We start from the raw sequence: 144,179 nt of genomic DNA, 5'->3' as shown, positions 1-144,179 counted from the left end.
AACACATGGTGTACAGTCATGATAGCTTGTTTGATATAGTTATATGCAATGAATCTTTCATTGATTGTTGTGCATGTTACTTAATACTCATTGATCGGTTTTAAATTTGCATGAAAGGAGTTACTACTAATATGAAAAAAATGATCACTTTTAATTTTAAATTGAGCTATCTAGTATGATATTAATCATCCTACCTCCCATACATTTCTTGGAACATCGACACATGGAAACCCTGTGTATCTAATGTAGGGTTAGCTGGTGTGTTTTACCTGCATATAATAGGTTAGTAACAGTGTTACGTCCCTTTATAAGTAGTCTGAAATTATGACAACTGCTGCCATTCTCATCCTGAGCGAATCGCATAAATAACATAAATATGAGATCAGTTGCATTTAATCAGGAGCAAATACAATAGGGATAACATTTGAAAAAAATACCTTTTATTTTTTGACATATCTCTAGAATGACATATCAGATGTTTTACAAATCAAACGGCGTTTTTATGTTCTCCAATTACAACAATTATGTATTTTTTTTCTGAAAATCGACCCATACAAACTCGAGATACGGTACACAATGACGCATTTACTTGCGTCTGACAACATAACCATTGAACACCATACCAGAAAATTATTTTCATGAATTAAATACTAGTATGCCAATTTGATATATGACTTTTTGTGCTTCTTTGTTACATATCTGTTTTTATAGTGATTAAGATTATAAAACAATGTTGACTGCTGAACCCTTATTTTTGACATCTTTACCTATTGTGCTTGTTTGTTTTTTTCACGCATCGTTGTCATTATAATGGAATTTGATGCGACTGTCATACAAGTGAGAGGTTTAACTAGCTATAAAACCAGGTTGAATCCACCATTTTCTTTATAAGAAAATGCCTGTACCAAGTCAGGAATATTACAGCTGTTATACATTCGTTTGAACAGTGTTTGAGCTTTTGATTTTGCAATTTGATTAGGGACTTTCCGACTTTCCGTTTTGAATTTTCCCCGGAGTTTAGTATTTTAGTGATTTTACTTTTTCAATCAAACTGTGTCTCTCAATACCTCTCTTGTATTCAGAAAATGGACACATATGACATCTTTATAGTAGGATTTGTATTTCAGATACATTTGCATGTTACTCAATTATTTTTGTTGGATTTACATTGAGATTTACAAACCAGATATCAATTATTTTATAAATGAAAAGTATAACCTTTACGAAAATTATTGTGTAAGGTTAGTGCAAAATCTTTGCTCAAAGATTGAATAGGACGTACAGTTTTCGGGCAGTTGCATGTTATGATTAGAAAGAAATTTTCAAAACCAAATGTTAAGGTATTGTGTTTTCCGGCAGGAGCTAAACAATCGATTGGTTGGTAGGTTGTTCATTACATAAGGTTCAGTTACAAATATTTGAAGCATGCTCAATTTTGCAAAATATACTTTTGTAAAGTGGAAGAAATGACTGATCATCCAGTAATATAATGTTTTAGGAATATTTATTCTGATACGACAAAAATAGGTATCAAACCAAAATGCAAGTTTCTCATATAACAATGTTTGGGGTAGCCATGAAAGGTAATAATCGAGCACATGGTATCCCATTAACAATATTTTGTTTAGGTTTATGATACATTATTAACTTGTAATTAGTTTTTGTTATTTCTAGAAATTTGAAATACTTTGATAATATTTTTATCAATATCTTCACACTTAGTGTATACAGCCGTACCACATTTCTTTTATTTTATAGCTCCCCTCTGACATTCCACCATTAATCGCAAGTTTTGGAACCTTTGGTTTAAGTTATTGTTTGGTTTTTGTGTTTGACCTGTGGAAGGGTAGGGAATGGGTTAGTGTTTCTTTGAAGTCCCTGTTTTTCGTTAAAATTTATGTTTTGATAATGTGTTGTGAATGCATTTATTTAGATTTATTCGGAATCTTGTGTTCATTGCTATTAATTTTAGTTTTTATCGTTCATTACTAACTAGTCAATGAGTGGGAGCTAGACAGTGCAATGCAATTTCAGATATGGAAGTTAGATCACGGGGCTGACAATTAAGTTAAGATATCCAATCGTAATACTAATTTATCGTAGGAAATGTAGAAAAATCCGTCCGTTCGGAACAAATCTTAACTTTAAAAAAGCAGTTTTATGCATATAGGCCCTGTTCTAATCTCTTTATTTCTTGCTTTTACAATGACAATCGATCAACGACAGGATTGTACATTGCAGTAACAATAAAATCATTCGGTATAAAACACTCTCCTTTTGAAATAACCGAAGTTAATCACCCGAAGATCTAACTAAAAAGTATCATTCATGCTGCACTAGCTATTGAATATTAACTTGTTTCACCTTAAAAAAAAAAGTCAAAGTCAAAATACAGGTGACTGAAGATAAATACACAACATAAACGATAGTAGTAACATCTGTTTTATGATTACAAACAGTGCATTAATCCAATCAATAAAAAGGACATTTCCCAAGTGATATTAGAATATATTTGATACCTTTATGTGTGAATTATTTTATAATTACAGTCGTTATGGAATAAATGTATGTGGACGGTTCCAGTACCAAATTAAGTTGAGATAACCATGAATAAAATTATAGATGGGATGTTAAGATAACGTCATCGTAAAATGATTCAATTCCTTAGAAAGGCAATTATGTGTCCAGTGAAATATTCAACAAAAGTGTTTAAAGTGTTGCGTGGAGGAAATGCCAGTATATTTGTACATAATTGGAGTAAAAGAAGAATAAAAACAACGTTGTTTATTTTATTCACAGTGATTTTATTGATATTGATGAATTCATATATCCAGCCTGTTCGATTCATATTTGTTCATCAAAGTATAAATAGTACGTGCCTTTTACCAGACATTGACCCTTTTGACAAATCAGTCATGCAGTATATATGGCATCCGAAGCCAATTGTTTGCGAACCGTCTCCGTCCATTGTTTATATTGACAAAATGGGGAAACTACAACTAAACAGAAGTGAAATTTCAAACAAAAATAATCATTTCGATTGTTTTTATCGTTTGATTAAGCGTTCCGGTGACAATGATGTAACACTATCACAGGAAGTCAAGTTTTTACGCCCTGTTTATATTCCGTCAGATTATGTAAATGTTAAATGTTTCGCTGATCAAAGACTTCTATATGACATTGTTCTACATAACGTTGACTTTAAAACAGTTCAAAAATATAAGGAAATATTAAATGAAAATGACAAATGCTTAAGTGTATTGATATTCGGTCTTGATTCAGTGTCGCGATTAGCTGCAGAGCGGAAACTGCCTAAAACTATGAACTTAATCAAAAAGCTCAATGGATATAATTTCAAAGGCTACACAAGTATTGCAGCAATCACATATCCAAACCTGATGGCATCACTAACCGGAAAAACTGCATACAGCAATGAACTACCTAAGTTAAACCCAAGGAAAGAGTTCACCGATAAATACCCTTTTGTATGGAAAAACTTTTCCCAAAAAGGATATGTTACCATGTTCAGTGAAGATTTTCCAGAAATAAGCATGTTTAATTACATGCAAAAGGGTTTCAAAGATTCCCCAGTAGATCATTACCTTAGGCCGTACTATATAGCAAGGAAAAAACTGCATCCAGTGCAATCGAATTTGGACCAAGTGTTTATGTTCCTGGAAGATAAGGATATTAAAATGAAAAAATATTCATCTCTTTGTTATAAAAGTCGTCCGAAGCATGCAATACATATAGATCACTATAAAAACTTTGTATCAACTTATAAAGGATATCGGAAATTTGGGTTGTCATGGCTAACAGAAATAGGACATGACTATATGAATTTCTTAGAACATGCTGACGATGATATAGAACAAATGATTCAAAATTTTTATAACGAAGGACTTTTCAAAAATACTATTTTTATTTTGTTTGGTGATCATGGTCCTAGGACGGACGAAATTCGAAATACAGCAATTGGGAGAATAGAAGAACGTATGCCTTTGTTGAGCATTATCATTCCTGAACAAATTAAGAATAGATACCCTCATATACATACAAATTTACAAGACAACGAAAATAAGTTAACGTCACCATTTGATTTGCATGAAACTTTCGTAGACATAATTAATGAAAAATTTACGTTGACCGAGAAAGTTATGACAAGACCGTATCCGAGAGGGATAAGTCTTCTAAGAAAGATACCTAAAGATAGGTCCTGCTCTGACGCCGCTATAGCAGAACATTTTTGTGCATGTTATACATCTCACAATGTATCAGTAAATTCTCGTATGATAGATATTGGAAAGTTTATTGTGAATTCAATTAACATAAAACTTGAACAATTTAAAGACAAATGCTCAACGTTATCCTTGTATCAAGTTAAAGAAGCACAGGAAATCAAAACTGGTTTAGAATACAGGGAAGATTTTAGTAGGAAGACTTTGTTGAATCTGTTTTATCAACCAGAGGTGGAATCCGAACAACGTTTCGTTGTGTTAATCGAGACTATCCCTGGTCATTCCTTATTTGAAGGTACAGTTAGTAGTAAAAACAATGAACTGACGCTTCTAGGTGACGTCAGTCGAACCAATAGATATAATAACCAATCACATTGTATATCATATAAAACTTTGAAACATTTATGTTACTGTAAAGATTTAACATTGTGAAATCAATGAAATATAATTTATACGGGATCAATTAACGCTTGGTTATCACCTTTTTTTACAATGTAGAGTTTTTATATTTCTGCTCATACAGTCATAACACAGAATAAAACTGTGTAAACATTGTTAGGTGTGCTTCTTGTGCTCACGGAAACTTATAACAGTCTTCATTGAGTAACTACAAGCATTCTGTTATATGGGATCTTGTTTGTATTTGATATGTTTAGCTCATCGATTATAACAATTTTTCTAATACCGTTATTGCCCATTTACCATATGTATTGGTTTAAATGTGTTTGATGGGTAATAGTCAGCAACTTTTTAAAAGTATTTTGTCAAATAGTTCTGGATTTGGTTTAATTTGTTTGTCTTTCAAGTAGTCAACTTTTCTCGTTAACTCATATAGATGTATAAATCAAGCAGAATAGTATCATGAAATTAACAACTATAGGTCACCGTTCGGCCTTCAACAATGAGCAATATCAGGCCCCGAAATGACAAATGTAAAACAATTCAAACGAGAAAACTAACGGCCTTATCTACATTGTATATACAAAGACTGAACGAAAAGCACACCTGGTACAATTTAATTCAATTGGTATTGTTAATGTTAACAATAAGTTTATCCGGATCGTACACATGTATATAAATTTTCGATTTTTTTGTAACAACATTGCCGTTAAAAATAGAATGTTATATGCAGTTTCAGTAAGATTTCTACCTTTTTTTTGTCTACAAATATAGTGAAACTTTAAAATGAAATATTTGAATCTGTGTAATTATTCTGCCAATAAAATATAAGTATTGTTAGCAAAATCCAAGTATTGATAATTGTATCGACTTATTACAAGATTTCGTTCATTGAAATCAAATCATTACTTCAAACACAAAATTAATAGAGCGAACAAGTTATGTAATGTGCTTTGTATAGTTATAAAAGGAACATCCGCGCCCCCAAAAAAGAAAAATAGAATCTCTTTTGTTGTAAATTATTCATTTGATTTTCTCTTTCGAAAAGGATATATCAAAATATAGAAATTGACAATTATTATTGTTAATATAAGATTTATTTAAATCGCGTTCGCTGCGTCACATTTCTTGAATATAAAGAAAACGTGTCATCAAGGTGAGAAATAGTTTTCTGCGTTTTTTTAAGTATCAGATTTTCAAATTTCCATAAGTAAATCACGGAGAAATTTTATTTTTTAATTCAAATCACCCTTTTCAATATACTAATGTCGTCAAATGATTTTATTTTACAGAAATCCTACAAGAAAATAGTCCAGCCTTTTACACCAACTTTCTGTTCCGTTTATATATAGTTTTAATCATTGACAGGAGAATGTAGTTCCACATTTAGTACAGATGTGTGATTATGTTAACACATCTTTTATGCATACAAGTTTTATTATATCTAGTCTCTGTAGGTAGCATTGACATTTTCTAAAAACAAATGACATTATTCATTTTATCGCATGGGAAATTACATTAAGTTGCTAAAAGGACATAACACTGTTTCGTGGATATAATACAACCATGTTATTCCACTATGCGACATATATATAACGATTCAAATCATGAATATTTTACGAAATTACGGACAGAAGATACGCATCAGTCTGGAGCAAATAAAATTCAATAGCTTGAATATTGATTAAAAAATTTAATAAAACTAAATGAAACGCAAAAGGATATTTAAGAGAAAATTTTAAAGAAAGTCTGAACAAGTGACAACTCTTCGACAGATCCATCAATTGGATCAACAGTGAAGGTGATCATGGTGATACACGTCTAAAACACACAATTATTGTATTCATAATACATATGTAACTGTAAATATCAGCACAACATTGTTAAATCTGCAAATTTGAGGGAGCATACATTTGTTCTTTCCAAGACTCTTCGACAACTTGGCTAGATGACTGAGTGGTCTAAAGCGATGGACATGCAGGTTTGTCTCGATATTGCAATAGCATGAGTTTGAATCCTGACGAGTGAAGTACAAAAATTTGCAAGTTATACATCACACAAGGTTTCTCAAAATTTGCATTATAAACTAGTTGTTTCTTTGTTTTCCTCTCATAGTTGATGTGTTTCCTTCGGTTTTGGTTTGTAACCTGGATTTGTTTTCTCTCAATCAATCGATTTATGAATGTTTGAACAGCGGTCCATTATATTAGTCATTACCCTATTAATGTCAGGTATGAATGGGTACAGATAATTGTAGAACTGGGCATGCCCAAAAAGACAAAGATCAGAATAATCGGGCATGCACATTTCAGCCAGTTTTATAAGTTCCGAGCACTATTAGAAAAATGATGCATTCATAGTATTACAAGATTTATTTTAGCAAACACGGCAAAATTATTGAAAGTCAAGTGCATAGTTTTACAACTTCTTGCATAATTATGCATGGCTTTAATTCAAGTGCACAGTTTTACAACTTCTTACATGATTATGCATGGCTTTAATTCAAGTGCACAGTTTTACTACTTCTTGCATGATTATGCATGGCTTTAATTCAAGTGCACAGTTTTACAACTTCTTACATGATTATGCATGGCTTTAATTCAAGTGCACAGTTTTACAACTGCTTGCATAATTATTCATGGCTTTAATTTAAGTGCACAGTTTACAACTTCTTGCATGATTATTCATGGTCACGATTATTCAAGGCTAAATTCAAGTGCACAGTTTTACAACTTTTTGCATGATTGTGCATGGCTTTAATGAACTGCTCGTTTGTACAATTTCCTGGAGAATTGTGCATAACGTACAGATCATATGAAAATTGTAAATCAATACATGCCCAGTTCAACAGACAATTGTAAAACTTGGCATGCTCAGTTCTACAAAATCATGTGACAAAACATACCTCATTAATGTCCGATTTTTGTCCATTTTCGTGTCTATCTTGAGAAATGGGGTATATAAAGAGAAATATTTGGACATGATATAAAGATAATTGCACATAAAATAAGCATTTTTGCACGTCATATAAAGGTGTTTGCACATTATATAATGCATGGTAAATGCACATCATATAATGAAAATGGTCATAACAAGACAGTTTCGGCGTTCCAAACGTCAAGTTGACGTCAGTCGAACCAATAGATATAATAACCAATCACACTGTATATCATATACAACTATGAAGCATATATGTTACTGTAAAGATTTAACTTTGTAAAATAAATGAAATACAAGTATAAGTAAATAAAGGAAACAGTAGTATACCGCTGCTCTATAGTCATAAATCGATTAAGCGAAAACAAATCCGTGTCACAAAAACTAAAACCGAGAGGAACACGGATTAACAAGAACATTGAACTTCTACAAAAACCAACGCCAACATACATAGAAACTTATTATTTGATCTGTCATATTCCTGGCTTGGTACAGGACATTTTTTTTAGAAAGAAAATACATCAGGCTTTATGACTAGCCCGGTTTCCCGGTTATATGGCAATGTTAAAAATATCGATAAAATGACTGCAGGACATGGCAGGAATAAAGTAGAAATAATACAGTTATACGAGATCAATAACCTTTTGGTTATCAGTTTATTTTTTACTATGTAGACTTTTCATATTTCGTGCTATATAAGACAGAACAAACCTGTAGACATACCTTGTTATATTGATGAAGTATTTTTGTAGGAAACGATAAAAGCATTGTCGGTTTCCGCTTTGTTGTAAGTACACATCGTCTTGGTATAGGTATAAATACTTGTTGTGTGATCACATTGCTAAGTGGTTAATTTTAATAATATCATTTTCAACTCAGAGGTACATACTGATTTCTTTTTATTTTAAACATATTTTATTCATTAAGATATGAAAAAGATTGAGCAAATAGGCATAGCCTTTAAAAGCTCTCTCCATATTACATGTATAAGGTATAACTCAATTATTAACTAAAATTGAGAAAGGAAATGGGGAATGTGTCAAAGCGACAACAACCCTATTATAGAGCATGCAGACAACAGCCTTTTAAACTGTGTTTAAAATAATATGATATAGTGGAACATGCATGTTACTCATGAGCACACATGTTCAAATATATGTTTACAGTGTTACTTACTAAATGTAAAGTATATTTAAGTATACAGGCTATTACTCATTATAAAGGTGCAATATGTATAACGTATTCAAGACCAAATTGGTGAATACTTAGAAATAAACACGCAGTTAATGATCTAACTGCTCTTATGTTGAAAAATAATAAACCAGTGGATTTAACAGTAATAACTTGGGTTAAGGTTCATACATTGTTTTGTTTATTGGATGTTTTGTTTAGGACTTTTGAATGTTTATGCTTTCGCATCTGTTCGATTTGTGATTTTCGGCTCCTTTCGCTATCCTTCAATCATACCCGATTAAAAAAATGCCAGGAACATTTGCTTTGATGTCGGAAACTTAAAACAGCCAACAATCAGTAACTACGAGCATTCTTTTTGGTACGGGTTTTGGTAGTTCTTGCCTTTTGAATTTTTTAGACGTATTGGTTATTATATGTTTTCTGATAGCTCCATCGCTACTTAAACCATGAATAACGGCAACAATAGTATACTGGTGTTCCAAAGTCATAAATCGATTGAGAGATACAAATCCGGGTTACAAACTAAACCCGAGGAAGCACATCAACTATAAGAGGAAAACTTAAATGCAACAAAAACAAAGGTCAATATACATAGAATCGAAGTTTTTGATAACAACTGCCATATTCTTGAATGTGTACAGGACATAACAAGAACAAATGGTGAGTTGAACCTAGTTTTATGGTTAGCCACATCTCCCGATTTTATGGCAATGTTAAAAAATATAATGGCTTCTTATGGGTTTTATAGGCATTTAACTAAGGAGTAAAGGGCCAAACATCTCGTCAAATAACATTTTAAGCGTCTTAAAGAGAAGAGTATACCGATACCGTTAATATATAAATAGATAAAAACAAAATTAGTTAACTTTGTTTTTTTATTTTTTTTTATCATTTATATGTTTAACACATATACTGAACAATGCCAACCATAATGGCAAGCCTAACTATAATGATCAGACTCAAGTACAATGGCTTGACCTTGATCACGTGGACGTGCAATGGTGGCTACCCTGTTGATAGCTAAGCACAAGTGCAATGGTGGTAATAATGAAGTGCGATTGATTACAAAAACTTAAATTTCCATCTTGTTTAATGTTCACACGTAGCTGTAGCAGTCAATTTCGTGTTAAGGAATACATTTTCTAAATAAATAAATCAGTTTACAGAAAAAAGTACAAGTCATTAATCTCCCCTTTTATACTATTTTTTTTTTATTTCAGTTAATTCATAATTTAAACTTTAGAAAAGGAGAATGTATTACCACATTTAATACATGATATATATTTTTTATATTTAAAGTACACAATTTTTACTATGTATAAGCTACATCGACATTATCCAAATATAAATGACACTTTTCATACAATCGCACGGGAAATTAAATAAAGGTTGAACCCCAACTCCGTATAGAAGGATAGTCTAGTCCTGTCTGCCAAGGTTGATTTTTAAATTTTAGTTTGTCCAAATTGATAATTAATTTTAAAGACTATTTGATATGTTTTGTACGTTTTCATAAAGATATTCTAAAAGTCTCAGACAAAACGGATAATCACAACAAAGACTTTAAAGTATTCCTAGTTATACTGGAACACATGTTTACCGAATATTAAACAAAAACTGCATTACAAAAAAGAAGCGATTTCAGATGCTTTTGAAAAAAAAGCTTACGCACGGCATGGAATTGGATTGTAAAACCACAGGTCATATGAAATTTTTCAACAAATCTATAAGTAGCATGAGTTATTTCATCAGCAAATAAACCCATCATACATATACAAAATTAAACTTGAAGATCATCGAAGAACTCTTAAACCAACACTACTATCAGTGGTAAAGGAATCAGAGTTATTGCCCATTGAACAGTTTGAAATATAGATATAAACTTTTTAAATACTGCTTGTACTAATGTTTTTGTTTTTATGTTATTCCTATAGACGAAAAGTACAGCATATATCATGCCAGCAAGCTAAGAAAATGTTGTTGATAAAACACTTCAGATGTTTACATTTAATAACAAAGTTCCTAATGTGAAATATGGTATCTTACTTCAAATGAAGATTTTGCAAAATCATGACTACTACTCAGACTTACGGCATCATTAAGCTAAAAATTCAAAATTTGTCCTTTTCTGTCATACCGTAGTATATGATAATTTTTTTAAACCAATGCATGCATATAAACATGTATATATTATAAACTTAGTTCTCTATGCAAATGTTTATCAATTATTACGAATCGATTGACTAAAATATACAAACAAACACAAATTATTCAATGATTGATAGTTGCAGAATCAGGATTTAGAGGGAAGACACAATGCAACGTAAGGATAAGGACTTGTAAAAAATCTATGCATTTGTCCAAATATGAAACCCCATAAGAAAGGACACAGAACTCTCGGTACAAAAATCTGCCTCTGAGAAACAATCAAAACCAATGACTGCTTATTGACTTCTTGGCTTAAATAACAAGTATGACCCTGGCAAATAATCAAGACAGAAAGGTAAGCACGTGTAGAATACGTAAGATTTTATTCCATGATGGAGATGTTTATTTGATGTTTTTAATTAATAAATAAGCTCATCATAGATATAAGAATTGAAATTTTTTATTTGCGCCAGACGTGCAAAAGACTCAATCAGTGTCGATCGAATAAAAAAAAGTTATGTTTTTCATGCGCTCGTTTTAGTTGATTAAGTATTGTTATAGTAGTTGTGTAAAAAGATATTTTAAAAACATTTTCTATAAAAATCAATTAAAACTGCTTTCATTCAACGTTTGCTTTGGTTTTTTTCATCACGATTTTTCCTTCGCACAGGTGCAATTCGATTTCCGACCTTCCAACGAAAGGATCATGTTAGACTAATACGGAGAAGCTGTTGGCGTCTTATAGTATGGAATGACAATAATTCAACTGTATTAAAGTTCAGGGAGAGTTATATAACATCAGGTTTTCTCTTAAAACAGTATGAATACAAATCTTTCATAATACATGTTAGGATTCATATATAACATATGTCACTCTAATTGGTCAAGTTGGAAGGATCATATGCCTTAAAAGTATGAAAATATTTCAACAGCATGTTACGGAACGTTAATTCCATCAAAACTTATCAAAACAAGGGAATATATCAGGATTCAACAAATTTTATTAAATTTCTAAATGTTAAAATTCCAAATAAGATGAATTAATGGACAATTTATAACATTTTCTTGAGAGAAAAAAAACCCATGAACAATATAGTAAAAGATTTATACATCGTATAATAAGAATTTAAGTGAGAGCGCAAATATTTAAAAGGACATGATTCCAGTCAAATAAAGGCAACAGTAGTATACAGCTGTTCAATGATTAAGCCCAAAAAATCCTGGTCAACAAACAAAAACGAGGGAAACTATAAGAGGAAAACAAACGTTACTTGAAATTTGGGTTTCAATTTTATGGCACTTAAAAAAACATTTGCGCTTCATCAAAAAAACCATTAATATCTGTTTGGTGTGTTTTAATTAATGAATTATGAAGTATGTCTTTTTTTGTTTAGTCTTTATAAGGTGCGCAAACGATGTCGTTCCTCCTGCAAGTATGTTATTCGCATTTCAAAATTTTGAAGAAAACGAATCGCAAAATAAACTTGTCATCTTTTCTAAATTTTGAGGGTATTAGCCAAAAAAAGTAGCCGCAACATTGACACTGTCATAAACAAGTTTATTTGTTTTTAAAAATGAAAACTTGTCTTATTTCGAACTCGTGCGATATTCTTATTTTTTTCTTCGTTGCTTACACCAAGTTGAAATACGAGCTTATACCAAATGTATACTATTGTTATTAAAGGAACACAGCTCAAATAAAACTTAAAAAGTATAGTAGAACATATATTCAGTATGGGCTTTGCTCATTGTTGAAGGCTGTACGTTGACCAAAGTTGTTAATTTCTGAGTCATTTACTCTTTTGTGTCGAGTTGTCTCATTGGCAATCATGCATATCTTCTTTTTTTTTTATATATATATATCCTAAATGTAAACTGTGAACATAGAAGGAGTGCTCTCAACATTTTCTTTTCTAACATTGGATGGTAATTTATGTTAAAAGCCCAAAACGAATATTACGTAATGGCAATCTAGGCGATAGCAATACATCGAAATGCCTCACGGTCATCCGCATTAAAAAGGAGTAGGTCATTGTATAGACAAAGGCGAATCTAGTAAAATTCAAATCTATAGATTGCACTGCAAATTCTTATTTGACCCGTTGTATCACTATGACAATAGATTTACTGTTCAAAGAAAATAACAATGGTTGTATTGATAACTTTTATCATAAATTATTTAATAAATCAAATTGTAAAGCAGTATAACAACGAAAAAGTACAATTCAAAAACAATTTAAGGGTATGTGTAAGTATGGAATTATACAGAACTCCATTGAAAATCGAAAACGGAAAGTCCTTTATCAAATGGCAAAATAAAAAAAAAAAGGTGAACATATCGAGCACATGCAAAACAACTGTTATATTCCTGACTTGGTACAGGCATTTCCTTATATAGAAAACGATTGAATAAACCTGTTTTGATAGCTAGGTTAACCTCTCAATTGTATGACTAGAATTCCATTATATTGACGACAATGAAATAGCTAAACAAACAGACAAAATAGATGTCATTTGGTCTCTTGTGGAGAGTTGTCTCATTGGCAATCATACCACATCATCTTTTTGTATATTAGGCATAAAATGTTAAAATGCAAAACATTGGGGTACAGCATTCAACCTTGTGTTATAATCACCCAGAAAAAAAAACACAAAAATAAAAACACAAAAAAAAATAACAAACAAAGTGTAATACTTTCAGATTATTACATGGCATTTTTCATATCGTATGTATTATCAGTCCTAGGTTCAATATCAGCCCAAGAGCCGCATGACATAATATGAACTTTTTATCATATGCTTCAAAAATGGAGAAAAATAACAGATTCATATATTGATCATTTTACGTGGTTCCCAAATAGAAGTTCAAAGAGAGAAAAGTTCACGGACGTCGGACCCCAAATTAAGTATATGAAATCTTTTTACCATGTGCCTCAATAGAGAAGAAAAACATTTTAATATGGACGAATCGACATAAAAAAAATCAACAATATATATTTTGATGTTGAGCTGAAGGTTTGGAAAGGTCAAATTTTTCAAAGTCACTTTCTTAACTTTTTAAAAATGTATTTATGTAATAGTTTGTTTGTTGTTTATTTTTTATTATTATTTTACACAATATACTTTTCAGTAATCAACTAATTGTTTTGTACACTACTTTGTAATGTTTTTCATTGAAAACGTAGCATTGAGGTGTATTTTCCGGAATATGTCGACCATGTGGTAACAATCGAATCATGTGATAAACTTCATATCCGCTTAGCACCAATTCGAAAAAGTATATGATAATGAGTGAATATCCTACGAATATAACTAAACACTACGTGTAACTATAGAAATTATTGTCTACAATGCGACTCTTGTCATGCCAACATAATATTTACATTTATTTATTAATGCCAAAACTGAACTTTCAATGAGTATATAGATGTTTCAACATCATGATCAAGCTCTCTGTACTAGTTGTATATTCGAGTTAAACTACTTCACGACCATAATCTTTCAGTGTATGTTTGAAAGGTCTGGTAAGTGGTTTTTTTTACGATAAAACTATTAATATGACAAAGGAATGTAAATTGATAAATATGAAACCATATTAAAGACTGTTGACGGTATTATTGAAAAACAATAACCTTTATAAGGACAAGTTTGTTAATATACTTATATGCATATTTAATATGATTTTAATATAGAATAAAAAGATTATCAGTTAAACAAGTTATATATCTGCAATCGAGGTAAAAGTATGCGGACACGTAGGACTACCATCATTTTAAAACTAGTAATTACTAAATCTGAATGTCAACGATTTTCTTCTTGTATAATCCATAATTTACATCACAGTTTGACTGAAGACGTACATTGTCAAAATAGTACGGTGACCGAGTTAAGAAAAGTCGCTTATTTAAGGAGTTTAATTGTCATTCGGACTATACGGCTATAAATCACAGTATTGGTAGTTCAAAGGTTTAACGTAACATTTTGACTTGTCGTCAAAAAATCGTACGGTGCAATTTTCGTAAAATGGGCTTTGAAGTACGTTAGTTTACTTGAACGAAAAATCGACTAAGAACAGTTTTGAGGTCAACATTGTAAAATAACATCCGTGATATGATTTCTGTTATTATATACATTGTTACACCTTATTCATGTTATTTTAACGATTTCAAATACGTATAGCAAAATTAATTCGTTATTAAAGAGTTTTTGTAAAAGTTTAACACTACGAATACTTTGCATTTAATAGAGTGCGTTCCAATTTAATTTCATAATTTTTTAACGCAAATTATAAAATAATTAACATTTATATGATATTTCATACATTTGTACCTTTATTAATCAATAATATCAAATTCATTTTTGTCTTAGAAGCACTATTTCAGCAATTCAAGCCGGACAAAATTCATAACGCTTATATGACGGAGCTATTCGAAGCTCATATACAGCCTCTTATAGATACATATACGCAATTGGGATGTGATGTATTACTTACATTTACATACTGGGATATGTTCCTTGAAGCAGTAGACATTTAGCTGTCAATTGTTACAGCAGAACGATAGGGAAATTGGTCTCTTCCTTGAGATCGTCATCTCAAATCTTCAATTTTCTGAGAACATTGGTTTCGATCACCCTTTATAGGTGGATACTTTGCTTTTTAGACAGATTCCTGGACATTTTAACAGTACTATGACATGGTAACAGAAAGGAGCGTTATAAAAGCCTCAAGGGGATTAGGTGGCACAGTAGGCATAACAAATCAAAAGTCTGCGATTGTTAGAAGGACCCTTACTAGACATTTCATAGAATGCATTAGTCGTGTTAAGCTGAAAAGGGATGGAATTACTGCAAATAATGTAAATTCACAAGACGAAACAAAGCCACCAGCAATGAAAAGAGACGAAGAACATGTTATTGCCATTGTGAACCATCTAAATGATCCATGACTGATCCCTTTGATGTGGAATCCCACCCTCAATGTCTTATCAATATCTCTTCTTAAATGCATGCTTCAATACATATTCGAGGTTCTTTGCTCACAGTTGTCGAGGAAGGCTTGAACATGTCTAAACATTTTGTCACTAGTGCTCTTTATTAAGATCACAGGGGTTTTTTATAGTTCAATATCAAAGTCAAACATAAACCTTAAATATAAATCGGGGGAAATACTTTCAGGTCGCATAAATCCATAACTTGTGATTAGACGTGCACTGATTTCGGCAAAATGTAGAGTTGATGTTATCATAGATCATGTGTTGACGCACCCATTCCATTATCCCCTTTTCAAAATGACGGCACCATGAGAAAATCATGCAAGTCGGATTTTGTGAAGCAATTCGAATCTTAAGTCTCTTGTGCACTTTCCCTACCTTCCTTTATACCATCACTCCCAACTTACATAAGAGAAAGTATGGCATTGGTTCAATTTATGAATGCTATAAGAAAGGTAAATCATTCGGCGACCTTGGAGCTTAATATTAAAATAAAATATGTCCCAATGAATTTCTATAGCACACATAGCAGCACATGTTTTGACCGCTACGACACGAACAACTCTATAAAGTCTGTCGAAAGGGAACGCCGCACATAGACTACAGCTTCCATCAAAGTGTATCAGATTAAAGAGCGCAGAAGTATTCCTGACTGGAAAAATTTGACAAATCCCATAAGATTCCACCTGATGTGAGCCTTACATAGTCAGAACGTTTGTTAATTCCGAAATTGTCAAAGTTATTTATACCAACACTGTTCATGGCTGTCGTAACTTGTTCAGCACTCAAGAGAAGGTCTATACCCAATGCCTTAAACTTTGACACGGAGTTTAGGGAAATGTGAAAGAGTGGAAGAACAATCATACGGACCTCTTATAAATGCAATTGTAATTGTTCTGTGTGTTCGCTTCTATAAAAATAGGACACATACAAGCGAGTTGTGGTTGCAGATGTGGAACATTAGCAGTGTAAATGATGGGCGGAGATTTTCACCCATTCAATAACTATGTGTCTGTCTTTCCCCAACAATTTGTAAACTATTGCCTGTTGCACATGCACTTACCGGATGCGACGCAACTGTGTCTCTGTTTGGAGTAGGTATACAAACTTTCTGTAAGACTTCGAAGGACACGCACGACTATTTTAGTTGTTTTTAGAGTTTCGGTAATATTGACAATGATGAAGCCCTTGTTTTGGCATGAAAGATAATTTCAAAGGTTTATGATCAGAACTATCTCTTTAAAACCACTCCATCATAATAATTATTTAAGTTTGCCACTAGTAAAGATGTAAGTTTAGTCAGATTACCTTCCTTCGAGACGGAACTGAAACAGTATGTTTTACGTACTTCGTTTCAAACTAAAAATTTGGACCGCATTACACATTGCTGAACCCCTATCCGGTCATCTTTAGAATACGGTTGGCGAGAGTAAAATGATGCATTACACCCCGTGTATTTTAAAGGGAATATTTCAGCAGAATTCTTGCAGGATCTTGTGTCTTCATTAAGAGGAAAATCTGCATGTGAAAGAGCGGCATGTGTTTGTTCACTACAAAACCTTACGTATCCGGAGCTTTGATCCTGTAAAGGGTCAGAATTATGTAGAAATTTCAAATCATGTTCCTTGACAATTAACCAGAAGATACAATTCTGTTGTGTGGATCTCTTTGATTGGAATGTTGAATTGTAACTACTTTCGAAGTATTTAGTGCTTTTTAGTTTTAATGAATTTCATGAATGATCTTATGCAAAATATGCTTTCATGACAGTAGGATGCAGGTAAAAATAATATTTATCATTTATTGATGAGGTTGAATGTCAGCCGGCAAGGTAACTACTGTAATTTTAATAGAATATGTGTTGGTCATGTGTAATAGAACAAATATTTGAAAAACTCCAATTTCCAGAATAAATCGATTTCTTATTAATTTTTTTTTTAACATTTTCGAGATAATTCATTGATAATTGATATAAGAAAATGTCTGTATCTAGAATTTAACCTAAATTGTTGTATATTTCTTCAAATTTTGAAAGTATCGAAGAAAAAAATAAAAACAGAATTTGATCTTTGACCTCATTTTATGCAAAACTGTTACCACATTTCTTTTTGACGACATCGATATTTCAATAATACTCATTTTTCCGAATCCAATGATATATAATATAGCCATATAGTATGTTTGACGATTAAATCTAAAAAATATTGGGTCTGGTCACCGTACTAAAATGCGCAATTGGTACTTTGCGTAATAAAACACAGAAAATTATTCATACTATATAAGAAGGTACATGCAATATAGATTTTGGAATCTGTATAGATACTAACTTATATTGTATAAATATTTATAAGAATTAAGTCAGTATTATGTTATATGTTATTTTCTTTGATTTGATTTACATGCACACTAGAACAACTGCTGCTATATGAAATGGAATATTTTCTAATTATTTCAGTTTTCTGAAATAGGTGTCTGTGAGCTAGTATAATAAAAAAAAATATATATTAAAAAGAAAACACATAATTAGTTTTATGTATAAACAATGTAAACTGTAACATGTTTGACCTGACATAAAATTTTCCTGTTTTCATAATTTAAATTTCAACAACAAAGTCATATTAAAAGCTAATAAGACGATGAAAATTAATTCCTTTGAAATGTTCAACAAAAGATACATATTCGTGGTATGATGAAAAGGCTAATTTTATTTAAGAAAAAACATATTTTAAAGTTTTCAAGTGTACCGTTGATTTATTTTGCAGTATTATAAAGATAAAATGCAATTGCAAACTAGGCAGAAAAGAAACAACAATTGCAGGGCAATATCTAATAACATACACGATATCAATTTGATTGCACAGATACGCATTTCTATAATATTAGTCTCTTCGGTGATTCTCGAGGAAAAATATTTGTAAATTCGAAACCTAAAACAAACTGTAAAGAATGTACAGAAAAAAAGTCGAATCCAGAAAAGGAATCAGACTTTTGCATGAGGAAAAGATATTCCTTTATCAACAAGGATTTCCAAAATTTTTCAAAACAGCAGAAATCAATTTGTATCATTATTGTCATGCCATAACCGAGACACTGGCTATGGGGTTGTGATACCCTCATGGACTTCTCACCTTACCAGAGAATATGTTCAAGTTATTGTAATTACATAAAGGGAGTAAGTTTGTACCAGATGTACATTTGACAATGTCTCATTAGTCATTCTCGAGGCCGAGATATTTCAAACAAATCCAAAATCTAACACAACCGTTTAAGAACAGATAATAACAAAAAACACCTTGAGCAAATCGAATCAAAACAAGGAATCAGACCTTTACATTAATTTCAGAAATTCCTTAATTTAGAATGATTTTCAAATGTTTTCCAGAACAACATTGTTTCATGCATTTACTGCGATACTGGCCTTTAGGCTGGTGATACCCGCGAGGAATAACAGTCCACCAGTGGAGGTTTTGCTGTAGTTGTTGTAGTAGTAAAAAAAAAGATACACATTTAAATGCATCAGATGCAAAATATGACAATTAATGTCTCTTAAGTGAAAAAGTCAAACATATGTAATGGTATCTAACAATTATAATCAGCAATAACGTTACCCGTTTTATTTTAATACCAGCTTTAAAGTTATTACACAATAAATATTATAATCAGAAACAGTGGTATATACACGATTTATCCAGAGCATATGTGTTCACCCCTCCAAAGGTTGTGTTCGTATTACTCAATCTTAACTCTTCTGAACATTATTTATTTAATTTGATCAGATTTCGGAAAATCTAAACACGGTTTAAAACTTGTTGTTTAAATAAGCTGATTTGACATGCCAGTTGGTCCTTTACAAATTAAACAAAAAAAAAGTTAGTTATTTGCATGACTAGAATATTATGGAGAGGTTAAATATAAGTCCAAAATATTCTACTACAATATGATGTATGGCTTCCAATATGCAATTCAAAAGTTGAATTAATCGCCCTTTTCTCAAATCTAAACTTCTGAAGTCATTCACTTAATCTTCTTGTTTTAAAGAAATTAATGTTGGCCAAGTACGTATTAGGGTCTGGATGGGGTTTATATAATAGACAACAAAATGGAGTATTTATGTTATGTAATAAATAGGAAAAATTGATAAAGAATAGAGGATAATTTATTGTAAAAGTATAAAGAAAATATGGGGAAAATAAAAGAAAAAGGTGGTACAATACAGAAATTATCTATCATGTATAGGTTACAAAATAAATTAATTGCAGATAAAATAATACTAAACTCAATTTCACAAGAATTTTACAGAATACATGAAGACCAATGCATTGGAAATTATAAAAATAAAACTAACAATGATTTTGACCCACTCCTTCCCCGTTTCTTATCTAGATACTCGCATATCGGATTGATCGTTTCGATTAAACCTTAAATCTGAAGTATATGTAATATTGACAACGAGTACACTTGATAGTATTATATAATCAATTCTAATTATGATCATTGATACAAACTACAAACACTGGGTAACGAAAGACGTATCTCGTCATGTGTTCAAATATACGGAAGATTTACTTGTCTTTTGGATACTTAACTGTATCGATCACACAACAGTATGACAAACAATCCCAAGTATCAATAAAAGTTAAACAAATATTAAGAATTCAATATGATAAAATGGTTGGTAAGATGTTCAAAAATTAAGAGATAATCTGTAAATTCCTATGTAAGCAAAAGTTTGAAACGACTTGGTAAGGAATGGGTCGTGCTTTGATAAATAAATGATATTGAAAACTTCATCTCTGTGTTCTATTTAATATATGGCTTACTAGTATTGGAACACCTTATAGGATTCATAAAACATTTATTAAGTCTTTGTTCCTTCTGAACAACTTCATATTATATAATTTTCCATAATCCGTGTGTAATTCAAAGGTGCAAAATACTTCATAAATTAGAGTACGGATATGTAGACGGAAGGAGTATCACAAGCATACGGAACAATCAAGGTCTGTTATGTATTAAATTAATTTTGAAGTTTTTTTAGTCAATTATTTTTAAAATAACGAATGCCAAAAACATCAATTTTGACTTTTGCTCTGTTAAAAAATGAATTAGACATTAGATGAAAGATAACTAGTGCTAGTCGTTTTTGGTTTATTTAACTGTCTTTTCATAAATACACTTGTTCATAATAATTTTTAGAGTTAACCATAATGCAAGTTGCAGTCCTCAGTAATCCGACGAATAACTGATAGTTCTTATTAAACACTTGATGATCGGGTGCTCTACGCTTGGGGTTTGTGTTGTTTATTCTTTAGTTTTCTATGTTGTGTCATGTGTACTATTGTTTTTCTGTTTGTCTTTTTCATTTATAGCCATGGCGTTGTCAGTTTGTTTTAGATTTATGAGTTTGACTGTCCCTTTGGTATCTTTCGTCCCTCTTTTATTCAAGCGAATTTAGAACCCTTTAAATTTCTACTTAAGAAAATGCCTATACCAAGTCAGGAATATGACAGTTGTTGTCCATTCGTTTGGTGTGCTTGAGCTTTTGAATTTGCCTTAGGGACTTTCCGTTTTGAATTTTCCTCAGAGTTCATTATTTTTGTGATTTTACTTTTCAGTAGTGATCATTCAAGGAAACTTAAACGATCTAATTATAATTATTTGCCACTAATATCAAAGTATTGTAGTTTTATGCTTTATGTAACGTTTATTTCATGTTATAATGCTAGGCTCCGCGTGTTGATACTGCGAGAAAGAAGAACTTCATTGATGATATATTGTACTGATATCTACTGAATGCTTAAAAAAGACATTTGTTATTTGATATTTGTCTAAAATTTAAATGAGAAAAGTTGTATCGATATTCTAAATAAAGGATACCAATGTACAATAAAAATGCTTGAAAGTACTGAACGGTAAAGATTGCTTCAATTTATCAGTGGGAAGTAATATTAAATATTGCATTGGTTGTTGTTGATTTAACAGCTAATCTGGACAAACTAAGGAAGATAATTCCTATTTTCAAAGATGAGGTAAACAATGACATAATTTGTATTTTCTAGAATAGATATTAGATTCCTTGCAAAAGTTATGTAATTTTCTTGACAAGTGTAACATCATTTTGTGCCTTAAATATCTAAGCATATATTACATCGATACATTTCTGGCAATGTTTATGGATATGATGTATTGAATGTTATCATCAATGCACTATATTTTGTGTATCAAAAAAGGTAGTGATAAGCCTTGGAACAATAAGATATTAAGTCAGTCCAATAAGGTTTGGATTGCATTGCATGCAATCTTTACCTAAAACGGAATCATAAGTCGCATTAGATGGACAGACAATATCATGATTGATAGATAATAACAACAGTCGATATAACACCACACAAAAATCTTCATCAAAATCTTCAGTACAGATGCATGATTTATGAGAAACCTTTCTTAAATTCTGCGTTCAGAAATATAGAAATTAGCAATCATTGACCATTGTTGGCTTTCTTTTGATGCCCCTTTTGGTAATGTACAGTACCTACTCACGTTTGCAAGTAATTTATAAGCATAAATATCATTGGCTTTCAAATTCTAGGGTTTGAGAGTTCTTGATTCAAGTATATTCAGAATAGAACTTTGGAGTCGACAAATTTATAAAGACTTTTTACTATTTTCAATCATTATTAAGTTACTATTAAGTTTAACAATGTTATCATGATACAGCGTCTGGTCAGTATATAAGTTCTCATAAGCCTAAAACACATATATTAACCGCTTATAGTAAGAATTATTCGAAATATTAAGGATTTTCTTTTCCAATGCATAGATAACCTTAGCCGTATTTGGCACAACGTTTTGGAATTTTGGGTCATCAATTCTCTTCAACTTTGTACTTGTTTTGGCTTTATAACTAATTTGATCTGAGCGTAACTGGTGAGTCTTATGTAGACGAAACGCGCTTCTGGCGTATTAAATTATAAGCCTGTTACCTTTGAAAACTATTTGCTGCGCTTAAGCTTACATTACGACCACAAGGACAAACTACTTTTAAAAAACGAGTTATGAGCAACGAGCTTACACAATTTTCTTTAGTGATTTAAAGTCAATAACAACATTATAGAATTGTAAGGTCAAGAGTTAGAAAGTAATGATGACAATGATCAGGGATGAACGTTTAACTTCCAGTTTTTCAAGACATCAACTTGATAATGCAACATGAATATGAATCATGTATGGAACAAGACCTACACCTTTGGTTAGTCTTTTGTGTGCTACTTCGTAAGGTACTAGTAGCAGGCGGTTACAGGAAGACATGTCACCTTACCCTGAACATTATCTTAAATCCGAGCAAATATTATTTGTTTTCATACCCTAATAGAGTGTGCGTAGAGGGAAAACGGCAAATATATATCCTATAGTCTTATGTATATCAGGATTATATATATTTACCGGAATTAAATCACGATCTACCGTCATCGATACGAAGACGAGACTACCGTTGTGATTTACAAATAAAAAAGATAAACCTTATTACTCAAGTCTAAAACTTTGATGAATTTACTTCATCTGGCATTCATTACAACAAGTAAAGGCACTTTCAGAAGTCAGTATTTAAATCAAAATCACACTTATTATCTTGACCACATTTGTATGACAGTGATGGTTTGTATCACCTACATTTCTACCTATGTAAACATTCCTGACTTTTAGATGTTAATTTTGAGTGTTTCCGATTAAAAGTTAATCATGAAAAGCGACCCGAACGCACGAAAAATTACAAAGTGTTATTTACATTTACTAGCACTGGGTCTATACGGCGGTGGACTATTAGTTCCAGTGGGTTTTATCGGCTAGGTAGTCAGTCATTTGATACTGATGATATATAATGACAAATTCTCCGTTTATAAATTTATATCATATTTAGCAACTTAGGTTTCAACTCACTCAGGTAAAGTTGTCCTTGGATATACACGGCTATGTCTTTGGATATATTGCTCCAAGTGTATGTATGCATACTTCCAACTGTTAGATTGATCACAACTTAGGAAGGTTAATCCATAACAGCGTTTCAGATGCAGTAACATTATAAAAAAAGTTATGTATATTGACCTGCAGATGATCGATACCGCTGTTTAAGAACTGCTTATATTATCAACACAGTAACCGGTGCTCCGGTACTAAAATGAAGTTACTAAAATGAAGTTTAACATACTTACAAAAATTCCTTGTCTATATTTTTATAGATCGTTTCGAAATTTGAGTTCTAACTTCTTCAGACAAAGTTGACCTTAGATGAATCTGCACTATACTTGCATACCCTTGTAGCTGCTCGTGTATATAAGTTATTATACTAACTTGTCTGATTTCCATATTTGAGAGTTTTAGTGTTCATGCTGAAGGTGCGAAATTTATAAAGTGTTATTTCCACTGGTGTTTGTCCGAAATGTTTACTATCGTGTGTATAAAAATTACCGATTCAGTATATGCGCGTCTTGCTTAGCCGTCTTGAGGCAAAAGAAAAACTGAAATTAGAATAAAAAAGGTATAAACATCCCGCGTATATATCCATTGTAAGATAAAACAAAAACCCAATCTCAACATCATAACTACCTACCTTATTGACAAAGCAAACACAAGTATAATGATCAGTTTAATGACAAATAGATAATAAATATCGTTATGTTTATGTTTCATATGGGGGAAGGGAAATTTGCAATATCATCTACTAGTATATAAATATGGAGTTAGCATAGTTTTTTCAATCATCTTAAAAACACTAAAAAATACCCAATTACTTGGTGTATAGAAAAATAAGATTTGGTGACATTATCAATGACTCAACTCTCAACTAGAGTCCGAATGACAAAGAACTTAACCACTGTAGGTCACTGCAGAACAATTCAAACTAAAACTTGATAAATGTACAAAAAAGGGAACAAAAACAAATATGACAAAAAACAACAAATGACAACCACTGAAAAACAGGCTCTTAGCACTTACAGATTTTATTGGTAAACTTTTAGAATAAGTTTATCTATATAGGATAGATAAGCCTCCCCGGATCGTATCTTAATTTCTGGGAAACAAAATCTCTGTAAAAAAGGGTATCCTATCCCATTTAAAATACGTTTTCCACAGGTTCAACCAAAATTCCAAAGCAAATCTTTTTATCTTAGAAGAATTTAGTAAAGGTTTGAAGTAATTTGTGTTAACGAAATTTTTGTCTGAATAATTTACCAGTAATAGGTTGCGTTCATTGAAATCTAAAACATCACTGCGTATACGGGCATAGCAAACAAGTTGTGATATATAAACTCCGAAGAGATGGTTAAAAAAGAACAACATCATTCAAAAAGGAAAATCAACAATAGGGAACAAAAAAGGTCCCTTTTCTCGTAAATTTTATTACAAACTTTAAACTAAATGAAAACTAATCTTTAGAAGCACATTTATAATTAATCTGTGTAAATCCCAATAAATTATCCTATTGCACACAACAATAAACAACGTATACAAACATGTAGCATGTTTTAAATATACGAATTGCACCCATGATATTAACGGTACCAAATTTACTTAACCAGATGGCCATTTAGACTGTCTCTTCTGTATTGTTAGAGATCAAAATATATCAAAGTTCAAGAACTACTACAAACGTTGGAAAGCTGATTAAACCAAACAGGACCAAAGTAACTGTATTTTTTTCAAAACTTAGTAAAAAGTAAAATCACAAAAATACTGAACTCCGAGGATAATTAAAAAAGGAAAGTCCCTAATCAAATGGCAAAATCAAATGATAAAACACATCAAACGAATGGAAACACATATATTAATATCTGTATTTTCACATACCTTTTCGCAGTGGATATACTTATACTTAAAAAAAGGGTATATTTAAAAAGAAAAATCAAGAGTCATCAATGAAGAAAAGGTTTGAGAGAAGGCGGCAACTTACACAATTAGAGAACGTGGGCTAAAATAATTAGTATTTCATGTTTAGCTCTTTCAGCCATGTCGGTTAAACTTAAACCTAACTAATTTAGTTGTATTGTGTGTTGACAATTCGTTTTTTTATATATATGTAATCGGCGGTGTACTTTATTTTGAACGGCGATGATTTAACTAACTACTCACTATGGACTTATGGGTAAACAGCGAGGATTTAGCTAATTACCTTACATAGACTTAGTATGTAGCACTTTTTGGTAAACAGCAGCGAAAATTTTACAAATGATCTACTATAGAATTCACCTACGGAAATATTTCAAATGATTAATATATCATTACCACGGTGCGAGTGCGGGATATGAAAACGAAATCAGAATAAGATAATGACGAAAATCAATCGTTTTCATTTCTAAATCTTTTAGAAAGCTTACTCAATATAGATTAATCTTTAGAAACATCGATATGATTGACTATTCATAAATCATGTAATGTAAACTACCTTAACTAGTTGCTATTTTTTCTACGGATTTATGTTTGGTAAAATTTATTTCACCATGAACACTAGCTACGATATGTCTAGAAACACAGCCTTGTTCGATTATCTATTCAAAGTTTTCGAATACACAGCTACATCTGTTTAGCTGTACGATATATTAAAATACACAGCCACTTCTTTTAAGATGTGCGAGGTGTATAAGTACACAACTTTTCTTTTTAGATGTTCGAGATGTTTAAATACACTACCACGTCAGTTTAGCTGTGCGAGGTTTTTACGTACATAGCTTTTCTTTGTATCCTTGCGAGATGTTTAAAATGACAACCACGTCAGTTTATCTGTGCGAGGGGTTTAAGTACATAGCTTTTTTCTTTTTAGATTTGCGAGCTGTTTAAATACAACCACGTCAGTTTAGCTGTACGAGGTGTTTAAGTTCAGATGTGCAATATTTATAAATACACTGGCACGTCTGTTTCGTTAAACACACTGCCACGTCTTAGGTCTATTTGAGTAAATGTGAATACGAAACCATGACTTTATGGGGACCCTCATCTCCAATTTATACTTTCAATGGGAAGTGAAATGATGGTAAACAAAGCAAGATGTTTCGTGCTATGTATACTGGCAAATGGCAAAATCAAAAGTTCAAACACATCAATAGAATTGAAAATTACTGTCATATTACTGACTTCTGACAGGAACTATCTTATGCAGAAAATGGAGAATTATACCTGGTTTTATAGCTAGCTAAACCACTCAATTAGTTGCATAACATATGCATTATATTGACAACAATGTGTGAGCATAACAACCAGACATAATAGGCAAAAATGTCCAAATTTGTGGTACAGCAGTCAACATTGCATTAATCCACCTCTACCACAATTTAAGTACTACGTACTAGTTTGTAAATTTGAAAACTTATGGTAATGAAAAAAGTCTTGACTTACATATTCAATTTACAGTACTAGAACTTTCTGCACGTCTTAATATTTTCGGTTCTCAATATGGCAGATACTTGTACAATGGGATATTTGTGTTCCCATTTTAATACATCCTATTTTTGATTAGCGTTATCTTTTGGGATCTGTTGTATCAGCTGTAATGATAAGCAGTAATAGTGTGTTTTCTACAATTTGTTTTTTCTATCTCTCGTTATCGTAACATGAATAAATCAACCATTATGGAGGAAAGACCTAGGAATCCCGGTGCTGGTGCCAAGTGCTCCGGTCGATGATTAAACCATTATTAATGTCCGTCTTCAGTTGTATCGCAATTAGAATACAATAGCCTGACAGTCATTTGACACTTACATTTAAGCTATTACAATGAATGACAAATAAGTCTTTTATACGATAATAGTTTAATGATCTTAATATTAACTAAAATTAAAGTATAATCCCGATTAGATTATCAATATGGCGGGAATACACGGTTGTATCGTAGCTATAGTTAATTCGGATTTGATTGATCGCTTTGTATTTATCTTAGTTTTAAAGAGATTGGTCATGGCATAACATTAAATAATCTCACATGATTGTATGCGGCTGTAAACTCAAGCTGTTTTATCATTTTTACAAAATACATACAAATTATATCTTTTGAGGATAATATGAAAGAAAAAACATGATAGAGTTGTAAGTATTGGTTTTTTTTACATTTTAAATTATTATTGTTGATATTATCATTATAAATTTTAAAATAAGACGATCTTAAAAATGTTTTTTAATTTCTATCTTAACTTTGATTTTATTTAGGCTAGATTTGTAATTTGTATAGTCGAGTTGATGCCATTGTGATTGCAAATGATCAGATTCAGATTCTTTATTTCTTATCAAAATTATCGCAATAGAACTAACTAGTGGACAGGGGACGGGCAGTAGGATAGTGTATAGTATCAAACTCAAGGACTGGTGGAGATTTTTTTGCAATCTATAGATCTAAGATTGTCCGGAAAATATGTGTCCTTATTTTTGAAAATACTTAATCAACAATTTTACAAACGATTGTATGAAAGACGAATTCTATAACAAAAATAACAATCATTTTTTTATTCATACATGGACATGTAAAGTTAAATGCAACATTTTTATTGACAGTTAAGAAGAGTTAAATTGCACTGAATGAAAAAGGAACTATCATATAAAAAGAAGATGTGATATGATTGCCAATGAGACAACTCTCCACAAGAGGTAAAATGACAGAGAAATTAACAACTTTAGGTCACCGTACGGCCTCCAACAATGAACAAAGCTCATACCACATAGTTAGCTATAAAAATCCCCGAAATGACAAATGTAAAACCATTCAAACGAGAAATCTAACGGCCTGATTTATGTTTAAACAAGAATGTGTCAATAGTACACGGATGCCCCACTGGCACTTTCATTTTGCAGGTTCATAGGAAACAGGTGTACTAATTTTCAAGTTGATTAGACTTCAACTTCATGAAAAACTACCATGACCAAAAACTTTAACCTGAAGCAGGACAGACGGACAGACGGACGGACAAAAGAACGGACGGACCAATAAAAAACTATAGGACATAATTAGTCATTCAATTACCAGATTGTCAATAGTTTCAAAATTATTATTCTGTTTACATTATATAATGGTATTTTAGTATTTTCGTTTTCTTTTTTTGTTGGGGAGAAGATTTTCAGGAATGGATTGCCCCTTCGCTCTATAGTTACATTGTAGCTATGGAATCGAAATATCTTTATTTTAAACTAGATAAACTTAACGTCGAATGTAAAGCTGGAGTGATCCTTAGTTGATATTTAATGTTTATGTTTATGTGAAAAAAATAGTATTCCTTGACATTATTTCCATCATTATACTTCCACTTGCCAGTTATTCCGACAGTACACTTTAGTGCATTTAATTGTTTTCATTCAAACCTCGAATACAAATGCACGTTTTACGTTCATATGATAGTTCTGCACCCTGTTCCAATATTTAATTGTTTACTCAGTACTTGGCGGGTGTTCATTACAGTATAATTTGTAAATACTTGACGACCGTAAAAATGACAAAGATTTGCTTAATGTATAAATATGGATGATTTAATGAATATTTAAAATGAATTATAATTCTGTTTATTTTAGTATTGTTATTTTATAGCTAGTGATTACTATTCTTGTCAGTTTCAATAGGAATACAAACACGTGGCGGTGAGTTTATATATTTTTTTTCTTAAAATGTAAAGTCAAATTATGTGGTGGTGTAATATTTGTACATGTATATTGAAAGAGGTTCACCCATTTTTATTTTTATTTGATTGAATACGAAATTGAAATAAATTGATGGAACTGTATGATAATAGATTGTTCATATGTGACAAAAGTGACAAGATAAAAGAGATAATTTCAATATAACTTTTAATAAATTCCATATCAGGAAAGTCGCCTCCCAAAACATCAATATAATAATAATAATAACTTTTAATAATGGTACAGCTACATTTCCAGGTTTCTGTATTTTAAATTAAATAAATTCCATCGTTTTATATGTCAATTCACTTCTTTATGTACAGAATTGTCAGAACATCAGAGAACAAGTTTAATATTAGTAGATATACATGAAATTTACGTACGAAGTGCTTTTATGGATAAAATCCTCTATAACTTCTTTCTCTCAACCCAATTCCATATTGAAAAAAACAATGCACATCATTTGGGCTTTTAAGTCTTAATTCTAGATTCATTGAGGAGTCTTTTGTAAACGACGGTCCAAATGTACAGCTGGCAACAATCTCATGGCTTTCCAAAGTCATATTTTTGGGCGGGCTATACGTATATAAGTCAGGAGACTGTAACTTATTGGTTATCGTTGCTGTATATCATATTAAATTTTGATTTTCGTTCATTGTTTATTTTCACATAACTCAGGCATTAGTTTTCTGGTTTAAATTGTTTTACATTTGTTATTTTGAGGCCTTTTAAAGCTGACTATGCGGTATGTGTTTTGCTCATTGTTGAAGGTCATACGGTGACGTATAGTTGTTAACTTCATTTGGTCTCTGGTGCAGAGTTTTCTCATTGGCAATTATACCAGATCTTATTTTCACATTTGGTAATTTTGAAGTTCTATGCTGATTTCTTTTCTCAGAACAAACCACATACATGCATCACAATGACATTATTTTTAAACTTAAAACATAGAATAAAATGACTCTTAAGTTTAACTAATAGTCATGTTTTATGATTGGTCATAATGTTGATACAAACAACATTATAACATGACGTACAACTAATAAAGTAGAAATGTAAAATCAAGTCATCTTCAGCAACTAATAGGTTCTACTTTTTTCTGGTTGTATATATATACACCATAAAACTTTCACATCATTGAACGAACAAACCGAAAAAGAGCGATTTCCAATCCGCGGTCCCCCCATGAGGATCACCCGATGAACATTTAATTTTTATTCTGGAAAACATTTAAAGTATATTGCTGGGTCTTCCAAGTGCTCCACGAAACCTCTTTCTAAATTATTAACATCTATTTTATCAGCAATCAAAGACGGGCTTCAAAGTTATTGTGAAACTGCCTATTCTAGAGGTGGCGTGAATCAGATGTGGATACTTAAAAATTCCAAAGATCTTTTAGAGTACATACAATCTAACTCTCTTTCATCTTGGAACAGTATTAAAACATTTGACTTTTCTACTCTTTACACAAGTATTCCACATTCCAAACTAAAAGACAAATTGAAAGAGTTGGTTTTACTTTGCTTCATAAAAAAGAATGGCCAACTTAGATACAAGTATCTTGTCTTAGTGAAGGATAAATCATACTTTGTAAAGAATCACTCTGATTCAAACAAAAAAGTCTCTGAAACCGATATTATCAAGATGCTTGATTTCTTGATTGACAACATATTTGTAAGATAAAGGATACTACAGATACAGTTAAGTCGGCTTCATATCTTGACTTACTTCTAGAAATTGACAATTAGGGTCGGTTGAAAACAAAACTTTACGACAAAAGAGATGATTTCAGCTTTCCAATTGTGAACTTTCAATTTCTAAGTAGCAACATTCCAGCAGCACCTGCATACGGGGTATATATCTCCCAATTGATACGATATTCCCGTGCTTGCATTTCCTATCATGATTTTCTTGATAGAGGGTTTCTGCTCACACGGAAGCTATTAAACCAAGAGTTCCAAATGGTGAAGTTGAAATCATCCCTTCGTAAATTTTACGGACGCCATCACGAGTTGGTTGACCGTTATGGAATAACCGTTTCACAAATGATATCGGATATGTTCCTTACGTCGTAACTACAATCCCCTTCCCTTTCATGAATGTAACCTACCGACTTAGACTATTTACCGGATTTGTAATCACATAAGCAACACGACGGGTGCCACATGTGGAGCAGGATCTGCTTACCCTTCCGGAGCACCTGAGATCACCCCTAGTTTTTGGTGGGGTTCGTGTTGTTTATTCTTTAGTTTTCTATGTTGTGTCATGTGTACTATTGTTTTTCTGTTTGTCTTTTTCATTTTTAGCCATGGCGTTGTCAGTTTGTTTTAGATTTATGAGTTTGACTGTCCCTTTGGTATCTTTCGTCCCTCTTTTAAAGCTGTTTTGTCTGATCTAAATTTGAACGATAATAACCATTTTCCCCCTTTCCGTTTCGGTCGATGCCACTGCTGGTGGACTTTTCGTAACCGAGGGTATCACCAGCCCAGTAGTCAGCACTTCGGTGTTGACATGAATATCCATAATATATGGTCATTTTCATATATTTCCTGTTTACAAAATTTAGAACTTTTCGAAAAACTTTGGGATTATCTATTTCCAGGCATAGATAACCTTAGCCGTATTTGGCACAACTTTTTGGAATTTTGGGTCCTCGAGGCTTTTAAACTTTGTGCTTGTTTGGCTTTATAACTATTTTGATTTGAGCGTCACTAATGAGTCTTATGTATATGTAGACGAAACGCGCGTCTGGCTTATTAAATTATAATCCTTGTACCTTTGATATCCATACTTGGTCTTACGTTTAAAAGACGATAATGGGACAATGTTTGGTTCTCGTGTTTTGTTTTTCTACATGTATCATACATTATCAGTGGCCTATATCGACTATTTATAGACTTTTTATTTAATAATGGTTTACTTATCTATTTCAAATTTATGTATTTTGTTTTGATGTTATATTTGTTATTCTCATAGGATTTTGTCTAAATAAATGCTTAGTCCGTTTCTGTGTGTGTTACATTTTAATGTTGTGTCGTTGTTATCCTCTTATATTTAATGCGTTTCCCTCAGTTTTAGTTTGTTACCCCGATTTCGTTTTTTTGTCCATGGATTTATGAGTTTGAACAACGGTATACTACTGTTGCCTTTATTTTCTTAGTATCGAAATATTAAAGTATGGAATAAAGCATCAAACGAAAGATTTAATTCTAACAACTAATATATTTTATTTTTTATTAATTTCCATACATGGAATCACGGATTGAAACATTTATTATATGGAATCAATTTGGTTATTATAAGTAATAACACATATAAACAGTGCCACTTATATTGCAACGGATGCGCATTTGGTCAATTCATGTCTCTTCTGTGATAATCGATACCAAAATATTTTGATATTAAAAATCTTGAAAGACTAAATGTAAAACCAAATCCGGATAAGGAATTATAGTCTTGTAAAATCCTAATTACTTCCTGGGCTTTATTTTGGAATTCATTAGACCGAATTTCTACAATTCTCAATAACGAAATCACAACTAAATTATAACCACAGTATTCCATTCCAAACAATATTATAATGAATAAAACAAATTACTGATGTTGCATGTATTTGATTTATAATTTCAAATTTGATTCGACCGATGAAACGAATTTATTGAAATTTGTTTCACTACAAGTAAGTACAATTATGCAAGGATGTAATTTTTTTTAGAATCTATATCCTTGTTCATATCGAATAAATAAGATTTGTAAAAAGATAAAAAAAAAAAAAAAAAAAAAAAAAAAAAAAAAAATCCTCTTTATTACATTGACGTGAGAAAAGGGTAAAAGGTCAAAACTGTTACGAATCCTTAATATTATTGAAAATGCATATGACAGTTAATGAGGCTTTATATGAATGATTTAAAGTACATAAATAATCATAAAAAATGTGATAGAGATAAGCTACGTTATTTTTTGAATTTATTCTAATCGGAAATATTCATTCGATCATTATATTCGTGATCACAGGGAGATAACCCTGAAAAATGAGATTTGAACTCTGAACGTAGTCGCAGTCATAGTAAGTTCATCCATTGACTTGTATAGTAACACAAAGGATTACTATACAAATCCTTGGACCTTCTAAACAAATCAAATAGCTCTTTTTGATTCACAGTTACTTGTACCACCACCCAACATAAGATTGTTAGTGTAAATATAACATGAAAAAGGCTTCACTCTCTAAGAACACCTAGTACGAAGGGCAAGTCATCCTCCAAATTATTAAGTTGTTTGGACACAATCATTTGGCGATAACAAAGTGTTATTAAACGCCTCTTCTTTTCAACATGTAAAGGTGTTTAACTTGTTAATAATCAATTTTAGACAGTAATATCAAAGTAAACAAGATATTGTATTTCATATTGGTTTCTGTGTTGAAAATGACAATGGTCTCCAGTGGTCCTTAAGTGATTGTAAACAAACAAACTTAGAACTCTAGTACGGGTAATTCTATTTAATTGAATTTTCGGTAGTATTATAATTTTGACGCTGTTGTACAATAATATCATTATACGTATTAAGCTTATTAGATTTATTTCAAGTGGCATGTTCTAAATTTAACCTCGGTTTTAATATCTGACATTGTCTTAAATATTTTCGAAAAGAATGGGAAAATTTCTTCAGAAAAAGAACCGTTCATTTATCTAACACGTTTTTTAGCACTGCTTTTCGCTATACTGTTATAGTAAATTAAACTTTAAAAAGGTGCGGTAAAATTTCCAATGACTGTAGTAAATTTTATTCATTGGTTAAATATCTGTACGTTAATTAAACCTAGTAGAATTACACCACAACCAACAAGCTAAAACTACACTATTTTTCCTATATATTTTTCCATTCATCAAATGTATGTATAGTCAGCGTTGTACATTTCCATTGAAGACAATCTTGACACATTTTTATCAAATTTTACATTTTTTTTAAATTGATCTGTCTTCTAACAAAATGAATTAATTGGAATCCGCCGATAAAAAATGACCGCCACAAAACAGTGCTGAAAGTGGCGTTAAACACCAGTCAATCAATCAATCAATCAAATCAACCTAAATCCAATCTTAAACAGGAATAAAGACATATGTCAAGTTATAAATGTCAAGTGACAGTAAATCGACAATACGATAAAATTTAATAAAAAACGACACCGAGGGGACAGTTCACAGTTTGGATTACAGGGTAATGTAATCTATGATGTCTTATGTTCAACTGAAGTTCTATGTCAAATCTTGAAGGTCATGTAGTCCTTTCAAGTTCTTATTGTGGATACTGTGTGGTCAACCATTGTTCAACATTGTGTTCCTTGGTATTCTTTCAGTCAGAACCTGTCTAATTATTGTATGATTGGTTGTATTGTTTATGGTAAGTTATCTTATCATTATTTTGTAAAAAAAAAACCACTATAAGAATAGAAATCTGAATCCACTGTCATCACAAATGAACCCTTATGAATTCCAACTGTGATGAAAAAGAAGCAAACCAAATTTGGTCGTTATTTTTCACAACTAAATCATTTCGAAGTCTTTTTAGTTGACTATATGCGGTATATGCTATGCTCATTGTTGAAGGCCGTAGGGTGACCTAGAGTTGTTAATTTCCGTTTCATTTGGTATCTTGTGAAGAGTTGTCATACCACATCTTCTTTATTTTGTTGCTAACTTTTACTGATTATTATCATCATTTATTCTATATTATATATTTTGCTGATTGATAAAATCTACATCAGGTACAGATAGATAAATCTAAGAATTATTATAAGTATTTCTATTAATATACAATGATACTTCTATAGAATCACGCTTAGTTGTGCGTGTAATCGTGGAAAGCTTATAGGATACCTAAATTCTTCATTTGACGACAAATTTCAGTCATTTATTTCAAATTTAAAATTTAAAAACGCATTAATAAATTCAACATGACAAGAAATCTATTAATAAATCGCACTTGACATTTTTCTCATAAAGGGATGATATGTTGTATAACAACACAGATCTTTATGATGTTCACTTAGAAAGTTTGTGGAGAGATTGACATATTTTTTATGTTAAGAACATTTATATACCAACATATGCATTCAATACGTGAGTCCTGGATTAAAACAGATACACTATGCTAACTTATAAGGTATTGTAATTTTTATTTGATACGATATTTCCTTTTGTAAGACAATTGAAAGCTTTGTTGATATTGGTTGCAGCATTACTTGCATTTATTCCACCTTTTAAGAATCTGCTTTCCTCTGCACACTCATGATCTGTTTGTTTTAAATATCGGAAGCTTTTTACTAACTCTGAATGACTTTGCACATTTTTTTCTCTCGATAATATCGAAGGAAGTAAGCAATAGACAAAATAGGCAAAAGAAACCAAGCGGGCATTCAAAGTAAAATATACTTAAAAAAATAATTATACTTTAAACACAATCATTAGTCTGATTGACTGTTTTTAGAGAAACATTGAGGATAGGGTGCATTGAAAACGCAGTCATGGATAAATACTGTTTAGCGGTGCCAGTGGTATCTACGAATCGGAATGAACCGGAAATTGCAAGTGGAATACAAGATTTATTTTTAATATATTCATCATTTATTTGAGCAATTGTGAAATCTACTCCGCTAAACAAATGAAATGTTTACCCCATTCCTACACCAACTTAACTGAAATTTAGTAAAAATATACCCCTGGCTGGCTTGATATCCAAACAATCCAATTGAAATGATGTTTAAAAAAATGGCGGATGAAACAATGGGTTCATGAGGCTTAAAACAATTAGTAGTAGTTGGAATTAATTTGTATAAAATTTGAGTTAATAAATAGGAAATAATTCTTGGGCGCGATGAGTATAATAATTGAAATAAGCAATGAAAAAAATATCATGATGACGAAAACTCAGATTTGTTGAATAACATCTGTCTATTCTGTCCCTGCGATTTTCACATAACATGATATATATATATAACGTAACTCGTTAATCTCGCACGTAGATCGTCATGAAAATAAAGGAATAATGCCACTGGACGTTATACAAACACAACAATCTACCTTTTGGAAATGAAGCATTTTGTGACTATTTACTTGTAATCAACTACAAAGGAAATGTTGATAAATAAAATTATTTTGTTTCTAAAAAGCTAGGTTAGCTTATAGTTATGTTATTACGGCACAGTTGTTGAATTAAAAAAAGAACGCCTTGAATGATCGGTGAGCTCTCCCCATATTGCATTTTGGTCTAGTTAGATAATGGAATATGATACAAAAACTGTTTGAATATTTATAAATGATTTTCTGTAAACTGCAGAAGTATTTGAGCAAATATGTGTATTATAAGAGTTGGTAAAAAGGTAAATTATATGGCAAGCCGTTTTACTATTTATTCGAATTTCAAGATATCTCCTATAATATATAAGATATCTCATATATATTATATAAGATATCTTTAATGTTATATCAGATATCTTTAATGTTATATAAGATATCTTTAATGTTATATAAGATATCTCATACAGTTTATATGATATCTTGTATACTTTTTAAGATATCTTCTTAAGTTTATAAGATATCTAATAAAGTATGTGAGATATCTTATAAACATTTTTTATATAAGATATCTTATATAGTTTATTAGATATCTCATATAGTTTATAAGATATCTTATATAGTTTATGAAATATCTTATAAAAACAATTATATAAGATATCTTATAAACTATATAAGATATCTTATAAACGGCATATTTGTCTCACCTATTGAGAAAGCGAGGCAATATATTCAGTCGGCGTTGTCTTCAGTCGGTTGGTAAAGGTGTGTAAGACATCAGTAACTTTTTCCAACACTTCTGGAATTGTACGGAATCATGACAGAAGCTTCCTCATTATCAAGGTATAGAAAACTAAAGCATCGAAATTATTTTTTGGGTATTCTTCTGCTAGATGTTCTTTATTTTGAAAAAGTCATTTGTAGATCGGTGTCGCTTTGTCTTTTTGTCTTTTTGTTAATTGTTGTTTTATGCTCCGTGTAAAATTAAAATCCTTTTATACGCTATAGTATTAAAGTCTACAGTTACACGTAAGAGAGGGCTGAGCGCTCACCGCGCAATATTCAGTATGCACATGTCCAAAGTAAAAGACCAGTGATTGTCTAAGGGTGGTAAGGGTTGAGCGCTCACAAAAATGTTAAACACTGCAACATATGTCATGTACCTTCCAAAGTCAGATGCCTTTAATTCAGTGCATGGTTGAGGTTGGTTGCTGTCTGCCATATTTGTTTTGCTTGAATTTGTTTGCAAAAGTCAAGCAGTTGTTTCTATTATGAATCAATTGACATTTTGTAATGCCGTCGCCGTATATTGTTTACTAGATGGTAAGGACTTTCTCATTATTGAAGGCGAAGATAACTCTTGTGTATTTATAACACTCGCATCGTTTGATATCTAGTATAAAGTAAAATCATAAGCAATCATACCATTTCTCCTTTTTATTGTGTACATTTTCTTTGACATGTGAACATTGTAAATTCAAATTAACATTTTGACATTACTGAATAGGTTTTTTTTCTAAGAGTTAAATTCAGTGACACGCAAAATATTCAAATGTTAAAAATGTCAAAGCAGAAACATCAAGCATATATATAAATCATTACGATTAACTTCGCGGCATTTCATAATATCAAAACCATAACAAAATTCACATGAACTATTTTTTAAGCTGTTTATGATCCATAAACTTTAATATCTATCTTTATTATGAATATAATTTTTTTATAATTAAATCGAAATTTTCTCTTACTTAATTTAACTTTAAATTACTTTCATCATGTAACCGCTATAGATGGATGATTATATTTATAATTTCCCACATATGAAATTTCCAAAAAAATCTGGTAATGACCAAATGAGTACAGTTACACGTAATACATTATAGTAATTTACTAGATCATTTTTGTCGTAAAATATGAATTAGAATTTTTATAGTATTTAATGTATAAATGATTGCCTATCGTCTTCTTAAAAGTAAAAAAAAAACCCGTAGAAAATAATTTCTATATTGCGTAATTTAAAATAGAGATAGAGTTTTATAATGGATACATCTGTTCTTGTATCGGGGTAAACTAAATTTCGGTTTACATGTTGAACAGGACACGATCACCTCTTTTCAAAGCACATGCAATACTTTAGGTACTTTGATACTACGATTCGTGTTCCCAAAAATGAGATACATGTATGTCGTTTCATGCATTTTGTCGTACTGCTGGTCATCTTACTTTTTCCTTAAACAATCTGGCTATACACATGTTCATAAAAAAATATTTGGCAATATTTGGTTTCGTAAAGTTTGTCGGCTTTTATGATATTTATGACAATAATTATTCTTAAATACATAGAAAAAAGGGATTTGTTTTAGAGCGACTGTTACCTTTTGTTAATTGGTTAATAAATCATTTTCAAATCCTATCGTTGGTATAAAACTGCAGTAATTATGACCTGCATTGGATGAAAAAAATCAGACTTTTATTTATGGGTGTATTCCTATCGCCAGACAGATGCAAGATATTAAACAGAAAGCAATGCCATAAGCTTACGTGATATTTCCTTTTATCGAACTCCTCTTTCTTGTGGAGTTTTATCCATCAGTGCTACGGAGGTTAAACAGTTTGTATCATTCATGATCTATAATTGATCGCTATACAAATATGTCAAATCTATGAAATATTTACAAAATATTTTCTACATACCACTATGATATTAACTTTAAATATAATTCGAGGACGATTAATTTCAATGACATCGCATATTACTATACATTAATTTAAAATTCAAAATGTAATACATTTAATTTCTACTTTATAAAGCATCAAACTGTTTTACTTTTAAATATATAAAGAATTTTATTTAAAATCCCATACAATTACATCAGGTCTTAATTACTTTATGTAATCACTGTCTAGTCGACAATTTTCGTGGAGGTTGGGGAAATACCAAAAAAATATATTTTACAATAAAAATCAAAAATGTTAACAAAACGCAACAATTCTTAAATGGCATTGTGATATGATAAAGGCTTTTACAACCCTATAAAACTACAAATAAAAAGAAACGTTAATATCTTATAATTACTAGACAAGAAAATCTAAGACAAACACTTTATTAAAGTATCACCACTTGTTACATATAAATTATACAACATAGTAAAACCCAACTTTACAACTAGAGTCACTCTTTAAAGAGTTATGAGAGACAATAAAACAATTATATCTATACTACTAGTTAAAGGAAGAGACAGATTTCATTTAGCCGCAACTCCTCTGAAACCATGGAAAGTCTGAAATATTTGTTATATGACGTAGTGTTTTGTGCTTCCTTACTATGTCATTGAAACAATCTTTTTTCCCCACAAATTACGCCATTTTTGTTTAAGAAAATATCGAAATTCAGAGACTGTTTTTGATCTGTGTCTTATGTATACGCTTTTCGCAGATTCTCAGTCGACGTAATGCCCGCGAAATAAAACTTTTTGTCTCAACACTTGCCCAATTGTACCGCGCTTTTGCGGGAATCTTCTAGTATGATACAAACGCAAGTCTAGTATCAAACGTATAAAATAAATTATCGCTTTAATAAAATTTCGTTGTAGATTTTTTGAAGTATAAACTATAATAATTATTATAATTATCATTTATAAATAGAAAAATCATTTTGTCATTATCAGACTTGTGCCTATAATTCTCAGCGACAATAATAGCATATTCTTATACATTAATTTAAAATCAAAATATAATAAATTTAATTTCTACTTTATAAAGAATCAAACTGTTCTACTTTTAAATATATTAAGAACTTTATTTAAAATCCAATACATCTACATCAGGTCTTAAATTAATCACTCGTCTGTCTAGTCTTATTGGATGATTTTCGTGGAGGTTGGGGAAATACAAAAAATTATAATTTACTATGAAAATCAAAAATGTTTACAAAATGCGACAATTCTTAAAAGGCATTGTGATAAAGGTGATATATGGATGACACGTCGGAGATAATTGTGCATAAGATAATATCAGATTATTACATGGCGTTTTTCATATCGCATGTATTATCAGCCCTAGGTTCAATATCAGCCCAAGAGCCGCATGGCTCGAGAGATGATATTGACCGAGGGCTGATAATACATGCAATATGAAAAATGACATGTTATGATTTTTTTATCATATGCTTCAATAATGGAGAAAAATAACAGATACATATATTGATCCTTTTACGTGGTTCCCAAATAGAAGTTCAAAGAGTGAAACGTTCACGGACGTCGGACCCCAAATTTAGTACATTCGATATGAAATCTTTCTATCATATCCATCAACAGAGAAGAAACATATTTTAATATGGACGAATCGACAAAAATATACATAATGAACACTGTTTTTTTTAAATAACTTTCTAAATTATGTTTGAAACTTTTAAAAATGCATTTGTTTAATAATTTGTTCGATAGATTTTTTTTCTTTTTTTTTATTATTATTTTACACAATATACTTTCCAGTATCCAAATAATTGTTTTGTACACTACTTTGTAATGTTTTTCATAGAAAACGTAGCATTGAGGTGTAATTTCCGGAATTTGCCGAGTATCACCGGAATGCCATGCGATAACGTTACGGAAAGGCATGTGATAACAATTGAAGCCCGTTACGCACCAATTCGAAAAAATATGGAATTAACGTTAATTTAATGCTATTATCATACAGTAAAAATCACATGTTATTTAGTCTAAGTATATGATAATCGCTTTTAAAACCCTATAAAACTTCAAATAAAAAGAAACGTTAAAATCTTATAATTACAAGACAAGACAAACACTTTATTAAAATATCACCACTTGTTACATATAAAATATAAAACACAACTTTACAACAAGAGTCACTCTTTAAAGAGTTATGAGAGACAATAAAACAATTATATCTATACTACTTGTAAAAGGAAGAGACAGATTTCATTGAGCCGCAACTCCTCTGAAACCATGGAAAGTCTGAAATATTTGTGATATGACGCATACATGTAGTGTTTTGTACTTCCTTAATTTGTCTTTGAAACACTTTTTTTCCCCACAGAAAACGCCAATTTTTTGGAATATAACCTTATTCGGAGAGCGTTATCGATCCGAGTCTTATACGCTTTCGCAGATTCTCAGTCGACGTAATGCCTGCGAAATAAAACTCTTTGTTTCATTGCATATTTTTGTAGTATAAATTATCATATTATGTTCATTTGTAAATAGAAATATCATTTTGTCATTATTGAACTTGTGTCTATATGATTCTCATCAACAGTAATAGCATAATTAAGTTCACATAACGAATATCTGCATATACAGGACAGTTAAACAAGACATGCTTTTCATATTCAACGTCATTGGTACATTTAAAACATACGCTATTTTCTATATCAATATTTTCGAAACAACCAGGGGCCGTGTCAATGAAAGTATCATAGGATATGTCCTAAGATAGGTCTTAGGACATTATTTAGGATGGTCTTAGGACGTGTCTGAGACATGTCTTAGGGTGTAAAACAAAGCTGTCTTAGGACAGTCCTAACTACGATGGTCCTAGGACCATCCTAACACATATATATTTAATTAAAAAAAAATATATAGAGATTTCTATGACATAGATTTTATATGGAAAACAATTAACGCAAAATAAAAGTTAAAGATTTAACGTAATACTAATAAATACGTTATTTAAAAGTATGATGGAATATATAAATGATTTTAATACGAAAACAAAATGAAATAGTCACAAAACTTTGTTAAATGCGATATCCGTGCTGCAATTTTAGTACGCAAACTAGTTTTGTCCTTAGGTCCACTCGATTTCATTACATGTATCGAATGAGGATTAGTTAAAAAAAAAAGTAATTTTTTTCCCATATTTAAATTTTTATTGCACCGTTTTGGTAAGTTTTTTGTGTGTTTATTAATTTAATTCTTATAACAGTTTGATAGTTTAATATTGTATAAGTATTTTTAGTATTGAGTTTATGCCATATCTGCTGTTTTTATTACGTTTTAGGACATTGTAACCTTTAGGACTATCCTAAGACACATATTTGTATGTCTTAACTTTAGGACCAAATTTAGGACATATCTTATTTTAGGAGACTTTCGTTAACCTGACTTAGGACTAAGACGTGTCCTAAGACCATCCTAAGACATGTCCTAGTCCTAGGACAGCTTCGTTGACACGGCCCCAGATTCATTTCGATGGGCGCTACACCAAAATTGTATTTTACTTTAAAAACGCTTGTTGTATTTACCATGAATCAATTTAATTCTAAAACCATATAATTACGGTAATATCAAGCTTTTCGTTTACCGACCGTGCGAGGGATGTAAGTCCAGTAGAGTTTGTTTAACACTTCCATCCTTACCTTTTCGTTTCCATTTCTTTACATGGTTCATGATGTGACGCGTTGTCTTAGAACGCCTGTGCAGTCATGAATTCTACCTTTACTTGGGAAATAAAATATGGAGAAAGCCTTCCGAGTGTTGTCTGTCAATTAAATTTACGGATTCTCATGAAACGAACGGTTATGTAATTGTTCAGATATAGTAACGTTGCAATGACAATTATATATTTTATTCCTGAAGTGTTTGAAGAAATAATAATTTAGAATTAGGTTGTTTTCTATATTTACGAACTTTAATACAACAATAATATTTTGTCCGATTCGTAATGTACGATACATCTAGATATATGATAATAAAAAATATATCTTTGTCAATTTTCAGCTAATATGGGTAAGAAATACTTTTTGAACTTACACCATTTTTAAACTTACACTTTTATAAACTGTGTAAACTTATATTCAAATGAATGACAAAATTGTCTTTTATCTAATTTAAAGTCAATTACAGATAAACTTTAAATCTAAACCATTAAGATGAGATCTTTGGAAATTGACAAATTAAACTCTGAAATATATCCTAAATTTAGAAATACTGAAGTCATACTTAATAATCTTCTTTTGTTCTCAAAAGAAAAAAGGCCAGTTAAAAAAGCATATTTCGAATTAATTACTACTTTGTGGAAAGTATTATTATGATGTAAACATTAATACATTGATTATTAAAGACATATCTTTAACTTCGTGCATCTTGCCAATGGCACTAATTGTCAAGGCGTGTCTCCATTCTTCATGTGGCATCGCGTTGTCAAATTTACACTATTTTTTTTTTTTAGTATTGCCATACATCGTCAAAAACATATTAACCGTGATTATTGTAAAGTGTGTACTTGTCAGAACTAAATACGAATCTAGCTTAACTGATATACTTGTTATGTAATATACTAAGATATTATTAATTGAAATTATTAAAATGGGGGTGGGGCAGCAACAAAAGACCATGAGTGATTTTTTGTGGGCGAGTAAATACCATAAAAATTGTATTTTCTACATTTTAATCATTTCTTATGATTTTTTTATTGGCCATTGATATCGTCTGTCTCATTTGTAACTACAACAAAAATAGTGACCCCTTCCGGATTTGCTTCCACCCTTTTCCCACCAGATTCTCTTCAATTTTTAACACGTTTCATAACGATCTTGGAACGATTTTTGAAAGTTTGTAGCAAAGCGTCAAAAAGAAAAAGAGTCATTTGTTCAAAACAAATCTGTGACCGATGTCGGAAGCTCAGATATCCGTTGTAATAAATTGTCTGAAAGTTTCAATAATAAATCCAGTAACTTGTATTGTGCCGACCGTGCGAGGGCTAAAAAGCCAGTCAAGGTCGTTAAATACTTCCATCGTCGTTGTTGGAGGAGTTATGAAAACCAGATTTCACAGACGAAAAAAAATGCTCCTTAAAGTCGAAGGAACAATAAGTTACCATTTGATATATAATTTATACGGGTAGTGCTTATTTTTAATAATATCAAATAACGTCAAGAGACATGTATACATGCAAACTAAAAGGTTTGTCCATTGGCCGACTTTATGTAATTTTATGTAGGAAAAAGGCAGGGATAAAACTTTTGAATAAGCTTATACTGAAATATTTGTTTGATAGATGGCCAGATTGGACACCCGTATGATTAAATCAACTAAGTTAAAATCATAAATTGAATTTATACCTATTTAAGGAATCTGATTTTCAGTACACAGTGAAAATCAATTTAATTAATCATGGTAATTTAAAGATCGATCTTTACAAATACATTAAGTACGAATCCACCCACCCTTGACTTCTGATACACAAATATAGCTTTTTATTTGTCAGAACTGGAAGGAAATTAACATGTCAATTTATCTGAGATAAATCAAAGAACATAGTTTTGATAGCATGTTTTATCGTTAAAATCGTTAAAATATTTACCACTGGGAGTAGCTTCTTAAAAAAAGTAAGTGTTTCATTTAAAATTAATAGATTCGTTACCTTTTTTTTAATTTAAAACATGGCTTTTATTATTTAAGAAACAAGAAATTTGATATTTCTTACTTTTTACGCCAGTGAAAGTATACTATATATTTATAAAATGTAATGTAAATATTTTTTTTAACTCTATAAACACTTTATTTAATCGTGATTACGGGTTTTATCATCCTTCAACGAGTATGTAATTTATTGTGCATACATGTATAGAGTAAAATATAACTCTCGTACAAGTTATATGGATTTTTCAAATTAGGATTGAATAAAATAGATGCGAAGATAAAAATGATTTTATAAAACGAAACTGAACTAATATTGAACTTGCTCTTAATATTTAAATGTTTCTACGTATTTGTCTATCCAAAAAATCATTGCCATTGTCAAACAACAACTACAAATGTCTATAAAATGTGTTAATTTCACAGTACAATAGAATTTTCCTGGTTCGATTTTGACATTCAATCTGGATCAACTATTTTGTTTCAAATGTCGGGAACTATTGTTTTAAAGCCATTTCAGTATGCTTGAGTTTTTTTAACAGGAGAGACGTGCAATAATTAACAGTATCATGTTTAAATAAATAATCGGACAATTTATCTAATATCTTACATGTTATAATAAACAGACTGTGATTGGTACATTTTCTTTTATTATTTGACTGACTTTACAGAGACTGTGAAATACCGTCTACGAGACAGCAACTCAATAATTTACGATTCAGACTTCTATATCTTGTAACTGTTCACCAGTAATGAACAAAATAATAGTATACAATGACGGGTATTTGAAAATATACACAATCGGGAATATCCATTTCCTGATATGAATAACTCGATTAAAACAGTTAAAACGTATATGCGAAAAAGTCACAACTATATTTATCAAAATGCTATTTTAACGAATTGATAAAACAATTATATAGAAAAAAATCTCTTGAAATACAATAATATTATACCTTCATTAAAAAAATTCATAAAGGTTACTGCAACTGAATTGTCAAATTAGGTATTCAGATGCTTTTCGGGTAATGATCCTTCCTGATCAAGCTTCTGGCTACTGTTTAGTCGCAACCTAATAATTGATTTACAAAGCAGTATTTTATCTTTTTTGTTTCCTTGGTGTTTTTTTATTAATAAAACAAGATTTGGAAGCATAGCGCATCCAGCTAGATTGAATCTGCATCTAAGTTTAACGTCTTAGATTATCTCAATCTAGATAATTACCATTGTCCATAATCAATAAAGGAGGTCAACGAAAATGTTTCAACGTTGAAATGATAAATTGTGTTGTCATTTATTATTCTTTAATCAAAGTCAATTATATCTAAAGTATCTGTCATTAACATAATTATGTTTATTTATAACTGAATTTCAAAGGCCTTGACGAAAGTATAAAAAAATAAGAATCATATATATGATACTGGCAAGTTCATGTGATACTGGCAAAATCATGTGATACTGGCAAGATTATTTGTACTGGCAAGATCATGTGATACTGGCAAGATCGTGTGATACTGGCAAGATCACATGATACTGGCAAGATCGTGTGATACTGGCAAGATCGTGGGATACTGGCAAGATCATGTGATAATGGCAAGATCATGTGATACTGGCATATTATGTGATACTGGTAAGATTATGTGATACTGACAATATTATGTGATACTGGCAAGATCATGTGATACTGGCAAGATCATGTGATACTGGTAAGATAATGAGATACTGGAATATCATGTGATACTGGAATATCATGTGATATTGGAATATCATGTGATACTGGAATATCATGTGATATTGGAATATCATGTGATACTGGAATATCATGTGATACTGACAAGATCGTATGATTGGATAGATCACGTGTTTTACTACTGATATAATGTATTTCAAATTTTTTCCCCCGTTTTTGGTGGGGTTCGTGTTTCACAGCCTTTACTCTATAATTTCTATGTTGTTTTTTTGTATATTATTGTGTCTTTTTTATCGTTTATCGTTTTTTTTAGGCATTGTCTCTTGTTACAGTAATTCTCCTTTAGCTTGCAATCTTAAGGTGAAGTAATTAAAAAATTATGTTCTAGACACAAATGCCGCGCTCTCAATGCGTTCTCGGTAATACAGGAACTTATATGATATAACATACACTAGGTCCCAGACATTACCAAATCGTCATAGTCTTCAATATGTCTCCTGGACACTGGAAATTCTAAACAATCTTATTTATGTGTTTTGCACCTAATTGTTTTTCCATTAGGTGTGTTAATTTTTAAATAGTTTAAGGATTATTCTTTCTAATATGTTGATTTATACGATTAAATATTGCATGTTGTTTAGTACAATGGACCAATGTAACGTAACTGTCGTGAAATGTAATTAATATGGTATCGTATATAGGTAGGTACTCGTAATCCAGAACAAAGCTGAAATCACTCCAACAATGCATGTATTTGTTTACAAACAATTATTGAGTCATAAATAAATAATCGTTTTCAATCACTCCTACTGTGTTAAATTAATTGATTTTTGTTACATTGTAGATTAACTTGTCTCTGTGAAAAACAATAAGAGCAATACACAGAACAATAAACAGAGATGGTGTTCGGTAGAAGAGAAGCCGCTGGTGAGACATTTTATATATTATACTTTAAATAAAAATAGTTATAGATTAAAAATGTAAAAATAGTCACATATTAAAGAATTTGCCAATATACATGATATTAATAAAGTTTAAGGTAAGTGAGGTACATAGACAGAAACTATTAAACACATTGACGCGAAGAGATGAGTTATTAAAATAATGCACGGTCTTCAACAAAAGATAAACATTATCTATATAGTTTGATAATTTCAAAATCGCATGGACAGTTCACTTCTACAAGTAAACACCAATAAGGTTACATGCTCATTAGACATATTTGACCATTGGGGTTTTGTCTCGCTTTCGAGACACAGGCGTGCTGTTTCTGGCGTCGTCGGTTTACGTGTGACTAGACTATAGGTCATACAGATGACTGGACATATCTCTGTGAGAATATTGTATTGTGGTATTCAATCCCGCAAATGCGAAACGTTTCTTTTAAGTCAACCATTGGATAATTGTATAAACTGGAAAACCTAACTTTTCTTAAGTAGTTAATTCCTAATGCAATTGTTAGTCATGATACTTTTTGAACTTTTTGATTTGTTTTTATATAAACCAAAGATATTCTGTTGATAATCTAGAGATGATCGTATTAGAGTTATTTCATACAAATTATTGATCATCATTAACGTTATTCTTTAACATTACGTAAACCCTATCCTGTGTCATCTGTGGGAATCAAAGGGTATAATCCTTTAATAATAAACTTATCTAAGAGTCAATGTTTTTGATCATTTCAATGGGGAAACGCAAAGGAAAGACATTAGAAACGGGCAAGAAATTGGAATTATGTTTTTTAATGAAAACTAGAGAAGAATAAAACACCGATTAGGCACGTTTGCATGCAACTTAATTTCTGGATTAACCTTCACCAGGAATGATGATGAAAGTCAAAAGTTACCCGTATGTGGCAGTCAAATAACATTACTTACAAGATTATTTATCTATCGAAAAAATCAAAGCATATCAAGCGGTTTTAATTGATACGTGCATAGATTAAAAAAATATCAATTTCACTGAGTTTAAAAATTCATTTCACGCTATTGGGTCACAGATTTATCATGTGGTTTTCATATTTTATTTGTTTAAGCAAGTTAATAGAGAAACTATAATTATTCAGAAAAAAAACCCAATAGTTTTCGAGGATAAGAAGTGAAAGTTTTGATAGCTACCTGCTAAAATATTTTATTATTCTTTAAAAGGCACGCCATTTGGGTTAACGTTTTATAATTTGGTTTTCATAATTTATTTGTTTAAGCAAGATGATAGAGAGACTATAATTATTCAGAAAATACAAACAATAATTTTAGTGGTTATATTGTGTAAGGTGAAAGTTTGCATAGCTACCGCCTAAACAAAATATTTATTCCAGAAAAAGCACGGAAAAGATGGGACAAACTGAGACGTTTTGTACAAACTGGTGCTTATCTAGACGATTGGAGTGCGCCACAATCGTTAATGACAGTTGCTAATGCTATTAAACGAATGAACTCTAGAGAAAAGACAATGTTATCTGTTGGATTCGAAACATCACGAAGTAATAAAGTTTTAGATACTCCACGGAGCTGTGAATCATCAGAAAATAAAATCATAGAACGTTTACAACAAGAATTAACAAAAAGGGACATAACTCTTTCATCCAAGTCAGTATCACGACCTGTTCTTATGTCTTCACATTTAAAGCACAGACCATTGCATACTTCAGAATTCATACGCGAGACTACTGGTTCTGAGTTTGAGTATGACGAAGGCGAAGGTAAGTTTTGAAAATGTATTAGATATTTCGACTGACTGTAACAATGCAAAAATCTGTTACATGTATTGTAAAACCCACCAATATTGGTAAACTTGAGTTAAAATATATATTTCATACAATTAAAATAATATGCGTTTCATGCTAGAAAATTTTACTTGTTTGCTAAGATTTTACCAATTTGTTTTATGCATATACACTTATTTATTCATGCATCTGATTTATGCCTAGTGCCAAGAAAAAACGGAACCAATTAAATGAGAGGAAACGAATACAATCTAATATCCTTTCTTATCAAATATTTAATGATGTTATTACATGTTTGACAAACTGTATCCGTTAGCTGGTGTCATCATTCGACAATTTCATTTCAAATACCAACGAGTTCGTTTAAATTTTGATTAAGCTTTTCTAATCGTTTCATTTCCCCATGTATGAATGATGATAACAAAAAAATAAATGAACGTGTGGTTTAAACTTATGTCTATCATATAATATGTTTCAGAAATAAAGTTAGCAGATTTGAAGTCAGCGTCAGTGAAGAGAGAAAAAAGACGATTAGTCAAAACAGAAGACATTTATTATGCTGCCTGCTCTTTATGTAGGGTGTCACCAGTATCAAACTTTCTAAAACAGTGTTCAACGTTCACAGCAGATCTGAAAAATAGTTTCCTGTCCGCTAGAGATGTTAAAGCACTATCTATATCATTAGTTGTAAGTAATTAAATAGCCTTTGTTGGGGTTCGTTTTACTCAGTTTTTAGTTTTCTATGATGTGTTTTGTAATCTGGTGTTTGTCTGCTAGTCTGTCTGTCTGTCTGTTTGTCTTTCTTTTTTTAGTTAAATGAAAATAATTAACAGTACTTTATTTTCATGAGCAAACCATTTCTAAGAGAAGGATTGTATATTCGATACATCCTGCTCAATCAAGGACTCCGCTTATTGGAAAGGTAGAACTTCTGAAGTAGTGAAATCATGGTCAGATTTTATACATGTACCATGTTTGACAATGAAACTTACATAAGAAGTAGCTATATAAGTACAGTACAATGCACCTTGTAAATAGTTATCATAGGTACCAAGCTTATAATTTGATACTCCGTGTAAATAGTTATCATAGGTACCAGGCTTATAATTTGATACGCCAGACGCGCGTTTCGTCTACATAAGACTCAACAGTGACGCTCAGATCAAAATATATCTAAAACCAAACAGGTATAAAGTTGAAGAGCATTGATGACCAAAAATTTCAAAACGTTATGCCAAATACGACTAAGGTAATCTATGCCTGGAATATAAGCAGGAAATTTATAAAAATGACCATATCATTGACAAGTTTTGACTACTGGGCTGGTGATACCCTCGGGGTCAAAACGTCCACCAGCAGTGTCATCGACCAAGTGGTATGAATATTTATCAAAGGTACCAGGCTTATAATTTAATACGCCAGACGCGTAACTTGAACCAATGACGATTACGTGAAATGCATTGTATTATTTTTTTCATATAAGATATATTGCAAAAATGAATAAATTTTTCATCACTGTATAGAACAATCATAAATCATGGATATCCTAGTATGTAAAAGAGAAGAAGTAGACAAGTATACAAACAGTCCAATATGTGTTTTATTACATTGTAGCGAGATAACAGAATCTGTTCATTAGATTTGTCAGGAAATGAAATAGGTGCTATTGGTGTTATGTATGACGCTGAGATATGTGTTTTATTACATTGTAGCGAGATAACAGAATCTGTTCGTTAGATTTGTCAGGAAATGAAATAGGTGCTATTGGTGTTATGTATGACGCTGAGATATGTGTTTTATTACATTGTAGCGAGATAACAGAATCTGTTCATTAGATTTGTCAGGAAATGAAATAGGTGCTATTGGTGTTATGTATGACGCTGAGATATGTGTTTTATTACATTGTAGCGAGATAACAGAATCTGTTCATTAGATGTATCAGGAAATGAAATAGGTGCTATTGGTGTTATGTATGACGCTGAGATATGTGTTTTATTACATTGTAGCGAGATAACAGAATCTGTTCATTAGATGTATCAGGAAATGAAATAGGTGCTATTGGTGTTATGTATGACGCTGAGATATGTGTTTTATTACATTGTAGCGAGATAACAGAATCTGTTCATTAGATGTATCAGGAAATGAAATAGGTGCTATTGGTGTTATGTATGACGCTGAGATATGTGTTTTATTACATTGTAGCGAGATAACAGAATCTGTTCATTAGATGTATCAGGAAATGAAATAGGTGCTATTGGTGTTATGTATGACGCTGAGATATGTGTTTTATTACATTGTAGCGAGATAACAGAATCTGTTCATTAGATTTGTCAGGAAATGAAATAGGTGCTATTGGTGTTATGTATGTCGCTGAGATGATGGTCGAGAATAGCACTATTGTAGAACTGGTGAGTTAACTTTTATATTTGAAATAAGTTGAGATGTACTGTTTAATAAAATAAAAAGCTGTCAATGAAGTTTGAAATAATATAACTTTTCAATAACGGTTGAATTTATTTGTGAAACCATGGAAGTATTAATTGATATAGTTTTCCTTCCATGCTGAAACTGACACGAAACGTTCAGATACAAATAAAATATTGTTTATAATTTGGTACGTTAATTAGGTTTTTCTTATAGTGTAAATGAACTAAAATTGCCGTATTAAGAATATATAAATTGCACCATGTATGTTTTCTATATTGTATTAATTGCACCAATGAACGTCATCAAATAGACCCACATTAACCTTTTTACACAGTGATGAATTCAGTGGAGGCGTAGAGTGCGCCCACTCTTTCCCGAAAAATATGGGTTTTTTTGGCAAAAAATTCTTCAGTCAAAGCATACTAGCACAATATATAAATAAGACCATGTGGTAATATAATAAGTTCTCTTTCAATTTTAAGGAAATTTACAACTTTCTTGGGCCTTTCAAAACCCAGCCTTTATTTGTCAAATCTTAATGGTTTTCTAAGTGTAAGTTTGTTTTTGAAAAAAAATCCTCATCCATCTCATTCATGATATCAGCAGAATATTCCACGCTAATCCTGTGAATCCCGGTCATATAGCCAGGTAACTAACATTGTGGTATATTTATTTTGAATTTGATGATTCTATGAACAGAAATAGAGTATAATGTTGCTGATTTTGAATAGTTGTCATTTAACGTATTCACTAAAAATACAATTATAATTGATTATTTGTTTATGTTAAATTACTTAAATTCGTTCCTAAATTTTACAAGTTTGTTTTAAAAGAAACAATACACATAACATAACTTTTGTATAGGCCTGTAAAATATACTCATAAATAATGAAATTCCCTTTGACCAAGAATATATTTACAAACGAAATTTTACCATAAACACATCAATTGTTTTATTGATGAAATATTTAAGCACAGTTATTTACAAAAAGGGGTAACGGTATGATAAAAGAAACGTTTTCGTTTTGCCATTTCAATGTGTTCAATTATGCCATATTTACACAACTCTCATCTTGAAAGCAAAAACCAACAACAAAAAACACAACATAATAAGCATTCTGTATGTGCTTGTCCTAAGTCAGGAGCCTGTAATCCAGTGGTTGTCCTAAGTCAGGAGCCTGTAATCCAGTTGTTGTCCTAAGTCAGGGGCCTGTAATCCAGTGGTTGTCCTAAGTCAGGAGTCTGTAATCCAGTGGTTGTCCTAAGTCAGGAGCCTGTAATCCAGTGGTTGTCTAAGTCAGGGGCCTGTAATCCAGTGGTTGTTCTAAGTCGGGAGCCTGTAATCCAGTGGTTGTCCTAAGTCAGGATCCTGTAATCCAGTGGTTGTCCTAAGTCAGGAGCCTGTAATCCAGTGGTTGTCTAAGTCAGGGGCCTGTAATCCAGTGGTTGTTCTAAGTCGGGAGCCTGTAATCCAGTGGTTGTCCTAAGTCAGGATCTTGTAATCCAGTGGTTGTCCTAAGTCAGGATCCTGTAATCCAGTGGTTGTCCTAAGTCAGGAGCCTGTAATCCAGTGGTTGTCCTAAGTCAGGAGCCTGTAATCCAGTGGTTGTCCTAAGTCAGGAGCCTGTAATCCAGTGGTTGTCCTAAGTCAGGAGCCTGTAATCCAGTGGTTGTTCTAAGTCGGGACCCTGTAATCCAGTGGTTGTCCTAAGTCAGGACCATGTAATCCAGTGGTTGTCCTAAGTCAGGATCCTGTAATCCAGTGGTTGTCCTAAGTCAGGAGCCTGTAATCCAGTGGTTGTTCTAAGTCAGGATCCTGTAATCCAGTGGTTGTCCTAAGTCAGAATCCTGTAATCCAGTGGTTGTCCTAAGTCAGGAGCCCTGTAATCCAGTGGTTGTCCTAAGTCAGGAGCCTGTAATCCAGTGGTTGTCCTAAGTCAGGAGCCTGTAATCCAGTGGTTGTCGTTTGTTGCTGTATGTCTTATTTTTTTTTCGTTCATTATTTTGTATATGAATTAAACCGTTATTTTTCATGTTTGAATTGTTGTTGTCGTTTCGGAGACTTTTATAGCTGACTATGCGGTATAGGTTTATATAATTTCTGTGTCATTTCGTCCCTAGTGGAAAGTTGCCGAATTGGCAATTAATCCACATCATCTTATTTATTTATCGGGTTAGAACCATGGGAACGAACATTTTATATTAAAATTTATTTTTCTTGAAAACAATTCTAAACATTATTTTTTCTGAATCATTTTTTTTTTAAAATAAAAATATGATGACACTGGATGTCTGTTAATCATACATTGACAAGTCAGTCGCATATTCAGGACATGTAATAGTGTTTGGGTAAGTTTCTAGTTCAAACACAAGAGGCGAGCACGCTAACACACCTGACAACCAGGCGTTTTTTTTTATAAACACATTATATTGCGGCAAGTCAAACGTCTTGGTTGTTCACCTATGTACACCTGTAAAAAGGAAAAACAGACATTACCAACTGGTCCGAGATCACAATTGTCGCCCCTTGATTTTTGATAGTCCCTAGTGTTGATATATAGTCCCTAGTGTTGACAGTGGGTTACTTGCCATTAATTTTTATACCCCTTCCAAATTTATTTCTCCATGTTTAATGCCTCAAATTGCAAGTAGGGAGGTGAAACTACACTGTAAAAAAATTTGGGTCCAGAATTTTAAAGGAAAGTAGTGATTTGGTCCAACTGAAAAAGGTTGAAAATTAGCACTTCGGAAGCTGTCAAAAGATTTCAAGACGCCCTAAACATAAAATTGTCCATATTTTGAGTTAGAGACGATGAAGTTTTCTATAATTTTGATATAATTTGTCCCAAAAGTAGTACAACACACTGTAAAAGTTTCTTTGAGAAAGCGCAGGTGGGATTTTTTTTTATTTTCATTTATGTTCTAAAAGAAATGCACTACGAAATAATTGTGTTCTCGGACCAACTGCTTGATAATTATGTAAAAATAAATTAACTGCTACAATGTATAGTATGGGCATTTACACAATGTTGTTTGTGCATTTCCACAATGTTATTTGGGCAGTTCCCCAATAAGTGAATGACACAAACTAATTTTTCTCTTTTATGAATGAACCTCTATTACTGATGATTTAACTTTGAGCACTCATTTTAATTAAAATTTCATACAGTATATAATTTTTCATAACAAATATCTGCCAATGAACAACAACAAGGAGTCTCCTCTTTCATGTTTAAATCTCAGGTGAGGGAAAGAACAGTTAACGTATAAGTAACATTGTATACTATTTACATTCAAAAGTAATTTATGTCTTTTCCCCTTTATATGTGGATTAAAGTTTAATAAGTGTCACATTAGGTGAAAAGTTAACGGGTAGTTGAATTAAATAGATTCACCATTATAATACTTGCTCACCCGTGAGACCTCCCACCCCCGTCAACGAGTACATATTGAAATCATAAATGGGTAAAGTTATACGACCTGTGATAATGTATATCATGAGGAAAATCCAAATTTGTAAATAAATTTGTTTTTCAATTTTAAATATCTTTTATGAATAGCGTATTAATAAAGATGTAAAGTCATGATGAATATCTGTTACATTCGCTCTGATAATTTACCTGAAAAATCGAGATAGTCAATAATTAGTAATTAAAGAACTTTATTTTTTATCGTCATCAATTGCAATATTTAGTGGTTAAAGAGTTTTCTTTTTTATCGTCATCAATATTCATATTCTACAGGTAATAATTTTCTCTTTAAATATAAAGATAAGGAGATGCGGTTTGATTGCCGATGACAGCTGTCCACTAAAGTTCTAATAAAATGGATGTAAGCAATTATAGGCTAGCGTTCGAATATGAGAAAACCCCATAACGTAAAGTCAGCTGTAGAAATGAACATGAACAAATTAAAACAATTCAAATGGGAAAACTAACGGCCTTTAATATCTATAACAATATTATTACGAAAAACAAAAATGATAGACATGAACCAACGACAACCAATGAATTACAGGCTCTAGACTTAGAACAGATACATGAAGAATGTGACGATTTTAAACATGTTTATAATCGTTCAACCCTCCCTATGACTTGTTATATTATAATAATGCTAGAGCGGACGCTTATACCTTCCGGATATCACCCTTACCAACTTCGTTTTTGTTTTAGTTATTTATGTTAAATGCTGATGTTTATATATTTGTTTCTTTTGGTCAGAATGAGTGTTGTCTTTTTATCTTAGACTTATTATTTTGATCGACCTATTGGTATATTCTAATTTTCCCGATCGCGAGTCTTACTGTTTACAAATTATTTACTTGTATTTTCATTTGTTAATTCTATGACAAGAAGGTGTACACATTGTTACATGGCATAATTTCCATATCAACCCTTGATATCACGCAAGACCTACATTTCGACAGATGAACGTCTGTTGAAAGCGTTCAAAGTGAGATATAGAGTAAGCTGAATGACAGCATGTTATCTTATAAAAGATCCCTTTTTTATCCGTCCATGATAAACAAATTTTCAAATGAACTTTTGAATTCTTCATTATGAAATGTTGTGTTCGTGACATCTGCTAACACTGTGGTTGATTTGTTATTTGATTGAATGTTGCTTGCACCTACTGTCTAAAGGCAAGTATTTCAAAACAGTTGGCAAGATATGAGACTGGAGTGAAAGGCTGAAAATTTGAACACACATTTGATGATGTCAGCAATTTTGCCTAGCAATATACCACCTTCAGACCCTTAAATAATTGCTGCAAATGTTATTGAACGTGAAAGGAACGTTTCGCTAATCCTACATTTTTTTGTGTGTTAACATGTAGTTCTGTCAGGCTTTATCACTATTTTTCTTTACATTGTGACCTTGATGCTGTTATGTAGACCAGCAAGTCTATATTTTTATATCAAATATACTGTTTCTTAAATGAGGTAATATACATTGATTATTGAAATAATTAACACGGTGAACGGAAATAAAAATGGCATTCGATGATTAATTTTATTTGTAATCAATATATTCTTTAATAATCGCATGAATTAGGTGTTGTTTGTAAACCGATAAAAATCTTAGAACACTATTATTGATTTTTATACTTTTGTCTTTTAACAGCAGACACAACTAAAATTAAAGCTTTTGGAATCCGATTATAAACCTGCTTTGCAATGGGTTACCTATCGTTTTGCACTTCAGTTAAAGTTAAGTCATTAAAGTTAAGGCATATGCTACCTAAAATTGATAAAAACAGTTGAAAATGTTTTATATACTTATTTTTTGTTTTTCTGTAATTGGTTCACATTTCAAAGCGGTATAATATTGTCACTTTAATTATTCATCCCTTATTTTATTGATTTTGTATTTATATTGTATCATAGATCAAATTTATTCGATTAGTGTATGTCCACTTGTGTTAATATGTCGTTTGATTGAGTTTAGCCATTTCAATTGATATTTTATAGTGTGTCTTTCTATGTTCAGATAAGGGTGAATGTTTGGTACCGTTAAAACCTTTAAACCCCTCAATTGTTTGCACCTGTACTAAGTCAGAAAATTTGATATTCAGTAGTTGTCGTTTACTGATGTGGTTCATAAGTGTGTCTCGTTTCTTGTTTTTATTTTATATAGATTAGACCGTTGGTTTTCCCGTTTGAATGGTTTTACACTAGTAATATTTGGGCACCCTTTATAGCTTGCTTTTCGGTGTGTGTCAAGGCTCCGTGTCGAAGACTGTACCTAGACCTATAATGGTTTACTTTTATAAATTGTGACTTGAATTGATGGTTGTCTCATTGGCACTTATACCATATCTTTTTTTGTCTGTAAAATGGCTTTAGACCAACAGCGCTGGACTATACATCTTCAGCGCCGATATTTATATCTACAGCACTACACTTACATAATTTTATCAAGTTCTGAACTTTGCATCTCTAGTGCTCAAACGTTAGATCAACAGCTGGAATAGACATCTCCAGTGCTTGGCGTCAAATCAACAGTGATAGACTTGCCCTATATCAGCGTTTAAGTTTGAAAAACACAATTCTTTATTTGTATGAGATCAACAGGGTCATGTAGATATTGAGCAAAACATTTCGCGCAAATAAGGACTAGAAGCACATTAGCTATGCAGTAAACGAGTTTATGACTCCTCCGAGACTTTTTTTCTTAAAAGTCCCATCTTTTTTTGTTTGTTTTTGTATATGAAGTGCTTGTAAAGGTCTCTGTCGGTCATGAATAAATAAGTTTATTGTTTTTCGCGAAGAAATGTACTGTTTGAGAAAGAAAGACATCAGTTCTGTTTGACAAATGTAATTGTCTCCAACATTATTATTTTTAATTTAGGTTATTATGGTTTCAATTAACCTGCAAATTCTATTCGTACAAATATATTTTTGATCAATTTAATTTCCTGTTGTAAATTACAATTTACTGTTTTCATTAGGTTTGGTTTCTCGGATATCAATGTGGAGAAGATTCTATGCATGCAACATTAATTGTCCTCTAGAACAACATTCGTGTTGAAAAGGACTTCTTTTGTTTTAACATATAATCATGTAGTTCGAAAATTTGATGTATAATTTAATTCATTTATACATCACCAATGTAATTGTTCTTTTTTTATTTTTAGAATTTGAGTGGTACTATACCAGGGAAAGACGGACTAGAGGCTTTAGCCGATTTAATTAAAAACAACAAAACTCTACGAGTATTACGTCTTGAAGGTAAATAATTGTGTCACTTTATTATCATTATATGAATGTTAAAGAACAGAAACAAGAGGCTATAAAGAGCCGATATCGCTTACTTTAAGCTTAGTCGATGTGCACATCCAACATTGTAGATGAGAATGGAGAATAGAATTCATGACAAAAACCTCTGTTTTTGTTAATCTTATAATTCTGATCATTTTGTTTGTTTTGTTTCTGTGTTTTGTTTTAGTATTTTGAGCCAATTAGAGCGTCATGTAATCATGTATACGTAACTGATACCCTGTGCACTAATGAAGAAGTGCTGTCGCAAATTCTGCTCAAAATTATTTTTTTAACCGGCTCGGTGAACATGTTGATTAAATTGAACAGTGTAACTTTAAAATGCATAACGACAAAAGGAGATGAACCACGATGAAATACTCCAAAAACAATACCCAAGTACAGATAAAATCATTAAAGACTTAACCTTAAATGCTTTTAATTACTTTTATTAGCAAGTCATTCGTGAATTTATTTCAGATAATAAAATAGAACACACAGAGATGGAACACATCATAAGTATAATAGAAGTAAGTACGTATCAATAATTTATAATACATATCTTATAAGCTAACAACAAATATAATTTGAACATGACTCAAACTCCTTACTAGCATACAAGAAAAGCATACTGCTCATTGGTCGAGTTGTTGTCTCTTTGACACATTCCCCGTTTCCATTGTAAGTTATATACATTTACACAATTTAAAAAGATGTTTTAGATGGATTATTTTGGCAGCGGGTATAACAATTTTGACGCTTAGAAGCATGTTTTTCATTTAACACATCACTGGGTTGATACTGTTGCTGGTGGACTGTCAGCCTACAATGAAATCATCAGTTCTTTAACTGTGTTAATACTTGTACATCTGTAATTGGCTTTCAAATATTTGGTTGTAAATAGTTATCAAAGGTACCAGGATTATAATTTAGTACGTAGCGTTCCTTTATACAGACGGTGTTTTCAATTTTTACACAAAACTAGACAGCTGCAGACGAACTATATTTACAGATAAAACAAAAAGCATTTTATTTTCATAAACAAATGCTAATTTATTTGGTTTATTATTATATGTAGATTGCTCATTGGTTCATTGTTTAATTCAGAATGTACCTACATTAGAAGAAATACACCTCGGGCATAACTCGTTAGGATTTGAAGGAGGAAATATGTTGGCTAAATTAATTTGTAAGTATGAAAAACAGTAGAGTTTGGTATACGTCAATGAGACGGCAACCCAACGACAAAAGTAACATAAGAAAGATATATATAGGTCGATATAAACGGTAAAAAACATAGAGAGGTGTCTAAGCAATTGGTTAAGCCCTACATCGCCCGAATTCTAAGAAAATGTTAGCCTGACATTGAAAGATAGTATCGAAAAAACGAAAAATAACATCAACTTAATTATACATGTACATAGATAAACAGTAATTTATAAATGATTATAAAGATGTTGGGCACAATGACTGGCATTAATGGAACAGCAAACAAACAACACCGGTAAACTACTGTTGTCTTTTTCTTTTATAAGAAATATTAAAAGAGATACCTTTTGTCTCTCTTTGTATGTGTTAATTCATAACTTTGTGTTTTATTCAATGCTACAGTAATCCTTTGTTTTGATAACTTCATTACAAACACAAATGTATGAATAAAATGAGGTGATATGTAAAGAGACACCAATCTAATGACACAATGAACAACAAAGATTGTAGTTACATTCTGCAATAGGATAAATGATTAATATTACATCGAAGAAATATAAGTCAACATAATCATGTGTGAACGCAAAGGCCACCAAACACCCTTATGCGTTCTCCTACATCGAACAACCATTCTTTGTTCAATTTCAACAAATGTAAGCTTTAATTATAATAATACTCAAATTATGTATTCAAAATCATTATATTTTGTTTCAGCTACAAACACAACGTTAAGAGTATTAGATTTACAGTGGAATCAGATTCGAAAAGACACAGCTAAATCAATATGCAAAGCTCTTGCGGTAGGTTGACATTTTCCTTTAATTGAATTATAGGTCATCTTATCAGCACTCCTTTGATGATAACTTAAAGCCGTTCATACAAGTATTGAATTATTTAAGCACTTCCATAATTAGAATATGAAAATTCTTTTTTTTTGAAGACTTTTCTGAAATATGCAACAAGTATGGGTACTTTTTTACCTAAAAATTTCAAAATCTCAGCTGTATGATCAAAACAACTAATTTTGTATTGGTAATTTTCTTAGCTGGCTTTAATATCATACGTTTGGTAGATTCTGTTATGGAGCAAACACCAATGTGACAGCAATTCTACGACATAAATAACCAAAGATAACTAGAACATTTCTAGAATATATTTTGTGGTTTTACTCTTTGACTTGCACATTTTTTTATGTTGTAACTTTTATAAATTTTTTCATTCTGCTCATAACAAAACGAAACACTAAGTAATGATTTGAGATTTTCAAAATTTAAGTTCATGCAATACTGAGAAAGGTTTAGTTTTACTTGCCTTTTAATGTATTTGTTCATCAACCTAAGTACCTTTCCGTCTTATTACTGTATTGACATTTTTATACTCTCTCAGGACAACAACACGTTATGGGGTTTGAATTTGTCGTGGAATGGTTTAGGGAAAGAAGGATGCATAGAGCTAGCACAATCTCTAAAGAAAAATACAAACTTAGCGGACCTGAACGTTTCCAGTAACCGAATTGATATGACGTCTTTACGTTTTCTACTTCATGGATTAGTTCAAAATAAAGGAATCCGATATTTCCAGGTTTGTATGGCTATGTAATATATAATTTCTAGAAATATGTGTAAAAATTCGAAAAATTCATTTGGAAAATAAGTAAAACGTCAAATGACAATGCATTGGACTAAAGGGTAATAAAAATCATTATATAAAAGCAAATAAGTTAATAGAGATTTCAAAGTTAATTTGAGTTACTCTCGTGCCTTTTGGTACGACAGATATTGCTCAGTGGTACATTAATACGAATCACTTTTACAAAATGGGCTATTCATTCGAATGTATTGCATGTGCAGCATTTTTGTTTTCTATTAAAAAAATGGATAATATTTTTTTTATATTTAAACATTTCAGATGGGAAGAAATCCTATAACGACAGAAGGCGCTAAAGCTGTTATAAAAGCAATCCAGATGTCTAAACACTCACGACTAGAAAGTATTCAGTTGGAGGTATGTAGACCTATTGGTGACCTTCTGCTGTTGTCTGTTCTGTGGTCGGGTTGTTGTCTCTTTTACACATTCCCCATTTCCATTCTCAATTTAATCTGTATTAATCTGTCAAAACAATATATGTATCTTTTAACATGTACCAGTTCAACTACTGTAAATTCAGAAATTTTTGCGAGCATTTATTTTTGCGATTTTGACATAACCAATCAAAATTCAAGAAAAATTACATATATTGCTATTTAGAGAAAATCTCAAAATATATATGTATCCGATATCATAATTCGAATTGTTTGTATTACGGTACCCATCGGGTCGTAACAACCTCACAATGATATCCAAATTTACCGTATTCAATAAAAAATACACATATATATATATATATCTATATATCAAACTTGTCAACTTTTTAATATGTACATATTCTGAATAAATAAAGTGTAACTGTTAAAACAAAACATCTTTCAACTGCTTACCAAATTGTATAATTCTCCTTTTATATTTATAAAGGATATATCCATTGACGACCAGTTCCTGGAATTGATGAAGGAGCTTAAGGAATCAAAATCTATACGGGTAACTCACGGGGAAAGAATTGCTGGTGGTAATGCTGTAACAGAGAAGGATCATGACCCTCATGATTTGAACCGATTCGATCCAGTTATGGTGCTAGTGGAATACATGCGCATTGACAATTTAAGATTAATAGATTTTTTTCAATATCTGGATTCGAATAGTCGGGAAAAATTGAGTAAAAGCAATTTCCGGGATGGAGTAGCGGTATGTTGACTAGAATTTTGGTCCTAATATCATCGATTTTCTTAACTTTCTTTGTTTTTTATTAAATGTTCTAAATATAGGAAACTATTCAACAAAAGAAAATGTTCGACATCAACATTTGATCATAATATTGAGAATGATATAATTCATTTTATTGGGAAAGGTATGCATTACATTTTATTGGGAATGATATATACGTTACATATAAAAGGTAGTGCTTTTTACGTTGCATGTATTTTAGGAATGATATAAACGTAACATTTTATTTAACGAATGTTTTTTTGTCTATAAAAAAAAATAACATAAAAAATGTGAAGCACACTAATAACACGCGTAGCTGTTTTTTTAAAGTGTGTTTCATATTGTTGAGGTTGTATATTGACATTTACCTTACATAGTATTGAGAATGATATATATATGTTGCAAATATTTTATTTAAGGAATGATAAACACGTTATATATTATTGGGAATTATAATATTTAAGTAACATTTAACTAGGAATGATGTACATGCTACACGTTGTTGTGAAGGATATTTACATAACATATTATTGAGATTTTCTATACGTTACATAATAATGAGCTTGATATATACTCATATTTTATTTAAGTGACATTTAACTAGGAATGATGTACATGCTACACGTTGTTGGGAATGATATTTACATAACATATTATTGAGATTTTCTATACGTTACATAATAATGAGCTTGATATATACTCATATTTTATTTAAGTGACATTTAACTAGGAATGATGTACATGCTACACGTTGTTGGGAATGATATTTACATAACATATTATTGAGATTTTCTATACGTTACATAATAATGAGCTTGATATATACTCATATTTTATTTACAATGATAAACATTAATTGTTATTGAGGAGAACATACCATTTCATATTATAGGGAAAATATACGTGACATATTTTTGAGAATTTTGTTTAAGTTACAATTTCTGCATTCATTATTAATTTTAACAGTTATGTGGTAGTAAAACATAGAACATTATTTGACCTAAAATGTTTACTATTGATATTTTAATTTTTAGACTTTAGGGATCCCACTGACGGAACATCATTTGGATCTTGTTATGCAAAAGATAGATCTAAAGAAAGACGGATATGTTGATCTTGAGTAAGTAGTCGACTAAAATTAGGATAACATTTTTTTTTCAAATTTAAAATAAGTTGTGTCGCCTACCAAATAAAGTAAACAATCTCAGTCTTCGTTTTTTGTCTGACGGTAAAGTGAACTTTACTGAGATTGCAAAAAACGACAATTTATATACATGAAATAAATCGTTGGGTAAAACTGTATGTATGCATGGCTATGAAAGGAAAATTGTGGACAATTTCATCAGTTCTTTTTTTTTCTCATTCATTTGTATTATCTATACTACTGATGTGAGATGCAGTTGAGATAGATAATACACAGACACGGCACACAATGTCCGATCAAAATAATTTAAAGGGAAGTTATCCTATATATGAAATACTGTCTTCAAAATTAATAATTTTCCCACAAGAAGTAATGACTGGACATCAAGCCAGATAAAATGTTTCTTTTAGATCTTCCGTAAGTATACATAGTACAATAAATAAGAAGTCTATAAATTATTTATCATGATCTTAAAAACTTTTTATGTAATCTTACTTTCTAGAAGCATTCTATCTTTCTTTTCCCCCCGACTCGTATATATTTATATTAGCGTTATACATCGTTAGCATCGTATTGTATGTATTGCATTCCATATTCTATAACATCCATGTTAATTAACTAAGTGGAATAAATGTATTTAACATCAGTTAGATATAACCTTGGAAGTACAATATAACACTTCTATGATATAACATATCTTCTTTAGTATTTTGCATGATTGGTTGGTTTATTGACATAAACCACTCATTCCTGTTTGTTTGTAGAAGTAGTATGAAAATACTTTTATTGGGGTCTGGATAGATTTTATATATAAGAGAAAATGGGACAAAAAAAAAAAAGAGTAGAGAAAAAATGGTTTTAGAAAGAAAGAGTAGAAAGTAAAAATTTGTCTGCAATATGAAGAACAGAGAATATTGGACCAAACTTTTAAATATAGAGAAAATGACATAAGCAATTAGAAATTACTTAAATTCCAAGATCCAGACCCTATTATACTGGTATAATCACGAAGAATTAAGGAAGAGGAATAGAAAAAAAAACGCAAAAAAAATATATACGTTTTGCATATAAATAATTGCTATGATTTTGCTGACTTTGACTTTTTAGGGAGTTCATGACGGTCCATAGAGAAGTGTCCAGACAAATTACGCAACGTACAACTAGAGCAAAATCGAAGAAAAAAGAAGATGAAGGCCTTGTAGGTCTAAGAAAAATTCTTCGAGAAATCATCGAAAAACGCAATAAAACAAACAAGGAAAAGGCGAGTACCAAGCTTGCCGATAAGGCTGCTGATAATGCATCACGTGATAAAGTTGTTTCAAAAAATAAAACGTTTGCTATATCAAAACCTAAATTTGCAGACATCACTGGTCGTAAGGGATGAGCACAAGAACTAATTTTCACTGCTTCCTTTTCACTATTGCATGTGCTGTTTACATTTTGCTTTTCATTTAGTGCAATATAATAATGTTCGTTATAGTTCAAGATTCAGGGGTAGAAGAAGTCTTGTATACACAATGATTTATATTTTACTGTTATTATTTATTAACTGTTATGTTACTGTTCATTTAGATAAAAATAAAAGTGAAATATCTTATTTTGTCAAGAGAACTTTAGTGAATATAATATGCAAAGTAAGTGTATGGCTAAAGTGACGTTATTGTATTGTAAGTATCTCAAAAACTTGGTATTTGGAATGACTTAATTAACATACAAATATTTATACAGAGAAGCATGTTTAATCTGTAGCACACATCTTTTATACATATGCATGTCAAGAAACAATCTGTTCAATCTCACCAATTCTTCTGTATAATACACTCCAATACCATTTATAACTTAACTCTTCTTTAGATTGTGGTAACGGGATATGTTTCTCCTCTTTCACAATATGAGAACTACAATAAAGAACAACAGTTTTAGTAGCCTTATATATTTCACTTCGTTTTAGTTATACATGATTGTTTTGAAAAAAACACAAAATATTAAGCGCACAGCATCTAAGATAAGTTAATTCATCTTAAAACTGTTGTATCTTAAATAGCTATCTTATGTACACACTTGTTTTCAAACATTATAAGCCTTTTCTGAAGTATGAATAACAATTTGCAAGAGCGTGCATGTAGACATACCAACTGGTATCTACAAACATATGTATACCAAAACATAAACATAGCCCTATGGAACATAAAGGTACGTTTAGTACAGGTCTATACAACATATAAGTCGTTATTGCATTGAATAAATGTACAAGGGTAGTTCCATACAGTAAGTTTAGAGATTCACAATTATTAAGCTGAGAGAGATATAACAGGAACACATATGCAGGTTACAGGCGTTGCTTTACACAAGTTTTTCATTACAAAATCTGATAGCTTTTATAAAAAAATAACCACTAAGCTTATTTATAGAATTACTATACACGATTCGTAGCAACTTATTGCCATTCCCACAGAGTGGGTTTCCACCAAATTTACTGTAGTTTATAGTAATCTAATGTATCAAAACATGCTATTCCTGGATGTGCTGTCCATAACATTACAGTAGTTTACCCCAATCAAATTTTCTTCGAAAGGATCAAAAGTTAAAACCACTTAACTGAGTCCCGTAAATTGTTTTGGCGATATATTAAAAGCTAGAAGTTCAAATTTAATGTTGTCACCAGTTTGTGTCAAAATACTATACTCCTTTGATTGGAATCTGTATTCCCAAAACACAGTGTTTATGCATAACAAGGATTGTAATTTGTTGTAATTGATTGTAATTGTAGGCCCAAGCAAAATTTGAAAAATGAAATCAACATTGGGTAATTAATGATTTATACATTTTATGCACACGCACATTTGTCACGGTTTTACATACGATTTAAGATATGTGTATCAGGCGTTGGTTTTGGCGCTGCTACCGATTTGATAATTATGAATTACACATTATGAAATGTTTATGTGCAAAGTGCACTAACCATGATAACCGATAAAGTAAGGAAATGTTAAATAAAAGTTTAATTTACTAAAAGAAATCTGTTTATAAGACCAGAGTATTGTTTTATTTTTAAATCAGTGCTAAAACATCTCATTGTATGTTCCTTATTCATGTCCGGTTTTGCCATTTGCATGTCGTGATTCACTGACATGTCACTGCATGAACTACTTGAAATATTTGAAGAAAAAAAATTTTTTTGCATCCCAAAGTGCCAAAGATATGTATGTTCTCGTTATATGAATGCATGATTTAGTAGTTTGCAATAACTTTACGACCTATTTGTTTAAATATACGAGCATGTGTACCGATAAGGTACCACGAAGAACGACAAAATGTTTTGCAGTATTTTACGGATCAACAGTAGTAATATCAGTATATTTACAATTTACATTTTTGTTTCAAACTAATGAAATAAAACTAAATTTTCACATATTCTACCCCAGTAAGTTGAAAATGTCAATAGTTTGGATGTGAAAATCGTTGTCAAAACTAAGTTAGTTCAGTAAGATGCATGGTGTCATGTTTAATACAGCATGTCTTGCTAAAAGGAGATTTTTGATACAATACGAATTCAATGGTGTTTATGTGACGTTGGAGTGATACAAGTAATCCTCATGCTGCCAGCTCTTTCAATAGTTTCTGTTAAGAGTATTCGTAATTTAAATGCCAATTTAAAACTAATCGTTTAGTTCAGACACATGTCTACACAATCGAAAGCATTTTGTTGACTTTTAGATGTATTAACTTTTGTGGTGTTTGATTTAACTTTTAACACTTAACACAAACGAGTTTTTCACTGTTTTGAATTATCACGCTAAAACATAAACCCTTCGAATGAGCAAGAAATAAGAACTGACTGGTGTTCATTTACCATGAGAAATTGTAAGTACTACTTAATATTCAAACCTTTTGGATATGTGTTTTTACCAAAAACAATGTATGACGACATACTCCCTTTTGATATTTCAATTTAGGTAGATAAATTTGAAATTAAAATTCAAATTCTGCCATAAAGTATTTCTTTTTCAAAATTCGTCCCTTATTTCCATTTTTATCTCCTCAGTCCCGCCAATATCCGTTTACTGTATCAATTATTTCATTTAATGAACTACAGCGAGTTTTCTAGGATAATGTGGTGTTGTTTAGTTGCTCGTATATTTTCTGTAAACCAAGTTGTCTTTACTTATTTAACGTATGATAATGATCGAATCATCAAAAAGTATAAACATTTTTGTAGTATTATATACACTGACAACAAACCCTTATTAAAATTGTGCATCTGTCATGAAATTCATTGAGCATTTTCTTTTTTTCCCACTACTACGGAACTTACTTATTTTTAAGCAAAATTAAGAACAACTGGTACCAGGTTTGTGTAATTAACTCTCTTTCATTTAAACTTTCAACCAGATCTCTGAACCTGTAGGTTGCACACATAATTAAGTTGTGCGCCGGCTTTTTATGCCCCATCTACGATAGTAGAGGGTCATTATGTTTTCTGGTCTGTGCGTCCGTTCGTTCGTCCGTCCGTCTGTCCCGCTTCCGTTTAAAGTTTTTGGTCAAGGTAGTTTTTTGACGAAGTTGAATTCCAATCAACTTGACACTTAGTTCACATGTTCCTTATGATATGATCTTTCTTGTTTTAATGCCAAATTAAAGTTTTTAATGAGTGTCTTCCTCGAAGGCCAACATTTGATATGTTACCTATTCCTTGAATGCCAACACAAATATTTCAATAGATGTTTATATAATAACAATAGGCGTTTTTATGACTATTTAAATGTTTTTATAAATATTAAACTGTTAAACATAATTAGCTATTAACTTGATAAAATTGCAATATTTTATCACTTTTTGATAGACAACTAGTAGATTTTAGGGTTAAAATTATTATGTTTTTTAAAGAAATAAAGAAATTCAAACATTTCTAATTCATTCTATCTAAAACAAAAGATATTTTTGTAATGGAGATTTGTATAAACTGTCATTATAGAAATATTAAAGAAATTTTAGTTAAATGCAAATGAATTATCTCAAACTACAAAAAAAAGATATAACAGATTAATGTTATTCCATATCTTCTTAAATATTTTATCAGTTAATATGAACTAATGAAATTTTTTGTATTAAACAATTAATTCAACTTTATGAAAGTATGAAAATATCATCCACAACTCTACAAAGTTTTAAGAAAATCCATATAATGATATATTAGGGTAACAAGAATATCGATTTGTTGCGAACATAACAAACACCTTAGAATTCATTATGATATACAAAATTTCAAGAAATTCCTTCGAGTCATATGCATGATATGGGAGCATATTACAGCACTCTCAACTATAGAAATATTGAAAAGAAATATCAAAGTCTAAAGAGTCTATTGTAGAATTTGTGCAAACTGGAATTCCTAACACTATGCACATGTTGACTTTGTGATGTAATACTTTTCAATTAATCATTTAAGAGAATACATATTTGTTCAAGCAGTAACAGCAAACAAATTACTTTCAACAACTTGACAAACATGAACTAGATTTAGCTAAATTTACCTATCTTTTTAATTATTATGATTGTTTCGATAGGTATGCACTTTTGTTGGGATACATACTTACACCTATTTCTATTCCTCTAATGCCAACATAATTATAAGATAGTGCGAGTGGGGCATCCGTGTACTGGGGACACATTCTTGTTTTTTTTTATGTTTGAGGAAGTTTCAATCTTTTTTCAGACTTAATAATTTCAATAGGGGTAAGAAGGAGTGTACCATTTTTGTTATTTACTCCCTTGGCAGTAATCAGCCAAGATACCTGATATTTCACGGATAGGATGCATATATGTTGAAGTTGTGCACCTTTTATTATATGATTGTTTGATTAAATTCTCCTAATTTTCCAAACTTGGATACTTGATCATTTATAACAAAATTTAGAAAATAAACTGTCCTATTTATAACTTCAATCCTCCCACAGGTTTCAACATCGATCCGTGCATGAACGTTCAAAGAAAGACTGCACACATATTGCAATTGCTTACCTGTCTTATATCAAAACTAACTACAGCTTTAAAATCCCTCAAATAGTATACAAAGGTCCTACACATTTTGTGGTTGTGTATCGGCTATTTGGGAAATATTTGAGAATTAGTTCACATGTTTTCCTGACTTGAGAACTAAAATTTCTCGAAGAGTTACACTGTATTGTAGAACAGCAAAACTTTATTGCTGTGTAATCAAACGTGCCATCAATAAGTACACGGCATGGGTTCTATCCTTAAACAGATTTTAAAAGCACTGTGAAATATAAATAAAAGCATGTAAATAACCTTTATATTCAAAAATATCAAATGAATAAAGGCGACAGTAGTTTATCGATGGTCAAATACTAGTAGCGTTAATTGATTATTAGAACATCAACAGTACCAATTTATCTGCATCAGATGCGCATTCCGGTAATTAATGACTTCTCATTGTTCGAGGCTAAACTATTTGAAAAGTCAAAACTTATCAAACTCCCAAATGGAATAAAACCGGTTGCAACGACAGTATAGGCTTATAATAGTTCGACTCAAAATTATGACCTCGAAAGTTATGGCAGTAGTTAAAAGTTCAAAGAAAGATAACTTCGTGTTATATTTGTTACAACAACACAAGACTTAGTATCATATGTAACGGATTTTAAGAAAAGGATAATAATAATCAATGTGTTATCTGAAGTATATTCCTTTACATAACAAGAATGTTTTCACTGAATCATTTCCATATACGTATTTAGTTATTTAGTTCCGCATTTGAAGATCAATAAAAGTATAAAGATATGTAATAACAGCAGTAACGATTTTCACACACGAAAATGTAGGATGTCAAAAACACCATGAAGGGAAACGGAGTATGTAGTCAGGAAGATTATTTTGAAGTTTAACATATTATAATTAAAAACTAGATTTTTAATGTCATGAGCCAAAACAATATGCTTCACAAAATGTTATAGCCTACTTAAATTAAGTATAAAGCGTTTCATCATAAACGCCTAACAATCTTATTATATTTTTGTAATTAAAAACTAGTAATAAGATCGAACTCCAGGTCAACACAAATTTCTATATTATACCAAATGTTTAGATTCAGTTCTTTGAGAAAGAATATCAGCTACGGTAGGGGAATTCACAACGTACATTTTTCAAGCTAAAGTTCATGCAAAATATACAAATTTTGCAAGGATTATAAATGGAAAGAAATGTGTGCTATGAAAAAGAAACTGAACAAGATAATAAAAACACTTTTTTAAGAGAATATAGTTCTTGTGTGGCTTAATTGTAATCTATTTCCATTTACATGATATGATCTATAAATCTCATCCTTGTGTCACATTGATTATTCATGTAAACATGTAGACCAAACATTTGCAACTATTGACACTGAAAAATTAATATAGACGCCCGGTCGACATTATTTTTTACTTGATCGATAAGAACATACCTATAATTAAGATGACTTTGTTTTGTACCTATAACCACCGTAAGACAAACTTTCATATAAAAATCAACAACGGTAATGATATGTTGTCTTAATAGAATAATCCAGCCTCCTTTTTTGTAGATATTAAGCTAATATTTGGTTGATAACCGTATAATGATTAGTTACTGGGATTTTTTTGTTTCATTCTTATAATTGAAAATAATTGATGAGTAGTAAACATCGATATAAACGCAACACAAAAACGACACACACATATACCATATAAATACGTATAGATGTCAACACACGTTTAAGAATTTTTGGACCTCAATGCTCTTGAAATTCGTTCTTTATCTGGCCTTTTTTATTTTTTATTCGAGCATCAATGAATTAGACGAAACGCGCGTATGGTGCAAATACTAAACTTCTATCCTGGTATCTACGATAAGTTTTTTTGAAAAAATAGACAGATGCACGTGTCAATATTGTTTGCTTAAACCTCTTAAATTTAATGTGGTGTGCATTGATTTGCTTAGACTATCAAAAGTATTCCAGCAATGAAATATTTGTTTGAATGACAAAAAAGACAACATTAAGATATTACAGAAGACAACTTCTAATGAGGTTCCTGTCTTCGAACAGACAAAATTAATAATGTGTTGATGATAAACTAGTATTTTCAGATCTTAACATTTTTTCAGTCTGAATCATTGGGCTTACCAAAAGTGTTTAAGGGACATACTATGAATTTTAATAGTACATGAGTAGCAAATTATATGCTTTAAACGTTAATATGACTGGCAACAAAAACATAATACAAACAAAGCAATGATAAACTATATTATCAATTATAGAAAAAGATTGTTTTTTAACCTAACCCATTCGTCTCCGAGAGAATCACCAGCTTACTTCATTAGTTTTAAGTTGGCTGTTGAATTGATCGATACCCTCAGGTCTAGTTTCCCCAAATGATAGGTTCCATAAACCGTATATGTAACAATCTTTCATGCTTTTTAATTTCGTTTATCTTATTATTTGGCCTTACAACTACTTTGGTTCGAGCGCCAGTGTTTACTTGTGTATACGAAATGGACAAACCGAGTTATAAGCCTGGTAATTTTGATGAATTTAAAGTTATTAGCTATGTAGAGTTTTGATTAGGTAACAATTGACATTAGATATCATTAACTGTTGCTGTTGTTATGAAGTGTATTGAAACTGTAATATAGATATAGACTGAAAGTGTCAATTTTTCTATTTATTTAAATGTGCGTTTTAATGTCGGCGCTTAAATCAAAGCAATATTTTGTAGATAAGTAAACGTCACAGCAAATATCTTCTGTTGGAACTATACATAAGTCGGTGCATGTATTTGTATGTCTAGTAATTGCTTGTATATTTATCCGTCATTCCGTATTTCTTTTCGCCTCTGTTAGACAACAATGCACAAAAAACTGTCGTCAAGATTGTCATGGCTTCAATCAGAGATTGTTAGTTATTTTACAACACTCATCTTACAAATGAATACAAATGTACGCCAAACTTAACTTGACTTCTACACAAGGGAGTCTGGTAATTTTAAATAGTACAGTTTAAGCAAATTGTACATCTGATGTGAAAGCCACTTCATTTTTGTCAAAATCTTAAATTTTACAATAGTCATTAAGTTTTTTTTATTTCAATGTCTTCAATGAAGGGGAATGATTTAATATATTTGAGCATCACTGATAAGTCACATGTAGACGAAACGCGCGTCTGGCGTACTAAATTATAATCTTGGTTCCTTTGATAACTATTGGATACAGCTTGGTAATGTTGGATGATAGGGTGTTTGCAATTTCAACATCTGCATTACAGACGGTGCGATGCCTGTTTGCTTTTAGTTGGAAAATTTACTTATTTTCGTAGCTTTCGGAGCTTCTATGATTTTAATGAAAGATCAGTTATCACACATGTTATCGGAAGTTTTTGCAGGCCAAAATACTGGTCCAGACATAGTATATGTTCGGTTTACATATTTGTAGACTTTAAATACTATAATTGTTCATTGCATATTGTCTGTATTCAAGGAAGTTATAATTATGACATGTCTCTCCTTATATTACTGTCATAGTTGAATTCAAACATTCTAATTTAAAGATATATAATGAAGGAATTTCTTTTTTTAGGCGAAGAGAAAGCTTTCCCTTGCAGCTGCAAATAGAATGTTGAACAGTCCTCGACGATTTTCAGTCGCAGTAACTCAACGTATCGAGGCAGATTCGAGTAATGTGAACTCAAGACCAACATCGTCTGTTTCAACCAGGGTTCATACACCTATCAGAGAAACTTCGAGGGACATATCTACGCCGTTAAGGAGTGCAAATTCAAGACGACCAACAACTTCAAGAAGGGGTTCTAATTATAGACCCGTTTTAAATGTGACCAAGAGACCATCGTCATCACTAAACAAAAATGTAACATTTTCGGAACGACACACTTCAGCAAATATGCCTAAAGAAGTTCCTGTTGCATAGTGAAAAATAAAACGCACTACTGTAAATTGCATAATATATTGAATATCAAAGAAAGTAATGTTTATAATAAAATGGTGTACATGTACATATCCAAAAAAAAAAAGAGCCTTTTTATCTTTTGTTTAGATTACAGATATTGCTACAATGAGAAAACATTTTAGAGACAAGCTTATTCCATGCAATGACCACGTAAGAATATAAGAAGACAGAAAATAGCATTGAAACAAGGCCACTTCATTTTCAATAGCAAATTATTTTTTATAATAATTCTGAAAAAGGCATCTTAACCTTCTTCTATGAATTACCTAATTCAAGTATGCTGAATCAATAAGATTTAGCATGCTCATGATCCTGGCGACAAAACAAAAAGTTTGGAAAGCCAAATAAAAAATATTTTAAAGCACAATAGGAGTTGGTTCAACTGTCTCATAATTTTCGCCCTGAAATATGAAACATTTAACTGTCATAATGTTATGAATATTTTATCAATACATATATTTACCTGATTAAGTGTTTTTGAAGAAGATTTTCATGAATGTCCTTGATGTACTTGTGACGACATAAATATGCGTCAATTTTGTATAAATCTGATTTTAAGTAGTTTTCTGAAAAATGAAGCGTGGCGCCACCCCTTACCCACAAATATTTTTCAAATCATATTCTTTACTTGTCATTCAATATTTTAATGGGAAAGTGCAGCGTCACGTCTGAAATTATAAAACAATTTGAAAAGGTGACAACATTCTAGAAAATTGATAAGAATGAAATATATTCCTGTTTCAGGCTAATATATGAAAAAGATGGATATATAATATAATATTTCTTATCAAACTTTCAAAAATTATACATTAGGCAAAACATACACATATCATATACTCCAACAAAAAAGCCTAAAAAACTCTTTATCCGGCCGTATAAAATGGTTACTGGCTGTACTCCTTTATTAGAATCGATATAAATAAAACAAATTTACTGTCAGAAGTCATTTGGCATAGGAGGTTTTCAACTGTTAGAACAGTCACAGGAGTTATTTGAAAATTGAGACGTACATATATGAACTGTTAAAAAAAACCATACAATGTTATCTTGAGGACAGATTAACTATCAGAACCGGAATCGATCCATTGATGGGTAAACTATATGGGACTTAAAGTCATGCGCACGGCACGTACACGATTGAGTTTAGTTGTCACACCACAAATGCACCTTGTCAAGTCAAGAACTTCGTCAGTAGAATGAGCTAATAATACAGCAAAATGTGTTATTTTGGAAGTGTCCTGTTTTATTTTAGGTTTTTTTTAGCATGAAAATGGACGAAAGAAGTTTTGAAAATCAATCGTTTTAATAGAAGAATAAAAAAAAAATTGCATGATCGAATAAGAAATTCAAACAAATGCTGAAGAAGACAATTATCAAAGTAAGAGTGAAAAAAATCTAATGTCCATTATTTATAGATACTCAATTTGACGATTCTGAATTTAAGGATGGACAAATTTATGAGAAAAAACCCAATGCTTTTGAAAAATGTGCTCTTTGACATCAAATAAGTTACAACATATACAACTTTATGCCAAATATTCTGAACAAAGTTTCTTGGGGAAATCTAATTTGACAACATGCAAAATAACCAAGTTTCAGATATTCATAAGATAAGACTCCGTTTTACTTCTAGTAGTTTTAAATACAAATTATTTCTTGAATACGAGGCTCGTAAAAAACTAATCCCCTCACAAATAAATGTTGTTCCGTAGATGATTTGACTCAAATCAAACTAGTTACCATTCATGGTCGTTATAGAGCATTTATATCGTACGATTAATATGACCATTACATAGGAACATCATGTAGTGACATCAATTGATGTTTATTTTACTATCCATTTTTTCAAAATGCTTTGTAGATAATTTTTTCTTTGTTTCCTTTAAAATATGAAACACGTGAAGAAAATAAAAGCTAGCATGTTTATATTTCATATCTAAACGGTTGGCAGTAAGATGAATCAAGGACAGACATGTTTCGAATAGGCATAGCATGCACAGTGTTATAAACATCCAGTGCCAATTAAACGAGATCCTTTAACTCCTGATGGCTATTTGTTCCTTGTAGTCAGTGTACGGTTGTTTTTATAGCATTGGTTTGATTTTTTTCTTAAATTTGTCCACCCTAAAATTCAGAATCTTCTAATTGAATATCTATAGATATACACGAACTTTCGATTTTTATGCCCCATTTATTATGCCCCATTTATGGACATTATGTTTTAAATGAAAATATATGAAATTGACAGTTACTTACCATACACATAATTGTTTGTAACTAGAGATAATAAAACGGAAGCAGAAACCCGACCAAAGTAAGATGGTATCGATTACATTATAAATTAATAGTATTGAATATAATAGAGCTATTGTGTATTTCCTCTATAAATAGCATTTGATCTATATACCCAATAATACAAACTTTGTGTAGTAAATAATCCGATATTTATTTGATTATCTGTATCCTATGTGTTGTACCAAATGTATTATTCAGCAAATCATCTTATTATCTATCGGGGAAACTTACATACAAGAGGTAGGTAGTGCCATTCCAATAATATTTACTATTTTGGACATTGTTTTTTTACATTCTTATATTTATTTGATACAGAAATACATTGATGACACAATGCTTGGAAACACATTTTAATCTTTTAAGCAAGTAATTTACGATTGTGCAAGAGAGAATTTGACACGAATACGAACACTAGTAACCCTCCGCCATCTATCAAGCGAAGCCCAAAACATCGAGTATATGTATTGGCTTGTTTTGACTGAATTGGTGTTGGTGGCATGACACGGGTTATGTTCTTCTCATATATGTTATGATGGTATGATACTAAACCCCTAACGGGAAGGATTGTGCCTGATGTTCATATGATGAAATCATAATCTTTTAGTCAGTTTAATTGAAGTCTGGAGCTGGCATGTCAGTTAACTGCTAGTAGTCTGTTGTTATTTATGTATTATTGTCATTTTGTTTATTTTCTTTGGTTACATCTTCTGACATCAGACTCGGACTTCTCTTGAACTGAATTTTAATGTGCGTATTGTTATGCGTTTACTTTTCTACATTGGTTAGAGGTATAGGGGGAGGGTTGAGATCTCACAAACATGTTTAACCCCGCCGCATTTTTGCGCCTGTCCCACGTCAGGAGCCTCTAGCCTTTGTTAGTCTTGTATTATTTTAATTTTAGTTTCTTGTGTACAATTTGGAAATTAGTATGGCGTTCATTATCACTGGACTAGTATATATTTGTTTGGGGGCCAGCTGAGGGACGCCTCCGGGTGCGGGAATTTCTCGCTACATTGAAGACCTGTTGGTGACCCTCTGCTGTTGTTTTTTATTTGGTCGGGTTGTTGTCTCTTTGACACATTCCCCATTTCCATTCTCAATTTTATCCTTATAGTTTTATTGTCCTTATTTTTGTTGCTCTACGTGAGAATCTATTTTACCATTATCAAGCATGTTGTTAGCGGGTCATTTCGCGGCTTCGGAGTCATTTATTAAAAATAACTGCGAAACTCCTTCAGTGAAAATAAACAAAATGTAATCACTAATTGTAAAAGGATGTTTATTTTGAAGCACAAAGCACATTCATGATAATAGTAGTTGCTTATCCTGTACACGGTTCTTTTGAGTCAACTCTACAATGTCTTCGTTGGCAATGCCAATTACTCTATTCTGTAGACTACATTTCCGCTTATGGTATTATCAAACAAAACGTTTCCTGGATTAATCGTCTTTCTTTTACATTATTGTATGCACTTTTTGTTATTCCAATTATCGTGGTACAAGTGGTGGCTGAGATCAAATAAAACATCTACTCCACCGCATTGAAATGTGCCTGTCTTCAGGTTTGACATTTTTAGTCCAGCTCTGACCTCAGTGACTAATTTTCAGATTTTTTTTTGTCACTGAGTCCAGGACTGGACTAGGACATTGTAAATGATTTTGTTTAACTTTTTATTATTTTTTTCTCTCCTTTAAAGGTAGCGATTTATAGCTGGATTTTTCGTATATTTTGTCTATTGTTGAGAACTGTATGTTCTCACTGTAGATGTCCTCTGTTTAAATGCTGATAAGTTGGTGTCTAATTAACATTTATATCCCTCTACTTATTTAACTGTGGGTCTTGGTTTGTAACTTAACTGTACCAATAAGGTTTTAAAATTTTATTCGCTGCGTGTTCTTCTGCTTTATCGCATTTTTGTATTTACAAACGTATTCTTTAAAGATCTTTCACATGCAGCGTTTCTGATGATGATCTGCCTTCCATTCTCTATACTTGATCGGACTTTGACCTCTAGAGTCTAAACGACTTTTACTCGACTTTAAGATATCGCATGTGTCTATTTAATGATAAATGATCCCACAAGAGAATTTTATTTAATATCCTTTTATTTTGATATTAATTATATTGATTTCCGTTCCAATAACTCAAGTTGTATTTTTTTTTCCTTTTCATAATACAATTGTTTATAATTGCTACAATCTTTCAATAATTCTGTCGAGTAATGAGAAATATGAGAAAGCCGGCAAGGGAAGTCTACTTCTAAGTAACGCTATATATGTCATTTATTGATATAGACAAGAGCTACAGAATAACCTATAAATTATGTATCCAAACTATAATTATGTAAGGGGTTTTGTATTAATCAATACTTATATAATACCTATGATGATTCTTTTCTTCCCTTTAAAGTAGCCAGAACTTGCATGGATGACCGTGTAACATTTATCGATGAATTGACTAGATATAAAAAGATATGATATGAGTACCAATGAGACAAATCTCCACCCAAGTCACAATTTATAGAAGTAAACGGTCTTCAACACGGACTCTTGGCTCACACAAAACAGCAACTACATGAATAAAGGGCCCAAAAAAATACTAGACTAAGTGAAAAACAATCAAACGGGATGACCATTTAGAATTCTCTGGTCTCTTCACTTATTATTAGTACATGTATGAAATAAAACGTTACTTCTCATTTCAGGTAAAGACTTGACTTAATTGATGTTCATAATTAATATAATTAATTTAATATCATTGCCCTCTAGATGTCTTTTAGTTGCTGTATCATTGATTATAACTTTATATATTATTCCCCATATATGTTATTCCCCATATGTATACCGATTATACTGCGGCTGGACGTTTAGCAAACAACAATCAATCACCCAGGCTTAACAGGTACGAAGCTCTAGGAAATATTGGCAAATGTTCAAAAAGATTCAGTTTTCTACCATTTTTTGAAACAAAGAGTTGAATATGTAACTCAGTAAACACATCACCGGAATTCTCTGAAACCGGTGTTCCGTCGGTTCAGACAGCACACACTTATTTAGATCCGCCAGTTATGAGAGTTGTTGTGGTCCTGCATGGTTTCCAGCAAAAGTTTTTCACGGATTTGATGTTTTGTTTAGGCTGTCTGGTTTATAGTTTAGCTCATGGTTACAATGCATATCAAACATTTGTTTTGAATCATACAAGTGTGGACACAGATGAGTGTGGATAGTATGTTTGGATGTTTGACAGTGTTTTATGATAAATGTAGTTCTATGATTTTCCTATATGTGTTGTTAACTGTGTTGCACGATGACAACCAACCGGAGCATTAGGAGTATTGTTTATTTTATATTTAGTTTAGTTTTTATGTTCAAGACAGGCATGAAAGAGACACTAATTGCATTAGTTACCAAATGATTATGATAGAATATGTTCCACATCTTTGATTTTGGATACATTTTATAGTAAGGAGAGCAACACATAATAGGTTCAATTTTTCGTGATTTTTTTAAATTGGGAGTTGCCATCAGAGATATGATATCTGAGAACATGATATAAGGAGCCTGTAATTCAGTGGTTGTCGTTTGTTTTTGAATCATATAATCATAGTGCAAATTGTCCCAATCGTGTAAAACCTATATATATGGAAATAATTGATTGAAAAAAAATCAGCAATTACCGGACCATGAAATTTTCAATGACACCACCTTATTTATGGTCTTTGTGGTTCTAATCACCACTTAGCCGCATAAGATTCCCAGAACTCCGCAACACAACACAACAAATTTTTTTTCAATTTATTTTATTTTACAATAATTTTTTCATAATTTATTTATATATTTCTAAAACCTATAAATAAGTTATGCGCCTTAAATATGTTTGGATTGTTTGACTGATTATTGATTGCTTATCATACAGTTGTTAATATTTGATGTAATTTTATGACGAGAATATCTAATTCGTAGGCATCGCAAAATTGGTCTATCGGTATGACTGATTGTTAATACGGACGAACACTGTACATAATGAGGACACTTGATTATAACATTTCTTTATTACAAAAAGAATGTTTGTTTTTTTCTACACTGGCTAGAGGTATTAGGGGGGGGGGTATATAAAAAAAAATTGTTTAACCCCGGCGCATTTTTGCGCCAGTTCCAAGTCTAGAGCCTCTGACCTTTGTTAGTCTTGCATGATTTTTAATGTTAGTTTCTTGTGTATATTTTGGAGTTTAGTATGACGTCCATTATCACTGAACTAGTATACATATTTGTTTAGATGCTAGCTGAAGCACACCCCCGGGAGCGGGAGTTTCCCGCTGCATTGAAGACCATTTGGTGACTTTCGGCTGTTGTCTGCTCTTTGGTAGGGTTGTTGTATCTTTGACACATTCCCCATTTCCATTCTCAATTTTATGAACATCTTACATTTCTGTAATCAGTATTACTTAGTATATTATCTATCTAATTATGACATTCCCTGCAGTCATTTTTCATACTCATAATCACATTACGTTTAAAAATTTTGTTTATGGAAACCTGGGGTTAATTCACCACCATATGAACTATTCAAGCTACTGCATCTTCCCCTCGCAACATTCGTGAAACGTTGTCGTCTGATACTCTTAAAAGTGTATACAGTGTTATTCAAACACCAAACGCTGTCATGGGAAGGTTGGGCTCAAGCAAACATGTCTAACCTCGCCACATTCTGTATGTTTGTGCCTGTCCCAAGTCAGGAGCCTGTAATTCAGTGGTTGTCTACATAAATAAGGCCGTTATAGTTTCCTCGTTTGAATTGTTTTACATTGTAATTTCGGGACATTTTGTCTCATTGGCAATCATACTACATCTTTTTTTTTTATACCAATAGTAATTGTTTGTTAAATATATTCAATAGTATTATGACTTTTCACATCTTATGTGGCGAGTTACTCCATGGATTTGGGGTAACTCGCCACCATATTTCGAATTGTTCCGTTAGCCTGTTGGTCTTGAGTGACAGTTATTTCAAAGCATATTTAAACAATAAATATCCCCGATATCCAAATTACATTGTATATCTATAACAGAAAATTAAAATAAGGAATATGTGGTACCCATTCGTGACATAGAATCAGAACACGCACAGCATACACAAACATAAAAGCAAAGAAAAACGCGTATAAATTATTGCCGTTTTTTTCCATTTCAAAGTCACATTGAGGCCTTCAATACTGATCGATAAAAACTCTCGTCTCACTTCAAGTTTTAGATGGCCACTATGCGCATTCCACCAATTGCAAGAGAGACTTACACTGACCCTTTTAAATTTTTAAAAGAGTTGAAAATATTAGCTGACAGGAAACTAATGTGACTTTTAACTATGATCACGCTCTTCGCACGTTATCTTCTTCGAATTAAATTTCGCGGAATAAATTGTGACGTAAAATATTTGTGACGTAAAATTATCTCCATCTGAGATGAAAAAGGTACAAGATTATACCGATTTACGCATATTGTGATGACTATCTGATCCGTTGACCAGTTTAATATGTAAGTTTATTGATACTTCCATAAATATAATATAGGTATGATTTTCAATGAGACAACAATCAACCAGAGTTCAAATCAAGTGGATTTTAGCAATCATAGGCGACCATAAGGCCTTCAACAATGAACAAACACAACATCGTATAATTAAAATTGAGAAAGGAAATGGGGAATGTGTCAAAGCGTCAACAACCCGACCATAGAGCAGACAACAGCCGAAGGCCACCAATGGATCTTCAATGTAGCGAGAAAATCCCGCACCCAGAGGCGTCCTTCAGCTGGCATCTTAAAAAATATGTATACTAGTACAGTGATAAATTAATTGACGTCATACTAAACTCCGAATAATACACAAGAAACTAAAATTAAAAATCATACAAGACTAACAAAGGCCAAAGGCTCCTGACTTGGGACAGGCGCAAAATTGCAGCGGGGTTAAACATGTTTATGGGATCTACCCTCCCCCTTTACCTCTAGCCAATGTAGAAAAGTAAACGCATAACAATACGCACATTAACCCTTTTGCTGCCGGAGGGACACATATGTCCAAACCGGCAGTGCCGGAGGGACACATATGTCCATGGATAAATTTATGCAAGCTTCTTATCAATGCTGTATCTCTTTCAATTAAAATACGGAAGAATAAACAGGGTTATGTTTTTCTCCAATTGGTCCCAAATGTAGTGGTCATTTTGTCGTGACGTCATATATCGAATGACGTCGTTGTTTGGCATGTTACGTCACAGACGTTGAGCTGTCGTATTTTCCGGCATATGAAATGCAACCTTGAAAAACGGTCGGCAGCAAGAGGGTTAAAATCAGGTCAAGAGAAGTCCGAGTCTGATGTCAGAAGATGTAACAAAAGAAAATAAATAAAATGACAATAATACATAAATAACTAGCAGTTAACTGACATGCCAGCTCCAAACCTCAATTAAACTGATTGAAAGATTATGTTTTCATCATATGAATATCAGGCACAATCCCTCCCGTTAGGGGTTTAGTATCATACTATCATAAAATATATGAGAAGAACATAACCCGTGCCATGCCAACAATTGCTTTTTTTTTTAAATGATTGTGTTCAGTTCCGATGCAAAGACCCTATAAGTGAACCAATATTAAAGCCAAAATATGCTATCTTTAATGACCTGACAACTGTATCGTAACTATATATATCCCTTCTTAATAAGTCTGTCTAAAGGCCTTGTAAGCTGCCGAGGCGAACACCGACATTCCTATGCTTTGCAAAGAATATTACCACAAAAGGCTGGATGTGAAACACCTGAAGGTACAAGATGTCTGCACGTCGAGTTATATTTAAAAAGCATCTCCCTACACCGATGACAAAATTCAGCAAACGTCCTGACCAGCCTGTGATATCGAAAACCCCGGTGTAAGCCCCCCCCCCCAGCAATACATAAATTTCTCTCGCCAAAATCTAATACGCTGCCACACACACGTGCGAATCGTACAAATTGAGATATACAAACACCTTAAGATGGTGACAAGGGAACGTCACCATCTAAAAATGGACAATTAACGATAGGAAACGAAAAACCATCCCCTTCACCACAAACTTCTGCACCAGGCTTCCCGTTAATGACACAGACACCAAGACCGAGGAAAGGGCAGCGGTCATTGCCAGTATTAGCTTTATTTAAAGTAAGTTCAACAGGATAAATTTCTTTAGTATACATACCGAAGTCGCCACCACCGAGAGCCAATACATCATCCAAATATCTAAAAACATTACTAAACCCTTGTATCTAATGTTGTCTCGATGGGTTTTTGCCAATTTTAGTCATAAATTGTATAACTCATAACAATACAAAAACAGGTCCGCAATAAGTGGTGCACAGTTAGCCGTCCCCATTGGAATTCCAATAACCTGACTAAATACGGAATCTCCAAAGCGAACAAAAAATCAAGCGCATATACAGAATCAAGGCATGTCCAATTGACACAGTTTTCCTGTTCACTGCCACCAAAAAATGACCCAAAAGAGCTTGAACATATGCACTCGCATTCTGACTTTTCAAATGCCCAACCAACCAGGGATGTGAATCTTTTCTCAAAAAGAATATGAGGCAAAGTGGTATATAGGGTAGAAAAACCAAAACTCTGAACAGACTCAAAATCACCAATATATGCATGCAATTTATCAAGTACTTCCAGCGAGTTTTTGACACTCCAAAAGTAATTAATTCCACCATTTTCAAAAGCCTTATTTGAACAATTTATTATCAGGTTTTTTATTGTGTACTAGTAAGTAGAATAGACAATTTAGTAGTGGAACAATGGCTTGAAGATGAAATAAATCTATATTTGTAAGGTTTTTTGTGTAGCTTCGGAAGCCAGTACACAGCTGGGACCCTCACTGCATCTGGATCAGCCTGCAAAGAAGTAGTTAAAAGTTTGTGTTTGTTACAGACGACGTTTTCTGAAAATGAAGTGGGTTGGAATGTTGGTGAATTCGTGATTTCCTTTTGCAGAATCTCAATATAAAACTTTCGTCAAACAATAATGACACTATTAGCAGCTCTACCAGCCGGGACAAAAACAAACTCCTATTTGTCTATATATTTAAAGGCTCCGATGTTAAACTGTGAATGCATTCAAGAGAGAAAACTAACGGCCTGTTTTATAAGAAAACAAATATGAATACCAACGACAACCAATAACTACTATACATGTTCCTGAATTGGGAAAGGCACACAATATGTTTGTGAACGCTCTCAACCCCCCTTTCTTCCTAACGTGGGACAGTGGTGTAACATCACAACATAAGAACAAGCTGTAAAATCATTTGTAAAATGGGTTTACTCAATAGATTGATACAAGGCACAAAACAAATAACATAAAAACAAAAGTAAAAAAAACAACACCCAGACCCCCCCCCCCCCCCACACACACACACAAACATAAAGGGTACTTGCACAGTTACTAAAAGATAGTTTAACTCGCTAATTTAACCAGTCAGTTAAAAGAGTTTTTCAAAAAAGTTCCAGGAATATGAAAGTACGAATAAGGAAAGAAATATAAATCAATTGCTTTAAAAAGCAATTGTAAACGGTCTTTCCTCCTTTGAAACATGATTGATTGATGTGTGTGTGTGTAAGTTTGTTTGTTTGTTTGTTTGTTTGTTTGTTTGTTTGTTTCTTTCTTTCTGTAAAGGGTCCATATTATTGTTACCCATGCCAAGAAATCTTAGCTAAAAATTACGGTAGACCTCCTACGGCACTCATTAGTAGCTAAAGATTTGATTTCATTCCACAAATTAATTTATGACCTTTATGTACGTGTCGCTTAGAACACGGTCATATACCAAATGGTCAATATTAATCATCCATGTAATTTGCTCTATGGGATATTTGCAGAATTTCAACGGAGGCAATTTCTTGGCATGGTTTAGGAGGACTTGCGCTTTATTGGTACATAAACAGACAGACTGACAGGAGAATTGTGTTCCTAACAGTTAATTAGCAACTCATTTTAACGAAGACTAGACTGTCCGTTCATCATCTTAACAATTACAGCCATCTTTATATAAAACTATCTAAAATTTTGTGGTTAAATAAGCATTAAAATAAGATCGAAATTTGAATTGCTCGTTGAAAATTAAACATTGCAGATGAAATATGAAATAAATAGAGTGAAACATCTGATATCGTGATTTAAAGCTTCACAACAAATTAGATACAAATGTTACCAGTAAAGTCAGTAAACAAAACGTGTACTGCACCAATGGAGCGTTCTAGTCAATACATTTACTTTGAAGTTTGTGCGGGATATACAGAAATATAGTGGATCGATCAATAGTTGATTTTTGTTTTCGAAGGGTAAGTTTTTAGGGTAATATTTAATAGTTATCCCACAAGGACGCGGTGTGTCAGTGTAAGATCACCCCGATGGCCGGAGGCCAGAGGTTGGTCTAACACTGACACACTAAGTCCGATTGGGATAACTATTTTACATCCCACTGTTTTAGATTAGGCGAAACACCATTTACAATTCATAAAATCTAGTTTAGAACGCCACACAACCATTATAATATACTTTTTATATTACTATATGATGTATACCCTTTATGACCCCCGAATACGATGAGTAGATATCAAATAATGTCAACTCGCCCCACTTGCCAATCGGCCCACACTATCGCCCACTCTTATTTACCGACTCGTCCCACTTTGAAAAAGTATAAAATCAAATTGAACAATCAGTCTGACAACTCACTTATTAACGAAAAAGGTGAAAACCCCACTGAATAAAGGTCTACCAATGCACCCCTCTTATAAAGATCTTGCTTTATTTAAGTATGTTCAATTACTGTTAGTTCGTATCCAGTCGTCCTGGTGTAGTAGTATGTGTCGTGGCTTGATATGATAAAGGTCTTGAGATCGAATCCCAGAATATACACTGGATTTTTTCTACGTGAATGTTGATATCATAGATAATCTTTTCTGTATAATTAATTATAAGTTTTATAGTGGATTTGACATTCCCGCCTAAATGTTACAGAACAAAGAAAAGCATGCATAACAAAGAAACTCAAACTGGGGTGTCAGATCTGGTAGGGGTGATCCGGCTCAGATCACCCCTGTTAGAACAAAGGAGCTGTGATGTAAAGTATACATTTAACTTCTTTTTAGGTGGGGACGTTGAACAGACAACATGTAGAGAGACGGAATGCGCACAATGTAAAAAAAAATTCTTTTGTCATTGTAGGAAATTGACATTTTGATCACAGTTCACCAGCAGTGCATGCGCTTTGGATTTAATTGATCCGGTGTAACTTTAAAACACATTTAATGATTATTTTCTTATAATGTACATTTTTCAGTTTGTAACACGGATAAGTATTTCAATCTAGGAGCGGACATTTTATTGTAGGATTTCACTGAGATTTACGGACCTAGCAAGCGATTTTTACGGCATTGCCATTTCTTTTCTCTAGGAACATTCTTGAGAACATTTTGCACCACGTTGTTTTATGAACTTTTAGTACATGTATGCCCTGCTGACTGTAAATTTTGGGGTCGATTGGACTTGTAGTTTTAGAGTATAACTGATAACAAGCATGTGGATTTTTTTTCAGAAGAGATGTAAGAACAATATTAAAAACAAATTGTTCAGAGAACCATTGATGGTCTTTCCACCAGTAAAGATCTTTTTTATATGAAAATATAAAAATCGGTTTTAAATGTCAATTTTAGCGTCAAATGACAGCTTATTGAACGCTGATTCCAAAAATATATGGTTTCTATACAAAAAGATATAAATAAGGAGGAACATTTTTTACTTCCGGTTTAAAAAGCTGTTACTTCCGGTATGTTTTGATAGTTTACTTGACACTGATTCCAAAAATAGATGGTTCTATATACTTTTAGATTAAATTATTACACAAAAATTGCTATTTCCGGTTTACAAAAGGTCACTTCCGGTTGGCTTTTTCAAGGTCACATTGCTTGCAACCTTTTGCAAAAAGTCCCATGGCTTTATCATGTATACATAAAAGGAAAGAGCAAAGGTCAAAATCTAGACATTAAATTTACTATGACCTTGAGCTCAATTTCAAGTTCATCAACCAAGGATCCAAATCAAAAGACTCTAGGCCTCTACTTTATATTGTTAATGAGTTATATTACCATACAACTAATATTAGATATAAAAGGGCTGAAAACTCGCATTAAATGTTACGTACTCTTTTAAGTAAAATTGATGTGTTAAGAAATGTCGCAACTAACAATTGTCCGAAAATAATTTGTCGATATCTTGTATGATTTCTGAAAATAAGAGATAACAAGCCAAAATAAAAAAAAAAATTGAACATGATCTTACCTTTGACCTTGACCTCATTTTCATTTTTTTGAACCAAGGACCTCAAAACCCTAGGCCCCTATCACTTATGGTTTTCCAGTTACAAATTTATTTCACTTATTTCAATACAAAAGGGGAAATAACTCTCATATGGGGTCTTCATAAAGCTTCGGTAAAAATAAAACCTAACATCCTGAGGATAAAACGAGCAATTGAGAAAAATAAATTTGTCGCTTTCTTTTACGGTTGTGGAGGAGATCTGATAACAAGAAAAACAGTGTTTGGGGGGATAACTCTTACAAAGAAAAGTGTTCGGTTAAACAGGGTCAGTTTTAAAAGCGTATAGACTGTATGATATCATATACAAAAAAACTAAGCGACATCTTTTGAAACATTTTTAAACCGCAAGAAAAAAATTAGGCGGAAGAAAAAAAAAATAATCAGAAGAAATTCAATAGGTCTTTCCACACGGAAAGGTGGAAAGACCTAATTAAAGGATAAATTATAATAACCCACCTTTAATATCTTTTGGTAACTTATATTTTAAGTGATAGAAACAAAATCAATGTTTGGGAGGAAATCAATTGAAAATCAATGTTTGCATATATGTGTGACTAGCCAATTAAGCTACTTCCAGGCTTATGATGGCATTTTGTCTAAATTTTGATTTTTTGCACATAGAACATGTACAGACAAAACACTCTGTAATGTTATTTTGACCTTTTTGTTTTAATAACAATGTAACGAATCTTTTACAATAATGACATAATGGGACTACTAGCTGTAAGTTCAGAAATTATTGTGACGTTTTTATTATTGTGAAAAATGGGACAGGTTTATAATCGCAATAATTTAAACTCGGATTTTTGCATTTTTTTTATAGTAGTTTTTATTCCGATAAAAATATGTCAACACCTCTATTTCCCCTATCATTTCTTTGAATAACAGTCCCTTTTACATACCTCTTTAAAAGTAATAATTTGAGCTTAAATGGTCCGGGACCCCCTATTTTTTCGATCAATTTGATTCAATCTCTTTAAAGATTAAAATAACAAAAAATACGGCACTTCTCAGTGATAGAAACTTCGAATAGGCCCGAGCCTCCTTAATCTAATTTAAGAGCAGATTTTTATAGCACGATCCTTTGAGAAACTTTATATATTGGTCAGTTGTATTATAGATGACAATGAAGTAACAAGTTGTCTTATTGAATTTGAAGTAACAAGTTAAATTGGAAATTATAATTGTGAACCTATATATTTATATTATACATATACTGTTATGTGAATATCTATAAGATTAAAAATGAGAACATTAAATAGACTTAGTTGTGAGCTTACATAAACGTTACAAAATAGCTGGTTCCCTATGCCAACAGGCCATATTGATTACGATCCCGGATACATCATCCGAAATAATAGGTACAAAACGTACTAAATAAAGACCCGTTACATTAGTATTTTAATACAAATTTCGAATAAATTAAATTTAATAAAGTACAAACAGTTTTTAATTCTCTTTCATAAAGAGTAATTTAAAACTTGTTGTAATAAGGTTAGCCAAGGCTCTATGTTGAAGGCTGTTCTTTGACCTATAATGGTTTACTTTTATAAATTGTTACTGGGATGGAGAGTTGTCTCATAGGCACTCATACCACATCTTCCTATATCTATTAGACTAATAGCATGGAATTTGTAATAAAACGCTTTTTTAACCTGGATTTATGATGCATGTGTTCTTATATATAGTTTATTTAAGACCCCATTACGAAAATCTATAGAGAATAGAATTTTGATTTTATTATCAATTTTATATGTAGTTTCAAATATTGTTTTCACTTTTCAAATGATGACTTAAAACTTCTTAAAAAATTAAGTAGGATGTGTCTGGGATTTTTTTCTGTTCCTAGTACTGACGAATACACTTTATTTCTTTAAATCCTATTATATGAAGCTTGTATTCGTATGGAACCTGCAATATTTAACAGTTGTTGACACATTTATGTCAACACAAGCGTTGAAAATAAGATATAAGGAGAGAAGGAGTCTCGACTTTATAAAAATAAAAAGGTGTAGTAAAATTGCCAATTAATTTAAATAATTCTCAGATTGCAGAGACGAACGGCCCCCAAATGACAAATGTCAAACAATGGAATGCTAACGAGAAAAATAATGACATGATTCCTGTAAAAAAACTATAAACGAAAAAAAAAGATATACAAATGTACTGCAATATACGACAACCATTGAATTAGAAACTCCTGACTATGGACAGCCTAATATACAGATATGACCAGGTTAACATGTTTGCTTGGGCCAAAACCCATACCGAACATGCAACAGTGGTGTAACATGCAGTACAACGTAATAACAAATGAACAGTTAAAAATGCGTGTTTCTCACAATGACGTTTAACTTCCATAAGCCTTGAAATGTCGTGGCGGGTGACTCATAGAATACTGTCGTCAACACTCTAACAAAACAATGTACATGTTTTCTTAGGTGTAACGGGAGTCAACAGCAAAGATATTAATTCTAATAAAACAATGTACATGTTTTCTGTTATATAGATACCATGGATAAGCGTTGATTCTTGAAAATGAGCCCGCAGTTCCTTACTGCAAATATCCGGGCTCATGGTTTCTTTTTCAAAAATCAACGCTTATCCATTATATCTACAAATGTATACCACTTAATTTGTACTGTTGTTTGGAGGTAAGTTATCTCACTGGCAATCATCCAACATCTCCTTATTTTGATATATAACCATGTGTATCTAAGTTGAAACAAATGCAGAGTAAAAGCGTTTTAACGAAGTAATTGATATAATTTCAGATCATGGATTTAGCAAAAGGCCTTGCAACAAGTGGCGTGAAGATAGCATCTGAATTTTGGAAACCACAACGCACACTTCATGTTTCAAATACACCACCATGTTTCCGAGAACCGGGTATCCTTAAAGGATATAGATTAACCAACCAAAGCTGGTTTTACTATGCAAAGAGCATTTTTTATATCCACAACGAAACGTTCAATATATGGACACACTTGATTGCCTTTTTTATTTTGTGGTCAACTCTTGCAAGATATGCATTTATTTATGACTTTTGGACAGATAAGCGATCTTGGCCAATACTTGTATTTTGTATATGCTGCCTTGTGTCAACTGGTGTAAGTACTATAGCTCACATATGGCATTCCAAATCTCCAAATATTCACTATACCGTGTTTTTATTTGACTACGTCGGAGCATCATTGTACGGATTTGGATCCGGAATTCTTGCCTTGTATACGTTCTCCGACGACAAAACATACGAAAATGTTGAAGCACCTACGTTTATTTTGATTTGGTTTTATGCCTGGTTCGATTGTCTCACCATGTGCGCTACCAAAGTGTTTTTGGACGAAAACTCATTGAAAAGAAAATGCTCTGTCGTAGGAGTTTTCATTTTGTATGGATTTGTGGTAACTATTCCTGTAGGACATCGCTACTGGACATGTTATTACGATATCAACTGTAGTCTTACATCACTCAATTACATTTCTGTACTTTACCTTATGTTTGTACTACAGGGATTCACCTTTGGAAGTCATTTACCGGAGCTTATTTTGCCGGGTGCTTTCGATATTCTCGGGCAAAGTCATCAGTGGTTTCACGTAGTTTCTACTGCGACACAAGTACTTCAAATACACACCGCTCATTTCGAAATAACACATCGAAAATCGAATCACGGAAACCCAGACCTAAATTTTTTGATACTTGCAACACTTTTATTAGCCATATGTCAGATTATATCATTATTGGTTATCCGAAGGTTCCTTCCAACTAAAGATAAAAGAGAGTAATATGATAGTCTTCTCTGTCGCCTTCTATGATACATTGTTTTTTTAATATCGTCAATTTCAATTCACTCTACCATAAAAACGAATGAAGCATATTAAACTAGCGCACAGTCCATGCACTTATATTTAACACTTAGCTTTGCGTTCTTGTTATTAACTATGCATTAAATTATTTATTTGTTTCTTATGTAATCGGTCATAACGACCATTTTATACGTTAAGCAAAAAGATGGAACGACATGAAATAAAATTAGTATTTACACAGACATGCAATACAGTTAGTTTTATATAAAACTTAATATCCTGAATAAAACATGTTCTCAATCTGATTGAAAAACAGATCCTATGGCCTAAGCAAACAGTTACCTGTATTCCAATCAGATCAAATGTTAACCGAATTGTCTATTTCCTGGCCTGTTGGTTTTATTTGTTTAATCAACGTGTAGCCTGTTGGAGTTCAGTCTTACTTGTCTCTGAATTTTCTTTGTGACGTCACGAAAAAAGGCGACCATGTCTGATGACATTTCATTGAAAGAACACATGTACATCGTTTTGCAAATCATTTGAAAAGAAGGTTAAATTAATATGATGGTCTGTAATCGTCTAAAAATGCGTATAAACACATATTTTACCACCAAATCTCGTGTATTACGACATTTCTCGACTCTCGAAGTTTGATTCTAAATATTTAAAAGCTCGACGAGTCTTGCGTTTTAAATTTGTAATTTGAACTGTTTCTGGTGTCGAAAAATATTATCTAGTTCGATGAAGTGGTAGAAAATAAAATAGCAAATACTGAATACCGAATTTTTATATAAATGCGAGATACTTTATCTCCTTTTTGTACATTTTGTTTACGCCTTTTTTTTTTTGGTGATGCAGCATTAAGCAATCACCAATGCATACTTTTTGTTTACATGTCATAGACATGATAAAATCACAACTTTGAATGCCCCTTGAAAACATTTGGATGTTCAAGTCTTATATGTCGATATCTACGGTGTCGATAAACACACTCCTAACATGGCACTCTCTACTCGGTAAAGATGACAATTTGAGACAATGAAATATGACATATCAAGCCGAACAACTACTTGCTGAATTGTAATCAATGTATGTTCCTTTGTATTTAAACGAAGCAAGCATATGGTTACTGCTCCATATCACTGTACTAAAAACATTTTTTCCCGATTTTACAGCGTTGGCATGGTACTTAGTTAATAACTGTGTAGACAGGTCAAATATGGTTCCATGTGTATAATATTGTATTTGTGAATCCATCGGATGTGAACTGATATACATTTTAAACTTTCAACATTATGGACATTAGGTTTAACTTGATGTTAATAGGCTCGAGCTTAGATCGGAATTTGGTGTTTTTGTCTAATATGAGTAATGTTGTGGCTCCGTCGCATCCTCAAATTAACTGTCATTTCATTTGCGCTTTATTGTTCATTGATTGTCATTGGTTAATGTATGTCATATCAATTTGTTTATCATTTTAACATAAATAAGAATGTTTGATTCTAAATTTGAAACATTTGGCTTTATTTCATACTGGTTTTGTGTTGCTCATTGTTGAATGACCTTTAGTTGTTTACATCTTCGTACATGTAGCCTGTCTGATGGTAAGTTGGGATTTTCAGAAATCGTACAACATATCTCTTATTCAAACAGTTATAAATTACGACTTCTAAACAGATGTTAAAAAACCTATTGTATATGTTACAGAAGACAACTGTAGCAGATGGACATTTGGAACATACTCTTCTTACCAACATGTTCCGTTATTCGTAGGAAATATAACTCATACCACAATGCTTACGAAAATGTTAAGAAAGTATTATGTATCTTCAGTTTTATTATTCAAGTAACATATACACATATACTGATTACATATGTTTACAATATTTTCTCGGGATTCATTCTGCTCTGTCATCAACTCAGATATGTGTTATTTTACCATTGGAGTACTTCTTTACTGTGCTCAACCTCAAGTTATAATTATCCTCGTGTTTATAAAATGGTAGAGGATATATATCTTACACGCATGTTAATGTTGCCTTGTCTGAATTTATACAAAAAAAGAAAACTTTAGATAGTCAATTATTTAATGCACTACATGTAATATCAAAACATAAGAGTTAAAAAAGAGAAATGCCTCTTTTTATAAAGTACACGAAGAACGTTAACATTAGCTATTGGTATGTTTACATGCAATGATATATAAGTTTTCGTGTATCAAAAGTATTAACTTTTTAGTTATGTACAATTTTTCGAAACAAATATCTTTAACAATATAAATTTATATGTTTTTTGAAAAATATGGATACTTAATGTAACACATATAAAACATCCCAAAGTGTAATCATCAATCTAGACTGGTTATTTGTCTTACATCTATTCATCGCGATCATGTTTCCCATAAGTTGAAAACAGTAAAATCGCAAAAATACTGAACTCCGAGGAAAATTCAAAACAGAGTCCCTAATCAAGTGACAAAATCAAATGATAAAACACATCAAACGGATGGACAACAACTGTCATATTCCTCACTTGATACAGGCATTTTCAAATGTAGAAAATGGTGGATTATATCTGGTTTTATAGCGCTAAACCGCTCATTTATATGACAGTTGCATCAGTTAAGGGGGAGATTAAGGCATCCGTCATTCAAATCTCATAAACAGATGAATAAGGCAAACGAAGGTTACAATTAAACAAAAACTAAATGAAACACACCAAATTCAAAACAGGAGTGAGATTATCTGCGTAGACAATGTCCATGTCTTCTGTTATACATCCATTATTCACTGTATGCAAATCCACATCCAGTCAGAATGACGGGACCGGGAAGAGTATACAATCGGTAAAATTACAGATTATACGATTATGCTGGTTTCTAAATATACAAGACTTAAAACTAAGAAGTATATATACAAAAATAATGAACTCCGATGAAAAGTTCCTAATCAAATAGCAAAATCAAATGATAAACCACAACAAACGAACGCCTGATGATACGCAACCATTTTGCACCGTTCAACAAATTTGTGATAGTGACCGTAAATTTTATCTTCGATTTCAGTTCTCCCTCCACAAAACTTTGTGTTAGAGCAGTTTTTGTTAATGGAGCATACCCCTGATAATAAAGTCCGAATTGTGTAAACATAACAGTCCTCCTTCCACAAAACTTTGTAAGAGCAGTTTGTGTTACAGGAGCACACCCCTGATAATAAAGTCCGTATTGTGTAAACATAACGAGCGTAACATATCACTTGAGGTCTAGTAATGTCGCAAGACAAGGCAGATGGTATGCTACTACAGATATATGGAAAGTTGCAATATGCACGTATGTCATAGCTTCTAGTGTGAAGTCCATTTGTGTCAACATCGAGAAAAAAACATCAAGGAATGAACCAGTTCTTCTAGTTTTCTAGTTTTGGTAGCATCGATCCTTTATCAGATAGTTCACAGGGATATATGAGATACAATCATTTACTGAAACATGGGTTATTGATTGATATAGGACAGTCATCATCAACACCTCTTAAAATATGAGTAGAGAACTTTGCAATATGTAAACAAAGTTTTTGAGTGAAAATTGTTTCTGATTCATGGTAGTCCAAGAAACAAATCGGTCGGTACGGGTGCACAATAAGCACATATTGAAATAACGGTTATTAGAAATATCAAACCAATAAAACTCCACAAATTTGTTGTCGATAACTATTCCTGGATTTTGATGATATCATCATCATCGATGTATTTGATTTTGGATTTCGTGCGGTTCACAAAGAATGATTTGTTAACCTTAAGAAGGTATTGTATCATTCAATCGCGCAAATAGAATATAGTAGTGTATAAATCTAATGAATTGATATAAAAGCAAAATTTAAAATGTTGTACATGTAGTACAGTTAATAACCAGTTTATATATCTTAGAGGCATTTGTTTTTTGATTATATGAAAAAAATACAATTTGAATATGTAAAGAGAATGCTGTTCGCAAGACAGCAAACAATCTGAATACACAGTAGACCCAAGCAAATATTTGTATTTTTGTTGTTGTCATATTCCATATATTTCAGTTGTACCCAATGGCGATCCATCTTGTCAGACGTAACCTACAAAAGAGCAATAACACAAGGTTACAAGACTAGATATATTTGAAAAAAGTATTTATTTTTGTCATTAAGTCAGCATGTTTTGAAAAGAGCCCAAATAGACAAGTCGAAAATCAAACATTGAAGATTAATTAAGAACTGATGTTGAGAAATCCAATTTCGTATCTCAAAAGATTTGTCCCATTCTGATAATAAGATATCTAGATATTTTCAAAGATGAAAAGTGAAGTGAAAGGGATAAACAATAATCAAAACTCTCAATGTTCACATGGAAGTGGAAAACAACTAAGGATAATGCAAACCATGTGACCAATGAAGATACCAGAAAATCTCTTACTCGTTAAAAAATAATGTACTGATTGGGCGCACTTCACAATCAGTTATTGCATAAACTGATAAAATGGCAAGTTAAAAACTAAAATAATTACTAGTATTTGATCGTCAATTGAATAGCAGCATAGCCTGAGGGTTTAATGTTGTTGCAAAATTAAATCATCAAAGAGCCTGAATCGCTCCTCTGGAAAACATAATGTCATAATGATATTTCCGTAAAATCGACTAAAAAGTTATTTCAAAATCTTATAGTTTTAAAGTTAATAGTATTTTTTTTAATACACTTCATAGTGCGTGTCGTAACATTTAAAGTTGCAATGTCAAGGGTTTATAGGAATATACTAGAATTTTAAGCGCCTGTGATATACAAGCAAAGGGTTTAGTTAGCTATAAAACCAGGTACAATCAAACATTTTCTACATAAGAAAATGCCTGTGCCAAGTCAGATATGACAGTTGTTGTCCATCCGTTTGATGTGTTTTATCATTTGATTTTGACACTTGATTAGGGACTCTCTGTTTTGAATTTTCCTCGGAGTTCAGTATTTTTGTTATTTACCTCTTTTTTTTTATAGAAAACACTGGAGATTAAAATGGACTTTTTAATGGTGTTGGTCGCTAGGAAATTTATAGAATAATTGAAAAAGTAAGTTTACATATTTCAACATCAAGTCCAAATGTTTGCCTACGAATATGTCGAATTTGTTATTTCTTAAATTACCAGTAATTCATCCAAGCAAGCTATAACATAGTCATCCCAAGATTCTGCCACAAATTGTCTTCTGGGGTTTAAATTAATTGGTGAAGTGATATCAAATGAAAACAATCTGGAAAATATGTACGAACGACGGACGACAACTAATAGCAAAGTTCATTGGACAGATAAGATAAATTGAATCACCTTATCAAACAATTAGAATGGCTTACATTTTACAAACTGCTGCGAGAAGCATTGTGTTACATGAGGGGGGATAGGACCTTTATCGGGACTCCGGGATCGAGTGTTTTTAAGCTCGGGATTTCGGGATTTACTTCTTCGGGATCCGGGAATTCATTTTTTCAAAATTCGGGATCCGGGATTTAACTTTATTTAAATTCGGGACCTTGGGATTTCGTGTTTTTAAGCCCGGGATTTCGGGATCAGGACCCCTCCTACCCCCCCTCTTACATACTGCTGGTAAGAAGGATGCTTGGTACAAGTCGCCGAAAATTCAAAAGTCTGGAAAGAGAGATAAAATTTTCATCGTAATTTCAGCTAAATCTATGCATTAACCATTACAGGATGACAATGTAAGGCAAAAGTCTGTAAAGAGTTAAAATTGTCATCGTTATTTCAGCTAAATCTATGCATTAACCATTACAGGATGGCAATGTTTTGTAAAGAAAACCCTCTGTGAAAAAGCTAGCAGACGTTTCTATTACATATTGATTTTTAAGCTATGTTTCTCTCATACATACAATTGATATTACTGGTAAGTTAAAAGTAACAAGACATCTTAACTTACAGTTTATATAAAAAAAACATAACATACCCGCATAAAAGGCAAAAAGGTGCACACATTTAAAAAAAAACCTGGTATCGTATACTTCTTAAACTGTACAACTGATGATGTATCTTATTAAAAGTACTATAACATGTAATATCACCACGATCACAGATATTAAAAGTAAAAATTCAGTCGGCTAATTAAGATATGTACAATGATGTAAACCATTGTGGTGACGTCAGCCTATTCATTTACAGTGGATTCTTTTTCTAGAATCAACGCTTCCTAAATCCGTCGCTGAAATGGACTCACCAGATCATATTCTATTGTTTCCTTTGTGTGCCTAATATCATTTAGTTTGAATTGACTAATTTCCTGATTTCTGTTCACTAATGGAATTATTTTTAAAAACTCACCTTTATTTTTTGTAATTTCTATATGCCTTCACTGGGAATCGAACCCGTTCATAAATTGTGAAACTTGTTACTGACATTAACATATCGACGAAACCTCTGGGCTACCAATCGGTTACGATTTAAGAGTATATTTTATATATATAAATGAATATATGATATACATCGGTACAACGGACACACATGGCTTTTACCTTTATATATACATAATAGGTAATCGTATAGTATGAGTTGGTAGCCACGAGGTTTCGTAGTTACGATAAATGAGTTAAAGCTAAGATCTTGTCTGTTTAGGTTCGAATCCCTGAATTCTCTTTGTTGTTCCAATAGTCTAGATTTCCAGTTTTTGTTCTTGTTTTGAATGTTATTGTGGATAATTTGTGTAAAAAAAAGCGTTTTGGTCGTTTCTTATCGGATAATGGTTGGCTATTCCATATGTTTCAAACAAAACAAAACTGGATTGCATAATATTGGTCCATTTTTGTTTTATAAATTTATATTATATGATTTCATCTGTTTTACTACATAATTTTACAAATTTTAATTCGCAAATTCCTATGCTAGAAAATCGTGATATGTCTTGAATTAGGCTTTTTGCTAGAAATTTCGGAAACATACTTATTATATGCACTATATATAATGTTTTTTGTCGGGTTGTTGTCCCTTTGACACATTCGCCATTTCCATTAAGATCAATTCAAATAGAAATAAGTTCGAATATGCCTTAGTCTTATTTTGTAAAAACAGATAACATTCGGATGCCTGATGATATGAAGATCTTTCAGGCCAGACTTGCTGTGTTATAATATATTAGTATTTTTTAAACCATTTAATTGTGATATCTTATTTATTGTAATAGTTCGTCTGACACGATTACATGGTTATTTCAACTCACTTACAATACCTTCTAATTAAGAATAGGCGTTAATTTTCAAAAGATATTATCACAATAGTTTAAGTGATAGATACAATGGATAAGCGTTGATTCATGAAAAACAACCAATTCGCCCTGCGGGCTAATGGTTTCTTTTTCAAGAATCAACGCTTATCCATTGTATCTATATCACGTAATATACCCATTGGTGGCCTTGATCTGTTTTCTGTTGTACTTTGGTGGGATGCTTTGTGTCTTTGTGGCAAGTTCACCTGTTCCATCTTCTACTACGTTTCAAACAGTTTATACTACTTTTTTCATTATAATTGCCAATAACCTTCCTTGAGGCATGTTTATGCAATAAGGACGGGTATGGTTAAAGATTTGTCCTTGTGTTATATTTTCGCTTGAGTGTGAGTACTTTATATCCTTTCGTTGAAATAGATACAACTGAAAATCACTGCATTCTAGCTACTGGTACGCATTACGTATCATTACATTTTAAAGAAAGCGGCTAAGAACAAAGGACATTAAGTGGCACACGTTCATTACCGAGTAACTTTTTAATGTGCAGTTAGATATGGCCAGTGTGTTCAATTCAACAGTAAATATTCCCTGCAGCTACTCAATGCACAGCTATCTGAAAAATTACTTAAAAGACCTGCAAACATGTTGTCTAAATTGAAGATGTCATGGAAACTTTAGATTGCGAAATTGTCATTAGAAGAATATGCCGCATATCTTCTCCAACTAATGTACGTTAACAGTAGAGCCTGGACAGATTTAAGGGGTACTGTAACGACATAATACTGGGAATTTAACAATTGGAAAACCGAAGTAGCATTCGTATAAAATTTATTTAGATTATGAAAAAACTTTTCTACCTCCTCTTTCATCTTGGATACCACATCGGAAAAGAAAGGCAAAAATCTGTGGTGCACTAAAAAGACCTTGTCATTTCTTTGTGGAACACTTGTTGGATATTTGCGGAAACATTAGAAGATCCGATATGATATGCTATAGAAATTAGCATAAAAATGCATGGCTCCTAGCGTCAAAACATATGATGTACAAATATGTCTTGTCATGACAAATTGGAATATACATGGTTTAAGAATAGGGACCTCAGAAGGTTGAGTATTCCACAATCTGAGACGAGCGTTGTATCATTATCCCAAATGACAACACCTTGCATCTACACAGTACATACTTACCATCCGAAAATATCTGCATTTACTGAAAACACATGGTCTTAAGTTGAAGATGACATCGAAACTTTAGATACAAGACACACGACAACGTAGTTTTGACTACTGGGCTGGCGATACCCTCGGGGAAAACGGGCGTCCTTGTTAAGATCAAGAAATTGTCATTAAAAAACATTTTCAAACTGATATATCTAAACGACTGAGTCTGGACACTTCAGGGGTACAGTAATTACATATGAATGGAAAGTTGACAGTAGGAAAACTGAAGTGGTATTTATAACTAATTGATTTAGTTTATATAAATACATTTCCATTTCAGACGGAAACTTTTCTAAAAATTTAGTTATTACTTAATGACGGACGTCTTTTAAATGATTACTGGTTCAGTGGACTAAATCATGACTCCTTAAATCTGTGATGCACATAAAAAAAGCTTGTATAGGTGAAGAATATATTGTTTATGGTTGGGGTTCTGAGAAGGTCGCATGATATTCAACAACTTGAGATATGAGGATTTAAACATGAGCTGGAAAAACAACACCTATGGCGAACTATAGCGCTTGGTAAATTATATGTATATACAACTGTAAGAGTTCGGTTCTGAAACGGTTTTGAGAAATTTTACACTCAACATATGAAGACAGGGCATAGCCCTCGGGTACAATACTTATAATGCAATTGAACGGTATTTTCATATCGGATATGTCGATAAAGAATATATATAGATATATAGCAAACTTCATATGTATATATGGTATGAGCTGTACAGTGAAAAATTGCACAGAACTAACAGCAGTGCACTAGAATGGTCTTCATATGACTTCAAATAAAATATATAGTTGAGGAGTAAAAACTGAACAGTGTTTTAAATTTCCCAACAAATTATTGAATGAGGGGTGATATATTGCCCTTATGAACAAACGAGCAAGTGCAATAAAGGAATCTTGCCATAAAACAACATATGCATGAGGTCAAAGATCAAGGTCACGTGCAGGTTCTATTGACACTTCAGACCATCCTATAGCGCTATAGAAATTCACTCACATACAGAACATCATACATCATGAGGCAAGTCAAAGTAGATATAAAAGAGTGTACATGATATAGCAGATTAAGACAAAGGAATGTTACTAGAAAATTATGTCCCCCTTCTCCAATAAATAGAAGAAACCTTTTTTCTTCTTTTTTTCACGCATATTTTGTGGGCATACACCTCGTATAGGAAAATGTGTTTTAAAAACTTGAAAATGTATACTCTCATATATCATATGTGAATTTTGCAAATAAACAAGTGTTGTCTGGAATCTAGTAATTTGTCAAGCCATTTATAAAATCATACCTAACATTTTAGATGGATCTCAATTTTCACTATTTTCCAAATTAAGGGAGATGACTTTTAAATGTGATAAATCAAACTGTGGTAGAAGTTTTTAACATCTTGTTAAAATTTGAAATGGTTTCATTTAAGCATACTCAATTCTTTTTTTATTAGAAATCTATTGTTGATCATAAATTTATCTGCATTTTTCATAGCTCGTTTGTAAATAGTTTCATAGACCAGAGAAGAATTGGAAACTATATTTAAGTTATTCATTAATAAACACAGCTACCCCCTAGATGAGAGAAATTCTATTTTAGGCTAGAATTTAACAAACAAATCCCATAACTCTTGCGGAACTCATCTGAAAATTGTCAAAATCAAAACAGCTGAAATTTATTAGTGCATGTGGTGACATAGTCCGAAAAGTCTAAATGATTTGGTGAAAGCCATCTAGAATTATCATCAGACATATGAACCATTGCCAAATATGCATTAAAATCTGATAGCTTTTGAAGGTTTCACCAGCAAAGTTGCCCTGAATATCAATTATATGGTCATTTTTTATAAATTCCCTGTTTATCAAACTATGAATTTTTCGAAAAACTAAGGATTTTATTATCCCAGGAATAGACTACATGTACCTTAGCTGTATTTGAAACAACTTTTTTGGAATTTTGGGTCATCATTGCTCTTCGACTTTGTACTTGTTTGGCTTTATAACTATTTTGGTCTAAGCGTCACTGATGAGTCTTATGTAGATGAAACACGCATCTAGCATATTAAATGATAATCCTCGTACCTTTCATAAATATTGAAAGACCATTCAGCAAAATCGAAAGGGAACTTGCCTTACATTCTGTCAAAAAGGTTTTTGTGAAAGTATTATTGATTCCTCATGAGACGTATTAAATTTTGTAGTCGAAGATAATCTAAGTCCCATAATTCTTTTAACATCTGATTTGAATACAAAATGTATTGTCAATTTAGAAATTTAGAAAATAAATTGATTGATTGATTGATTGTTGGTTGCTTAATGTCCAGTGGCAAATATTTCATGCATATTCAGGTCGAGAACAAGTTCACAATAAATACAATAGGTAGGTCTTGTCATAATAGAGGCCATAAGGGATGATGGTCGGGAAAATTTCGACTGCCACTGGAAAATGAGGGTATATTGGATAGGGACTGAAATAAATTGAATGTGGAACCCTACATTAAAATAAGTTGAGGATTGAATAAAGTACATTAGAGTTGTCTAAATTTGTGTCCTGAAAAGGGAATTTGAATGGACTGACGACAAGGATATACCATGTTACATGCATTTTTAGAGATCTTGTATAATAATTCTCAGAAATAATTAAAGGTTATTGATGGTTCTTCAAAAAAGAGGGAGAAACATCCTCAAGTTTGAAAGACCATTGTTTTAGATTTGTTTATCACCATCATCCGACGTTAATAAGGAAGAAAAATATTATATATATGTATTCTCTTTCTTTTGGACTGTCAGAGAAAATCCCATTTTACTCATGAAGCATGATATGGAAATTATCACAAGAAAGGTTCAATCTTTAGAAATAGAAATGATCACAAATAAAATATCAATGGAAAATTTGAGAAAATTGTGACATTAACTCATTATTACTAACATTCATTTGCCTCGTTCATATTTATCAAAGTTGCATTAGATACAACTTTAGCAGTAGTTAATATCCTGTTAAAAGGCTAAATAATTGGAAAATAAAATGCATACACAACTCAATGAATGAAATATTTATTACAAGAACTATGTTACAACTCATGCTTGTATATACAAAATCAAAATACAATGTAAAATATTGCACATATCACAAAATAAATAAATACATATCTCAATCAATTTACAAACATACAATAAAATCACAACCATAACAACTTATAAAATATTTATTTAATTCAAAATTCCTTGTGAAATTTGTTAACATGTATTCCACTCATCCAGCACCAAGGAAAATTCATTGATTTTTTGACAAAAATGAAAGAAATTAAAACTGATGAAAAAGTCATTGTTTTATGCCCTGTTTTTTTAATCCAGATGTATATCTTAGTCAGAAATTCAGATTTCAATATCAGGTTCTTCTCATAATTGATATTCATGACATTATAATATTTGGATTATGTAAAGCTGAGGAAATCCTATTTAATGGAGGAAATAAGGAAGAATAAAGTATATGGTGGGTTTTTTTTTAAAACTTTTTTTTGAGATATTGATTTTTTTCCTCTTCTAAATACATAGTCATTGTTACTCTCTTTTAAGGAATCTCTCAGTTATTAAAACATTTCTTACCTGTGGAAAAAATACAGGTAAAAAGAGAGATTACGTTTTCCAAAGTTTAGATGCATTTTACATACTGGGTACATTTTATTTATATTAAGTAAAATTTAAGCCCTATAGTATACTATGTGAACAACATATAACCTTGATTGCTTATGCCTTCAGTTGATTCAATGATACGTCCAATAGGGTTTAATAGGATGTGAACCTATGGACAAGGGTGGCTTAATGGTATGTAAAGATCTTTTGTATTTTTCTTTTGAAGTTCAAAGCATCTTCAAAATATGCTTGCTCAAATTGTAATTGCACCAAAATAGTGTATCTCTGATATACTTAGATATTCTATTGATCTTGACAGGTCAGAAAATTCTTATTTTTAAAATCAGAGATTTAAACATACAACCATCAAAGGAAACAAAGATTGCCACATGTATCATAAATCAATACTTTTATAATAAAATTAACGGTACCTATTTTCTTGCACCAGATGCGCATTTCGACAATACATGTCTCTTCAGTGATGCTCATGGCCAAAATATTTGAAATCCAAAACTTATATAAAAGATGAAGAGCTATAATCCAAAAGGTCCAGAGTATAGCCAAATCCATGAAAGGAATCAGAGCTTTGCATGAGGGAGATACATTCCTTTATTTATAATCATTTCTAATATTTTGTAACAGCAAATTTTAATAAATCTTCAATAATATATTTACTTTATTTAAGTTGTCTACCTTGGTGAAACTGATAATATCAGGTTTGCAAATGTTTTCTTAGGCTTTGATGGAAGAAGATTTAAAATCTATTCAAAAGACTTGCATTGTATATAACTACATGACAAAAATGTAAAAATATGAATGATTCCCTAGTATTTTCTCATACTATGCATGACTTACTATAGATATAATATTCCTTCACATTAGTTGTATTTTTTTCTATGGAGTTCTTGAAATGGTCATTTTTGCTCAAATATAAACATAGCCATGGGAAAAATTACAAACAGACAATATCTAACTTCACCATATACATAATATCTAAATACCACATCATTGAGATCAATTAAATATGAATATTTCATTCAGATTAAATATGTTTTTTTCACAAACACCGATAACAAAAATGTACAAGAATGTAACAACAGAATTCTTCAGGTTTCTATTCATTGCCCTTACATCATTCATACTATCAAATTTATTGACTGATTTGGACTCAAATGGAATGTGCTAAGTAAATCATAGTTGGTATATTAGTCCAAAACAATACGGATTTTTTATGCCCATCATCAATACAATTGCATATTACTTCACATACATGACCACACATTTCGCACTTAGTCAACTGCCCCCACCCTTACAAAAATAATTCAAGTGCCTTCCAATGCCCTTTCCTCATATACCTTTTCCTGGAATAGCCCTATACTTATAACCCCTGTATTTATGTAAAATATTGTTCAGACAACTGTAGGGTCAGATTGAAGTGCAATCTTTATTTAAAATTCAAACATACAAGCATTACACAATACTACTTTAAACCATCTCATTCACGTGTTAATTACAATGCAGATAATGACTGCACAATTAATGTTTTTCTAAAGATAATGATATAATAATGTTAGTTATCTTCCTGCACATATAAAATAACAAAGTTTTTCATAGTGATTATTTACCTGAAATGAAATTTAAAACTTATAATTATTAAAAATTTTGAAAAATCCAAGCACAATGCTTAATTCCATGTAAATTAATGTTCACAATTTTGTTCTGAAAAAAATATACATTGATTAACTTAAATAATATAACTTGTGTGTTATCAAAATTCACGTGTCTATATTATGTATGGTAAATACCTGAAATTTATTTGATTTTACTGAGTCTCATTGAAATTCATCTTACTTTACTGTTTACCATTACAATTAATATGATTCTACCATAACAGTGGTGGATCCAGAAATTTTCATAAGTGGGGGCCCACTGGCTGCCTAAGAGGGGGAAGGATTCCGTCACGCCTCAGTGATTCACCATATAAGCAACCAAATTTTTTTCTCAAAAGGGGGGCCTGAGGCCCCCTGCCCCCCTTGAAATGAACAACTGTTGATTTCCTTTTTTTCAAATTTCCATAGGTTTGTTGAGTCATATTTACTAATTTGAATTGAAAGTAGTTAAAGGATATAACACACTATATTAATGTACAAGATACTTCTCTGATATTTTTACGAGACTGAGAAATAGGTACATGCATTAGAAATTTTTAACAGCAGGTTGACATTCTGTTAAGTAAAGAATAAGTAAAGTTAAGTTCATAAAAAATGTATACCTTCAATCTTTTTGAAGCATTCCTTTTGGAACTCTTTTGAAAGGCCCTAATAGCAAAAGGAAATATTGTTTAAGTGTGTGGACAGCTAGATAATTACTTCGAAAAAGTAACCTAACTATGTATAAAAGTAAGAAGATGAGGTATGATTTCCAATGAGACAACTCTCTTCAAGAGACCAAAATGACACAAAGGTCACTATAAGGCCTTCAACAATAAGCAAAGGCCATACTGCATTGTACTGCATTGTCAGTTAAAAAAGCCCAGTATTAACAAACGTAAAAGAAAAGTTAAACTGGTAAACTAACATACTCCGCATTTTTTATCCTTGATTGGATAATGGACAAAAAGTCTATTCTAATGTTTGTATATACATATGAGATTCATTAAAATTTAGAGACTATAGGTATAAGGTCAACACAACCATCTGATGATGATACATGTACCCATAATTTTATTAATTGAGTTTTAATTATGCCTATCTAGTTTGGTAAATTTAAAAGGTATCCAAAATATCAAATCTTTGCCCACAAAACACATCTTGCTATCCACCTTTTTTTCCAAATCTGTGTGTGACATAAAATGTTAGTAAAAAATTGTCTTTTAGTGAAAGCATAGTCCAGCTTTTTATGAAAAAACATGAAATATTCATAAAAAAACCTATTCAATGTGTGATGGATATTTTTTGTTAAAAATATGCCTATAAATATTTACATGAATATATATAGCACCATTTTATAGTATTCATTTATTATTTTAACCTTATATCTTGTTGACAACTTCAATTAAGAAAGTGATTTTCAATTAAAAGTATATATTCTGTGAATGACTTCATTTAGTAAGAAAAGAAACTGCGTAGGTTAATAAATAGCTAAATAATCCTACAAAATCTTGAAACAACAGTTTGTGTTTGTGTGGTGAGGACATCTAATGTGTACTGACAATCTCTGACATCATAACTTAAATCACATGATAAGAATGATAATTTTATATTTACCAAAACATTCTAGTTTACTACCAAACTGGACAGTATAACAATCATAAGCAGTCATTTTTATTTCTGTGCATTGTTCAGTAAATTTACTGATTTATTTTGGGAAAAAAAACCAGATGTCATGAAAGAAACCAGATTTGAGATAAAAAAGCAAGACTAATGTTTGGATTGTTTGAACAGGTAACCAGAGTTCAAAATAGACAGCCCTTTTGCATGATTTCCAAACTTTTAAAACTTGGCTTTATTAATTATTGAAACATAAACAATGAAAGTACAATACAAATTTAAAAAAAAAAACACTGCTTAGAATACATAGCTGGCGAGATAGGACAATAAAGTTACTGACTACATGTGTTAAAATTTCCTATTTTGATTGAATAGTCTTTGTATTCAAGTCAATTTGTTTTTGCAGAGTGCATTTGAGATATCAACTAATAAAATTGTCTCACATGTAATTGTTGCTGTTATTGCAAAGGTGAAATAAATTTGACAAAAAATAAGTCCATTTATTAGTAGTTACCGAAAAATTACTTAAACAAATGAAACTTTTTCTTCATATACTATTTCTTGATCTTGAGGAACCTAATTTTAAAGTTGTGAAGCAGGAAGAATTAACAAAGAAGTGATGCATAAGAAATGATAAACCAGTTGGTATGTAATTGTTAACTGAATAGACAAAAAGCAAACCTAAAGTCCCCATTGATTGCGTGCATAGATTTATAAATGTTAACATGTAAACGAATAAATACATAACCTCAGTACTTTCTGGAATACCTATTACAATTCACAATCAAAAAAATATTTGCAAACATGATTTGACTTTCAAATACATCTAAAATGTTCAATAGATTCTCCCATTAAAAACAAATCTTCATATGCAATGTTAGTAAATAAATTTTGGTCTTTCAAAAGAAATACCACATAAATAGAAAATAATGCAAAAAAACATACAAATAACAGACAATAGAGATGCTTCAAAATAGTAACAAGCTTAAGAGTTTTCAAACAAAGAGCAAGCTTGTTAAAACTTAAGTCAGATGCATCACAGAATAAATCACTCTCAATACAATAAACATGTCCTAGTACCCTTGTTCTTTCTCTATAGTGTCGACTTGAGAGTTCATTAATAGATTTGGAGAGCATTCACTAAAAGCTAATCCTGCTCCAGCCCTGCACTGTTGTATATTGCTAACTGTTGTCCAACTACAAAATATAGAAGTACAAAATGTATATATAATTATACCTTTTTTAAGAATTGATTCATTGTCTAAATACAAAGTGCTTGTTTGCTAGCAGAGTGGTGAAAAATCAGACAGTAAAAAGTTTTGGTAAATTTCTTTTTGTGTTTTTTGCTGTGCACATACTGATTTTGTGTCATGGATGGATATCCCAAATCCTTTCTTTCCTATTTGGTTTGGTGAACTATGAGCCATCATCTTTTTTGTCTAATTTACATGAAGAACATCCATACATGATTCTTACAATTTTGGTAGTCAGTGATAAGTCTTATATAATAAATGTGATCTCCCATCCAGGTACAATAGAAATAAAACTGTGGCTTGAAAGAAATATCTTTATCGGATAACATAGATAAATTTACTAAGTTAAGTTACAAACCTATCTTTTATAGGATCATATGCCTCTACTGAACTGAGATAATTAAATCCATCATGGCCCCCGACAGCAAACACTTTCCCTGCCATAGTAGACACACCCACTCCTCCTCGAGCACATGTCATGTCAGCCATCCTCTCCCATTTGTTTGTTTGACAATTGTATCGTTCACATGTATTCAGAGGGGAGCTGTCATCAAATCCACCTAAAAAATAGTACAAATTCAATATAATGCAGTAGTAAACATTATTTTTTTCTCCAAAAACACTTAAGGAAGCTGGCTTGTCATGTTTTGGATTTTTTGTCAGATTTTCGGAATCCTCTGGTTTTATCCATTTAAACATTGTTAAATGCCTTGAAAAATTTTGCCCGGTGACCCCCATTTTTCTTTTTGAAATTTTTTTACATGTATAATAATAAGCCATCTGTAAAAGTCTTATAGAATTTTAATTACTTTTTAACAGTTTTTGAGAACATAGACTTGCCAATGATAAAGCTATGAAAAGTCAAGAGAGAATATTTTCCCGCAAAAATTTCAATGGCTAATATCTCGAAAACAATCACGGTGACCTATATATTTTTTCAGCTCTTTGGATTCCTTTTTTAATTCCCTATCAATATAAACTAGTGTTTTGAAAAGTTAATAGCTTTGAAACTGAGAAGTGAACTCCCTTAACTTCAATGGTGGTCGTCTAACAATTTTAACATAAATAAAGATTAGACATTATCTTGTTTTCGGAACTTTTTTTACCTCAATCAGATTGGTTCTATCTATTTTGATTTTCAAGATACGAGAAAATTACTTGCATTTGTTTACAGGCAGATGGATGAGGAAGTACGCCAAGAGGTAACAATATCTCACATTAGACCTTTGAACTTGATTAGCCAATAAATGTAGTTTAATGGTATTTTTGTTTCTGAGAACTTTTCAGCAAAAATGTCATGGGAGCTGATGAATTCAGTATAAAAAAATGAAGTGCCATTATTCTTTTAATCTGCAATTTATTGTAAGTATATGATTTTTTGGTTGAGAATATGAAGTAAATATAATGAAAATGTTAGAGAAAATTATTTTTATGCCTACAAAAAGTTGGGATACATTGTAGTTGTTCGGCTGTACAAATGAAGTCACATGCATCTAATTGATAAAATGATGCAGAGAGACTGAAGCACCTAACATTGCTGCACTGATACATGACACCATTATATTTCCGAGTATCAAGTCATGTCTAAGATCTTAAAAATATGAGGCAGTAAGAATAGATCAAAAGGAAAATGTTCAAATTGCAGTAATTTACAAACCAACAACATAGACATATCCCTCTAGCACAGAGAGCCCAGCACCAGCCCTGGGTCTTTCCATGTTAGCTATACTGCTCCACTTGTTCATGATTGGATCATACTTCTCACATCTGTCCAATGAAGATGTACCATCATTTCCTCCAACAGCATATAGATGACCCTGAATAACAAAAGAAAGCTGGATTGAATAATAGACAAGGGTAAAACTATATGTCTCGTGTACTAGCTGGCAGGGGTATAAGAATACAATGTAGTTTGCATAAAAAAATTAATATGATTAAAAAGAGATGTGATGTGTATATCAACATTATACAGGTATTTTGACGATGTGTTAAGCTCAAAACCAGCTGATCCAAGCCTAAAACAAATTGAAAAATAATTGGGTAATGTGTCCATGGGTCACAGATGATGCACACAATAATGTTATTAAGCATGTTAAGGGACCTAACTCAAGAACTGTAAAAGTGACACTAGCCAAATTTTTTCTTAATCTGAGTTTTGTGTTATTAAGCATCATGTATGCATGTATAGGTTTCATAACATTTAGTTAGAGAATGGAAATAAAAAAACAGAAATTTTTCCATTTGCAAAGGGGCATAACTCTAGAACAGTAAAAGTGACACCACACAAACTTGTAATTGATCTGTGTTTTGTGGTAATTAGCACTGTGCATAAGTTTCATAACATTTGTTTGAAGCAAACTGAAGAAAGAGAAAGGAAACGCAAAATTTTGCAATTTTTTCATTTGTAAAGGGTAATAACTCTAGAACAGTAAAAGTGACATCTCCAAAATTTAAACTTGATCTGTGTTTTGAGGTAATAGGCATTGTTTATAGGTTTCATAACATTTGGTTGAGGCAAACAAAGTAAGAGAACAGAGATCAATTTGTAGACATATGGAACAACAGATAGACAGACAAATGGACAAGGTTACATTGGGCCATAATAAATTAAACAGAACTAAAAAGATCTGCCAACTACAATAATGTTGTAGCATCAAAACTAACCCATATTTAAAAAAAGGTGATGCAAATTAAGGTGACTTCAGAAATAAATCTTGTGTAATTCAATAACAAAGAACTAACATTAAATGATGTGACTCCAACACCACCTCGTCTGACATTCATAGAGCATACAAATGTCCACTTGTCACAGGCATGATCATATCTCTCTACTGTGTCATAACATGTGGTGTCATCTAAACCTCCTACAGCATAGATAGCTCCTCCCATAGGGGCTAGGGCAATACCACGTCTGAAAATTTACAAAAAAAAAATGCAAATTCATATATTTATGCTTTGAAAAAGAACATTTATGATTCTCAATTGTTTATTTTATGAAATATTTAATTTATAATTTGGGAAAAACATGCTGCATTTGTTTGCACCTGTCCTACATCAGGAAACTGATGTTTAGTGGTTGTTGTTTGTTGATGTGGTTCATAAGGGTTTATTGCTTTTTATATAAAGATACTGTTGGTTTTCCCGTTTGAATGGTTTTACACTAGTCATTTTTGGCACTCGTATCACATCTTCTTAAATTTCTTTACATGTAAACTTTGCCAAAGTTTTAAGTCAATAGACTGTGACTGAACGGAAGGTAAAATAATTTTCTTCTTTGATGCCTTCCATTGTGTTGTGCTGTCATATTATTGTATAAATCCATCTATAAAATCAACAAATACTGCAAACAAATTATCTGAGGTACAGAAATCTTACCTGGGAGTAGTCATTGCAGCAATGTTGTACCATTTGTTAGTTTTTGGATCAAATACTTCCCCGGTATTCAAATGTTTAGTTCCATCATGTCCTCCCACAGAGTACAACAGACCTGTCAATAAATATAATATCTTAAAACATATATTGCTTGACTTTTAACCCCTATGTCCTGTTTCAGCCTTGATGACAATGTAGGTTGGCAGGTGGGATAATTCAAATTCTTTTAACAAGGTATCCCAAGGAGTTGGTGTAGTCAAGATCGGATATGATTGGCCAAATAGTTAGTTGAAATATATTTTATTGTCTAAATATACAATAGGATTGGATACACAATATAACAACTTATGACAATCCTCTCCATATATATATATAAGTACAAAATACAAATTTTCAAGATGACAGCAATTATATAATTCAGTACAATATGAAAAATATATACGATAAATATAGTATGTTTAAACAGTAACAGTTGGAAACGAGTATACTATAAGATACAAAAATATAAATCAACGAATCTTTTTGTATGGCATATATTTTACAGTAAATTTATTTCTTCCAAACTACATGAACTAAGAAGTTCCTGTATGAAGCCAGCCTCATATGAATAAAGAAATAAGTCAGCAAGAATGGGGGCACTGATTGTCCCCATGAGAATGCCCATTGTTTGACTATGTTGCAAAACACGTCCTCTAAATTTATCAAAAATGTTGTAAATAAAGAAATAAAGAATCTTGATCATGTCAGTTTCAGAAAATTTGTTATTCATGTTATTAGAATAAGAGTGATTTCTTATCCGACACACTCACTACGTCAATAGCTTATAGCTACTAACCATATAATAAACAAATTCAGGAATCTGATGTTCAATAGTTACTGTTTGTTGATGTGGTTCAAAAGTGTTTCTTGTTTCTCGTTTTTTTATATAGATTAGACCGTTGGTTTTTACGTTTGAATGGTTTCACACTATTAATTTTTGGGGACCTTTACAGCTTGCTGTTTGGTGTGAGCCAAGGCTCCATGTTGAAGACCGTACCTTGACCTATAGATAATGGTTACTTTTATGACTTGGATGGAGAGTTGTCTCATTCGCACTCATACCACATCTTCCTATATTTATGCTTATCCTTAACTGGTATTCATATTTCCTACAGAAATGATGGGATGACTGCAAATACAATTTTGTTGCAAGCATTACGTTGGGAGGTCTGGAAAAACTCTTACAAAAGATGATCCTATCACATACTGTCTTTCTTGAAGATTCATTTAATGTGATCATAATTTCGAAAGTTATATAACAACCATTTTCCAGTCTCCATATACTACAAATGTAGCTGTAGATAAAGAGCACCCAGTCTTGAAGGACCTTTGATTTCTTAACTCTCTAGCTGCCGGTTGATTTCAAGGTTGCATTTCGTGTGCCAAAAAATACAACAGCTCAACGTTGGTGGCGTTAATGCCCAACAATGACGTCACTCAATATATGACTTCATAGAACAATAACCGTTACATTTGGGAGCCTTTGTTGAAAACTATTACGCTTTTTAATCTTCAAACTTCAAAACATGGACAAATGTGTCCCTCCAGCACAGTCGACATGGACATATATGTCCTTCCAGCAGCAAGAGGGTAAACCCAAAAGTAAGCACTTCAATCACTTATTATGGTTCTTTAATTATGTCTAAAATATTTTAACAAAAATATCAAGTCAGTGAATAGCTGTAAAGATTGATAAAATAATCAGTGATTACCTATACTTCCTGAAACAACTAGTAAATACATGTAATCATTAATTCGACTAGTATTTACAGGTATTTACTGAATTGTTTAGTAATTACATGTAATTCCTTATTACACCTATTTACTGTAACATATATAACTACATGTATGTACATTTCTGAAAAGGATTGTGTTTTGTTCAACAGTAATTTCGTCTGTTCCAAATATAACATGTTCTATGGAGATAGCAGCTAAGTGTTGAATGCTTTCAAAGAGCTGATTTAAAAAAAATTATGTAGGATGGACATTCTAAGAAAAAATTAATGAAATCTTCTAATGGACACCCACATTCACATCTTGTTTACTAAATTAACTCTGTATAAAATAGATTGAGAGAAGATCTGTCATAAAGGTTAACAGATAGAGGACGACAGATTGAAGTGATGCCAATACTTGTAGCTCATGCTGGTTATTCGGACAACATGGACAAGGAGCGTTTGATGCCAGAAGTAAACATATTTAAACTCTAAAACCTTATATAAATGTAGAAGAGGTGATAAAACAAAAGAGGACCAAAAGTAGAGTCAAAACCTTTACAAAGAATCAGAGCTGTATCATTTGGTCCCTGGTGGATAGTTGTATCATTATCATTGGCAATCATACCACATCTTTTTATTTTTATACGTATAACTTATATAGATACTATAAATCTTTTCACCTCCTGTCCAACAAACACCCACATGCCTCCTTCTGTTCATCATCTCTGTGATACCAAACCATTTGTCATTTCTAGGATCATAACATTCTATACTTTTAAATGGATCTCCAGAAGCACCTCTGCCCCCAACACAAAATAGAACACCTGAAATTTAAAATTTTCCAATTTATAGCGTACATACTTTAATACCTTATTAAATAAATATTGAGATAATTATAATGGAATTGTAACCAATACCAATTCTTTTTTATTTGGCTTGGCATGCATAGGGAGAATGATAAAAAACTTTCGTTATTCACATTTCAAAATGCAACTCAGTTCCTATTAAATTACATGCCCACCAACAATAAAAAATAAAATTCCCATTACATCTCTGCAATCATAATCTGTATCAGATTTAGTAATCAGAGTTTGAAATGAGTGTAGTGTATAACATGTAACTCATACCTGCACAACTTTTCCTAGGTCTGGTCTGTTCTGAAGGTCTGACCTTGGATACCAGACTGGCCAAGGACATCTGGTATGATTTAGCATCATCGAGTAAATCTCTACAATCTAAATCTTTCTTCACTAATTCTTCACTGGCAACATTCTCCACAAGGTAGGTCGGACTTAATAATGCTAGTTTTATATGCGATAACAAGTTGGACATATTATCTCTACGACTTTCTGGGTCTTCTTTGACCCACTTAAGGACAGCTTCATAAACTTGTGTTTCATCTGTAACATTTAAATCTTGAGACTTGACAAGACATTCAAGATGATTGAACGACATATCTTTGAATTCGTCAGTTTCAACAACATCATTGAAGTTGTCAAGTATGTAATGGTCAGCCATTTTCATTAGTTCTGCGTGATTATGCTGTTCGGCAAAATTGTGTACATCGATACAATTAGTAGGGTGAAGATGATTCTCCATGAACTGACAACATGCTTCAATAACAGTATTTATCTGCAGTATGGAAGCAGCATACAAAATCGGCTGCACTGTTTCTATTGTAAATGTTATTTTTCCAGTGTAGGCAAAATTTATAAGTTTTGACATTGCACTTTCCTCGATGTCATGAATAGTGACAACTTTTTGTCGACTTTCTGACATTTCTGACATGAACATGACTCTGAAGTACTCACTGACACATGATATCACAATTTTATGACATTTAAATTTGGTATCTCCAACTTTTAGTTCTATATCAAACAAATCCCCATTTTTATAGAATTCTTGAAATGTTTTAAAACAAGATTTGTAGTGATGTTTGGCATCAAAATTTTGAGTCATTGCTGAGTCAGCAGCAAGATTTTCTGATGTGGCCATTTTGTTCAACCGCTTTGAGGGTGATCTGGAGACTGGCTTTGGTGGAATAGGTGGTACCAACTTCTCTGAAAGACTGTCAATTCTCTTGGGTAAAGGTGGTTGCTCTGCCATATTGAGGTTGTCTACCAATTGTCTTATAGAGATTTGTAAACATTATATATTTAGGCAAAGTGCTCCAATCTTTAAAGCTAAAAGAGAAAAGAAAATTTTCAACTATTGTGTAAATATCTATCACATGTTGTAAAAACAATTATCATATATATATACATGATTATAATTGATATAATAGCATGTGAATAGAAGTGTTGCATATATATATATACATGATATATGTCGATGAGATAACCATGATAACAACCCTGATTAAAATTAACATTTAATTAAACAAAAAAAGATTTTCAACAAGTACATGTATCTTTTATTAATACATGTAAAGCACTGAATCCTCCCAGATCTATAATAGCTTTAAATTTCAGTTACTCCCCACTAAGTACAAATTAGTAGTTTGTAAAGATGTATATTTCTCAGAATTAAGATTAGCTGATGGCTGTCGTTAAAAAAACAATAGTCTCTGGCATTGCTATTAACCCATACATACCATGTATACCATGAATGATTGCTACTCATTACCCCAGGAATTTCATATAAGTTTTCTTTAGTTTTTCCTTAGTTAGGTGGTTGTTTTCAGTGAAGAATTGAATTCTGCAGATTATTCATGATGTCTGTAACTTAATGTGTAAGCCACTTACAATTTTATCGTTTTATGCTGATCATTGGCATTCATTTTAGTAAATTAAGCAAAGTCAGTCAGGGGACTTATTTAAATAAGTGATTTTTAAATCAATTATTTTTAAAAGTACAAAAATGTAGCAAATTCAAAGTTTTGTCACAAATTACGATTTTGTAGTTTAACCAAAATTTTAAACATATAGGTTTAGATAATATCTTTTCATAAGTAAAATTGAAAAAAAAATAACTTTTTGCTTCTTTTAAGCAGCAAGGTTTATACCTTTGATGCAATCTTTTAGCTGCAAATTTTATTTTATTTGAAAAAATGCTATAAAAATGGCATTATATAATGAACTGATATTTTCTTAACAGATTTTTCTCAGTAGTGGGAGTATTTTTCCTGTAAAATTCAAGGTTTCATCTAATAGATTATGTAATAAAATTCTATTGTTCACAATCAAAATTTCACTATTCAGGGTTGTTTAAAGTAGTGGGGTTATTATAATAATGTTGTTTGAAGAAGTGATTTTTTTCAAGGAAATTGAGGTATGATACTTTTAAATACAAGTGATTTTTATGTCATTTGTGACATTACCCGACATGAATCAACACAGATGTTGGTTCTGGTAACTTTACCAAAATAATTAGTCCCTGGATGATCAGTATTCTATATTTTAAGCTATAATAAAATTAAATCATTTAGTCGAGTGACTAATTTGTACTACTTGAATTTGTGATTATTAAAGGAAGACAACTCTTTACTTCCAACCTTTATGGACATACATGTAATTTTACTTGAATCAGTGGTATAGAAAATCACTCATTTAACAATGTTTCAGGAGCCTGTAATTCAGTGGTTGTCAGCTGTTGTTTATGTGTTTCATGTTTGTTTTTCGTTCATTTTTTTAAATATATAAATACAATGAAATAAGGCTGTTAGTTTTCTTGTTTGAATTGTTTTACTTTGTCTTATCAGGGCCTTTCATCATGTTCATAGCTGACTATCATTGACTATGCGGTATGGGCTTTGCTCATTGTTGAAGGACGTACGGTGACCTATAGTTGTTAATGTCTGTGTCATTTTGGTCTCTTGTGGACAGTTGTATCATTGGCAGTCATACCACATCTTCTTTTTTATATTAAGTAAGTGCCTTTCTTCAATGAATGAAATTACTACATTTTGTAGATCAGTTTACTAATTACCCACATCATTTAATGTCTATGACATCAGACTTGCAAAATTGAGCCCCACTTTTATCATTTGATTCTAATTTCTCTGTATCCATCGGTATCTTGCAATGATTACAAACTTCTTATATTTGACTACCATGTATTTCAGTTTTTAAACTAAACTTTATTTAATAATAATGCTCGCAACATTTACATGTAGCTACAAATTTGAATAATTTCAGATTCTCTGTCTTGGATTAAAATGTCTTATCTTTGACTACCTATAGTTCTACCAAATCAAAGAGCAGATTGCTCTGAGGGATACGATTGCCGTTGTTTCATTGACACATGTATACATGTAGCTGGATAATTAATTTTCAAATCTAATTCAGCTGCACATGTAAAATAGTTACAAAATAGCCAATCCCGGATAAAAGTGTATGAACAATGTAATAAGGCCTATAATATTTTATTTTTGTACTTTCAATTCCAAGTTTCTTTCCACAGCAGTCACTGAGACTCAGAGTGAGAGAAGTTATTTCACTTCGTATCTTATCACCTATTGTCCTACGTTAATTCTAGGAGGAACCCCATTCCTAACTCTTTAAATATTTAATTTCCTTTGAGTCAGTGATCATGACTCCTTTCCGTACACATTTATCGGTTTAAATTGCTATCGTTTTTAATATAATACGACGTTTATTGACAGAACGAGCTAATACTCAAGGTGTTGTTTCAGAATTCATGGAAGTTACTTCCGGAAGGGAGACAACTCGAAACGATAATATGGAAGACTCCATTTCGCCTGAAGGGGTGTTCTACGATAAGGACTACATTTATTTTAATTAAAATGATGCATATGATTTAAAATTATGCAACAACAATAACCCTCAATAACAGACATACATAGAAAAGATCCCATGAGTTATAAATTAATTAATTGAGTGGGGAATCCAGAGCAACTTTTCAATCTAAAACCCCTTGAAGTCAAGAAAACTATACGCATGCGCATAATTTCCAAAACAAACCCTGGAGCAAGAACGTATATTAATGTTTATTAAACGACCTAGATGGTTTCTCTATTTTTTTTATGGAATTACAATCTCAAATACCAGTTTCATAACAGTAACAAATTATAAGAAAAACTCCACTTCAGTTCTTATACATGTATATGACAGAAATAGATTTATTGGAATTCAGAGAACTCTTGCATTTTATCAAAACTGGGAATTCCCCTCTGACAGTCAGGGATACTACTTGTACAAGTGTATTTTATTTACTTGAAGAAGTAAAAAAAAATATACACATATAAGTAAATTTATAGGATACTTATACAAGTGAATTTTATTTACTCGTATAGGTAAAAAAAATGGCTTAGTTATGTCCCTTAGGCATTCAGAATTTTTTACTTGTATAAGTAAAAAAATCATCCTTTCTTCTTTTCTTGAATTCTTAAGATTTCTTTGCTCTAATAGAACTTTAAATTGTGTAACCTTTACAGATGTCTTTACTAATCGTTTAAGTGTAATTTCATGGACAATGAAAATCCCATGTGTCTGTTATATCTTCATAACACTGCTCATTTACTGTGAAGCCCCAAAGGAGCAATTTTGAATTGCCTTGCAAAATTGCCTTGGCAAATATACAAGATCTTTGCTCAATCAGTTTCTTTGATGAATTAATGAGATGAAACAGTGAAAAATTTGAGCAAACCTGGGAAAAATCATTAAAGGCATGATTTTACATCTCAAAACTTGAGGATTTTTATGGGATTGTAAGAAAAATTTACTTAAACAAGTAAATTTTTTAGAAAATTAAGGGGAGATTATTCAAACATTATTTATTTACTTATATGTGTATATTTTTTTTTACTTCTTCAAGTAAATAAAATAAAAGTAGTACCCCTGACTGTCTGACGTGTTTCTAAATTTATAAATACACTAAATATAAATACTGCTTAATTCTGATTTTCTGTGTTGTTAAAAACACGCATATATAAGTCAAGGGAATTATCAAACATGAAGATTATGAAAAGAACATTATAGGAAAGTTGTTTAAGTTCAATCCCTTTGTTTGTTTTTACCTTTTAAAGCAAGGATTTGTATAGTAAGAAGGATTGGAATCTCGTGGGCTTTTTCATAGACTGTAGTATAATATCTTCTGCGGCGCGAGATTTTGTGAGATTACCCGTGATGCATCTGGAAAATGCTAAACTAGCTCTGATTAATGGCTGACATTTGCATCACCTAAACAAATAGACATCGATATGTAAGTATCTACAATCTATATTTATCAAATATTATGCTTGAAATAAGAAGTTGAAAATGGTTCTGGTGTTATGAATAACTTTTACGATCGCAGTAAGAATACACGGCTCCATAGAATTAATTTGCATATTGACCGAAGTGACCTCACCCTATCCCGCCTATTACAAATCCTTGTTTAAAGCAAGACAATCATAAGAATCTGAGATGTTCCTTAATGTTTAGAATAAAACGATTGATGTGAGGGCAATGCTCTGAGCCATTGGTATAAGTCTACAGATTGCTTGAAAGCAATTGTATCCCAAAAATGACAATTCTAAGGCCCCTTCACCCTGTGAAAAATATATCAAATTTCTTAATTTTAATCTTTTTCAAATAATATAAAAATGTTTGCTTTCAAAATTCACTTTTCACTGTATGCTCAAATTTACATATAAAAATTGTCAGGTTCAATCTTAGATCTTGGATATTAAATTTGTTTGTCTAAATTCAAACCTGTAGATCTATATGATTATTTCACACCCTTCAGAACCCGATTCACCATTCAGCTTTTGTCTTAGGGTACACTTAAATATATGTGTACTACAGGGTGTTAAAGTTGAAAATACCCATATTTAAAGATATATTATGAACATAGATAACATGCATATTGGGGCCTTTTATAGCTGACTACTGGTATGCAGTATGGGCATTGCTCAATGTTGAAGGCCATACAGTGACATATATTTAATAATTTCTGTGTCATTTGGTCACTTGCAATTATGAAGCTGTTAGCTATGCAAGAAAAGATGTCCATAGGACATATCAACCATACTTCAAAGACATAATGCCATACTTTGTGAAGACACAAGTCATCATCCATGTTTTTGTTTACAAAATAAATTTTATCTATTACATTTTGTAAGTTTATTTTAATATACCTGTAGACAATGGTAGATGGTTATTATCATGATTAACATGATTATAACTTGTGAGGGGGGATAGGACCTTTATCGATACTCCAGGATAGGGTGTTATTAAGCTTGTAATTTTGGGATTGACCCTTTCAAGATCTGGAAATTCTTTATTTCAATTTCGGGATGTCTGGATTTCAATTTATTTAAATTCGGGACCTCAGGATTTCATGTTTTTAAATACATGAAATATATAGTACTGTATTCACATTGTTTGTCATGTTATAACTTCTTATATACCTAGTTTACGCATTATACATTTGCATGATTTGTTATATATATGTGACGGGATTGCTTCCCCTAGAAAATTTAGTAGATACCTAGTAAGCCGTAAGTGATTGAGCTACGGAAGTACTTCTTTAGCTAAGTCTGTTAACGCCCTGCCTTGTTACACAGAGGTTCTGGGTTCGATTTCTGGTGGAGACAAGCAATTTTGTAATGAAATTCATGCTCTACGGTTACATATATACTAAAAGATGGTACCCTAAAAGATGCCAAATCACTGTAATTTTTTTTTATTAGGACTAGATGGTAGGCAGCCACTAAAAGGGAAAATTGTTGTAGACCAAAATATCTTCTTTGGCTCAATAGGTCCATAATAAGTACAACTAATTGTCAAACGTCATAATTATTTGGACTAGTCCATGATATACAGAAATATACACACTGTCTAAGACTGAATTTACTGCTACTAGCCTTTATGAAACTTATTGCTTAAGAAACTGTGCACGCTGTGACACTATCCAGATTTTTTTATGATGCTTCAGCAATCTTTCATCAAGAAGATGACATTTAAAAGGAAAGAAAACTTCATTTCCCTTTGACAAAAATATATATAAATAGTTCGATGTGCAGGTGTATTATTTTCCAATGCAGTAACGTCCCCTTATTTCGTGACGAATTAATGACAACTCGCCCCATTTGAAAAATATCGCTCCAAGCTAAATTACCAACTCGCCCCACTATTGAAAAGGGTAATATCCCATTGCATTAGGTTTGACATATTGCCCCAATTATGGATAAATTAAAATTAGATTGACATTCTGAATTAATATAGACAACATAACTTTTTTTGCTGATTAAAAAAAAAATTGCCAAAAAAATGGATTTCATCCCAAACACTGATCAACAAAGAAACATCTGTCACACATTCTTTCTTCACACTTGGTTTTATAATGGCATTGCAGTTTCACTGACCTTTAACTTGTGGTAACCGTTATTCTAAACTTTTAACATAAAATCTATAGACATCAATCTAATTAAAATATAGATATCTATAGTATAAACATGATAAAGTATATATTTTATTTAATTATATTTTAATTATATTGTATAGACATTAGGCGACATAAGACATAAAGATTTATTTAGAGTCGGTATATGAGCAATATAATTACAAACATCAGCTCTAACTACGAGCTAAAATTCAAACATTTTCCTATTATGAAACCTTAGATATTTCGATTTAAACCCAGGCTGATTTAATGAATTACTGAAAATACCCATAACCATAGGGTAACGAGTAAGTTTGCCCATAACATAAAAAAAATTGGAGATGTTTTTTTTATACTTAGCAATATCAAATCGTCGGTTAATTTTTTTAGCTGGAAAATCTTTTGCTTGAGTCTTTAGTTTTCTTGTTGTTTCTTGCGTACTATATATTATTTGTCTGTTTGTCTTTTTCATTTATATATATCGATGGCCATGTCAGTTCATTTTCGATAAATGAGTTTGACTGTTCCTCTGGTTTCTTTCGCCCCTCTTAAATAATGGCCGAGGTTCGATGTTTCCTTAGAATTAAATGCTTTTTATGAAAAAAACACCACAGAATGTGCCCGAGGACACGAATGACCCGCTTAAGCTTTGTAATTCCCCAAGTTTGAAAGGAGCAAAAACTCTAGAACGGTAAATTATATATATATATATATGACTTACTTGGGACTATAATACCAACTACTGAGTATCTGGGACTGTTATACTAACAGTTATTATAATAGTCCCAGGACTTACTGCCACAATTCATACTCTGTCTGCGTGTTGCGGATTTTAGCATCGAGTACAAGAATATAAGTTTCTTAAAATTTCGACGAGACAAACTTATGTTAGAGTGAGAAATCCCCAAAAATTGCAATTACCAAGTTAAAAGGGCATAACACTTGAACAGCAAATGACATATAGCCCAAATCTAAACTCTATAATACTATATTATTTGATGCCCAAATTCGAAATCTCTTTGAAGTATTTGGTTCTAAGGATTGTGTACGAGTTTCATAACATATTGATTAATAAGTAAGTTAGAGTGCGGAAACGAAAATGGGACGGACCGAATTCGTGCAAGGAACAGACAGATGGAGCGGCGACCGGCCGGCCAAGGATAACACTTATAGCCCCGTAGAATACGGCGGGGGCTTACACACGTCGAATTAAAACTGATATTTCTTATATATATTTATTGATATCAAGTTTGAAGAAACCCATTGCAGGACTTTCGTCTTCATGTCCAAGCCTATTATCTAGCTAATGGAGACAGATTTGTTATTGAAAAATCAGTTTTACAGAATGGAAAATTTTCATAGTCTCAAATAAATCTAATTAAAAAAAGGAAAGAAAACAACTAAACAGTTGAAGGAAGCATGTTAAGAATGTTCATGTTCATCTATATCTTTCTTTTTTTTTGCGTTTATTGTGATTACATCAACAATGTCAAGCCGGTCGCAGCGACCACCGAATAAAAATCTAAATAAAAAGTTGCAATTTCGTGTATTATCTAGACATGTTTGGACGAAGCTAAATGATTATCCAATCTAATAAATTATAGAACTCGAATTTTGTTACACTGACCCAAATTTTATATTTTAAATTTACTGAAGGCTTGTCTTAATTTTATCTAAGAGAAAAATAGATTTCAATATTGTCTCTAGAATCAAAACTGTAACAATTTAATGGCCAAATTAATGATGTAGATGAATATAATATAGAAAAGCAAATAATAAAAAAAGTTGGCAATAATCTAAATTATACCGTATATTCTTGGTGGTGAAAATACCCGTGTGTTACGAATAATTGTAATATTTTTTGAACTTTGCATATTGAAACTTTCATTTTACCATGTTACAGGAGATCTGTTGAGCTAATGACAAGGAAATGGGAAACATCGATCATTTTTCTATCTTCCACAAAGACACAATAAGTGTTTTATTTTTGAACAATTTTTTTTCACTTAATACGAGGAAGTATTTCTCTAAAGTTTGAGCGTTTTTTTACATGTTTTATTAATGTATTTCCTGTTACCTTATTTACAAATGTGTATTAAGTTTGTGAATTCTTCAGAACGATATTCACATCAGTATATGAAAGATAAACAGAGGAAAGTTGTTCAAGAACCAACAGTACGTATTTTCAATTGTTAGCTTGGTAATAGAAAAGAAATATAATGCTTCCTTTAAAATAATTTTTTGTAATAAAATTCGTTTTATGATACTATTAAAATATTTTCAACCGTTCTCTGTGATATCTACGATATTTTAGATCAGACAGCATACTATGATCGGTATTTGATATGATGAATATTCATTGACCAGGTATTTTAACGCGCAATTGGACGTTTATAATTAGCAACCAACAATCAAATTATTTGTGATGGTTATCTATTTAGCATAAATCGATTTTGGATGAGAAAGTAAGTCAACTTCATCAACAAATTACCCTAATAATTTGGCATTCTTTCGGGAAATGGTGTAATAATTCAGGCTTTTGGTACTCGTTACGAACATTTGATCAGTCTTCAAAATCAGTTGATCATTATGGCAGATTTGTTTAATATGTAAAATGATTATTTTGTTCGTGACCAGGTACTTGATTTAAGCTTTTAAAGACCATTTTTCGAATAATGCTTATTCAAAGTGCAATTAAAACATATTTCTCCTAGGTTTTCGTGCTTTCTAATCAGATATGCATTATTTTGAATATACATTGATTTTATTTCTCTGGAAGTAAGTGTGCAAAAATGCTTCATCTTAAATTTTCAAATACAATTCAACTAGTCCTTAGTGCATACAAAATTTTATTGAATCGCAAATACCAACCATTTATGTATAGGCCATTTATTCATGGCACTCCCATTTAGTATTTACTTTAAACGAGTTTTGTCCAATTATTTAGAAGCCCATGTACATGCGTAATAATTATTGTTGTGCGCATTGCAATTGGTACACAATGTATCTAATAAATTACACGATTGTTTTAGAGTGATTTTCCGAGTTCGATGTAAAAGTTAGCTATTTTTGACATTATTGAAACATCGTAACATATTTTTAGATTTCAATTTCTACAGATATATATATATATGACCATGTCTGCTTTCAGATTTTTCCGTTTTAGTTTTGAGAACATGTGAGCATGAGGCAAATTCATTTGATGTGTTTGTTTGGATCGGTTATGCAGACAGTGAATACACGTATCAACACAACAGAAAACGTATGTTTCGTGCCGCATTGTACGTGTAACAAGAAACAGCAAAGTGCGACCTGCACAGGACTTGACTATATACCACACGTCCCAAGATTTGCTGAAAAAATTGAATTGACCCATAACAATTTCAGTGATGTCAATTTTTCTAGATGGTTTGTATCGAATGTTACCAACAATAATATCCAAGAATTCAAATTGATCGGAAATTCTATAAAATATGTTAAAAATGACGTATTTGTGGATTTCATTTATCTAAAGTCACTGGCAATTTCAGATGAAAAACAGTTGAATGTAACTAGTCTGAGTGATGCATTGGTTTTCGTAAATACAACACATCTCAAGCAAATTCATTTGTATAGCAACTACTGGAAAGATATTCCCTTTAACATTTTTAAGACAATCAGCCTACGGAAAGTGACATCCATATCACTTGAAGAAAATCATCTGTCGTTATTCACGTTCCCCGACTGGTATACTGAATTGAAAAACTTAAAAACAATTAACCTGTCAAAAAATAATATCATTGGTTTAATCCTGTATGATAATGTGAAATTATCGGTTGAAAACATTGATCTTACTAGGAATGATATTGTACACATTCCAAGTTTTTGTGATAAAATGAACAAAAGCAAAGTTCCGAAGCTTCGACGTCTGATTTTGAACGGCAATGCTATACCTTATTTATATCCAAAATGTTTCAGCTGTATGCCATCATTGCAGTCCATAAGTCTTGATGCTAATCGATTAACGGTTTTAAGGAATAATACTTTTTCAGAACTACCACAATTAAAAAAAGTTTTCTTTCAATTTAATTATCAGCTAAAAACAATAGAACCTACCGCTTTCAACAGCACGTCATTAATCAGTTTACATTTTGGATACAACAATTTCCGATTTGACAAGACAAAAAACAATAATTCTAGGTTCAATGCAGAACAAATATTTAAACATACGCCGTCATTACAATGTTTAGATTTAACGAATAACTATCTTCCGTCTGACAAAACTACACTAGGTCTGATGTTTGCCCATTCGGAAGAGATGAAAAATTTGGTTCTACAAACGGTCGGTTTGAGAAAACTTCATCCTAACTTTTTTAGAAATTTGACATCCTTAGAGAAAATAATTCTTCAAGGAAATTTTATAAATTCTTGGGCGCCAGAGACTTTTGCTAATATGCATAGCATAAAGTATATTAACTTAAAAAATAATTTGATACATGCACTGAACAAATCATCTTTACCTGAAAATATTTTGCACCAACTTGAAAAATTATACCTGGCAAAGAATCCATTTACTTGTACATGTGACCTCATGTGGTTCCGAAACTGGATTCGAACAACAAAAGTAGACTTGTCCTCAGATTTTCCACAAGCGTACACGTGTAATTTTCCTGCTGAAATGCGAGGTCGATTAGTTATTAAATACAATCCAACCCCAGAGAGTTGCAAACAATCTGATCCGTTTATAGTAATCGCAATTATTTTGTCTTCATTTGCATTTTTGGTGATAATTGTAATTTTATTAGCTTACAAGGGTCATACCTATATAAGGAACTACTGCTATATTATGAGATTGCATCGTCTTCGAAAACAGGGATATTTACGTCTAAACAATAGTGATGATTTTGAATTTCATGCGTTTGTGGTGTACTGTGATGCTGATAGGGAATGGGTTCATAGTGAGTTCATCAAACGATTGGAACATGAACAAATTAAGTTATGTGTTCATCACCGTGAGTTTGAACCGGGAGTCCCAATTACAGAAAATATAGACAAGTATATGAACAAATCGTGGAAAGTTGTGATCATAATGAGTAATGATTTTGCTAGAAGCGATTGGTGCCAATGGGAATGTGATTATGTTCAAGAAAGAAGACGTCGACAAGGAAAAGATGCATGTGTTCTAATTATGCTGAAGGCTATTGATGCGTATCACATGACCAGTGGTATAAGGTCCTTGTTACATACAACACCGTATCTACGCTACAAGAAAGGCATAGGGGAAGCTTTGTTTTGGCAAGCAGTGCTGAATACTCTTAGAAGACCACTAAGTGTGCCACCTATGGCCATCTAATATGTTTATGGGAAATGTTACAACTTTTCGTCTTCTGTTGTTAATTGCCAATTCCGTGAATAACACGTTCTTTCATTCCCTAAACATTAACATTTACATTCGTTAACATATTAGTCTTGTTGACATTATTTATAATATACCGTTTTTATTTAGTAATGAATCTGGTATTTTGTGACCTAAATACTAATTCACTGATTTTTTACAGTTTAAATAAAATTACATGTTTTATCTATATTTTACCTTTAAAATTGGGAAATTGTTTTATTTTTATATTGAACAAAATTCTGTCAACCAGTACTAGTACTGTTCATAAAATTTCTGTGTTTAATAAACTCCAAAGGTTATTTTAAGTATAACTTAACCTCCGACAGGCAGTGTATCACTAAAAGACTTTATAGTGGAGCGACCAAGCCAACAATTTTTTAACTTTAATGGACCACCCTACCTGCAGGCTAAATTATGACTTTTTGAAAAAGAGAAATGTTTATTCTATAACTTTTGCCTGGTCGTAAAATTGAAATATGGTGCAATTTTGTTTTCAAATAAGGTCATAGGTAAGTGATTGAGTTTTTCATTATTGTCAATTTATTTCACAAGAGGTTATAAAAATTCTCCAAAAATATCGAAATTGATACTAAACAAGAAATTCATAATGAAATAAACTGTGACATTTCATTTTCAACTTAATTTGAAAATAATGAAACCACCAAATGCACATTTTAAAGGGTATTCAGACTAGCAAAAAAATAGAATCTCAATTCATTTATTTTTTTACATCGCATGTACTTCTAAAGATATATTTCTGAATTTTACGGCATTTATAAAAAGAAACGAAGTCATTTTGGTTTTTGCTTTGATGTATATTTATTGCCAGTCACAAATATTTCACAAGGCAATTCAATCAAATGAGTTTAATGATGGACTAAAGTTTCGGCGTATATTCTAGCTCTATTAACTTTTTAGGTTTTATGCGCCTTTGCCTTACAAAAGCTCCCATGGACCTTTTAGAAAGAGTGGTGGTATGGGATATTTTAACAAACAAAGGGCATGACAACTTTCTAAAACCTGACAGCAGTCATCGTTTTCAACGTCGTCTTCTTCCAATATTTCTCGGTGAGTTAAATAATTTCTGCAACCATCATACCCTATATATTGGTATACGCAGATTTCTGTTGGTTGCATACACAGTTGTTATTGTAAGCTGTTTTCCCTTGTCCGTATACGTACAAACAAGGTCTTGAAGGAAATCTACTGACATTGGCCCCTCAAAGAAAACCGAGAGCAAACCGTTTTAACCCTCTTACCAACCCGTCTTTGGAAAGTATGATCACTGGTTTAGCAATATGAGAGTTTATCCAAACTTGCGTTTGAAGCATGGTACGTGGGATGTGCTGTAGAAACGTGTTTTCACATGGGGGAATTTTCATAAGACTGGCATCCTTTGTGGCGGCAAACTTCGCCCATAGCTTCTTAATATCATCATGAAGATATCTGAACTTTCCCTTCAGATCATCCAATGAGGCGATAAATGCACTTCCAATATTAACGGCGATTCCTAACCTCTCGTTTAAAAACTCGGAATTGGCATAACTTTTTGGAATTTTGGTCCTCAATGCTCTTCAACTTTATACTTGTTTGGCTTTCTAACTTTTTTGATCTGAGCGTCACTGATCAGTTTTATGTAGACGAAACGCGCGCCTGGCGTATCAAGTTATTAGCTTGGTACCTTTGATAAATATTACCATAACTTGGAAGATTGAAAGAAAAGAAAATTTCCTCTCCAAGGAGATAAATTTATCATATTTTCACATGGTACCATCATCATGGAACAGAGCTGAAGGTATGGATATGCCTCACGAACATTATCAAGAACTTAAGCACGACGAACTATTTTTACTGGTGTTATATGTGCCTTAATAAAGTAACCTGATTTACACTTGAGTTTTGAGGTCTTGGTCGTATCATCGAAATTATTGAGAGGAGACCTCGACATAGGGACTGTAGAAGACATCGGTTTTAGACGCATTAGAGCATCCTTCCACAAAAGATTTAACCCTCTGGTTGACACTTTCAAGAGTTTTGAGAAGAGAATCATGAACATTTATTGAGGCTTTCATTTCTGTAGAAATGCTAGTATTTATCAATGGCTTAGGATGATCGGCACCATTAAATAGATTGGTCATATTTGAATGCATATACCCCATCAAATCAGATACATTCTTCTTGTCTCGTGTTATTTCTGTTGGCTTGTTTTCTTCGTGTTCAATTTCTGCATCTGTGGCTCATCCCGATCTTGATCTCATTTCAGAACTAAAGTGCGCAAGGATGTGTTTTGAAAGCATCAATCGAAGGACAGCGGGTTTTTCCTTGTGAGTTCTATATGATGCCTTTACAACCTTTAGAATCTTTAGTAATAGTTTTATCTGTAGCTATATCACTCCAGATACTAATTAAGGCTCCATGTTTATGTCTGATTGAAAACTCACCTGAAATAAAGACAGATTTTACAGATTCAACATATCCAATATGTATAGGCTGGTGTCCACCTAGCATAGTTCGTCCGATTGGTAATGAAAAAGCATCGCAACATTGCAGCTACCATTTTCAAATGTAAAAGCCACTACCCATTCCGTTCAGCCCTAATGTTCTGTAACAATATCTCAACTGCACGAAGAAACATATTCCAAAATGCGAAGGTTGGAGATAGTTTACAAGAGTGTATTCTGAATTCTTCAAACAATGGCAACATATGTTTTTTAAAAGGCAACATATGTTTTTTAAAATTAGAAAAAAAACCTGTGCAATACCTTTAGCGCTTTGGGTGTTTCAGCAAATGAACTGTGAAATACATTTGGCTCAATATTAATTGACGATTTTCGTCTTAACACCAATTGAAGAATTATTTTAAATCAAACAAAAGAGCCATGAGAGCTAGCCTCATATACCAAAGTTCAGCCTCAAAAACGTCTGAAATAGATCATTTTACATTCGGTCAACAACATACAATTAATTGTCAGATGTTTTCACAGCATATTGTTGACCAGCACTTTTTGACATATCTAAACATTGTTTCATAGTTGTAAATACTATTGCCATGTCGAGGCTTGGCATCTATAACCGGAGCATAGGCTACAGACGATATTTCAGATTTAGCCTTTTGTAAGAACCGGTCCAAAATGGAACAATGTGTTCAGTGCTTTCTGCAGAAAATAGAATGTAATCTAAGTTTTGTCTCAAAAGAAGTCGCAGAAAAACAAAAGACAGGACAGATATATCTCGGTTTTCGATGAAACAAGACACAATCTTCCCACAAATATTAGAATAACGAGGAGGTCCATAACGTTCTGTTGGCTTGTCGAAAGGTAAACATGCGATAAGATTGGTATTCGAATCATTCAACGTCAAAGATATTTCTAGTCCTATTTAAACCTTTATAGAACTCATGTGATCTTTTGATGATTCGTTTTGATACTGAAATACAATTCTAGCCATGGAGTGAAATGTATTTTTACCAACGATTGTTTTAGCATTTAAGTCAATATTTTCTGCTCTCTCCTGTATAATACGGCCACCTTTCTAAATACAGCAATACCATTAGGTACATAGGACATGTCTTGGATTCTGTCTATTTCCAAATTTGCTAAACTAGTCCGATATTTTCGTACTTCAGAATAGGATGCACAAAAAACATGAGAATTTGGGTTTTCAATAAAATATTTAGAGCCAAACTCATGGTGTAGCTATAATGCCAAAGCAAGATGAAATGGGGTTAATAGGTTTATGTTTAAAGCAAGTATGCATTCTGTTATTGCCAGGACTTTTCGCAGTTTGTCGATAGGAAGTATAGAAACATTCCTACAATCTTTCAATGAGCATCAGAATAACGAGGAGGTCCATATCATATTTATTGAACTATAATGCAAAGTTAAAAATCCTCATTAAAGTTAATTTATAAGAAATACTGACTTGGAATGGCTTCGAAACTTTACAATAGGAAGTATAAAACATTTTAATTCGGAAAAGCATCAATGTATTCTAAATTTACAAATTTTGTAACAACTTCTTTAAAATAATACAGAATGTGCTTTCGCTAAACTGAATGAAAATGAAAAAAAAAATTGAAAAAAAATAAGGAATTCTAGTTTTACATTATGAATAAACAATTAAACTCTGTATAAAATGCATTATAATATGTCAAAACACAAAAAAAAAGTAACAAAATTCAACGACTGGGCAAAACAGATAGCTTAAGGTATTGGCCTTGCCAAAAAAAATCGTTTTTACCAGGCAGGTATGCCGGTCCATTAAAGTCGTAAAATAAGTACCTTTTTCTTGATCTGTCACACAACGATTAAGCCTTGGTTGAAAATTTGCATATATAAATGAGATGCGTTCATAATTTAGGATACACTAGAACATGATTTGTATGAACTTAAACTTTGATTAAAAGATTTAGAAAGCTGTCAAAATAACACATAATACCAGAAAAGTACGTTCTTCGAGCATATTTTCCGAAGCTATGAGCATTCTTTGGTACGATAAATATAATTTTTAAATTTTGTACTTTTACTTTGTGATTTGTTTCCTGTTATACCGATATCACAAGGCAAGGGTTATAATTTTGCACGGCAAATCGATCGACTCGTATTTCCTATACCAAAGGCTCAACAGAGGTTTTAGAATCAAAACGGTGACAATTGAATGGTCGAACCAATTTCGTAGATGTATGTATTGAAAATCAAACAACTGAAAAAGTTTTGCAAAATTTGAAGAGGCCATATATAATAAAGCGTTTGTAGTGGGAAAACCCTAGTGATTCGAATAATTTTCAGAATGTGTGCATTTACAGAAAATCTGTTAAGCGGAGGAACGGATGAGCAGATCAATCGTTTTTCTATCTTCTCAAAAATTCAATAAGTGTTTTATATTTAAATAAATGTTATATCATTTAAATGAGGAAGTATTTCTCTAAATTTATATATTGAGTCCATACATTCATTCGTCAAAACAATATTCCACATTGGATACCAGCGATCTTTGAAAGATAAACATAGGACAGTTATATTAAGAACAAACCGTAAGTATTTTTAGTTTCTCATCAGAAAACAGCCATCTTAAGTAATTATTTGTAAAATATATCTTTTTATAATATTATCAAAATATTTTCCACATTCTTTGTAATGTTTAGGGCATAAGTCATTCAGTAATTTCTTTTGACTATTTTAACGAATTTGAAAGTGGTGACAGCAATGCGTTTCTGCCATTGGATGTCAAACAACCAACAATTAATTGATTGTGATACTAGAATTCGATTATGATAAGAAGACTACTTCTGCAGCAACAAATTTCCCTAATAATTTGGCATTGTTCTTATTACGGGAAACGGGATTTGATTCAGACCACTGGTAGTCTATGTACTCGAGACAAACATTTGAGTTAAGGTAGGCAAATTCTTCTACCTCAACCAAAATCAGTTCATATTTATGGAAAGTTTGATTTATGTATAAAAATATAAAAAATAATTGGGATCATGCATATGTATACAGCTGTGTAATATTGTGAAAACCGAACATATTCGGTATCATTGATATCATTTAAAATTATTTATAAAATAGATAGGTTCTCATATGAAGTCAGAAGACAATATATTTATAAATGAGCACTTCATCTTGCACACATTAAAATTATGCGTTATCAATATAGAAATAAAAAGATGTGGTATTGCCAATGAGACAACTATCTACAATACTCAATGACGTAAAGTTAACAAACAGCATTTGATAATAAGCATGTTTTTGATAAAAGCTTGATAAAATCTACGTTTTTACAATTTTTTTAAAACGTTTAGAACCCATGTTGCATAGTAAGCTAAAGGCCCCTCCAAATGATGTATGTGAATTGTTTCACACATGAAATTAACGACCTGATTTACATGTAAGTACAAAACAAGGAAAGAAAAAGTTTGAATAATTTTATATACAGCAATAAACAACAATCACTTATTTTCAGGCTTCAGACTTAGAATAGTACCATACATAATGTGGTGGGGTAAATCAATGAAATCAGAAACGCCACTTAATATACGGACACAACAAACAAGTTTGAATACATAACTATTGTAAGACTATTGTAAGACTGTCCTTCAACCGTTTTGTCTCCGTTTATTTTTAATCTATATAATAAATAAGTGAAAATGTTATCTTATTCGATCACTGTCAGTGATGCATAAATATAAATAAGAAAAGAGCACTTATTTCATATCGTAACATCGTGTACACGTTAATCCTAGACTGTCATTTCCACTCAACCTATCGACACAACATCAGGATATACTAATAAATGAATTCAATTACCTTATGATGAGAATCATCATTAAAACGAAAATATTCAATAAATGTAATTTTCAAACAAGGTTATTTTGCTAATTGTTCGTGAAATTGCAATTGGAAGTACAATTATAGAATATCTGTCGTATTTTTTTATGTGCATTCCATTTAGTAATGCATAAATTAATTTTGTTTATTTCTTTTAAAGTAAATGTAATAATCGGCTACTTCTTGTCGATTTTCAAATGCACTCCAACTAGTCCTAAATGCATCCATATTTTATAAAACTATATATACCATCGAAAAACATATAGTCAATTGTCGTCTTGGCACTTTCATCAATTATTTATTTCAAACACAATTTGTTCAGCTTTTCAATATTCACGCGCAGTTGATGTGTGCACACCACACTAGGTTTTTAATGAATTATATAATGCTGTGTGAGATTACTAGTACCTTCTGTCTTTATGAAACCTCTTTTGCTTTTGATTGGATGGCAGCAGCTTAACAAACATTTCAAGATCTCAATTGTTGCACACACACACACACAGACACACACACACACATATATATATAGTTAACCTATGTCTGTATAGTTTCTTGAAATTATTGAGGATAAAACTATAGATGTTAGTGAGATGTCTAATGTTACAAGTAGTGTAAGACTTGTCATTTGTTATTTTGGCTGTTGTTTTCATGATACGACAGATTTGTGTATGTTAGTTTGTTAAGAAGTTTCAGTTCACGTACTGATTCCGTATTTTCGCGGTAGTTACCTTATTATACTATAAACTCAAATAAGACTGTTCTAATGATCTACTTATAAATTTAATGTCGAAACCCATCTTTATTGATGAAGATCAATCATTGTTTACAAACAGTATCAACATTACGGGAGTTTCCCTAATATGATCCATGGTTGCCGATTGGTAAACAATATGTAACAAGCTCTGTCATTGGTCAGTCGAAAGTATAAATACCAAAACAACAACAGAAACGACGGAGTGTTGGGTTGACAATGAATGGATAGTGACAAACTTTAATAGAAGCTGGAATATGTCTGAGAAATACAGACAAGCGTTGAAAGTTAACTTTGTTTTAATTTAAGATTGTCGGTGCCGGTGACGGTGCTAGATACGGGTGCCGGTGACGGTGCTAAATACGGGTGACGGTGACGGTGACAAATACAGTCACCGGTCACGGTGACGGTGCTAAATACTGGTGACGGTGACGGTGCTAAATACGGTTACCGGTGACGGTGACAGTGTCGGTGACAGTGTACATTAGTTCTATAATGAAGAAAGGTGTTTTAATCCTTTAATTGAGATTATAGAAAGATACAAAATAAGTGACAACCTTGTTACTTGACTGTTGAAGTATATGTACTAGTGGTGTGTGTCTATGTAAGACCAACCTTAACCGGGAACCTGACCAGACCAGTGACGGATCCTGCAAGACCCATTCTCTCCGGCGTGGATTATTTTTGATATTAATAAAATATGAAACTTTATTTTTTTCAGATATTTTATTTTATAACTGAGAACTATATATAAATACAAGTATACGTTTTCCCTTTCTGTAACGTGTTTTGGTCCGACGGTTAATAGTGGACGTCGAACCTTACACTTTATAGATCCTTTAAATCCCTTTTTATTTGTGACCCTGTGTTCTCTGGTGGCCGACTCTAACACCAGGGAGGCGGCGTTACAATATATTCTTATATACATTTATTCCAATGAAGAAGGCCGTAATGGCCGAAACGTATTGGAATTTGTGTTATATATATATATATATACATATAATAAAAACTATATCACAAATTCAAATACGTTTCGGCCATTACGGCCTTCTTCATTGGAATAAATTACAACATTGAAACAACAATTACATTGCTTGGATACATTACGTTATACTAACTTTTATGACGTTCATTTGCCGCGTTTTTTGCTTTTTTAATATAAATATTTTTATTATCGTTCATACATTGTGTTGAGTCCTTCAGGTTTTTATTTTTTATTTTTTTTATCCAAAAGGCTTCTTTAGTTTTTCTGAAAGTTTCTGTCCCAAATACTCTTTCTATGGCGGTAACTTTTAAATTTGTCATTGAATGATTCTTCTGACATCCATTAGTTTGTTTATAAAATAGTAAATTATGCTTTTTGTGCACTAAGATGTCTTTTATGTTGTCATCACGTTTAAATGCCACGATAGGCGGATCGGGGAAGATTTTCTTTAGTCTTTCGGATTGATGGAGAATTTTAAGATTTTTTTTGTACATTCAATTCTTAGAAAAAATATTAAAATTCTCAATCAATCCGAAAGACAATCATTTAGAGACTTTATATATATATATACATATATATATAGTTTTCAATTTAGACTCGTTTATATTTTTTCGTTTGGGCTTGTATCATATTTTTTCTCCGGTTTATATGATCCGTTCATCCTATATTGACTTTTAAAATTCAAGAGTCTATCTAAATATAAGGGTACTTTGTATATGAACGGATCATATAAACCGGAGGGAAAATATGATACAAGCCCAAACGAAAAAATATAAACGAGTCTAAATTGAAAACTACGTTCAAACCCATGATTGCGTTGGATAAAAACCGCAATTTTTATACGTGTGCATGTAAAGCAAATTTCGTTGTAGAAGGGTCTAAAAACAGCACAAACAACCTTTTCCAAAAGACCAAAAAAGTGAAAAAGTATATTTAAAATTCAAGAGTCTATCTAAAATGAGGGTATTTTTTTCTAAAAATGAGGGTACTTTATATATGGCCTTCCAAATACCGTTTCGATTCCTAACATCACTGAAGAGACATTTATGGTCGAAATCCGGATCTGGTGTACTAAAAAAATATTGACACCGTATGTTTGTGGCATAACATCGTGACCACAAGTAAAAGAAAATTCTGTTTAGTATTCAATTTATATAATAATAAGATCCATTTTGTTACATCTTGTGATCAATTTTATTTGGCAATCGCCAGTGGCAGTCAGCAGGGTTAAAGAACATCAGTTGTTCGACCTGTTAGTCAAATGCATTTTGTTTAAATATACTTTTTCACTTTTTTGGTCTTTTGGAAAATGTTGTTTGTGCTGTTTTTAGACCCTTCTACAACGAAATTTGTTTAACATGCACACGTATAAAAATTGCGGTTTTTATCCAACGCAACCATGGGTTTGAACGTAGTTTTCAATTTAGACTCGTTTATATTTTTTTGTTTGGGCTTGTATCATATTTTCTCTCCGGTTTATATGATCCGTTCATCCTATATTGACTCTTAAAATTCAAGAGTCTATCTAAAAATGAGGGTACTTTTTCTAAAAATGAGGGTACTTTGTATATGGCCTTCCAAATACCGTTTCGATCCCTAACATCACTGAAGAGACATTTATTGTCGAAATCCGGATCTGGTGTACTAAAAAAATATTGACATCGTATGTTTGTGGCATAACATCGTGACCACAAGTAAAAGAAAATTCTGTTTAGTATTCAATTTATATAATAATAAGATCCATTTTGTTACATCTTGTGATCAATTTTATTTGGCAATCGCCAATGGCAGTCAGCAGGGTTAAAGAACATCAGTTGTTCGACCTGTTAGTCAAATGCATTTTGTTTAAATATACTTTTTCACTTTTTTGGTCTTTTGGAAAATGTTGTTTGTGTTGTTTTTAGACCCTTCTACAACGAAGTTTGTTTAACATGCACACGTATAAAAATTGCGGTTTTTATCCAACGCAACCATGGGTTTGAACGTAGTTTTCAATTTAGACTCGTTTATATTTTTTTGTTTGGGCTTGTATCATATTTTCTCTCCGGTTTATATGATCCGTTCATCCTATATTGACTCTTAAAATTCAAGAGTCTATCTAAAAATGAGGGTACTTTTTCTAAAAATGAGGGTACTTTGTATATGGCCTTCCAAATACCGTTTCGATCCCTAACATCACTGAAGAGACATTTATTGTCGAAATCCGGATCTGGTGTACTAAAAAAATATTGACATCGTATGTTTGTGGCATAACATCGTGTTAGTCAAATTCGTTTTGTTTAAATATACTTTTTCACTTTTTTGGTCTTTTGGAAAATGTTGTTTGTGCTATTTTTAGACCCTTCTACAACGAAATTTGTTTTACATGCACACGTATAAAAATTGCTGTTTTTATCCAACGTAATCATAATGTAGGTTTGAACGTAGTTTTCAATTTAGACTCGTTTATATATATATATATATTATATATTATAGAAAATGGAAGATTCAGTGGCGGATCCAGGAATTTTCATAAGTGGGGGCCCACTGACTGACCTAAGAGGGGGCCCGCTCCAGTCACGCTTCAGTGATTCCCTATATAAGCAACCAATTTTTTTCCCAAAAAGGGGGGGGGGCCCGGGCCCCCTGCCCCCCCTAAATCCGCCTCTGAGATTTTATGGTGTAACAAGAAATAATAGAATATACACTTTTTGTAAAAATGATATAGAGGATGAGTTTCATTTCATCCTGAAATGTCCACGTTTTCAAGGTTTTAGAACAATTTGTATTAAACCATTTTATTGGAAAAAATCGTTGATGTACAAATTTATTAAACTGATGAGTACTTATAATGTAAAAGAATTGTGTAATATAGATTAATTTATAGTTAGATCTTTTAAGCTTAGATCCGAAATGTTAAAATAATGTTTGTTTATTATTAGAACACCTTCTGCTGTCACATAGTCTGTGTTGATGTATGTATTATATGTATTATTGATGTTGATATAATTGTATACCTATCGTTTAAATAGACTTTGGTAATAAAGATATATTATTATATATATGATTTATAAAATAAGTTTTATAATTATTTTAATTTATTTAAGGTGACTTATAGGTCCATTGGACCTTGTGTATTAATATTTATCATATATTATATGTTTATAATCTGTACATATTTTACATATGTCACTTAAATAAATAATTTACTTAATTACTTATATATCTGACCATGTTTGCTTTCAGATTGTTTTGAGAACACATGGTCATGAGGGAAATTCATTTGATGTGTTTGTTTGGATCAGTTCTGCAGACAGTAAATACACGAATTAACAAAACAGAAAACACTTGTTTGGAATCGCATTGTACGTGTGACGAGCAACAGAAAAACGCGACCTGCACAGGACTTGACTATGTTCCACATATCCCGGGATCTGTTGAACAACTTGAATTAATCCATAACAATTTCAGCGATGTTAATTTTTCTAGAAGGTTCCTATCAAATATTACCAAAAATAATATCAATCAATTCAAATTGATCGGAAATTTTATAAATTATGTTGAAAAGGACGTTTTTGTAGATTTTATTACTTTAAAATCACTGACAATTTCAGAAGAAAAACAGTTGAATGTTACTAGTTTGTGTAATGCATTGGTCTTCGTAAATACAACACATCTCGAGCGAATTCATTTGTATAGAAACTATTGGAATAACATTCCTTTTGATGTTTTTGAGGCAATGAGCCTAAGAACAGTGACATCCATATCGCTTGAGGAAAATCAGCTGGCTACCTTTAAGTTCCCTGATTGGTATACTGAATTAAAAAACCTAAAAACGATAAATTTATCAGACAATAATATCATACATATAAATTTTGGCGATGATGTGACATTATTGATTGAAAAACTTGATCTCTCAAGGAATGATTTTGTTCGCATTCCAACTTTTTGTGATAAAATGAAAAGAAGTCAAGTTCCGAAGCTTAGAAGTCTGATTTTGAACGGCAATGCTATACGTTATTTATATCCAAAATGTTTCAGCTGTATGCCATCATTGCAGTCCATAAGTCTACATGCCAATAGATTAACGGTTTTAAGGAATAACACCTTTTCAGAACTACCTCAATTAAAATATGTGTTCTTTCAATTTAACTATCAGCTAAAAACAATAGAGCCTACCGCTTTCAACAGCACGTCATTAATCAGTATACATTTTGGATACAACAATTTCCGATTTGACAAGACAAAAAACAATAATTCTAGGTTTAATGCAGAACATATATTTAAACACTCGCCGTCATTACTATTTTTAGATTTAACGAATAACTATCTGCCGTCTGACAATAATACACTTGGTCTGATGTTTGGTAATTTGGATGAGTTGAAATATTTGATTCTACAATCGGTTGGTTTGAGAAAACTTTATCCTTCCTTTTTTCGAAATTTGACATCCTTAGAGAAAATAATTCTTCAAGGAAATTATATACATTCATGGCCGCCAGAAACTTTTGATAATATGCGCAGCATAAAGTATATAAACTTAAGAAGCAATTTAATACATGCACTGAACAAATCATCCTTATCTGAAAACATTTTGCACCAGCTAGAAAAATTGGACCTCGCAAATAATCCATTTACTTGTACGTGTGACCTCATGTGGTTCCGGAATTGGGTTCGAACAACAAAAGTAAACTTGTCTTTGACTTTTCCACAAGAGTACATATGTAATTTTCCAGCTGAAATGCGAGGTCGTTTAATTATTGAATACAATCCAACGCCAGAGAGTTGTGAACCAACTAATCCGTTTATAGTAATCGCAACAATTTTGTCAACATTTACATTTGTGGTGATAGTTGTAATATTACTAGCTTACAAGTGTCACACCTATATAAGGAACTATTGCTATATTATGCGATTGCATCGACTTCGAAAACGGGGATATCTGCGTCTAAACAATAGTGATGATTTTGAATTCCATGCGTTTGTAGTGTACTGCGATGCTGATAGGGAATGGGTTCATAGTGAGTTCATCAAACGCATGGAACATGAACAAATTAAGTTATGTGTTCATCACCGTGAATTTGATCCGGGAGTCCCAATTACAGAAAATATAGACAAGTATATGAACAAATCGTGGAAAGTTGTGATCATAATGAGTAATGATTTTGCTAGAAGCGATTGGTGCCAATGGGAATGCGATTATGTTCAAGAAAGAAGACGTCGACAAGGAAAAGATGCATGTGTTCTAATCATGCTAAAGGCGATTGATGCGTATCACATGACCAGTGGTATAAGGTCCTTATTACATACAACACCGTATCTACGCTACAAGAAAGGCATAGGAGAAGCTTTGTTTTGGCAAGCATTGGTGAATACTCTTAGAAGACCACTTAGTGTGCCACCTATGGCCATCTAATATGTCCATGGAAAATATGTCGACTTAATTTTTCATTTATGTTGGTTATTGCCATTTCCTTGAATTTGATGTTCAATAGACTACTTTAAAAAAAAAAAGCAGTGTACATTTTCTAAATCATACGACATTCACATGTTTGCAGTGACTTATATGATGTAAATGAACTTATTAGTTCGCTTTTGTTAAACCTTTATCCAGGGAAAAGTTATCATTCATTGGTTATAAAGTTAACCAGATGTATATACACATGTAGGGTTTTTATGATGAAAACATGATTTCACAATGTTCATTATTGTTTTATTGATAATGGTATAATTATAATGTTGTCATTCAGTATTGAAACTGGTATTTTGTAGGCTAAATAACAATTGTCCGATTTTACAGTTCAAAATAAAACTACAAGATTTTATTCAATTTTTACATTTAAATTTCGAGAAAAAAAGAATTGTTGGTATTGAACAAGATTCTGTCAACCAGCAAGAGTACTGGTTACGAAATGTTTGTATGAAATAAAACCGGAGGAGCAGCGATGGATATTACGATGTAGGTGTCAGACTACCAATTGAATCACTGCCATATAAAACGTAAAACTAGGCATACCCTGATAATAATAGTGCTGTTGATGTCATTGTTCACTTGAACTGACTAACACATAATTAAAAAGTTATCTTTTGTGAAAAAAGAAAAAGAAAGTAAGTTTTAAACCAAATTTTACTCAGCTATAAATTAGAATTAAGTACAATAAAATTGAGAAAGGTAATGGGGAATTTGTCAAAGCGACAACAACCCGACCATAGAGCAGACAACAGCCGAAGGCCACCAATGGGTCTTCAATGTAGGGAGAAACTCCCGCACCCGTAGGCGTCCTTCAGCTGGCCCCTTAAAAATATGTATATTAGTACAGTGATAATGAACGTCATACAACATAGTGTACTTTTTTTATGGTTTAGAGGGAACCAGGGATTATTTTTATTAGTAGTTGAACACCAAACGGTCGTGATTCACTACAAGACTTCAAGCATTCAATTTGGTTAACAATTGACATATAGCAAAATGATACATGTACATTTTAGTTGAACTTATTATAAAGGCAAATTATTAGAATGCTTTGAAAATTGAAGAACCTATATCCATATTTCCGAAACTAGGAGCATTCTTTGATAATTATATTCTATTATGTATTTGGTTTGTGCTCGTACTTTGTGTTTTGTCGTCTGTTATACCGGTATCAAAGATATAGAACAAAGCGTGTTTCCTGTGTTTATTTACATTAAAACCAGTCTATGGAAGAAGCGATTCGATAAAAGCTTTTCTTAAACCAACGAGCGATATTGTCTTATATCAACGAGTTGCATTTTGGGAAGTTTCAGACGAATGTTAGCATTTGTACGAAGAAAGGCAGATTTCTCGGTATAAAGTAATGACTTTTGTCTTAAAACAGGGTGACATTTAACACGATATACGTCTGGTGAATAATTTCCATGAATTATTTTATGTAATAACAAGCAAGGTGTATTTAAACGAGAAAATTGAATTGTTGAATAAATGAAACATAAATGCGATACTTTTCTAATATAACTGCTATAGTTTTCTAATATAAAATGAATACGATGACACGTCACAATACATGTCAAGACAACTTCAAACATAATTCACAAACGTAGATCATGACCGGTTTAATGTTTTGGATCAATGTCACTAAAATTTCGTAACAAAATTAACGCTTACATGAACTTATCATTTCGAAAATGTTGCTTGACCCTATTGATAGTTGAAAGTGTTTACAACCTGTTCAGTCTATTGTTTTTAATCACATGGTTTAACCGACTAATTCTATTTATAATAATAGCCTCAGGCTATAAATTGGACAACTTCAGATACAACGAAAATCAAACATCTTGTCAAACAGAAAATGTATTTATTATAAACAAACACAGAATAGAAACGGGGAGATTCGAAAAATTAATAAGGATCGAGTCTGTGATAATTCTATGAATATTTTAGACGATAAAGTCCATGTTATTTTATCGTGTCTTTTATATGACGATTTTAGAAGAAAAAAATTTGATGAAGCAACACATGTTAATGTCAATATGTTTTATAATAGATGCATTATTTATATAATTTTTAATGGTATAGTCTCTTGTAATTCTGTACAGAATGGCTCTCTTTTTATAATTATATATTTTTACATTTAATGTTATGTTGTAGTATATATTATTAAGAGATGAGACTTAAATAAAATATTGAATTGAATAAGAAAAAAAATATTGAGAAGGAAAACAGTTCTTTTTGGATATCAAAGACTTTTCCCGTTGGTAAATCGATATCTCAATGAACATAATCAGCTTGCCGCGTGGACGCTCTTTTACATCGCGATGACCGTGAGGGCATTCCTATGTATTGTTGCCACAGAGATTTGACTTTCGTTTTTGACTAGTAACCGATCGTATAAATAAGCGATCATTTCTTAAACACGGAGCCTTGGCTCACAGCGAACACCACGCATTATAGGAACAAAAACATTACTAGTGTTAAACCATTCAAACAGGAAAAACAACGGTCTAATTTGTATAAAAAAGGAGATTCAAAAGTACAGGTCAGATTTTGTCGAATTAATCTGAACGAGTTCAGTATGATTCATCTTTGTCACAAGTTAGTTTCATTGGTATCAATAAAGAAAGTCTTCCATGCGTGCGTTGCAAGCATATCGGATATATATTATTTCGGTGCGTTCATTATAAAATTTGCTAAATGTTATATATGTGAACAATCATTTTGATACTTAGCTATTTGATTACGAAATTGTTTATTAAACCCTTATTTCACGGCCGACACTCGGCTAACCGAGAGATTGGTCGGTTAATCTATATTGAGTATGCGGCTATATCGGCGGTTGGTCTGTTAATCGGGTTGGCTAAAGTCTGTTAATCAGGTGTTATCGAGAAAATCATTGAAAACTCAGCATGTTTCATTGTATAACCTTTTAAATATATGTTTATCCTACAAAATATTTATGTCTAACAAAACTATTCAATGTACTGAATCCAGTGGTGTAATTATTATTTTTCTAGCTTCTATGTACGATCTATAAAATGAAAAGGCAAGTTACTCATCAATAAATTTATACACATTTTACACACACAAAATGTACACAAAATGACACATGTGTTGAATTTACTTGCATGCAATATTTTAACATCGAAAAAAGACAGGCATTATGTGTGTTAACCAAATTGATATCAATGTGTGAAAAATCTACACGAAAATCCGTATTTTGGTGACATAAATCAATCTTTTTTTTAAACCTGGTCTGTTAATGGGTCGGATGTATAAAACCCGGTCTGTTACTAGTAATTGGTCTGTTAAGAGTTATGAATGACAATAAAAGTATAATTTTATTACTATATAGTGTGTTAATTTGGTAGGCTCAAGACGAGCGGCTAAAATATACGGAAACAACACTTGAGCAATGGAACATAAAATATATACGGAAACAAAACATGAGCAATGGAATATAAAATATACGGAAACAAAACACATGAACGATTAACAATTTAGGCAATGGATATTGAAAATTGATAAAAGTGGTTTCAAAAAGTGTTAAATTAAAGTAAAATTAATTTTATCCGAGAATGGTCGCATATATTTTATGGATTCTGTTTTATTGTCATGAATGACACCAATTTTTCATCTACATTGGAAACCAGTATATAAATCAGAGAATAACGTCGTAATGTAACTAAACATCAGTAAGTAAAAATATATTGGGATGCCTAAATATAAAGAATAGAGAAAGAATAATGAGTAAGATAAATAAAATGTATAGAAAAGTAACATAACAATTTAAAGAATACAGAAATAATCAACACCCCAATCCGACCCTCATGGTATACACGAGAATCTGGATGGTGATACATAATATAAATAAAAGATAAGGACAGTAGAGAGTGATGCATTGCTAAAAAAGAGAGAAAAAAACAATAATTGTTTAA

At 31.8% G+C, this 144,179-nt stretch overlaps 6 protein-coding genes and 1 long non-coding RNA gene across 19 annotated transcripts in view; 5 read left to right on the top strand and 2 right to left on the bottom strand.

Annotated features, from left to right (window-relative positions):
• LOC139485167 (uncharacterized) overlaps nucleotides 1-4,791 on the top strand; it is a 19,502-nt gene extending 14,711 nt beyond the window's left edge. For all 6 annotated transcript variants that reach the window (XM_071269397.1, XM_071269394.1, XM_071269398.1 and 3 more), the window contains exon 3: nucleotides 2,550-4,791. In XM_071269397.1, the coding sequence (XP_071125498.1) occupies nucleotides 2,550-2,563 (14 nt within the window). In that variant the 3' untranslated portion in view covers nucleotides 2,564-4,791. The remainder of the gene's footprint in view (nucleotides 1-2,549) is intronic.
• Nucleotides 4,792-29,494: 24,703 nt separating this feature from the next.
• On the top strand, nucleotides 29,495-73,842 carry LOC139485160 (leucine-rich repeat-containing protein 74B-like). Of its 3 annotated transcripts, none has more exons than XM_071269384.1 (15): nucleotides 35,503-35,722; nucleotides 47,552-47,634; nucleotides 49,028-49,411; nucleotides 49,914-50,122; nucleotides 51,736-51,843; nucleotides 58,499-58,592; nucleotides 59,100-59,149; nucleotides 59,727-59,808; nucleotides 60,543-60,628; nucleotides 61,215-61,409; nucleotides 61,737-61,832; nucleotides 62,340-62,609; nucleotides 63,665-63,750; nucleotides 64,882-65,035; nucleotides 73,384-73,842. In XM_071269384.1, the coding sequence occupies exons 2-15, from the start codon at nucleotides 47,607-47,609 to the stop codon at nucleotides 73,729-73,731; spliced, it is 2,190 nt and encodes a 729-aa protein (XP_071125485.1). In that variant the 5' UTR covers nucleotides 35,503-35,722; nucleotides 47,552-47,606; the 3' UTR covers nucleotides 73,732-73,842. The 3 variants fall into 3 exon arrangements, with proteins under 3 accessions (XP_071125487.1, XP_071125485.1, XP_071125486.1); XM_071269385.1 differs by lacking the exon at nucleotides 35,503-35,722 and adding an exon at nucleotides 44,848-44,986; XM_071269386.1 differs by lacking the exons at nucleotides 35,503-35,722; nucleotides 73,384-73,842 and adding an exon at nucleotides 29,495-29,518 and having other exon boundaries at nucleotides 64,882-65,371.
• On the bottom strand, nucleotides 65,488-80,689 carry LOC139485161 (uncharacterized). The gene is made up of 3 exons (XR_011655265.1): nucleotides 80,617-80,689; nucleotides 74,234-74,438; nucleotides 65,488-65,672 (listed from the first exon to the last, which is right to left on the bottom strand). It is a non-coding gene; the product is annotated as an uncharacterized lncRNA (long non-coding RNA).
• Nucleotides 80,690-81,470: 781 nt separating this feature from the next.
• On the top strand, nucleotides 81,471-91,525 carry LOC139485159 (membrane progestin receptor alpha-like). 3 transcript variants are annotated; one of them, XM_071269381.1, is made up of 2 exons: nucleotides 81,471-81,597; nucleotides 90,252-91,525. In XM_071269381.1, the coding sequence occupies exon 2, from the start codon at nucleotides 90,255-90,257 to the stop codon at nucleotides 91,260-91,262; it is 1,008 nt and encodes a 335-aa protein (XP_071125482.1). In that variant the 5' UTR covers nucleotides 81,471-81,597; nucleotides 90,252-90,254; the 3' UTR covers nucleotides 91,263-91,525. The 3 variants fall into 3 exon arrangements, with proteins under 3 accessions (XP_071125482.1, XP_071125483.1, XP_071125484.1); XM_071269382.1 differs by lacking the exon at nucleotides 81,471-81,597 and adding an exon at nucleotides 83,946-84,048; XM_071269383.1 differs by lacking the exon at nucleotides 81,471-81,597 and adding an exon at nucleotides 85,275-85,436.
• Nucleotides 91,526-102,776: 11,251 nt separating this feature from the next.
• On the bottom strand, nucleotides 102,777-121,028 carry LOC139485158 (kelch-like protein 8). Of its 4 annotated transcripts, XR_011655263.1 has the most exons (11): nucleotides 120,830-121,028; nucleotides 114,150-115,205; nucleotides 113,703-113,846; nucleotides 111,269-111,380; nucleotides 110,636-110,804; nucleotides 109,551-109,710; nucleotides 108,252-108,453; nucleotides 106,280-107,837; nucleotides 105,520-106,067; nucleotides 103,975-105,176; nucleotides 102,777-103,904 (listed from the first exon to the last, which is right to left on the bottom strand). XR_011655263.1 is itself a non-coding variant. In XM_071269378.1 (8 exons), exons 2-8 carry the CDS (start codon nucleotides 115,126-115,128, stop codon nucleotides 107,714-107,716), a joined length of 1,890 nt encoding a protein of 629 aa, XP_071125479.1. In that variant the 5' UTR covers nucleotides 115,129-115,205; nucleotides 120,830-121,028; the 3' UTR covers nucleotides 102,777-107,713. The 4 variants fall into 4 exon arrangements, 2 of the variants coding, with proteins under 2 accessions (XP_071125479.1, XP_071125481.1); XR_011655264.1 differs by lacking the exon at nucleotides 102,777-103,904 and having other exon boundaries at nucleotides 105,100-105,176; nucleotides 114,150-115,230; nucleotides 120,820-121,021; XM_071269378.1 differs by having other exon boundaries at nucleotides 102,777-107,837.
• Nucleotides 121,029-123,424: 2,396 nt separating this feature from the next.
• Nucleotides 123,425-131,289, top strand: LOC139485157 (toll-like receptor 13). The gene is made up of 3 exons (XM_071269377.1): nucleotides 123,425-123,522; nucleotides 124,499-127,076; nucleotides 131,036-131,289. The coding sequence occupies exon 2, from the start codon at nucleotides 124,532-124,534 to the stop codon at nucleotides 126,677-126,679; it is 2,148 nt and encodes a 715-aa protein (XP_071125478.1). The 5' UTR covers nucleotides 123,425-123,522; nucleotides 124,499-124,531; the 3' UTR covers nucleotides 126,680-127,076; nucleotides 131,036-131,289.
• Nucleotides 131,290-131,662: 373 nt separating this feature from the next.
• On the top strand, nucleotides 131,663-140,598 carry LOC139485163 (toll-like receptor 13). The gene is made up of 2 exons (XM_071269387.1): nucleotides 131,663-131,756; nucleotides 138,015-140,598. Exon 2 carries the CDS (start codon nucleotides 138,031-138,033, stop codon nucleotides 140,182-140,184), a length of 2,154 nt encoding a protein of 717 aa, XP_071125488.1. The 5' UTR covers nucleotides 131,663-131,756; nucleotides 138,015-138,030; the 3' UTR covers nucleotides 140,185-140,598.
• The last annotated feature ends 3,581 nt before the right edge of the window (nucleotides 140,599-144,179 follow it).

This window comes from Mytilus edulis, chromosome 8 (assembly GCF_963676685.1).
Source record: "Mytilus edulis chromosome 8, xbMytEdul2.2, whole genome shotgun sequence".
Taxonomy (NCBI): Eukaryota; Metazoa; Mollusca; class Bivalvia; order Mytilida; family Mytilidae; genus Mytilus; species Mytilus edulis.
The sequence above is the reverse complement of the archived record's forward strand: the minus strand, read 5'-3'. Positions and strand labels throughout refer to the sequence as shown.

What these genes read in the sequence shown, in the direction of transcription:
- LOC139485160 (XM_071269384.1), top strand. Translation starts at nt 47,607, where the DNA reads ATGGTGTTCGGTAGAAGAGAAGCCGCTG. An exon ending in AAGGAATCCGATATTTCCAG is followed by an intron (nt 61,410 to 61,736) that starts GTTTGTATGGCT and finishes TAAACATTTCAG; the next exon opens with ATGGGAAGAAATCCTATAAC. An exon ending in ATTTCCGGGATGGAGTAGCG is followed by an intron (nt 62,610 to 63,664) that starts GTATGTTGACTA and finishes TTTAATTTTTAG; the next exon opens with ACTTTAGGGATCCCACTGAC.
- LOC139485159 (XM_071269381.1), top strand. Translation starts at nt 90,255, where the DNA reads ATGGATTTAGCAAAAGGCCTTGCAACAAGTGGCGTGAAGATAGCATCT.
- LOC139485158 (XM_071269378.1), bottom strand. Translation starts at nt 115,128, where the DNA reads ATGGCAGAGCAACCACCTTTACCCAAGAGAATTGACAGTCTTTCAGAG. An exon ending in TTGGAGTCACATCATTTAAT is followed by an intron (nt 109,711 to 110,635) that starts GTTAGTTCTTTG and finishes TTTGTTATTCAG; the next exon opens with GGTCATCTATATGCTGTTGG. An exon ending in GGGATATGTCTATGTTGTTG is followed by an intron (nt 108,454 to 109,550) that starts GTTTGTAAATTA and finishes ACTATTTTTTAG; the next exon opens with GTGGATTTGATGACAGCTCC.
- LOC139485157 (XM_071269377.1), top strand. Translation starts at nt 124,532, where the DNA reads ATGAGGCAAATTCATTTGATGTGTTTGTTTGGATCGGTTATGCAGACA.
- LOC139485163 (XM_071269387.1), top strand. Translation starts at nt 138,031, where the DNA reads ATGGTCATGAGGGAAATTCATTTGATGTGTTTGTTTGGATCAGTTCTG.